Source organism: Poecilia reticulata, chromosome 5 (assembly GCF_904066995.2).
Source record: "Poecilia reticulata chromosome 5, P_reticulata-male-v2, whole genome shotgun sequence".
In the NCBI taxonomy this organism is placed as follows: Eukaryota; Metazoa; Chordata; class Actinopteri; order Cyprinodontiformes; family Poeciliidae; genus Poecilia; species Poecilia reticulata.
In genome coordinates this window covers 10919936-11045196 of record NC_088834.1, presented here as the reverse complement: position 1 = coordinate 11045196, position 125261 = coordinate 10919936, and the positions used below count along the sequence as shown (strand labels likewise).

Here is a 125261-nt window from a genome sequence, read left to right as displayed (position 1 = left end):
CAGGCTTGTTAACAAGGCTGCTGATGGAGTAAAACAGGAAATTGGTGATATAGGAGGAGGAGCAGACAATGGATGGTGGATCAGGACTTTCTTTCCTTCTGTGATCAAATGAAAACAAACATAGACATTGTGATCTTGTCAGGCTATTGCACTAACCTGTTGATCTCACAAATAGTTTATAAATTTGTTAATATTAGTAAAAATCAGACATCATTACAAAGTGTGCACACAAAGAGAAACACCATAATATCAGTGTAAAACAAATTAGATTTGTAATTACAATTACACACGTAAAATTCATGAATTCAGCAATTCAAACGTCTTATTTTTATATTGCTAATCCTCCCTTTTCTTCACGTTAAACTCAAAATAGAATAGTCTGGTGCCATATGTCTAATTTATTTAGAAACTAAGCATCATGATGTGAAAGATTTCAAAATTAAAATCCTGTCACGCGTACATTTGGATTAATAAAGAATCCATGCACTGAAGACATCCCTGCAATCTGTTATGGTAATGACAGAGGAAGTGCAGCCAGCCTCGGCTGCAGCCCATATGTGACTGGAGGAAGAAAGAAGATAAAACACATGGTCTGTCTAATGAACAAAATGTGGGCACAGATAGTATTCAAGTTGCTCTGAGGCTACTGGTTGTGAAATCTGGCTGGGAACATATCTACATTTGTAAGAATTTCACACATGTTTAGGTAATTTAATCCATGCTCTTCAGGTAATTTCATTTGCCTACTTTTAGGCAAAATGTGGGAAGAAGAGGACAACATATTTTTAAAGTGGCATTGCTGTGGTTTGTCTACTTAAGAGTTTAAGTGTCTTAGAGCTTCAGGGTTGAAGCTGTTTTTAAATCTAAACTTGTTGCTCTGCAACATCCTTACTGAGGGCACCAGAGTAAGAACTGTGTGTGCAGATGGCTCTCTGTCTTCTTCTAGGAGTTTATATGTCCATGGTGGTGGATAGATTGACTCCAGCAGCCCTCTGTGCAGCCCTCCACCCTCTGTAGAGCAGAGCAGATCCCGTGCTGCACATTGATGCTGGAGTACAGAACCTTCTCCACTACCCCTCTGCAAAAGAAGGTGACGACTGAGCAGCCAAGTCTAGCTCATTTCAGCCACCTGAGGAAGTAGAGTCAGGGTTCAGGATTGAAGTAGAGCCACTGATGTACCTTCTTAATCAGACAGGAAGTGATATTGCCCCCAGGTGAGGTAGTTGCTCAGGTGCACACCCAAGTACCTGTAACTGAAGACCATTTCCACCGCAGATCCATGGTCCACGGAGGGTGTGTTTGCGCAATTTGCAAGGATTTTAAGCATATGGACAAGACAGTGAGATGATTGTGACTGAGAGTTTAGCTGAGTACAGAAAGATATCTTCTGCATAGTTCTGAGATGACAGATATGTCAAGCCTCTCCACAGTCTCACAACCGCAGCTTTGTGCTCCAAAGATCCACAGAGCCCAATGATTTTAGCAAGTGAACATGAATGATGGGAATGATGAAAGTGGTCTGTAAAAAGAAACTAAAATCTTAAAGGGGCCTATGAATTACTCTGGCATTGTTAACATACAAACACCTCTTTCAGATTATCTGCAACTTTCTCCTTGTCTGACTAAGAGCTGGAATTTCTTTTAATACAACACAGGTACATTTTGTGCCTCTGGCTACAGCACACAATACTGCGTCTAATTACACATCTAAATGTTAAAACCTTTAGAGGAGTTGAAAGAGTCGACATTCTTTCTTGGCACGTTGGGACATGGCACAGAGACAGAAAGTAAAGGGGTGGAAGAAGATAATATATGTAGTACTTCCAGAAAAAACCTTTAAATGCTGACAAGCTGTGACAACATACAGCTGTATCTTTGGTTTGTATTGCTTTTATGAAAATCTTTGATGAATGACTGTACATGTAAAAAAAAAAACATAAGTATTCATTTTATTTTTAGAATAATGGTGCCTTTTGTTGCCAAGTAATAGAAACTGAAACAAGATTTTTAGACACATATTCTTCACTATTTTTTTAGTGTTATGACTCTTTTGTTCAGCAGGTTTTTCAGTCTAGTTTCAGGCAGACATTCGAAAAAGTTATAGAGATAAGGTTTGTTTTTACGTGCCAGATTAAACCTAATATCAGGTGTCGTATAAATGCAGTCAACAAGTACTATGGGTCTTCTGCAGTCAAAAAGTTGTTCAGCTGAGGTAAAAATCGAAAGTTAGAATCCTGATTATTACTTTCTTCCTTATTGCTGTGCAAATTACAAATTGCAGTACACTGAAGTTGGCTTATATGTTTTTAGTTCTTCATTTCTAATGTAATACTAGCATTTAATCATCTTTAGTTCAATTCAGTTTAGTTCAAATGAGTTGAACTGAGTTCAGTTGATTTCAACTCTGTTGCTGGATATTGTTGAAAAGCTGTACGTGTCCTGTTTAAAACTGAGAAAAAGCATTATCAAAAAATGTATTAAAGTTGTAAAGGTGAACATGTGCATATACATGCAACAGTCACTTTATTAGGCACATCTGTTCAATTCCTTTTAAAACACAAACAGCAAAACATAGTTTGAAAGAGAAAAACATCCTATTTCTAGCAGCTGTATGGATGAAAACGTTTTATTTTTTCTTAAGTCAGAGATAAATGAGCAGACTGGTTAAGGATAATAGTAGAGCAACAGAGAAATAATAACGTCTCAACCAGGTGTGAATATCACCTCTAAAAAACAAGACACTCAGACTTGAAGCAGATGGGCTAAAGCAGCAGGAGACAACACTGAAACATGAGTCAGCAGATTACCAAAATTGGAAAAAAGCAGGTTGAAAAACCATAAAAGTTGCATCATCATGACGACCATGTAACTATTCTAGCCAAACAAAATCACAAAAACCAATTCAAATTGGTTACATTCCTGTACTCCCGTGGCCTCCACAGACTTCACATCTTAATCCAAAAGAACCATTTTAGGATTGCATCCCCAATGTGCAGTCAACAAATCTCCTGCAAAAGTGAGATAGTAGCATCTCAAAATTGATAATAATCTTTGAGGAATATTTCTGATTGTTATAACAGTAAATAAGGAAGTTCTGAGGGCAAAAGGGGCCCAACTCAATATTTGTAAAGTATGGGTACAAATCTAAAATCATTTGAAATAATCAAAAGGGAATTAGGCATAAAGCACAGAAAATGTAAAAAAAAAAAGTGTATCAGTTTTTCTGGGTAAGCTATTAACATCTAATTCTACTCACAGGTCTTTTTGTGTTAACTCCTCAGGGCTCATTTAGCCAGGGTGGGACCTCTAACCCATTGTAAAACGCACTTTCCAAAAGTCAATTTGGAGCTTTATTTATAGACCAAAGCTACTTGGTAGAACAATCCCCACCTCAGCCTACTTTGTCTCGGTGTGCTGACCAAGATGATGTTTTGCCTGCCAGAACCCAGAAATACAAAATGTAAGATCCACGTCTGGATAACAGTGACAATCCTGTGCTTAAAAAAATTGTTACTGCTATCTGTCTTTGAGGTTGATGTATTTGAAAAATTGTCAAACCCTCAGTAAAAAGAATGCAAATTGCTCCCAGACAGTTTGGCTCCACATCAGAAACAGGTCAGCTGCTTACCCGCCGCTCAGCTGGTAGCTCAGATTTAAAAACGGCTCCTTTCATTTGATTTGGGTTATTTTTCTGTTTATTTTCCTAATTTTACACAAGTAAGGATTTTAAGAAAGAATTAAGTTGTTGTACTTGCAGTGTCTTGAGCAGAAAAATTATTTTATAAATTCTAAAAATATAAAGTCTTTCAGTCAGTACTGTCACAATTAAAGTACTTCCCCATGAAAACCTACTGCTTTTTATTCGTTTTAAAAATATTTAGGAGTGACTTGGTATGAGCACAGCAGAAGCCTAACATGTGGAATGTGAGATGATAATGAAAGAAAAAAAGGCCAAGAAGTGATGAGAAAGGTGGGAAAATCGATGCAGAGTAAGTGAAAGCATAGTGAAATGTACAAAGTGAGGGAGAGTGAAGAGGAATTGAAAACGGAAGACAGGGAAAAGATAAAAATGAGAGAAATTCCTGCATCAATGGTAGGTTTGCTCCCTCACATGAAATGTGGGTGCAACACAGCGAGTGTCTGCAGTGCAATACTACTGTGTGCACGATCTGCGCTTTATGTAACACTTGGCAATTTTTCCATTACAGAAAACTAAATCTTCCCAGCTACCTCCTTCCCTCCTCTCATCTTCCCCCCTGTTAGTCAAAATGTCTCATCAAGAGCAGCAAAGTTTTGCCAAAAGGAAATACCTGCAGCATGGAGCACAACCAGACCTTCTAGGAGTTGCGGCAGAGAAAGCCTATTTCTTCCAAAAAAAACAAAAAGTCTAAAAAAAGGTAGCAGTTTTATACCAGTAGTGCTACGATTGGTTGGATTAATATTGTTCTGCCTATCAGACACACAAGTCAAAACATTTGAGTTGAAGAGAATGAATGCAATTTTGCATTATCAACAGATATGTATTTATGCAAGAGTATCTAAATTGATGCTGGCTAGTTGTACAAATAAATGAAAAAAGTTCAAGTGAGAATTACACCCACATTTACTGAACTATGACAGCTTCAACCACAAGATCTCAATCAGACAGAGGTCTGGACTTTGACTTTTCAGGAAATTTTTCAGTTGATCTCTTGAAGATTTATTGATATAGTTTGTATCATCGTCCCATTGCATGAACCAGTTTTTGAACAAACTTCAGCTCTCACAAATATGGCCACACATTTATCTGCAGAATATGCTGATATACAAAGGAATTCATGGCCCATTATAACTGCAAGGGGTATAGGTCCTGTGGTTGCAGAGTGCCCATGTCATCACTCCTCCTACACCATGTTCAAATCATGCAAAATAAGTTATGCTATGTTACTTTCAGAGAGATGTGTTTTTTTTTCTGTCAAGTTTTTTTTTTAACTGTTCTTCATGTTGTACTATTATGAATTATAATATCTAACCTTGCTAACAAAACTAGCTGGAGAAGTATTATAAAGCAGTCTGTTTCTTCCTATTTTAATTCCTGTTCCTGCCTGTAGGTGGCAGACTTTTCCTGGCAGATAGTCTAGCTGAGCTGTGTGGTTCAGTAGGTAGACATGTGGCTTTAGCCAACTGTCTGTTTTGTATGAGGCCTTTGTACAGACGAGGTAAAGATAGCATCTCTAACTAGACATCACCTTTATAGACACAGAGAACCCAATGTTCCCATCCAGCAGCCCATGAATAAAATCACAGCGAATGGCTGATGATTCTATTCCCTCTCTCCCTCTCTTTCTCTTTTATTACCTTTTTCCCCCCTTCCCTAATTTCTTCCTCCATTGTAGTGTTTCTGATCTTATTGCCCCCAAACCACTGACCTCAACACAATTAGAGCCTCATCAACAAACTCCCATCAGTGATTTATAATCGCATGTGAAGTGTGTTTATAAACTACTGGTACAAAGCAGCAGACTGATGCTATGTGAGGAAGGCAAAATATAACACAATTTGAACTGAATCTAGGTGATTTACCTAGAAAAAAAAATATTTGGGTAACTCACCAATGACATTCTTGGTTAAATCTAATAATTTTGTTGGTGTTTTCAATGTTTACCGTCATTTTCTATAATTTTTTTGTACTGTTTCTTTCAACAGTCTTGGGACATGAATGAGGAACCACTGGCATGCTGAGCTGGGAGAAGTGGGTAGTCTGGAACAGCAGAGTAGCTGTATGGTTGCACATGGCAGTACCAGCCTCAACATCATCATTATTGCAGGAACTAAAAAACACTTATAACAGGAACTGCATCTCAAAGAACCACCTTTAGAGAGATAAGTTTTCAGTCATTACATTTTGTTTAGGTTTGACCTACAACCTAATCAAATAACTCATAATCAAGAAATTAGAATATGCATGTTGTCTGATGTTATATTCTAATCGTTAATACCATGTTTTCACTGGTTGTAAGCAGAAAATCATCATAATTAACAGAAATATAGACTTGGGCTGCACAGTGGTGCAGGTGGTAGCACTGTTGCCTTTCAGCAATAAGATCCTGGGTTTGAATGCTGGCCTGGGGTTTGTCTGAATGGAGTTAACATGTTCTTCCTGTGCATGCGTAGGTTCTCTGTAGGTACTCCAGCTTCCTCCCGTAGTCCAAAAACATGACTATCAGGTTATTTATCTCTCTATATGATCCTTAGATGTGAATCTGTGTGTGCATAGTAGTTTGTCCTGTCTGTCTCTGTGTTGCCCTGCGATGGACAGGAAAACTGTCCAGGGAGGACCCTCCCTCTCTGAACTCATCATAAAACACATACAAAAATAAATAAATAAATAACACAGAAGCCTCATGGAACATGACCATACTTTTCGGAACATGCAATAAATTCAAACTTGAATTCTGGCAAATAACCGGTAGGTGCTGTCCTACTTTCACACAATACAATATGTCATCACAGCAATATGTACTTAAAAACAAATAGAAAATATTAGATGAAACATTTTCCCCTTAAATGAGTGGGAATGTTCACAGACAACTAATTAGCACATTTTTATACTATCAGTGTCAAGGAATAATGCCTAGTAGCACAGACTAAAGGCAGACAGCTACAACTTTTAAACCTTGGATGTAAGACGAGGAACATATCTTCAAGTTTCCCTCTAATTTACTCATTGGTGCTTTGAATGGTGATTTACAAATCCGGTAGTCTATTTGGGAAGTCCTTGTAAGTACCTTGTATATAATGTAATTTTCAAAAGACCGGAAGTGACCCAGCTGCATATCCCTGAACTCAAGAGTTGACATGCAAATAACCTATTAACAAGTAATTCTTAACTGGCATTAGCTTGTGTCTGCTTATCCATATGACGTATGTCGTTGTTCTGGTGACACGAATAAGACGTGTCTTACCTGCTTTCACATGTTGGAAAATGGAAACTAGTTTAATCATGACAATACATTTTTGCCATAAACCCTGCATACACCTTTGACATGGATAGCCATCTGTTTCCATGGTAACCTTAACCCCTCAGCTGAAGGTCAGCTGAGGGGTGTCTATTAAGTTGTCATCACATGTTCATGGCTTCTGATGAGGTTGCTGCAGGTGGAAAGTGATGAATGACAGGTAATTGTCTCTGGCAGACTGAGAGAGACCTAATGATCAGGTGGAGCGTCCACATTTAGTGAAGTGCGCCGCACAGGTATGTACCCAGATAGTCAGTTGCTTTATACAAGGAAACTGCAAAATGAACAAGCACATAAGCAGAGTATGTGCTACTACACAGTACACTTGCTTCCTTAAAATTTGTAGATTTTCCTGGGATGCTGCACTTTTCAAACTCATTGTTTTGAGAGAAAAACGATCATATACTTTCTATAAGAGGAGATATATTCAAGTCATACCTCTAGTAAATCCTAAAACCTAGCCCAGCTACATTTCCTCCATTCATCCTCTTCTTAATGCACTCAAATTACTGCATTCCTTACCCCCTAATCTGCTTCTTAGAGGGAAGGACGCCTGTTTTAGAACACTCTGTGCATGGAAAACACCTAAAGATAAAGATAATTGTTTCAGTTGACACATGAGAATTATGTTCTTATGTATGCTCATGTTTTTAACAGGGAAGCTAAAAGTTCCACTTTTATGGCAGACATTGTATCTTCATATTAAAGAAAATAAAATTTTAATAATACTCTACCTATGTTGCTATACCAGTTGTTGAGGAATGGCTGCTTTTGATGGGTTGCTTTCTGATCAGAGCTTATGGGGGGGTGCAGCTCCGGCTGGCACCCTTGACCTTTACATCCTGAAATTCCTCAAGATTCCTTGAATTGTTTAGGGATATTATGAACTGCAGAGGGAGAAATGTGCTAATTCCTTCCAATCCTATTTTGTGAAACATTGTTTGTAGACCTTATAATACTTTTCTAACACATTTTACTTCATTATTTAAATACTCAGCCTGTGATTAAAACTACTTTTGTAATTTATCATATCTTTAATATACTGTTGACAAGACTTGACTAAGTTAACACTTTCTTTTACCACTTGGCTTTGTTAAAACCATTTTGGACAGTTTTTAAAATTGTTGTAAAATGTGTGTATATCAGAGGTTTAGAAAAGTTCAGGCTAAATATTTAAAAAGAAAACAACAGAAAAGTATTACTTCTTTTATTCTGGCATCTGGGAAAAACAAAAAGTTGCAATGAACGTTTTCTGTATTCAATAGTCTCATTGAAGCTATTTTTTACTCATTTTATTCTACAGGGAAATTTAGTTGATTTAATTTTTAAAAAGCAGGCTTTGTTTAAAAATGGAAAAAGCAGGAGCTATTGTTCAGACGGATAAAGATTGTATTTATATGTTGTTTTTTGCAGAGTATCAAAAGAGGCTCTGCATTGTTCTTACAGAGATGTGAGTGATATTTTGTGTTCTTGGCTTCACAAGTCATTTATTCAAATTGTTCTGGCAATCAACTGTGATGATTTTTTTTTGCTTAAGTCACAAGTTCAAACTTATTGAGATATACATTGGTTGCATGAACTCTGCCTTGGATGTTTAATAGATATTCCAGGGCAGGATAGATTACTTCCAGAGTCATTCATTGTGATGCAAAAGAATGACTTGAAGCGATACTACAGAAAATAAAACTTTCTCAATTTTTATTTCTCCAGGATTTCACATACCAACAGCCACTCTTTGATATCCTCGCCATACTAATGTAGTTATCTTCTGCTGGACACTTTCATCTCACATCCAAACACAACTCAAACACGTTTTTATTTAACGCATCAACAATAATGGCCTTCAACTTTGTCCAGCACCGTAGGGAACTCCCCAGGACAGAAAGGGGGGAGAGACAAACATCTTTCCCTCAGGAAACAGGATGTCCAGGCTCAGGCTGGTGCCCATAGAAAACTTAGACCCCCCTAAACATAATAAAGCTTTTTCCAAAACACAATATGGGGCAATCGGAAGCTCTAAGGCCACCCAAAGCTCTTTCTGCCTTTTGATCATCGTCCCATCTTTGTCTTTCATATTACTGTAAAAGCAGATGTGCTGCCAATGTAAACAGGCTTTCATCAAACTCATTCACAAGAGAGAGATTATGCTTTGATTAGAAAAAAAAAATGTAGATTTTAGATTATCTGTTGATCAAGCATGGCCAGGACGTCTGGCCCTCGGATGGGATGGCATTCTTTACATAATTCAACACCAAGAAGGAAATGTTCCTTTCTGAACCTTGGACAGTGAAGTAACAAATTGTTATCATTTGACATCTATTCAAGTACTTATCAAAGGTCTGCATAAGATACAGTAAATTTAAAGATTGATTAACTATTCAAACACACGGCTGGTAGTATCACAGACTCAAGGTTGAGGACTGGTCCCCCTTCCTCAAATTCTACAAGCTCCTTCATCCTGTGGAGGAAAAATGTCTGGCCTTTTACGGTATCTCCTCCCTGCAGTTCAGTGGGCTGCAGATTCATGACTACTTTTGCCTGTGTGAATATTTGAATGTGATTGACAACAAGCAGATCTTAATCCACAGTGGCAGAGATTTTGCCCTGTGTGGTGTCTTTGCAGATCTGCTCATGGCTCTGCTTTCAGTGTTTAATAAGAAAATTTCCTCTCTAAGAAGGAGAATGAATGGTAGTTTTGTTAGAGGATATCCATTAGGCTAGGGCTTTGAGTTCTCTACATAATCACCATCAATACCTCACAAAAATCAATCTATTATCTTTACTTGCTTATTCTTACAGAGTGGCAGGAGGGCAGGTCTTTATCTTCAGCAGTTATTGGGTGAGAAGCGGGGTTCATCCTGGACTGGTTGCTAGTCCATCACAGAGGAAAACAGAGGACAAAAAACCATGCCTACACACTTTTCTCGCAAAAAATGGTTAGTTATCTGTTCTTGTGTAGCGCTGTATCTAGTCCAGAGGACTCCAAAGCAATTCACACTGACAGAAGTGAGACTGCTATGCTCCAATGCCACTGTCCCTCTGACCACCACCAGCGGGCAAGGCGGGTGAAGGGTCTTTCCTAAAGACACAACGGCTAAGAGAAATAGAGTGAGAGGAAAATAGTTGTAAAAAATATGCTTTTTATCCAACTGTTTGTTTTCCTTGTCACATGAGGAAAAATCTACATGCAGGACAAATGAAGCTTTGATCCAGATGGGACAGTCTAAAAGCATGAGTAAGACCCAAGAGTATGATTCAACAAAAAAGACTCAGTCCTGCAGCCAAACCTACTATTCTATACAATGCATGATTTCATCTCTTTTGAAACAACTTTGATGCATTCTCTATTGAGAAACACCCACCTGATTCCTGACCTCCTTAGTCACAAATTGATGATTGTAGTTTTTCGCTGCTTGTGCTATTGCTATTTTACCACAAACCAGAGGCATCGCCTGGATATTGGAACAATGTGGGCTCATCTTGGCTTCATTCTCCTGCAAAACTTTTCAAGTTATTTGAAAGATTTATATTAAAATAGGATGGTTTGTACCACTTATATCACCATTTACAACATTGAGACATCTGATTTACACAAATTCACACATCTAATTTAAGAACAATTTTGAAAATTGAGGGTTTGAGTTCTTGGGGAAAAAATAGCTAACTCCTAAATGCAATAAATACTTTGCCACCATCATGTTAGCAGAGACAGTTTTGATACTTCCCATGCAGGTTAAGAAGGATTAAACCTCCACTAAGTCTGCAAAATATTCTCTATGAAATGTTCTGCTTATATTTTGGGTAATATTCAGACTTAAGTGTCTACAAATGTTCAAAACTACAACCAAACAAAGGAAACCAACAGTTTTTTTTTTAACACATCATGTGCTTGAGTCACTTTCTGGAACGCCAGTATTGGTCATGGAGGTCCCTGATGTTGACCTCTACTTGTGGGAGGGCCAGGAGTATCCAAGGAAACTGCATGAAAAACCATGATGGGTGGTGAGAGAGGTTAGAGGGAAACAAGCAGAGCTGAGGTTCAGTTTGTTTGAGATTCCTGAGCAGAGATAGCAGTTAACAAAGCCTTTCTAATGGTAACCAACTAAGCCAATAGCCACATTGGGGCAATACAACTGAGACTGGGGCATGGGCTTTGCACTTGTTCTGTACATTTGGAGGGAGTTTTCTGAATTTGCATATGCAGAGGTAATGCAGCGGTGCATTCCAATATTGAACTAACAAACCCTAAAAAACTCCCTAGGTCAATGTTTTTACAGCACATAAATATAGCATGAACTTGACTGAATTCTAAAGCTTTTTTTTTTTACTTGCTAGGTAAAAAAAAAGAATACTTCCCACTGTCAGGTATTTTGTAGCCAACCACTTATAAATATAATTGATTTAACTTCTCTGCAAATTTTAAGAACATTTGCCAAAGGACAGTTTACTCATATTGCTTCAGGGAGGCAACTTACATTTATTAGTTTATGATTTTCTCTCTTAAAATAAGTAAAGATTTGCTTTTCTTTCCATCGGTTTGAATTTTTGCACACAAATCTAAGGAAGGTATGGAGAACTACAAAGTAAGTTTTGAGGTATGTTTTGTGGTTGTTAAATGTATGCTATTAATGCGGCTGAAAACTAACGATGAAGGCTACACATAAACCAATAGTTCTTTCTGCTATGAGCTTTTTGTTGTTTTACAACCATCTACATCTGCAAAATCACAAACACCGCTTCAGAAACACTTGAAAGAGGCTTTTGCAGCCTTTGTTGTTTTGGGACAATTCACTTAACCAAAGTTTCTTTCATTTTAAGTTGAGGTCAAAAGTATTGTGATCCCTGCCCTTGTTTAGATTAATTACAACTTTTTGCTCCAATTTTCTGAGCTATACAGGATTAGTCTGAAATTGTCACTGCTTTTAAAAAATGACATATTTTATCCAGATCAGCACAGCTTCCAGAATCTCAGAAAATCAGTCTCATAAAAGCTGTTTCTTGAAAATGCTAACGGACGTTCTTGTAGATTTGCATTTAGGTTGATCTAAAGAAAAATAAAGCTTAAAAAAGGTGGATTTGACTCTCAGTTTCACAAGCAACCACTTGTTCTTTCCCAGAAGACCTTCTGGGAGATAAAATAATCAAGACTGGCACCCCAACAGGGTTAATCAGCTTCTTCCTTTTTTCCCCGCATTGTTTAGAACAAAAACATGGGGCGGATATTTATCTCATTCCTCCTCAAGTTTTCCTTTTCCTCCTTTTAATGAGATGTGAAAATTACCCAAATAAAAATGATGAGATGGGACCTACTGATGCAGAAGCTGCAAAACATTAAGCCTTTTAGAGCTGAAACAACCATACGCTCAGTGCAGCTGACAAAGATTTTCTTAATATGTGGATGCTTGTAGTGTTCATCAAAATTGTCAGCCCACTTCCAATAGGTTATGTAATATTAGGTCAGGGGGTAGCAGACATATCCTAGTTCTACACATACTTCTCAAGTCATTCTAGGGTACAGCAAGACAGAAGGGACATAAACTCAATGGCCACTTCACAGTATTAGGACACATGGAAGCACTTCAAGGCATTCAAGCATCTAAATGTTGTAACACAACTTGTAAAAGTTTGACCTGAGCATCTGAATGGAGAAGAAAGAGTTTTCAAGTCTCCCATGCTTAATGATGGCAAATGGGCTATGTATTTTTTTTTTAAACTGCTGATCTGCTGGGATGTTTTTATGCACAACCATCTCTCAGGAATGGGCAGTCTGGTTTGAGATGATAGAAAGACATCTGAATAGCCCTCTCTGCAACCCAGGCCTGCCAACTACCTTCATTGTATGCACAACAAATAAAACACTGAAACAGATGGCTAAGAACTGAAGCTATAACTTGCACAAATTCATAAAATTTGGACAGTGACAATTGGTAAATCATTTGCTGGTTCAATAAGTCTAAGTTTCATCTACATTATTCTGATGGTAGAGTTGGGATTTGATATAAATAGGTAGAAGACATGGGGAGATCATTGGTTGCATCAACACGTCAGGCTGGTGATGGTGGTGTAATGGTGTGAAGGATCTTTTATAGCTCACTGTGCTATTTTTTTATATTGAGCTGTCTTTATGGAAGAAAGTCTTCATTTCAAGCCCAACACTCCCATTCTAGATACGTTTTCTTGATAAGAATGTAAATGACTATTTAGTTTTCCTTAATTTACAGTCTGTAATTTGTGCTTCTACTTCCTGCCAACCAGGATAACAAACCTTGGTTCAACAGCAGACCTTTCTGCAGCCTCACACACTTCCATAGAGTGCATTAAATACTGCTGCCATTTATACAAGCATGTTAAACACCCACACACACGCACGCACACACGCACACATATATCTCTCACAAGTACGTTGTTTTGACTTCCATCCATTTTTCAATCATTTCTACCCTAGCCTAACACTAAACCTAACCATTACCAGTACATAGCTGACCCTAAATCTAATCTAAACTTATCGTATACCTTAGTTCTAAACTTAACCTAAAAACAGCACTTCTTCTTATGGGGTCTAGGCTTTGGACCTCATAAGGAGCAGTCAGTTCTCACAATGTCGTAAGTGTTACAATATAGCAAATACAAGGCCACACACACGCAGTTTATTTCCACACATGCAGTTTATTTCTACGCACATTGGGTTTATTCAGATGGATTTGAATTGAACTCTTATACTTGAACACACAACCCGATTATTGTTCATTGTAACAGAATATAACATCAGAGCCCACATTTTTCCACACTTAGCCTTCAAGTTTCTGTAAAAACATTATGTGGTTATCACATAATGTTATTACATAAGTAATGTACTGTACTTATGTACAGTACATTAACTTAAATATGTTCAGAACATGGATCTTTTGTCCACCCATGCAGGTTGTCATATGAGCTGGCCCAGTGACCCACTTCCTGCCTTGATCAGCGTTTACAGTGTTTCTCTGCATTCAGACACAATTATTTAAATCTACAGAGCTCTGAAAGAGCTCTTTAATTCTTCAAGGCAGCACTGCCATTATATAGCAAAAAGAAAAAGGCATACTCAAAAGTTATTTCAGTGAGAAACACGTGTTTGCAGTCTGACTTCAAAAAGTCAGAGTTTAATTATGTGTCCTAATTCTTACCCTTAGCGCTTTTTTTTTGCTTTCTTAATCTTAAAACTATTTTTTTTTACATTTTCAAGTATTACAGCGCCTACACATATTTGAAAACACGACAAAATCTGTGAAATATGCAACAATTAAAAAGAGAAAAAGACATTACACAGATAAAAAAAACACACACAAAAGAGCATTTTAGAAAGTGCTATTTGCTGCAAAATACAAAAGTAAAAGGGGGTTCCAGAATTTCTTTAAGGCTCATTGACTTTCTGTTCCCAAGGCCCATAATAATGTTCTTTGTGAGATTTTCACCGTTAATAATAGCACAACTTGTTTTTTAAAATTTTATTGCATCCAGTGAAAATAAGATTTTGAAAGAGTTATTTTTCTGTACCTGACATGTCTGAAAATAACAGCACTGCTTTGTTGCAGTCTATATCAGATGTTCTTTAGTTTTATTATTGTAGTAATTATTGGACATTTTTTAGTTGTGACATAAAAACATCAGGACTACAGAGCTACATTTCATACTGGCAAGTGCAAAACTGCATAAAGTAACATCATAATACTGCCAGACAGAGAACACAAAGCAAAAAGACAAAACAGAAAACACTATTTATTTACAGTCATTTTACTTGATTTATCAATCCATGAAATATGTAAATGTTGATACTCCTCAATGAAATCAGCATTTTCCAAGGGTGATGTGTTTTATCCCCAATCTGTTCTCCCAGCTGGAGGGCTGGTCTGCTGATGACTTCTGAAACATTAACAAAAACACGGACGTTGTTCTTTTTCTCCTGATTCACATCTTATGAATTATAGAAAATGTTATTTCCTATAACCTTGATAATGTTGATTGAACATTTTTACCCAGTGTTGTTATCCAGACTATTAGGGAAAACCTGAAGATATGCTTGAAAACTCAGTAGTTTAGTGATAGTCTCTATCAATCTTAAGAGTACCTATTCAAAGTTCAATATGCCGTCATGAAGCTAAGTGGACTTTTAATAGTTCACTTATTAACAATGTATTTGGTTTATATTCAAATACATTGAATATAAACCAAATATTCAAATATCCTATATAGTTATCAAGTAGTTAGACTTGATAACTAACTAAAAGAGTTGATAGTCTCAAACTTTAATAAATGATATACATTATAGTAAGATCTCTTAGATACAATAGACATTTTTTTTGTTTGTTGTTTTCACAGAGGCATTTACAATACTTCCTTTTCTTATTGGTTTTTAGCTGAGTTAAAATAAAAATTTATCAGAAACCATAAGCCCTGAATGCAATTAAAAACAAGGAAAAACGCATCACTGCAAAGGTAAACAATATCAAATACAGCTGAGGAACAGGAACAGGTATTTAAAGTTAATAAAAAAGAGAATATAAAAACAAATAATGGCTGCTTTCAGTTTGAACCAGCTGCAGTTTTGTATGGCACAGTGTATTATTACTAAATATTCTTCACCATCCGTATCTATTACCTACACACCCTTCCCTTCATACCTTGCTCTCTCCCCAAAGTCCACCTTTCCCTTCGCTTTTCCACAGCCTGACATCTCCCAGCATTCCTGACGTTCACCACACAGAGCTCCTTTGTGTCAGAGCATCAAGGAGGGAGCACAAGGTCCAGCCTCTTACCATGTCCTGCTGCTGGAGCTCACCTTAGGACACCAGAGAGTACTGTGCAACCTTTCTACAAACACATAGACACACTTTCTGCCACTTTCTGCCTTCATTTCTTCCCTCCCTGGCCGTTCATTCATTCCAATCTCTGTTCACATTTTCTTTGCCCTCACCACCACTGCTTTTGGAAACTGGCCACCATCAACAGTTTTTACCTTCTTCTTTTAAACCTGTGTTTATAACTAAACAAACCCAATAAAAAGGCTATTGATGAGACTCTGAGGTTACCAAGCAGGAGTTCTAGAAAGTTCAGAGGAGGAGGATGGATTAAAGGAAGCAGGAATGAGGAGATGCTGTCCTGCATAAAATACCTGAGCTGCCAGGGTACAGACCTCCACCCTGTTCCTTCACTCTGGTCTTTAGCCAGGAGAAACGAACCCACACTGCTTTCCGAAAGTTTGCATTTCAGACCTGAAAATATGATCATGAAGATGTTAAAGTTTTTTACGTATAACCAGTAAAAAACCACAAAAGGTTAACACGTTTTTCCAAAAAGTTTACTTAATTAAGAAGACATTAAGACCCCTTTCCACTGGTTATTTTTCCAGTGTATTTCCCTCTGATAGGCTGGTGACACGTTGAAAGTGTATCTCGTTTCTACAGACTATTTTACAGATAACATGAACACATTGGTTGTAATTTCAAGTAAACATGCTTTGAAAAAGTCTTTAAGATGATTTCCCAGCTATTTTCACATAATACGCTGAGTGTCTGCGCACATGTTCAGCTGTGAAAGTTAGAAGTGACCTATTTTATTGCCCTCTGGGTTAATGAGTTCAGCTGGACCCATTTGTGACACGTGTGCCTCAGAACCATAATTCTGTAAGAATCTGAAGGTCCAAAAGGGAGAAGAGTTTGAATAGAAATGTTGCCAGTCACAGCAAAACTTATTGGTCAGCTTGCGCTTTTAAAGAGAAACACTGATGTGTATTTCTCTGCGCATTGCGTTGTTAACGTACTTCTGCAGATAATTGCACTGCAGATAATCAGAATAAATGACTCATGACCGTGAAAAAAATAAAATAAAAAACTGGTACGCACATCTTATACTGCACATGCCCACTTTGCACACTCAGTCTGAGACTGAGAGTTCAGCATTCCTCAGAGGCTTAGGTCCCGGCTGAAAAGAATGAGTAGTCACACAGAGGGATCTCCTCACGAGATGGAGAGCCATGTGGCCTGCTTTCAGCCAGATTACAGAGTCAGTCAGAGCACTGATCGTAACCTGCAGACTGGATGGAGCGAGCTGAAAGAGAAATAAACTGGCACCACTTCTCAAAACAAGCAGATTGGGGAGCCGAGTTAGACTATGTTATTGTTAATTTATGCTGTGTAATCCTTGGTGTATTTTTGTACTTCAGCACCAGAAACTAAAAGAAGCCTCTGTTCACTTTGAAAATACATATCTTGGTCAGATTTCCTGTTAAAACATAAAATTATGCATGAAAAACAAGCAACAGAAAACAGGCAGCAGTCTGAAATATGTTTTTTTTATTATTATTCTTTCATTTGAGTTAAGCTCTGTGAGGCAATTTCATGATATTTTGTTGCTAATGAAGTATTATTATCTTCAATATAAGCATATTAAGCGATCCATCAGTTGTTTGTACTCACTAAGTCCTTGTCTGGGCTGCTGAGGTGGGAGCCAGAGGCAGGAGACCCTGGACAAATTAGAGGCAGTTAAAGCTCAGACAAACTGTCAATCTTAAATTAAAAATATTCAGCTCTAAAGACAAAGAAGATCCAAAAATTACAATATTTTATATTATAAATATTTTCATTTGACAAACTGTGATAAGTCAAAAGGTCAGATTTTGTACATGTCCTGTCTAACAAGGCCAGTTTGTGACCCTAAACCCTTTTTGCTGCTTCACAGTGGCTGCTGCAGATGATTGGACTGTAAACCAACCAGGTCTGCCTTGTGCTCACCTGGATGATCATCTGCATATTCTTAAATACTCAGGCTTTGATATGTGGATGGGATTTGTTGTAGTAGCTTGCCTGTGTGTCTCTCATTTAGTGGTGGAATGGATGTTGGTTTGGGAGAATGCACTTGATAGGAGATTAATACTGATCATAAACACTCAGAAGTTTCTTATTGTTAGATGTAGGATCAGACTTTGTATCACCACCAAATATAATATTAAAAGAGGAATGAATCACTGGTGCCATTTAATAAGGTCGTATGCGTAATGGGACTGATGTGTAAGAGGGCACAGGTCGGAGCAAAGAGCTGAGAAATTCATTTGGGTGTGAGGAATGTTTGTGTTTGGGAATGGTCTGGTGTCTTGTATGTGTGAGTGTGTAATTGAGTCTGTGTGTCTTTCCCTGACTCTATGACTAAGCATATATTTGTGTGTGAGTGTGTGTGAGAGGGAGAGTATGTTGTTGAGTGGGCTGGGGTCAGGAGTGCACCATTGTGACAGCGGAGGCTTATATTGATTCAGCTGGAGCAAGATGGCTGCAGCAAGCTTGTGTTCAGAGGACATAACTCACTACGAGTTTCAATGTCGGGCAAACACACTGCAAGCCCCAAAATGGTTATTTGTGTGAAGGTTTCATGAATTTTATTCACCACCAAAATGGGCAGTGAGGAAACCAGGAGGAGCAACCAAAGAAGTTTGGGTCGTTCCTCCTGGTTTCCCATCTGGCAATGACTAGTACAGACCCACTTGATAAATTAGAATATTATCAAAAGGTCCATTTATTTCAGAACCTTTATCACTAAGTGAAACACATTGAATTGATTTATTACGTACAGATGGATGTTTGAAAGCCTTTATTACAGCTCGTTTTAATGATTCTTCTGCCTACTGTTAATGAAAACATATTTAAATTAGAATATTACATCAGAGCAATTAAAAAAGAGAGCCTCATTGGTACACATATTATTTATTGGATATGACTGTAAAATAAAAGAGCTGTAGCTGGTTGTTCTGTTGTTGTCACATGACTGTACATACCTCTGATTTGCACATACAGCTTTACCATTTGAGTAAAAATATAACAAGAAGCTGCAACTTAAGATAGAATAAACTTTTGAACATTTTGGACTGACAAAAATAATTATCAATATGGCAACATATTGATGTCTATTGTTTTTTCTTATCTCTGAAAAAAAGTTATTCAATTACTAGAAAACTCCCAAAATCATCATCATAAAAAAAAAGATTTTGGACTGTCCATCACACCTGTTACAGGTTATGTTTGGGTCATTATCAGAATAGAATAGAATAGAATAGAATAGAATAGAATAGAATAGAATAGAATAGAAAACTTTGTCATTCACCTGGTGGAAATGTGTCTATGTCTACATATAAAATATTCAAATGAGACATATTCATGTTTCACATTTGCGATATTAATTTTAACTTTGCCAATCACTGCTTGTACAGATGCTGCAAAGTAGTCTGTCAGTCTGATGCAGTTTTCCTCAAAATGATTACTCCTACAATTGTTTGCAGCTACTTTAACAACTGTGTGAGCTATTATTTATAAATGGTACAGCGTTGACCTGCAAACATCACATACTTTTTGTCTTTTGAGTTTTTATTCCATGTATTGATTGTTTTTTCTTTTGTTTTTGTTTTTTTTTTCAGACCTGCAGAGCACCTCAGCTGAACTTATTTTAAGAGAATGAGTCCAGATGGATGCCAAGATGAGTTGGGGTGGAGAGAAACTTCAAAGCTTTCCATGATGAATGACAGCACTGAGTGCCCAGTTTTAAGAAGGTGAAAGATCAGATTCAGAAGCATTTCTTGTTGTTTTTACTTATGACTGAGTACAGCAAATCAAGTTCAGCAAAATTTAAGAGATACATAAAAGGGACAAAAATTAATTAGATGTTCTGCTTTAAATTAATGTTTACCTTTTTTTTCTCACACACTAGAGACACAGGAAAACAGTTACCCTCCCCAAAAAAGCTTAAGCACACCACTCACAATGTGTCTTTGTAGACCTGTCCCTCTTTCCCCTTTTTCTGACCTGTTTCTTTGGACATCCTCTGTGTAAAACTCCTTAGAGAATCAAAACTGGCCTGGACAGCTATTATACCAAGAGTTTATCTGTTTTCCGTAACACCTGTCATTTTCCCTCTCTTTCTCTTCTCTCTCTTTCCTCTTGGATGTATGTGACTCTCATGATTCATTGTTTTTGGCCAAGCAATGCTGCTGAGTAGTTTCCATTTTCACAAACGCATTTTTGCCAAAATGATGCAACTCTATCATGGCTCTCCAAACCTTTTACAACAAAAATGTATTAATGACTCTGTAGATCCCCTAAAGATTTATCACATTACACTTTTTGATGCCTGAGTTTGTGAGTTTGCTGCATCAAAACTTTTGTAGCTCTGAGAAAGGTTGTAAAGAGTGATACAATGACATTTTGCTCTCATCAGTGTGGCCTGTTCAGTATTTAAAAATGATTTGGAGATCCACATTTTTACTTGAGGGGAGCAACTTGGCGAGAGTAGTTTTTAATATGTAATCCAACTGGAGGGAAAAAAAGTCTCAGACAAATTATTTAAAACCTCTGCAAATACAGCACATAAGTGAAGATCAGTAATGTTGAAAAGTTAAGGATTTATATTTGAAAGGCAGTTTTCATTGTTTTTATACATTTGAATTCACAGTGGTGTTCAGTGAAAAGTTGTGACTAACAGCCTCTTTAAATGACTTTACTGATCATAACTCAGAAAGTTTCAGTGATCATTAAAACTCAAATATCTCATCTCTCAGTAGGATTATTTTCCTCTGAAGCATTAATCACATTTTCTTAATGTTTGAACAGTTGCAAAATTAAGGAAAGAAGACATTTCTCTTTAATTTTAATGGTATTTCTTTTTTTTAAATAAACAAAAATTCTAATAGTCTGCTAAAAAAATATGCATCTAAAATGAATCAGTCTATGAGTTGCTATACAGGAAAATGAAGTTTACTTAAATACAAATCAAACAAATGGTAAACAAGTTGCTGCTGTTTGTGTGCTATGTTATCTGTTCTTTATGGTGAATAAACATGTCTCATGTTATCTCTGCCTCCCTCCTAATCCAGCTGCTATGAGCCATTGCTCTTAGTACAAGTTGCTTATTTACCTATGAACACATTTTCTGATGTTTTTATCAAGACTCTAAATGACTGCCATTGACTGGACACACACCCTTTTGAAATGCAATTTAAAGAGGAAAAATCAGGCATTTCTGGAGTTAATGGTATGTTTTTGTTTAATGTCTGTCATCTGATTTGCTGGTTCAGCCCCCTCTTACCAAACTGAAGGGACATTTTTTGTGAGTGTTGTTTATGCCAGGACAGTGTACTCTAGACTGAGCTGCCAGAACCTCATGATCTAAATAAGCTATTAGAAACGTTTCATTAAAATGCTGGTAATTGTGTTGCGTCCCTCTAAAAACGGTTTGATTGCTTGGTTTGATGTCACTGACGTTAAATTATCCATATTTATTTTAAAGAAAAGAACAAAACAAAATATATACATTTCTTGTTGAATACGCACATGTAAGGAAAAGGAAAAACATTTTGGCTTTTATTTTTAATTATGTCAGTTTTGGTCCTCTATACAAATAATCTAACTGACTCGACTTTAATTATTTCAAAGTTGTTGAAATTTTTATTTCAATTTGTAAAAAGCATGAAAGAGAATGCAGGTTTGCTCAGGAATGTTTTTGCAGAGAGAAAAAGTGTAGCATCAACAATGTAGCAAAACAAATTCTTTCATCAAGCTATTTTTCTTTTCTGTAGGCGAGTCAGAGGCGTTGGGCAGGATTGATGGCTGATAGTGTAGATGCAGCTGTCAGTATGTGGCAGGCAAATTAGCAGACTCTATTACAACAAAGAGACAGAGAGCCTTATGCACTCATAAGTAATTTAAAACCACTAATTAATCTAACATAAATCACTTTAAACTGTGAGAGGAAACTGTAGCACATTGAAAAGGTGTCTACAGGTAAAAACATTATTTTCCATGAATTCAATAGAGCATAAACTTGTATCCTTCAGCACCAGACTAAATAGAGAATATATTTTATTTAATATGCTACACGAATGATTATGTTCCCTCTCATCTTCCAACTTAGGAACCAAATCTGACTTTAGTCACGGTAATTTATTTTTGTTTCCAACACCTTTAAATTTCCAAAAGCTTCTTTCATCATCAAGGACTTCTGAAACCTTAAACAGGCCTATTCAGGTGCCCATCTTGCTGCAGGAAATTAGCTCCGGTACTAGCCACACCACAGCTGTCAGATATGGCATCCAATGTTTTCACTGTTTCATGGTCATCAATTATAACACACACAATGTTTCTAATATGCTGAGCTTTGTTTATTGCTGCACAGCAATGATGACATGTCATCTGAACAGAATATTGACTGATGAGGTCAAAACTGGGGTGTAAACTCTGTTTACTTTTATGTTGATATACATTGTTCTGCGTTAGATTTTATAGCTAAATACATAGAATTCATTTTCTAGAGTGAGAACTTTGATAGTAACACTTAAAACCACATGCAAGATATTTCACTAAGTCCTTTCTGAACTCTTAAAAGATAAAATAACAGCATTTAATAATAGTGACAAATAGTTTTTAAAAAAAAGCTCCTTAAAAAGAACGTTATATTGATTTCACTATATTTATTTCAATTATAGAAGAAAAAACACATGTGGGCCTACAGATCATGCATGTTCTTAATGATCTGGTTGTTTGTGTTACGGATTAGAAGAGAAACCACCCACGTTTTCTAAGCTTTTACCAACTGGAGCTGAACCCTCCAGTACATGTTCACAGTTTAGACAATGTTAATGCTTGAAGAACTTGATTTAAACCCACCATTTCCTGGAACATGCAACAACTTTGCATTAAGCTATTTTAATCGCTCTTCCTTTGTTTAGCTCAGAACATGTTTGCACCATGTTATAAATAAGTGGAGTTGCTGCTCTATAAACACACGAGGACACATCAAACAGTGCTACTGAACCTTTCTGACATTAACGTGTTTGTTTTTGTCAGCACTCATACCTTAAACCTGACCCATTGCTTCTAGAATTGCCTTAATTCTTCACAGCTTAGATTCAACAAGATGTTGCAAACATTCATTGGGGATTTTGGTTCATCTTGAGATTATAGAATCACTCAGATGCTGCGGATCTATGAGCTGCACATGATCCGAATCTCTTGTTCCACCATCTCCATAAGTCTCTGTATTATATTAATGTAATCAGAATGCAGAGAACTCATTGTCATGTTTAGGAGACCAATTTAAGATGACTTAGGAGACAAAAATCAAAGGGATGAAGATGGTCAGCAACAATATGCATATTGAAATGTCATATTGAAATGGAGCCTGGGGATCCAAGTGAATTAGTAAAATATTTGACATATCTTTATACAGTTGAATCGGGGCAGGATGAATCCATACTTGGAGCTGAAACCAAGAGTCATTGAAATAGGCAACTTTTTCCTATCCTGAAGAAAAGTCTGGTGAGTCTTAATGGATTTTATTCTCTGCTCTTTGTTCTTAACTGACTGGAGTGACAATCAGTGTGGACTTCCCTTGCTGCAGCCATGCTGCTGTTTGTGCCATTCTGATGCTCGGATTGAACTTTAAGCAAGTCTTCTGAACTATGTGTAGATACTAAAAGCATTGAGTTGTTTCTTATCATTGACTGATTTGTTATTTGTCTTTTACAAATAAACCAGTGTACTTAATAAAGTGGCTCGAATGTCCATATGCTTACACACTCCTTAGGTGTAAAGACTCAACATTTCATCAGCTTTACAAGACCAAGAGCATCATTGTGATTGTGTCCCACTAACTGATCAGTTATACTGATGATTCTCAAATCTATTTTTCTCTACAGCAGCAAAGAAATTTGTCCCAAACCACAGTTTCTGCATAAGATGCTTCTCTAACATAAGATGCTTCATTTAAAACACACACCTGAGCTGAAGTGAAAAAATCCCTCTTAAAAGACATTCCTAAGTTGCTTTTCCTCAGAAGATTTATTTCAAAAAGTATTACCTCAAGGATAGATTGTTGACTGAAAGGAAAATGTTGGCTAGTGGGCAGTTTACAGTTCAGCTAAATGCCAACTCTTCAACTGTTGGAAATCTCAAGAGGACATGGGAAACAGATGAAAGCGTTTGGCGTAGCAATTTGACCATGAAACATTTTTTCTTCTTTAGCACACCCAGCCAGTAAATCTGCAATAGAGGCAAAAAATAGTATGCAATATACAATATAGATAATATGTGTATATATGTAATTGATGACTTCCACAAACAAAAAATAACATTTTATTTTAGAAAATGTTATTGCATAAGTCTTCCCACTTATCTTAGAGCTATTATTGTCACTATGGAGACTTCCCATAGTTTATTAAGATCTCATAGAACAGCCCTGCAAGAAGCTGAATCCAACAGGAATGTAGGAACACTGATCACTCTGATGGACAAACCAGACAGATGCAAGAGAAAGGAAGAGAAAAACAGAAACGAGCTCCGTTGACGAAATAGATGCAGAGTTATAGACGGAAATATAACAATGTTATACTTTATACTCTAGTTAAACTTCACTTTTCTCACAAAATTACAGTATTTTCAGTTTCCGTCAGCTGAGTGGCACACATACAAATATATGCAACAAATAAAGTCAGTATGCCATACTTTTTAACTTGTTGGGATTTCCTCTAAAATACTCAGAAAAATGCAAGAGTTTAGAGAAATATGCAAACCAGTTCAGTTATGTCTGTGAATGCAAACTGCTCATGAATTTTCCACTTCTCCTTCCTCCCTCCCCTTATTCCTCATCATCACTGCTCCTCTCTCTCTCTCTCTGACTCTCACTGAGAGCTCTCAAAACACATGCTTTCCACCAGTAAACTCTTCCAGAGATTTGGACTATTCCACTCTCTTCCCACTCTTAACCACTTCAAGAGGTTTCCACTGATTGTGCCACAGCTTTTCCTTATTTTTTCATCAGTTTTGACTCTTCCCAGCTGTTCTGGCTTTTACTATAAAAAAACATTTCTTCACACCTTTATATTTATCATTAAAAAAAAACCCTGACTCTAATTTTTTACTTTTCCTAAAGAATCATTTTTTGAATAAAGTTTGTGCTTATGAGTACTCAGTATCTTACTTGAAGCAGTCAGTTTTAATGAAAAAGTCAAGCTAACTGGTTTTCAGATCATTAAATAACTTGCTCAGAAAGATCCAAAATGAGAAAATATCCAATAAGTGTGGGTTGTAGGGATAAAATTTGAGCTGAAAAAGTTTGAAGTACTAATTGCCTGGTTGAGCAAGGCTTCAATAAGAGGATTATACACCCTCCCCTGCATGAAAAAGCAGGTATAGGCAAAAAATAGAGGGATTAATGGATGCATGGAAAAGATGGATTCTGTTAAACGTTTTTAAGAGATCAGTGACTTACTGTAAAATATCAACTCTTGAACAACCAGTTTGTGCAGCAAAGAAAGATTCTCAACAGTAAGTAAAGTAAATTAAAGTGAGGATAATCATTTCCCGGGTTAAATCGTAAAACACATGTAACCTCAAAAATTGTCACTGCAATTCAAAGAAAGCTTCAATGAGCCTTTAAACCTTTGTTTCTTTTGTATGGAGATTTAAAACCAAAACTTATGATGGCCTACAGGTGCAAATGTGCAGCAAATGGCAAAATGAGCATCAAACAGGAAACGTCAAAACAAGCTGAAAACATATGTGAAAAACAAAGAAAACTAATGAAACACAAAAGTAAATGCTGCAAATAACAGGAAATAGAAGCAAAACTCAAAAGAGAACACACCCAGAATTTATCATAGCATACGATCATACTGAGACCATTTTTCATGACATTGGATCATGGAAATTTACTTCTCAGTTTTCTGATTTTCATCAAAATCAGAAAACTGAGAAAATCAGTTTTCTCATCAAAAAGAAAACTGGTAAGATACCAGTTTTCTAAGATACCAGGTAAGATACCTGCAGTATCTTACCTGGTACTGCAGGTAAGATACAGAGAACTTATAAGCACTCCACTCCAGCCCCATTTCAGAACAGCTGAAATATCTCCTTTAGCTATGTTCACACTTTGATGTCAGCTGCTGCTAATTCAAATAGAGATGGATTTGTGTGAGACAGACAGCGGCCTCTGTAAACATGGATGTTCTGTGTTGTTGACAAATGAGCTCTAAGTCAGACAGAGGACTGTCTCTGAGTCTGAATCATGACCTGAGCGATCCATTAAAACAAACAAACTCAAGCAAACAAACAAGAATGAGAAAATGTGATACAGAGATCCCACGGCTCCCAAGGTGTTGATTTATTATAAAGTGCTGCTTTTACAATAAAAAACCGACATTTGAGCTAAGAGGAGCAGAATATTACTCCAACATTTAAGTGAAAGTGTGCAACTAGGGGCAGCTGTTTATTTCTCAGAGATGTAAAATCTCTAATTTCTAAATATGGAGAAGTAAATCTGCTCTTTAAAATCCAAACAGATTTTAGCATCCTGCATTTTTTTAAACAGGAAAATACCAATTGCACATAAAATAAACAATTAAGCTTAGAACATTTTTAGTTAATTATTTGTACAGTGATGTTGAAAATCAATAGACCACACGGTGTTTAGCTGATTCCGTTTATTTGGTCAGGGTGGAAACACATTTGTCTACAAGTTCCCAGCCTCTTTTCAAGTCCCATTCATAAACACTCAAGTTTATGTGACAAGACTGCAGATTTGATAGGCCTTAATTAAAAACTGGTGGAGAAAAATATACCAGCTTATTTATATCTTCTGATTTTTTTTGCTCTAGTCCTTTAGTCACTATATATCTTTGAAATACAACAACAACAAAAAATCTAATGAGTGTTTTTGTCCCAGGTTACACTGCTGGAGAGCCTTTTAATCCTTTTGATTTATATATTTCTTGTTTTCATTCATTTGTGGCCTAAAATAAAAACCTGATGCTTAACTCTAAATTATTAAAAAACGTTTTATATTTTTTGGACTACAAAATATTATTAAATCCGTATTAACCTTATATTTGAAAGTAATAATGTTAACAAGGCGGTGAGTTAGTTCTGGATGTGCCCTTGTGGAAGGAACCAGGCTATTGGAAGTAATGTTATTGCGCCTAAAGGTCGTCTTTCAGTGCCAACCCAGCTGGTGATGTCATGGCGTTTGTTATTTCTGCAGCAGCCTCACATGGCTTCAGTTAAAGCTTTCTGTGCCTGCGGATCTCATCCTTGGTATCCCACCTTCTCCCCTTCTTCAGTTGTCTTTTCCCTCCCTTCCTTCTGCATTCCAGCTTTCCCACCCACCTTACCTCTTATTCTCTCTCACATTTTTAACAATTCTGCACCTCCCTTCTCTGTCTGGCTCCCTTTCTCTCTGCTTTTCTTTTTCCCAAACGTTTTGATTATCTTACCAGACAGACTTCATTTCTAAACAGCTGCAAAGCTTCAGACCAGTTTAGAATTGTTTTTTAATGTATTATTTTGTTATAGTTTTGTTTTTTTTCCCTTCCAAGCAATGGATCACCGGTCTTTGGCTCTGGTGCTCTCTCACATTATCCCTCATGCCATCTGTTTTCTTTTCTCATCCCCACTGAAAGATCTGTGCCCTTCATGCATCACTTTGAAGCACACACATCTGTTAGCAGACTCTTCAAAATGTCAATATATGGTTTAACTTGCAGAGCTCCCGATTACTCAAATCAATTCCTGTAAAAATGTGTATACTTTTTATACAAATTTTCATTGGAGTACATTTATTATAAATCTCTAGTTATAAAATAGTAGTTTTTAATAAAATCCTCCTGCAGTTTCTGCAAAATAAACTTTTCTAACTAGTTAGTTTGAAAATTGATCAGAGCACCAAGAACTTGTAATTAGTCATTTGTATCTATTTATGTTCCTGCTATATAAATATATTTCCCTTGGCACCCTTGCAATTCAAGCCAAAGCAGAAGTAAACAGTGGTAACAGGGACGTAAAACAACATTTTAAGTATTATGTTGACCAATATTTTGTTTTTATCTGAATGCTGGTGCTGTTTTTTTTATCTCATGTATCATTTATGGCATAAACGTTTCATCATTATCATTATTTGTTATTTTGTTACATATGTAACAACATCTCACCTGTTCAAACCTTAAAAATGTAAAATAACATCTACATTTAAAAATATTGTCAATATTTTGTCAATATTGGATGCAGAGTGCCACAATAGAGAACGACAAATAGCCAGTCAGTCTACGACAATGCTCAACCAAAACACTACTCGTCTATTTCTGCCTCTACCCTATGAATAGATAATTGTCAGTTTAGTGACATTTTGCCTTTGATCCCAGCGCTACAGAGGGTTTGAGATCCAACCACGAGATCCCAAAAGAAAAACAGCTTTATTATTCCTCGCACAAGACTTACAGTCTGAGATGAAACGTTTGTGCTCAACAATCTGCCAAAACATGACTAGAAATACACAAAATTACAAGTTTTGCAAATCCAAGCGAGTTCATAAAAAAGGCAAAATATGATTCATTTTACCAATAAACCAGCCAATAAGCACATTGGATGGTTAATTGTTCAAGACTGAAATAAAATGGCTCAGTTTAACTTTTTATTAATTTGGTACAAATGTAACTTTTTTTTTAGCTTCCAGTGATCCTCTTACTCAACACTCATCTCATGTAAATCAGTTATGAAGCTCACTGACTTACAAAGCTTTTCAGGTGAAAATCTTTTCACCTGAGCATCAGCCCCATTGCATTCTCAGGAGACACCAGCTGCTCCTGGCTCCAGAAAAGTGTGGTGGGTCAAACGTCAAAGCTCAAAGGTCGCAACCTGTAAAAAGCTGAGGACTCTTGAGGATGCAACTAAATTCTCATCTGCTACTCACAAATTTCTTTTGGTGGAATCTCAATGTCTGATGGGACAGGTGAAAGCCTGAACAGGTCAAACTGCAGGGCCCATCCGTGGGTCAGATGGGAAAATCTAGGCTGTTCCGGTCATCTGCCGTTCTCAGAGGAAGGAATCCACAAATTGAGCATATGAAGCAGTCAGATGTTTCTGCTATTATAACTAAATCTGAAAATTAGAAGAAATTCTCTAATGGTCAACCAACTGTATATGCGACGTTTGAAAGTCAGGGTATTTCATCCAAATGCCACATATTTTTTGGTTGTGCAATATTTATTTGTGAAATATCAATTTGAAGTTGTACAGATTGAGATTTGTCACAGAGCATGACTGGGATTGTGTTTGTATGGTGACATTTGTTGTAAATTGGTGCTGTATAAATAAAACTGAACTGAATTGAATTGAATTGAACCTGTCTCATTTGTACCCCATTTCTACTTCTGTACCTTCAGAGTCTCCCACAAACTCTTGATTTCACTTTGCTTCATAACCGTTTCATCACTGCTCTCATCTATTTGCGCACCTTTTTCGGTCATTTTTTTCCTTCCACTTAACTTTCCAATGATTAGCTAGAGTACACCTCCTCTATGATAGGACTCTGCGAGTTAGAAATGAGCCTTTGTGGCTTGATCATATGTGGTATTCAAAATTACTGAATATACTGAAATGTGGGTTTGTGATTTTATTTATTTATTTATTTATTTATTTATTTATTTATTTATTTATTTATTTATTTATCTATTATAATTTATTTTTAGTTTTTAGAGAGAAAAATTGGGGTTTTGAGTTTGAGCGCTACCATTACAACATAATGGTATTTTCATGCGCAAAAGACTGTGATACGTTTACGGTAGACTTAATGTGCAAAACTTTAGTTGCAGGTTAGGCACCTCAGGTGCCGCACCTGTATCACTAAATGTCAAAGAAGTGCCGCAATTTGCAACAACCGAACTACGCTGGCATTCTCCCGATGAGTAAGGTGAAGGTGAGAAGCAAACAGGAAAAGAGTTTAAAAAAAGAAAGTTTGCGTCTTTTTCGGGCTCCTGTCCACACGTGAGGAAAGGAGTGGTCTGTAAGTGGGATAATGGAACCTGGGAGACCGATGGGAGGGAGAAATAAGGGGGAGTCAAATTTCAGCCTGACTGGGGGTTAAAGGGGGCCGGGCTGGTATTTTGGAATATACGAAGATTCATTGAAGACAACGGGGACATAAAACTACAGCGTCTGGCCTGAAGCGGTCGGTGCTGAGTTTGTGCTGCAGGTCCGGGTCCTGCCGCTGGATTCCCCCCTCATCGATTATCATCCGGGAAGGGTAAAAGTCGAATGGTCCGTTTTTTGTAACTGGGACATAAAACACTAAAAATTACTGAGAGAAGCCTTGGCACCCTTCTCTCTCCCCGCTGCATGTCTAATATTTAGACATGTTGAGCTTTATGGATTCCAGGACTGTACTGCTTCTTATAGCATCCCAAGTTTGTCTATTAGCCGTTGTGAGATGTCAACTGGAAGATGACCGTAAGTGACTAAAATGTATAACTTTGTCGTAATGTTCAAGTGAAGTTTTTCTTTGATGCAAGATTATGAAATAATTTGCTTTTGTGGTGACTTGATGTGGTCATTGCACCTTCACGCAAGGGAAATATCACATTTTTATTGCGCAAAATGTTGTAGGGTTCAAAGTGCAAAGATGATACAGAAAATTGTCTGCCTATAAAATCCACAGGTGCTTGCTCAAAAGGCTGATGGAGATCTTTGCAACTGGAGTGTAATCTTGCCTCTTTGGATGCTATTTCTAAGTTCACACCTTTTATTCTATCTGATAAAAGTTGCATTAGTTGCCTTTAGTTTTAAGACAGACTAATAAATATGAGTGACACATTGGACTTCCCTGTAACCCTGCAGCTTTTTCCTATCACCCTGGCAGTTCTTTCTGGAAGTTGAACTGCCTGACACCTGCGGGTGCTTGAGGGGCCTTGACAGACTATCCTTTAAAACTGCAGATTCACTTAATAAAGAGGGGGAGGGAGGCAGAAGAAAAAACTGAAAAGTGGTCAGGCTCAAGGGCCTTTGGTAAAATGTGTTCACATTCCATCGCTGTCAGAGGGCATCCAGGCGAATCCTGGCATGCTGAGGCAAAAAGGTGATACTGTCACTAAAAATACTCTTAAAAAGACTTATAGAATTGTGAACTTGATGTTGTCCTTTCTGAAATTAGAGCAATATAATTTTCCATTATAAAATAATTTCTAATATTTACCAATTTAGGTAAAGGTGAAGTGGAATTTACCTGCATCGTTGTTTAGTTTTAGCACTCACAAGAGATGTTAGAGGCCACAACAGGGCAGGAATACCATTTTATGAGATTTTAGTTCTTCCATTTGAAAGATTAAGCTGTGACAGAGAGAGAGAGAGAGAGAGAGAGAGAGAGAGAGAGAGAGAGACAGAGAGAAAGAGAGAGACAGAGAGAGACAGAGAGATTGAGCCAGAAGGGAATAGCACTGACTGGAAAAAAATATAAGACTGGCACACCAGGCCTGAATTCTGAGAAGTAAATTATTTTTTTCTGCACAAGTAGAAAAAAAGGTCTGAACCTTTAAAGCAAATAAAAGGTGTATTTTCTCAGAGGAAAGGGGAGAAAAGAAGGAAAGTAGCTGTGCCAAAGTCATTTGAAGTGTCAAATTACCCTCTCAGGGAAATAAGAGTCTTGATATAATGCAAGCCTTCTTCTCTAGCTGGAGGAGAAATCTTTCTAGCAGAAATAGTAAAGAGGTCATATTTTGACGTTTCAGTCATGAATGTCAAGATGCACAAAAGTCAAAAAAGTTACATTAAACTTTTTAAAAAGATTAAACTTTTATGACCCTAGGAAACTCCAGGATTTCTTTTTCAAGTGTTCATTTTAGTCCCATGAAAGTTACCCTCAGGAGTCAATTCCTTTCTATTTATATTCCTCAATAAGAAACCTGTTAAATTTCAGCTTTCAAGTGGAGGCCTGGTATTAATGCATCCCATATCAGGATAATCATTCATATGTGAGCCAATGGAAGGGCAGGTGCAGGCTTCGATAGTATCTGGCCCTGTACAGTTAAACATCAAAACCTCAAGGAATGCACATGAAAGCCACCATTTTTCCTCCCTCTAATGTGTTTGAACTGGCATCTGACGCAGCCACGGCCTCCGTATGGGGGTTGAAATGCTCCCCATGTTTATACAAGCCAATAGTTGGTCAATTGTCCACTGGGTCCCCTTTCCAGAAAGACCCCATTCATTGCTGCTGTGGTCTGTTAGGTTAGGCAGACTTAAGCATTGCTAAAAGGTAAATACAGCTACTGTACTTGTCCCTTCACCTCTTATCCTCTCTTACCAGTTCATACCTTTAGGCCTACCTTTTGCTGCATCTGTCGCCTCTAACCCGTCTGCACAGGTTCATTGACTCCAGTCAGTTCATTTCTCTCAGCAGGTGTTCCTGCCAGTCTCTACCAGTTTGGAAAATGTGCCTGTCCTGTCTGTTGTCAGGTTTACTTTACTTGATCAGATTTGTATCATGTGCAGTAACTGCTTGTTAAAACATTCATCATATTCCCCTGTGTTCTCCTTGGCAGGTTGTGGTCTAAAAGCAAACCTTTTCTTTTCCTGTATCAAAGTCGTTCTCTTATGCAGTTAATGTGGGTGTTTCCCACAATGTAGACCAGCTCTATTTTTAGCTTGTTAAGCCTTCAGCTACTGGTGCTACTCACTTTATTTATTGGAGGTTTCCTGCAACTATTGCTCAGGTTAAATTGAAGTCTGTGGTTTTACACCGCCACCCTGTGGCTACTGTAAAGGTTGCACACATCCCCTTAATGACCCAACAAAGAATTGGGAAAAAGGGATTTCTCAGTTATGCAAGATTGGAGATGGAACAGCCATTCGTCAAAGTTATTGATCAAGTTAGAGACTGAGATTAATTAATTTATGTCTTAATACAGGGTAAATGTAAAAAAAAAAGTCCTTACTAAATTTTTCTCCATACTTTCATAGGCTCAACTTCCGGAGTTCTTAGCCCATATTGGCACGTTCTTAAGGTTTAAATATAAGTTAATTATGGATGGATGGAGCTTTTAGACAACAGAAAAGAGAATCTAGAAATATGCCACATTTTGATAATTTGACCATTTAGGCGTGCTGCTAATAATCATTGAATATTTGCTTCTTTTTGTGAAACACCAAGTATGCTGTTCTTCATTAAGCATGTTATAATATGTGATTTATACCTCATGTTGACTTTAAATCTCAAATTGCACTATATAAACTAGAATACAAAACAATCAATTGCAATTTTGGAGATTTGACGACTCATCAGCTGAGAGTTCAAGTCTTTATATTAATGCTGTATTAAAATTTTCTTGATGAAAATGAGTCAATATTAGTAACATGGTTCTCTGATGGCTAACATGCACATATTTCAGGGTATGTTTGCTGATTCAGTGTTAATGAGAGAAATTTAACAAATACCACTTCAGTAAATTACGTGTTTAAATAAATAATACAAGGTATTTTTGCATTGAACTACCTCCTAAAGGTATTTGATTATCACTGTAGAGGAGTGATTGTAGAGAGGAACATTATATTATGTGATTTTTCACTTAATGCCAGCTGTTATTTGGGTTAATCTCCTTCTTCCCTCCTACCTGCACCCTCCTCTTTGTGCCCCTTGTCTGGGATCTCAAACACAGAGGAGGATGCTTCTGCCTGTAGACACGAAGGACAGCTTTATAACGACAAGGACATATGGAAACCAGAGCCTTGTCGCATCTGTGTGTGTGACACGGGAACGGTTCTGTGTGATGACATTGTCTGCGAGGAGCTAAGAGACTGCCCCAAACCTGAAATCCCATTTGGAGAGTGTTGCCCCATCTGCCCTGCTGACCAGCCGCCACCTTTTGGTTGTAATTTATTTATCTTACGTCTCTCATAAATAAATTACTGTGTGGGATCATGCTGTTTGTTTTGGAGGGATGAGAATAAAAGAACACCTGGAATATTTGGTGTTGTAGTAAATTTGAATGCACTTTTCTGTCCCCCAAAGCAAACAGACGATGAGAAAAAGCAGTGACACCTAGTCAGGGTTTCAGTGAAAAGCTTAATCTGGCCGTTGTTTTTCCATAGCTGGTGCACCTTGGCCTCGTCTTGTTTAAATACGCTCCTTCCCTGAGTATCATGAAAACATGTGGTAGTGATTAAGGAAATACCTCAGTGAAGCAGCCACGGCCTCACATTTCTGCTCTATATCCTCTCTGTGGATTTCTGCAGATCTGATGGCAAGAAAATAGCCCGACTCTCCACTGAGAGTACAGAGTATATGAAGGAGGCCATTCAGGCCGCTCGCCTCCAAAGTGCCATGGCTTCCTGATAAACAAAGGCCTCAGTGTCCCAACACCAATGGCCAGCTTTGGAAATGTAAATAAAATCGGCTGAGGAGCATCAGTGAAACCAGAGGTGTCACTGTTTGCAATGCATGCTTGTGGGTTTAAACGCTAGAAAAACATTACACGTTTAAAGGCAAAAATAGTTGCTTTTTAAGAAGTATGTAACAAAAATAATTCATCATCAGCATAAATAGAAATAAGGCTGGTTTCCGAAATTGAATGATTATTTGTAGCCTTCATAATTTCTACTAAAAGGAGTCAAAGGTTGCACAACTGGACTTGATCTTGATCACACCTAAAATTTGGTCAAAAATAATTTTACTGAATATAAAAACATAACCAGTCTTATTTAAAACCAGTTACTTACCATCACTAAGCACAATTAGAGCTGTAACTAACTTGTTGCAAAAGATTAGTAGTAAAGTACTAAAATCCTTACTTAAAATGCTACAAATTTAAGCCCTTCTTGTTGAAACATGTGCTCTGCAGAAGCTTTTTTGGATTCTGCTGCTTCCATTAAATGCACCTGTTTTGCTTTAACTTTAGGCTTTTGTGAGATGGTGAGACAACCAACACTTGTTCTCTCCTAATGGGCTTTTTTGTGTAAACACTATGATTTGGTGGTGGTCTTTGGAATAGTTTCTGTGTTTGATCCATGTACTCCTTTATTCTGCTGTGGAATGCTGTTCTGATCTTATGGGTTGATGTTGCGATCTGTTCACTAACTGTGATCTATTCCATCTCAAACTTGGGTGAACACCTAACAGGAGGACCAGGAGCCAAGGTGAGACACAAAATAACTGTGTTTCTGATCATGACTGTCTGTGTCTGTGAAGTCAAGCCTCTGTTTTTCCCTGATTGATAGGCAGGAAGAACTAGTCGTTTAAGGATTTAGATATGTGTTTGATGTAAATGAGTGTTGCCAGATGAGTAATAGGCATTTCCTGTACACACTGTGCCACACTTATATACTCAACAGCAAACATGGGTCTTATTTAACACTCTTACAGACTTTTCTTCAAAATGTGGTCACACATAGTATTTAAGCCACATTAATCATTGTGTTTCTGCTACACTTTTCTTTCATCAGGGTCAGAAGGGTGAACCCGGAGACATTACAGATGTAAGTTGATATCGCACAGTATTACAATTTTAGCTTTTGATTTGGAAAAGCTGACTTCAGAAGATGCAGTTCTTACATAAAGCACTGGTAGTCTAGCAATAAAGATACATATAGTATATGTGAATATACTGCATTTGTTTAAAGGGGTGGTATCAAGTAAAATCTATGTTTTTGAGCTTTACATCATGCTATAATGTTGTTCCTTAATCCAAAAAAGTACCTGGAGTGTTGCCTTAATTCTTTCATGCATGTTTGAGAAATCCTTTAATCTCCCGTGGCAACCATTGAGCTGTGTAAAACGCCAGGGTGGACTGAGCACCGCATTTGAGACGCAGCTCCTCTTTGGAGCTGCAGTTTCCAAGCTCCCAAACAAGCCTCACAGAGCACCCCTCCCCCACTGCTCCTCCACTCAGCTCCTTCAGACTAGCCAGCAGTAATCAGTAAACTCCTGGGTGGAACTGCACATCAGCTGAAATCATTATACGAGCTACTTCTCAGTGCAACGCTGGTAAAAACCTTGAATGGTTAATAGAGGAGGGATGTTATAATGACATCCTGTAGGCGGAGTTTCAGAAAGAGCAGGAGTTTTTAAAGAGACAGAGGCCCAATTACCAGGTGTTAAATTATAAAGTCACATTTTTTAAAGTCATATTTGATATGTTTTTATAACAACTGAAGATAACACATATATAAACAGTGTGTGCAAAACAACAAAACAACAAAACACATGTCAAACCTCAAAGAACATGAAACCAGTAGTAGTCAGGAAAAGCCTACGCTGGTCCTTTTATTGAGATTAGTATGTTTATCTTCCTCGGGTTTAATCCTAAAGGAAATGGGTGTAAAACCAACCGCTGGAAACGTATTAGAATGAAATGCAAATGCCCAACTACCCTTAAATTAACTTCAAGCTTTAAATTAGCTTTCTGGGTGTGACTTTAAAAACCGTGGTAGTAATTTAACAGTAAGTTGTAAAGCAGGTTGTAAAAAAAGAAAAAAAAAAAGATTAAGAGGATTGCTTGTGTATTCAAGTCCAACACTGCCTCTGTACATTCAAGTTCCTACCAGATGAGAGAGTAAACTCCTCAATGCTGCTGCTGCACCTGGAAGTGTTTTGCGCCTCAGTTCATAGCAGGAAATAAAAGGCCATTGTTTACTGTATGTTTCTCCTTACGCGTTGCCTGAAGAAATAAGCAATTAGTTAGTCTACTTTTGATTGGGGAAAGATAATGTTTTTGCTTTCCTCTTGAAAGAGAATACATCCGGTAAATGCAAAGCTTCTGCAGAACCAGTTTTATATGAAATATATATTTGTTTAATGATTTTTTTTTCCAACATAGGTTGTAGGACCAAGAGGACCATCCGGCCCCATGGTATATATGTTTCCTCCATTTTAAAGTTTTCCTTTTCCTTTTTAATTGCTTAAACTAACAGGCTTTTTGATTCAGTCCTGTAGAGTCTAGAAATAGATAGCATTTGTTTTAGCAATTTATCAAAGTCTAGATCAGCATGGCTGTATTCACTCCTAATTAAATATCTGAAATTCCGGAAATGAGTTGATTTAAATATCTTGCACCCACTTAAAACAGAATGTTCCCAATAAATCTACTTTTTTTGTATGTCCTTTTCTATCTGTAAGTGCATGAACGCACCTGCAGATGTGTCATGGACAGATGTCACTCCAGGTGAACTCTGGGAGTTTCAGAACAAGAAACTCATTGGGAAAAAACAGAAAAGTATTTTTTCCAATCTCATTTACTTTCTTACCTGACGCATTTGGGTTTTAGGTTTAAGCATTTAAAGCTTGACCACTGTAGAAATATTTGGAGTGAATATAAAAAATTTGTTTTTATAATCGTCTGTCAAAATTGGTGGAAAATTGACCAAAATATTGAAAAGTTTTGAATTTCAAAATGAAAAACATCTGGCAACCCTGAGAGTGAAATAACAATTTAATTCAAGTTTCATCTCATCATCAGAGTTTAAATTCAGCAGTTGCTTCTTACACCTGTATGGAAATAAATCCTAACCTCATTTACTTCCATCCTGTTCATCCAGGGCCCACCAGGAGAGCAAGGACCCCGAGGATCAAGAGGAGACAAAGGAGAGAAGGTTGGTTTCATATACATTAAAATAAGAAAATCTCCCAGAAGCTTAACAAAAAAAACTATACTCCTTCCTTGCTCTGTTAATGAGTACAATATGCCTGATTGAATTTGATAGCTGTGGCTCCTGGAGGGTGTGTGTGCGTGTGTGGGTGTGGGTGTGTGCGCGTGCGTGAGTGTGTGTGTGTGTTATAGCTTGCAGATAATAGTAGCCTTTCACTGAGCACCACACTCTAACTAGTCATGTGTCGTTTCCATTAGGCCGTGTGGTCTGGGTTGTTTAACAGATGCAAGACTGTTGGGAGACTCATAATGTAAACGTCGGCTTCTCTCGGAGGCCTCCCAGTCGCTTGGTGTGGGAAATCTGCATCTGCTTTGATCGCCTCGTTAATGTAACAAGGCGGATGTGATAGTAGGCTGCAGGCGAGTAGTTTATGCCATGTAGTTATCTTGTTTATGCAGATTTAAACATGAGCTGGATTTATTTTTGGCGAGCGAGAAGGTCTGCAGCCATTTTAGATATTCAGTACATTTTTTTTGTTTTGGATTAGCTTGCTAGGTGATTTGTCACTACATGCACAGAGGTATGCAGGGCCGGCCTGAGAAATCACAAGCATGCAACACAACCTGTAATGAAAGTGCTTTAAATGGATGTCTAAACCAGAAATGTTTTGTTTTGTTGAGTCTGAATGGCATATTTCACTCGGTATTCCTCTGGCAAGTCAGATTATTTCATGATAAGCTGAGCTGTGGGCTTCTGTCACCAGTAGCTAACTAATACTGTCCCTGGTGTTCGGCCAGTGGCTATGAAAATATGAATTGCTCCTGAGCTCAGAGATTTGCACAGAAACTTAAAAATGAATGACTCTTTGATCATAAGAACTGTTGTTTTAGACCCTTTTCCCCTGCATAAGAAGATAAAGACAATATTATAATGTATATCCATAATACCATAAATATGAGAATATGAGAATATGGATGTTTGCTAACTAACCAAATAAAACTTTCTTTATGCAAACATTTCTTCTTATTCCTATTATTTGCATTTTTAATCATTTAATTTATTCTTAAAGCTTATATTTTTTGACAAACTTCCAGTTAAATTTTTATTAGAAAATGGTTTTATGAACACATTTGACTATATCTTGTTCTTTTCCAAGTATTTTTTAGGTTTATTTTAACTCTTTCTGCCTTCTTCAGGGGAGCCCCGGTCCTCGTGGCAGAGATGGTGAACCTGGCACCCCTGGAAACCCTGGACCCCCTGGGCCTCCAGGACCTAATGGACCCCCTGGACTTGGTGGAGTAAGTATCTCATGTTTTGGCTACAACATAAAGGAGCTCAACGCATATTCAAGCCTGAGAGTAGAGTAGATGCGACTGGCTAGAATTAGGAGGAGAAGGGGGTAAAGAACAGCAGAAAATAGTCCAAAAAGGACAAAAGATGTGTGAAACTGCAGGAGATGGGAGGGGGCAGAGATACAACGGCATGGATGCTGAGAGAGAATGGACAGAATGCCTCTCATTCTTTGCAGGAGAAAGGAGAAAGGACAGAGGGGAGGCTAAAGGGGGTGGGGGTGATGTGCTGAGATAGACCTAAGGAGGGGAATGCAAGGAGCTTTTTCAGTAGAGGGGTGAGAAGAGACTTTGTGAAAAAGGTTCACATGCCCTCTGTCTCTCCTTTGTCTGCATCGTGATTCACATGATACCCAGAAGCTCGCTATCTCTTAGAAGCTGATTCCCACTGTGGCCAAAATGATGCAAAAAGTTTTAGTTCAGTAAAGAAACAGATTGTGCCAACAAAGATAATTAGATTTAGAAAAAGTTAAAGCTTACCTTTAAGTTAGGTGGGTCATTAACCGTTATGAATGTATAATAACAATCCTTTCATCTGCCTTATTGCAACTGCTTAGTTTTTATGTTCACTCCTAAACCCTGGAAACACATTTTAAGCTATTTCCAGACCAACAGACAGATAGATTGAGGTGTCTTTTTTTATAATCTGTGAAGCACTCTGCTTTGCTGTTTTGCATGAAAAGTCCTGGGAAATAATATTTTATTGACAGATTTTTCATTTGTGGTCTGTTTTTTTTTTTTTTTTTTCCCGCTCCAGAACTTTGCTGCTCAGATGACCAGCGGTTTTGATGAGAAGGCCGGAGGCGCACAGATGGGTGTGATGCAAGGACCAATGGTGAGAAAGAGGCCACACCGAGACGGCCATGTGACCTCTGCCATGTGATGCGAAAACAAATCCAGGGAAATATTCTAAGTCTCATTCAAACCTTGGTACAAGAATCTTCTCCATATTAGGGTGCAAAGTTTAGTTCAAACTATTGTAGAAAAACATTATTTATTGTTTTGGTTTGTGTATTGTAAGCTGAAGTTGAATAGCAAACGAGTCATACATGTTAAAGACTTTGTTGAGAAACACATCATGTTTGTGTAATGTGTCAATAGGTTCACCATTGGAGTAAGATTTGGGTACTTTCCTGACTATGATCCCAAAATGTCAATGTTTTGATCAGTGAGTCACTTTTACTTTAGGGGTTACCTGTAACCTAGTCATGTATAGTCCTGTCCAGGGACCTTCTGCAAAATGTCTAGTCAACATAAAAACATCTTCACCTCTCTGTGTGAGCAGACACATCCATATCTGGCTGTTGCCATTTGTGATTTAGCTCAGTATTAGCATCAGTCTGAGTGATTAGTTGAATCCTCCATAAGAAGCCCTTCTGGCTCTTTTTGGACTTTTTTGGCACCCTTTCACCAGCATACCTTTTCCTGAGAAGTCATTTTTATGTAAAAAATAATGACAGACATATTTTATTTTTGGAAACAACCATGGTTGACAAAAGAAGAATAACTTCAAGCAGCTTTTAAAGCAACCATTTCTACCACTTCAGTCAACACATTATGAAAATTATGCTTACAAGTCATTTTGGGGAATGAGCAAATCATGTTGTTGTGATTTAGTTAGTTGTTGTAAGACTTTACTAGCTTTGCAGGTGTCTGAGTATCTTCCTATTACTATGTAAAATACTCTGAATTCAATGCAATATGCAACCATGACAAGTAAAAACAGGGAAACCTAAGCAAATAGTTTTCTATCATTCTTAAAACATTTTCACCTTAGGATTCCTTTGATGAGAAATGACATCTTGGACTCCAATGCATCTCTATCATTATCCATGTCAGACTGAAATTCAGTAAAGAGCAGGAAAACCAATACTGTCATTATGAAATAATTTGGGTATTAGATTAAGAAGTAAAAGTGACACATTTATCTACTGGCGTTGAACAAACAACACAAAATCCCAATTCCTGCTGAAAAATTAGACTTTCAGAAGGAGTAAAGGATGGGTGATTACTGAAGCAGCTATTGATCATCATTATATTTCAAACTCACAAAGAGCGAGGAGGAGCGCTCTGGGAGCTATTTAAGGATCCAGCTCGGCAGAGTTTCAGCCCAGCTGGGGTCTGTGGCAGGAGGGAGAGAAAGAGGGAGGGTGGGAGTGACTGGAGTGGATCATATCCCCACTTTTCACTTTGCTCGTCCTGATGCTCTCACCACATGCCTGTCTGACAGATCTCCACTATGCTCTGTCCTTGTGAAGCCGGCTCACATTTGCGTTGGCAGTTTTTCAGCTCCCTGGAGGGAGGTCAGCTGACCTGGACTGATGCTTTATGGAGCCCTTAATCATTTACTTCAACATCAATCCTGCATATATACATGCCAAACACTCTAGTAGCATTTTTACTGAAATGCAGACACACTTAAACACATATTCAGACATCCTGAGCATAAAAAGCCCCATTGATAAGCTTCTGCTCACTCCGGTTTGGGCTTCCCATTCCCACTGAAAGGTGACTTTCATTCACGTCCAAGGACCACTGTACAGTTCTGTGACATTTACTTTGGCCAGGTTCCAACATTTATGATTGAGGAAGCATAAGTACAGCACTAATGAAGGGGGACATGCTGTCACGAAGGAGAATGACTGTCAGAAGTAGGAGTTGGGGGGGCGAGGTTGTTATTTTTATAATTAACATCATAGTGGGAACTATTTTAGCACAAAGTTGCTGCTGTCTCCCACTTCTTTCATTATGGATTTCTCTTTTGTTTATCAGACAGAAAAGCAATTAGGAACGTCACACATCACCCCCTCGGAGTATAATTGCTGACCAGTGATGCATGAAGTTAACGTAAAAATTATTTTGGCGTGTGAATCCAGGCAGAAATTCTCACTGAGCAGATTAAGCTTCAGTCTGACCAAGCTGAGCTTCCGCTGGATACCTTAACCCTAAGATTTTAACCCAAATTCTCTTTAAATCAGACAAATGTGGTGGGATGGTTTGTTTTTTTCCTCTTTTGGAATAGCAGAAGCACATCTAATGGGCTTTAAACATATAGAAACTCACTTCCAGTAACAACACAGCTAAAAAGGGATCTGGGTATGAGCTTAAAAACTAAAAAAGAAGGATTGGAGCGAAGAGAAGGTCTTAATGCCACTGAGGAATTTCTAATGATTTATGGATTTGACAGGTAGAGCTGTTGAGCATTATGTAGCTTTGGGGCAAAGCAGGTGATGAGCATCTAAAGCTGCGAGTGATTCAAGTGGATATGTTGGTTATATTTTCCTCCAACATATTCAAACAGAGACATGAGAATAAATCTAATTGTTTTCCAGTGAAAATAATGTTTTTATGTCGTACCTGTTTCCTCTCTGTCCCTCAGGGCCCCATGGGACCCAGAGGACCACCTGGGCCCTCAGGATCACCTGTAAGTACCTGCTTTACTCTGAACACACCACCCAAGCTGGGAGGGGCCGTAGATGCTGGTTAACGCAGTGTACTCATGCTTCGGTCTTATATTTGTAAAAGTGCATGCTGCATTGCATGCGCTCTTTATGATCCACCTCAGACAGCTGCACTGACCTTCATAATACCACAGAGTTTTCAGACTCCAGGGAGGACAGCATATCACAAGCTGGCAGACATCTTTTAAATGAGACTGTGGGCTTTTTTTCCCGGCACCTTAGAAGACTTTCGTCTCCCAGCTGCAGCCTGCGGGGCTTTTTCCTGTGCCACATCCCAGACAGATTGCTGAACACCTGACAATTTACCTTTCATACTGCCCAGTGGGCTTACAAGCCCCCACCCTCTAGACACACACATGCACACAAACACGCCCTTCCTCTTTCCACTACAACCACACTTTAGCGCTTTCAGTCCTTCCTGCCAGCCTGCAGACAGTGCCACCTGCCCCACCTCGGTCCTTTGGTTTAATTACAGTGATGGGCTCAGATTCAGAGACGTTTGTCAACTTAACATATGATGCACATGCATGGTAGAGTCTTATGAAAGGAGGCATGACTTCTTTTTTTCACTGACAACAGCTCCTTATTTAAAAACGATTTAGTTATTGTTATTTATATCTGTTTAAAACATTTTATGCTTTTTGTCATAAAAATCTGCGAAAAATGGAAGAAAAAAAAAAGTGATACCTCAATTTTCAGAAGCCCAGCAACCTTTGAATAGTTTTTGAATCATTTTTGTCATATTGTTGCTTTTTAAAGAATCAACAATGAACAGCAGTTGTGTTTGTGAGTGAAACAGATCTTGCTCTCATCCAATCACCTTTCGCCTCCCTCATCTTCTCAGGGCCCACAAGGTTTCCAAGGCAGCCCAGGAGAAGCTGGAGAGCCTGGACAATCTGTAAGTACCCTGCTCTGAAATGTCCCTTCTCTTGGAAAAGCTCTGTAGGATTTGATACTTTAATATTAGCCTCTGTTATAACCTTCTGTCTGATTATTTACCGCTTTTTTAGGCAGATTGTTTTAGTTTTGTTTTTTTTTTTTTCTATTTTTTGTTCATGGCTTTCACATCTCTTAAGAAATTGATCTGAATTAAATAAGTTATTCTGAGGCTCCTTGTTGTTCCAAATGTAAAAAAAAAAAAAAAAATGTAATAAGCCTCTAAAGTCAGCATTTGTGTTTGGGAGGTGCAGTTCATCTGACTGTTGCCCACATAAAACAAAGTCAAGGTCGGAGCAAAAAACCATAGCTTTTTATTAAACTTACAGCACGCTTATGTCACAGTCTCTGTTTGTGAGTGTGAAATACAATGGAGAAAATAATCAGCAACACAACAAACAGGAGATACGACAGTTTGTTTATTTATTTATTTTTTAGTTCAACTGAAACAGATCTGTGTTCAGACTCCCAAAGCTAATGGAAAGCAGTGCAGTTTCCTGTCTGTGCTCCATTTCTTGACAACTCCTATCCAATTTTTTGTGCCCATCTAGTTGCTACATTTTGATGCCTCAGATTATCTTCAGTGATCCGTTAGGTCTCAGATTATGTGACACAAACATGTCATCACACTGGGAAAAGTTTGACAGTCTCTTTTCTTTCTGTCTTGGTTTCTTTTAACAGCGAACAAGTTTGTTTTTTCTCCAGTATATAGTTTTTAGATGTTATTGTTTTCTCTTCTTTTCTTCTGGAGTCAATCACTACCTCAAGACTTCCTAAACTCATGTTATCCATCTTTTCCCATCCTCCCTGTTCCCCTCAGCAGGTCGACAGGATGAAGTCTCCCCACTGCTGTGATAATCTGCTCATGTGGAGATCACACAGCCATGACTTTTTTTTTTTAAATGTGCCAGCACATCATTAAGTGTGATTAGAATCAAAAATCAGCTCCAGAAAATAATTGGAGAAGTCACAGTTTTGACAGTGTGTAGTTCAGCGAATCAGAAATGTTTGTCCTGGTGTTTCCTGTCAGAATATAAAATTCTGAATGCACTGCACTTCATTAGCTTGAAAAGATTACGATCACTTATCTGTAATACTAACATAGGGTGCCCTACGTAGAGATCAAACGTTGACACACGGTTTGATCTCTAGAATGAGGTAAAAATAACAAGTAAAAAATGTCAGCAAGGATGGATGAACATGAGAGCAATACAATTACAGAATGACTGTAATTGTTTCAGTCATCCTATAATTCACTGAAATTACAAGAAAGGTAAACTGAATACAAGGCAAGCTAAAGTTTGTATGTTTATGTTACTTTGTCCACATCTTTACGATTTCTTATTTTTTGCTAATTGTTTAAATTTAACAGTTAATTGAACCATTTCTTATTGTAAAATGCAGAAAAAAAGCTAGAACAATGTCACTGCTAAGGATTTTCTTATGCAATGCAAACTTATCAGTTTAAGCGTTAATTCATTTTTATAAACTAATTGTGATTTAATAAGGTAAATACCCATAAAGGTCAGAACTTAATTAAAGTGAAATTGTTTACTTGTGTCTTAGTTAAATGTTGCTCTTCTGTTTTTATCAGACCTGATCACAGAGAGAAAGGCAGTCTCTATTGTCGTCACTCATCAGTTAAAAATATAAACTGTGTGCTTGTTGCCCCCTGCTGGCTATAAATGGGAACTGTGACTCACCTTTTTTGTGTGTGTGTGTGTGTGTCTCCTACACAAACAGGGCCCCATGGGTCCCCGTGGCCCCTCCGGACCTCCTGGAAAACCCGGAGATGATGTAAGTGAAATTAATTTATTTAAAAATAATAATAATTATTATTATTATTGTAATAATTTGTATTTTAATAAAGTTTTTTTTATATCTTAACTATTTAATTAACTATTTAACATTTATTTTGATGGGTTAATTAAGAACTTGTAAATTACAGTAAAATTGTCATAATAATGAGATCTTAAACAATTAATTTTTCTTGCAAGACAAATTGTGCAATGTGTCAAAATGTGTGAACTACGGGTTTCCCAATTTAATGAGATAGAAATAAGAGTTAAGTTGCATTGTTTAATTGTTATTGCTTTGACACTTTATTTATTTAAACAAACAAAACTGTCACCTTTGTGGCGTTGAGTGATTCAATATTTCTTTCTAATTAGTTGATTTTAATTCTTCTTCCCTGTTTAAGAATATGTTTTTTCAGTGGGTTCACTTGTTCAAATGCCTGCTCTTTGTAATACCCCTCTTTGTCCACATGATGGCAGTAGACATTTCACGTTTCACATTTTGTCCACTAGGAGTACTCATAGCACTGCTGTCAGCACTTGCAAAAACAAAACAAACGCATGCAGAAAGACTAAAAATACATGTTCATGTGATTTACTTAATATGTTTCTATTTTAGGGTGAACCAGGTAAACCAGGGAAATCAGGTGACCGTGGACCCACTGGACCTCAGGTGAGTCCTTCCAGTCAGCTACTTTTTCTAAAAATGTCTATGCAGGAAGCTCATAAAAGACATTTTTATCTTGGGAGATGATACAATGTGCATTGATAATGGTAAACAAAATGAGTTAATGATATATTTCATTTTTTGGCACTTTGTTACTGCTAAATCTCAGTCACAGCAAATGTAACTTGAACTTTAAATAACAACATTCAACTTGCATACATAATTTTACAGAATAAAAAAAGTTTGTTGATTCAGATCTATATCAACACTGAGGAACTTCCTGCAGCCTATCTAGGTGTAAATTGTAAAACACCTGTCTTATTTACTGATTACAAGATTCAGCACTCACATAGGTGAACTAACCGCCTTTAAATAAGATTAATTATGTCAAAAGGTGGGTACATGTTTTTAGTTTGAGAACAATTTAGTATCAAAGCACAAGATGAACCCATTGTAACTTGTTAGCATTCTTTGTCTATTTTCTGCTTTGTTAAAAGCATAATAATAATTTAAAATAAAAAGCATGGACTTTGCCTTCATTTCCTTCACTGCAGTGACCTCCTCCAATGTTCTACTTCCTTTTGTTGCACAGGGAGCTCGTGGTTTCCCAGGAACTCCTGGTCTGCCAGGCATCAAGGGACACAGAGTGAGTTTGTCACCTTAAAGATTTTCTCCCCAAAACATGGAGCTAATAATTCTCAGATTATTGACTGTAGCTTCTCTGCATTATCACCTCCTCAGGGTTATCCAGGTCTTGACGGTACAAAGGGAGAAACTGGTGCTGTTGGTTCGAAGGTGGGAATTTGTTTCCATGTTGGATCTTTGTCAAGCTTGTACTTGTTACACAACATTTGAAAGCTACATTGGCTATTGCATCAGTTGGTCTAACGCTGAGTTTACCAGCTATCACCATACTGTTGGGAAAGAAAGAAAAGAAATTCTTATTCTTTTCCACTGAATATTTCAGATAAAAATGTCAAAATGTATTTCTTAAAGTAAGACTTTCAAGATTCTGATTTTAGAATAACAACAGAAAAAGATATATGTCTCTGACCAACTTCAATTCAAAATCCAATATTGCTGCGAAAGCTTGTATAGATCTAGTTGGTATTAAATCTTTCCCATAAAACCTGTATTTGTGAACATGTGCCTTTATTGGTTTAATGCTTAGAGTGAAAACAGTCATTTAAGCCCAAAACTCCTGTTCTCTGTCAGGTACAAGTCAGAGCCAAAGTGTTGATTTGAATCTGATAGATTTATTTTGATCACTAAATTCTTTTAAATTTATACTCATTTTACTGTGTTTCCTAACCATTTGAAAGATCACTGTCTAATTTCTTATTAGAAAGAAAGTTATTTGTTGAATTAAAATAATCTAGAATCCACATCTACTAAGGCTATTAATATCCTGAGCTAAATGTACATGGCTATTAGGATGTGTTGTTGTTAATCTGGTGATGGAGTAGAAAAAATGAAAAATCCCACTGATTTTCTGACTTTTTAGCCAGAACCTTGTTATGTTGAGCTTAACATTTTTTGTTCCAGACTCACTTTCTTAAAATCCTTGCTAAATGGAGTGCAGCATAAGCAACCACTGGTCCTTCTCGGTTCCCCTGCAGCTTCTGCCAGTTCTCAAAATATTCTCAGCTTCGCTTCCTTTTTGAGTGGTTTATATTTAAATGCAAAGATGAAAGTGTTTTAATGACTCAGCTGTTTGGTTTTATGTTAACATTATAGATAATTCAGATGATATTAACCTTGTAAATAGCTGATGTCCTACACATATGTTGCACTTGAACCACAGTTTGAGAACCATAGTTACTGGGTAAACATACACTAAGGTGTTTTATAAAGTGCTTAGACATTAAACTTCTAATTTTTCCAACTTAAGATGACAGATGACAATTAGAAGAAAAAAAACAACATTTTATTGAGTTTTGTGAAATTGTCTTGCCATATTAAGAACTAAATCTTTCTTTTTTTTAGGGTGAGGCTGGTGCTCCTGGCGAGAGCGGCGCTCCCGGACCCATGGTGTGTGTTCATTGGCCATACAAAAGCAGCACGTAAAAAAAAAGAAACACTTATTCACAGATAATAAGAATAGTGTCTTATTAAATTTTTTTTCTTGCAAAGGGACCTCGTGGTTTGCCTGGGGAGAGAGGACGTCCCGGGTCCACTGGAGCTGCTGTAGGTGCAACTTTCTTCACTAAAAGCCGGCTCTGGATTTGGATTTAACACGTTGTTTTTTGCCTTTGTTTGATCAATGAATTAAGAATGGTGAAGTGAAAATTATACACTGGAGCTTTGCTGTAACTTAGTGTGTTCTGGGCTCAGGGTGCACGTGGAAACGATGGCTTGCCCGGTCCTGCTGGTCCTCCAGTAAGTATCATTTTAAATATATTTTAACCAGCTTAAGATATTTGTATTTAATAAGTAACAAGTTCAGTTTACTGTGTGAAATTTGTGTTTTTACCCTCACTTTGCTAGTTGAGAGCCTGAACTCTAACAGCTGCATGTGTCACCTGTCTTTCCTCTTGTTTTAGGGCCCTGTTGGTCCAGCTGGAGCTCCAGGCTTCCCCGGATCTCCTGGTACAAAGGTAGGCAACAAAATGACCAAATCCAGCACCAACTCAGTTCTTACAGTTATTTTCAATAAAGTGTTGTTTAGTTTAGTTGTTTCTTTTTTTCCTGTATTTTCAAATTATTTACTGCTAATTGTTTTCTGAAAGAAACATATTAACATATTTGTAATAAAAAGAACACGTTTTCTGAAAGATTCATGTATTGACTTTAAGGAAGATTTTCTGAGGGAATATATTGAGATTTTGAAACAGAAGAGCTTTGCTCCATTTGGGCTGTAAAATAAAGAAGATGTTTTCTTTAGTTTCCATCTTTATCTTTTGATCCCAACACTGTATTTTTATGTCTTTTCTCTCTATGATTTATTCTTACATGATGGCAGAGAGACTCAACTCTCTTTTGTTTGGAAAGTCTTCTAGGAATTGTAAATGGAGGATCTCTTTTCAAAATGTAACAGCTTCCCTTGAATTTGCCATAGCAAAGACTGGAGAGAAGTGTTTTTTTTTTTTTTTCTATTGTGTTATGCATTTTGATGACACAAAATACTTAAAAACACATGATGTATTTTGCTTGCAGTGGATTGTGAGAAACTGTATGTGAGTTTTTGTGACTAGTCTAACGTCCCCTGATGGAAAACTGTTAAAAATATCATATTTCGTGCTTCTGTGATTCCTTGAGGAGTGTTTTTTGAGACCTGCTTTTTCTCTCTTTAGCATTTATTTATTACAATCTCATCTTACTGTTTCTTCTTTGCTCCTTTGAACCTTATGAGAAAAGCTTTGAACTGACTCCAGCATAGAAAAAAAGTTGGCTGCAGCACAGCTGAATAAACTGAACTCCTGAAAAGAAAAGAAGTGACAGTTTTATTTAGCTTAATGTACATTTTTATTATTTGTTTAAAGAAAACATGGCATTACAATATTTTGTGTAGTGCTCTCAACCTCATTTTGGTGTCTGTAAAAATGTAGACAATAGAAATAACTTTGTCAAGGTGAAAAGAAACCTGTCTGTTCAATCTAAATATTTTGCACACAAGTGTTTATGTCTCAGCAAAAATTTGTTGCTATTATTTAAATTTTACTACTAAAGGAATTCCATTCACCACCCTGAGGCTGCTTACCAGCAGTAAAATGTTGGCCCTTTCTCCACAGAAAGAGAGTTCCCAGAATAACTCTTTGGAATAGAGGCCCAAGTTTTTTCAGTGCTGAACCAAAACATCTGCTATATATTATTTACTTGGGTTGGTTGAACAAACTACAGAGAGGCCTAGAAAAGTCTAAATATTAGGTGTTTTGTTTAATAATATTTTAAAATATTATTTTAAATAAACTGAACTGACACAGAGATTTTTATATTAATGTTTTGATCCATAGTCATGTGAAAAACTAAGTACACCCCATGATTTAATAGTTGGGATCTTTAGACTTTGTTAGTTTCTTTCATTTCTGTGGAGAAATCTCATCTCATGATACTTCAGCTTTTATAAAGTTACCTGACGTTAGTTTATGCACAGTCATCTAAAAGTTGTATCACTGCATTTCAATCTATTTGAGGTCTGAGCTTTGACTAGGCCATTGCAAATCTTAATATAAATTTTTTTTTCGGCCAGTATGTTAGGAATTGCCTTCTATGTTTTGGATTGCTGTCCGGCTTAGGACTTAGGGTTAAGCTTAAGCTATTAGACACTTTGCTTCACATTTGATTACAGAATAATTTAGTAAACAGCAAAGTTAGTCATCTGACTAAATTACCACTCCTCCTCCTCTCTCTGTGGCTGAAGGATGATCCCAAATCATAAACACTCCACCACCATACCTGACAGTAGTCATTGGGTGATTGTGCAGAATTTCTTCATACACAGCAAGTGCATTTTGGCCAAACATCTATACTTTGGTCTTACAACCTAACATTTCATAGTTCATTCAGATACAAGTTTGCAATAATGGAAAATTCTTTCTCCTGGCAATCACTCCAAACAAACCATACATGTCCTCAGTTTTTGTAATTTTACTGTCATAAACCTTAATATTTGACTTGTTAACTGAGACCTGAAGAGTGTGAGATGTTCTTAGTTTTTTTCTCTTTTTTTTTTGCTAATTCTATGAGCTGTGTTTGGTTTGACATTAGCGTGAATTAGCTCCTTGCAACTGTTCGTTTTGCACATATGAAAAATCTTTCTCTCTGTAGTTTTAAAGACTTCATTTTGTTATGTATTCCCAAAAGATCCCATGTTTTCCACATCAATGGGCAACAATTGTCAACAAAATAAAATGATGAATGGTAAGGCAGTTACAAAAAAAGAAGAGGTGCCAGATGACTGGACAAGTACAGCAGAGGTTGAGGCAAAGTTGTTTGATTTGGATAGATCAGAAATGTATATGGAAGTATTTTTTATTCAGTTTCCTTCCACAATTTCTAAACAAATATTGAAAATCCAATCTTATAGAAACACAGATTCACTTTTGTGTCATTATTTTTAACATAATGTAATCACATCCTGTTGATTTTGTCATGTTTGCTGAAAAATGTTTGTCCAAGGAACTATTGCATTTCATCATTTCACAGGGCTTGTATGGCAAACTGGACACAAAGGAAGGAGAAAGGGAATTATTTTAATTGGATAAATAGTAGCAATAGGTTCAAACTGACATGCTTGTGATTAAGAATGAAAATAGGAACGTGCTAATTAGTGAAAGAAGTGGGTTGAGAATATGAGAGGAGTACACTGAGGAGCTAAATAATAAAAATAAGAGACTAAAGAGGACAGATGGAGGAAAGTTAGATTCAAAAAGTTTAGAGATTTAGTCTGGAGGAAGTGTGGGCAAACATGAAGAGGATGAAGAGATTACGGAGATGTGTTGGAGAGAGGGCTGTGATCTCTTTCAACAGATGGTTTAACACAATCCTTGATGGTGAGAATATGCTAACAGGGAACAGATATTCAATTTTAGAAGAACAATAGAGGACTGAGATTGATGAGTTTTGTCTTTGTGGGTCTAGAGAAAGCACTTGCTGCACCATTAGCAAATATTTTTCTCGTTATAGATAAGATCTGTTTGTGAAACAGCAGTTTCAGATACTCAAATAAGGATTGGACTGAGGGACAAAAGTAATCCAAACCATGCCCTACGTGAAAACATGCTAGTTTTTGTTTGGTTAGCCAAATATTCTGAATAAATCTTAGATGGGTACTAGAGACTGTTCCGATTTTAACATCTGTAGAAGAAATATCTAGATCAGAAATCAGTAACAATGTGCACAATCCATAAAGGCAGATCTATTCAGTCTCATTGTAAGCCTTGTGCTTTGAGCGACGTCATGCTTTATTATTTATTTTACATTTTATTTAGAATTTCTAATTTCACTTCCTAACCATTTAAAAGAAGATTTTTTGCAGTTTGTCAGTTTCAGTTTATTTATTTTATATTGGCTGTTATAGATCTAATTGCAGTGACTGTACAAAGTAAAGTTGTGTTGTTTTTGCATGTTTGACCAAGCTTATGAAGCTATAGTGTATTTAAGTGTGCTCTACTGGGATAGAGTTTTCAAATAAATTTGTAAGTCAGTACATGTATATCTGTGTCTAAAAAAAGAAATGCTTTAAGTCGACTCAGCTGCTTTTCTGTATCGGCTTGTATCGGCCGGTACTAAGCCTCAGATATCAGTATCGGTATCTGAAGTGAAGAAAGTGGATCGGTGCATCCAAAGCGGGCACAAACAGTGGTACTGCATTAGTAATGAGGTGATCCAGTGAAGTGTATGATGAAGATGCAGGACATACACAACGACAGTGAGAAGGGAGTGATGCAAAAGGGATCAGCTGTGTGTAACGTTTTGCTTGCAATGGTGATGGGAAGGTAGACCGACGAGGTTGCACAGCTCTGCCTATTCATTGGCTAGAATGTATGGAGACGACATTATGGTCTATGATGAGGGTTGGGATCAAACTGAAGAGAGCCTGGAGATGTGAAAAGATGTTCTGGAGAGAATAGGAATCATTAGAAGCAGCAGCACTATCCACTGTTCTGTGCTTTGTGCTTCAGCTCTGTTCTCAGACCAGAGGACAGATCAGAGGCTTTAATAACAAATTGGCTTCATCAGATATTATTTGAAACTGCTTGAAGAGGAGGAAGATTAGGATTAGGATGTTTGGTAAGTATGGATTTAATTCAAGCAAGCTGTGAGAGTCTTTCCAATTATATGTACTGATAACTGCTGATGAGATCACCTGATGCATGGACTGAGTTTCAGTTTTTGGTTTGCAAGCACAAGCAGTTTCTGGTAGCCACACATTGCTGTGACGAGGGTCTCTCCAAAATCATTTTGTTCTTTCTGTTGCCATTTGAAAAAAGACGAGACTGAGACCAGATTGCTACTCTCAGTGTCGCCCATATCCTCTTCTGATATGGGCGACATGGGCAACTTCCCAGGGCAGCTTCTTGTGGGGGAGTGGCATGAGCCGCTTTTTTTGTGTGTACCAAAATAGCAGTAATTTTCTATTATTTCTGATGGCCGCAAAGGTGGTTCGCCCAGGGCGCCAAATGGACTGGGACCTGTGGCTACTCTTCTTTGAAAGACAGTCGCACAAGATGAAGTTGTGTGAATGCTGTTGTACTACACCAAGCAAATACAGTCATGCAGATGCAGAACCAGTTTTGTACTACTACCTCTTTAAAAACTTGACAGATCTCTCCTAAGTGGAGAGTGAGCTGTGGGATTTAATCCTGAGCTCACTTCCAAATTGATAAATCCTGAAATGAGCTTAAAAATGATCAGACACTTTTAAACACATGTTATATATATATTAGGGCCAATAACTAATCATGATTGTACCTTTTTTCTTCTCTTTAATTAAACTTATAGAACAGATGATTCAACAGATGTCAGCTTTTTTAAATCAGTTAATAACTAAATGGTTTCCTGAGTGATAATTGTGTAAATTTGGAGCACATGTAATTGGTTTTGAGTTAAATCTGTGTTTTGTCTAAATAGCATCCGCATAGGGCAGTATAATTTGTTAATATACAGCTGGATAAAACTTTTAATAATAAAAGTTTTGCTCCTTCTCTAAATTGTTAATTCATTTTAATTGAATGAACAATGAATGCCTGGTTTTCTGGCACATTTCAGAAATATTTTTTTGTACCTTTGAAAGTTTATCAAAGTTCTGTAAAATTAAGACGATCAATTGCATGTGGTCAACACAAATTAATAAATGATTGCCCTTTTGTCTGTGTTGTACTTAGGGTGAAGCTGGTCCTACTGGCGCTCGTGGTCCCGAAGGAGCCCAGGGGCCCCGTGGAGAGTCAGGCACTCCTGGATCATCTGGACCCTCTGGTGCTTCTGTAAGTGATTCCATAAACAAAAATTTGAAAATAAAGATATGGGATAAACCATATTATTAATTCAATAAACCCTGACTTCAGTCAGTTCAAAACATATTTAATTATGAAGATGATTTATTTTAGCATATTTGCTTGTTTTGTCTCTTTTTCCTGCAGGGTAATCCTGGCACTGATGGTATCCCTGGAGCTAAAGGCTCAGCAGTAAGTTTTTTTTTTGTTTGTTTGTTTCTGTTGTTTTTGATCAGTCAGTCAGTCGACTTCACTTCCTCTTCTCTGTCTTTCTGTAGGGTGCTCCAGGTATCGCAGGTGCTCCTGGCTTCCCTGGACCTCGTGGGCCTCCTGGACCTCAGGGAGCAACTGGACCTCTTGGACCAAAAGGAACATCTGTACATACTTTATGACTCTATATACTTTATTGGAGCTCTGTTGTTTAGAAACTACCTGGCTTCTAATTTGGTTTACAGTACAGAAATTATGTTTGCTGCTAATTTCTCTTTCAGAATGATTAATCTGGAAAATGCCGTCCCTTCTTATTACTTCTCTTTATCTCCTCTTTGGATCTAGGGAGATCCAGGAATCGCCGGATTCAAAGGGGAAGCTGGACCAAAGGGAGAAATTGTGAGTTTTGTTTTCATTTTATTCATTTTGAATGTCAATTTTTTTGTTTTGTTTTGTTTTAAAGTAAATAAGAAATATTATGTTCCTTCAGACAAGGCTTTTAATATTTAATCTTTTTTCTTTCACTCCAATTTGATGGTGGTTTTTCTCTACAAATTGAATTTGTTGACAGGGACCAGTTGGACTTCAGGGAGCCCCTGGCCCTCAAGGAGAAGAAGGCAAGAGAGGACCCAGAGGTGAGCCTGGTTCTGCTGGACCTCTAGGACCTCCAGGAGAAAGAGTAAGTATCAAAAATCTAATTAAACTGGTTACTTTGAAGAAAATACAACAAGTTTAGAGTTAAAATTTCTGTTAAATTAATGCTTAACCTTTTGTTCATAATGAATGCCATGGTTACATCATGATAATGACATAGTTGAGCTTGTTGTTTCTTTTAAATACATATTTTATTCATGATGAAACCATAACTTTGATTTTTTTGTTTTGTTTTGTTTACTTCATAGGGAGCTCCTGGTAACCGTGGTTTCCCTGGTCAGGATGGTCTGGCTGGTCACAAGGTGAGCTATGGTTACAGAATAATATGTAACAAAAATATTTCTCAACCTCAAAACTGACAGTGAGAAGACATAAAGTACACAGTTTGAAAAGAATCATTTCTATTTGACAGATATCATTTCACCTCAAGCAATATTTAATCTTCCATTTGCTGACTTGTCCCAATTGATCTCAATCTGCAAAGTTGACAACTGGGAAATGATTTGTTAATTATTGTCTATCGTACGCCAAAAATCAGCAAAATTTTTGTCATTTTTTTATTGTTCCCTAGAGAGCATCGATTGATGTATAAATGCTTTATAAGCAAATTTATATTTTACTATTATTAATAATACTATTTGTTGTAGTAGTAGAAGTAGTAATGTATCAAGTCCCGGATGAAATTTCTAAAATATCATTTTTCAATTCTTCATAATTCTTAAATCAAGTTAAGTTGAATAAAGCAGCGTATAACTAATTAAATGACAAGGTCGATGACATGTGTAACGAGTCTGTTGACACCTCAGAGTTTGCTGACCTCAAATCAGTTTTTTACTCCTGAGTTAATAAAAATTAAGGAAAATATTCCTCTCCTGTTTCATTTGGATTTCACTCTGATTTTCGCCACCATTTAATGTACTTCTGCTTTGTGGCCACCAGATGGAAGCATAGTTCACAACCCCATCATGCCTATATATGACCTACATATGCCATATCACTTAGGCCAATGTCTCATCTAACATTATCTTCTCATAGACAGTTTCATTTAATATAAAATGAATCCATCACAATTTAAGTTATTGATTCAGCAGATCAATAAAGAACTACTGCTCACTCTTAACAGGGAAGCTTATTTCCTTAGAGGTAGAAAGGAAGTTGTGCCACCCACCAATTTGGGCCTAACTGAATGGTTTTCTTTTTTCCCTTTGCTTTTTTAACAGGGAGCCCCAGGTGAGCGCGGACCCCCTGGGGCCAGTGGTGCCAAGGGAGCCACTGGTGACCCTGGCCGTCCTGGAGAGTCTGGTCTTCCTGGTGCAAGGGTAAATTACGCTCACAGTGTTCTGTCAGTTCGCACTTCACAAATCCCCCTGGTTAAATCCTAATTAAGTCTTATTTATAGTTCATCACCTAAACATCTAGTTTACAACATGACCTACTTTTCATTCATTCATCATTTTAAATGAAATAAAGCCTTTAAAAATATGTAGAGCATGACATCATTCAGTCGTTGGCCAGCCAATTATTTCATGTAATAGTATTTGCAGCCATGCTCCTGCAGCTTATTTACAACAGTTTAATTATTTCTTCTCTTCTCACTGACAAATAAAAATATCAGTAAAGCTGCTCTCATCCACATTCACGCAGCTACAGTGGAAAAAAATTATTTAGCATAATTTAAACGCATCTGTGTTGTTGTTTTGGTTGTGCTTGTTAAAACAGAACATGAAAATCTACTGCTGTTCTCACTCCCTTCCTGCAGCAGGCTCCGCTGTGGAAAGAAGTGAAGCTGGATTAAAGTTTGGCCTAAAAGTCTCTGAAAAAGCCAACATATTCCTAACACTTACAGCTGCAGCAGGAAGTGTGTGCAGCAGAAGAAGCAGCCATGTGTACAAACTTGAGAGTTAGCTTCACTATCTTAGCATTTAAGTTGATGTCATATTAAATAAATAACAGCAAATACTTGGTTACTTTTAGGAGATAAACAAAAGAAGGTAACATGCTATGAAATACAATCCATTAAGCAGGTGCAATTAAAGTCAAAAGCAGACTTAATGCTAAGTTTTGGCAAGGATTTCATGTTTGTCTTGACTCTTCTTAAATTCTTTCTCTCAGCTTTTTTTATTCACTCTGTTGGATTGTAGCTTTCAGATTTAAAACTCAATCACTGTACACAAGGTGCTGCTCTTACAGCAGGTAGACAGGACATATAAATCAAGCTTGTTCCTCAAAGCTTGATCAAAATGAGTAATTTTAATTCTCACTTACGCAGCACTTTTTCTAGCTCCTGCAGTGATTAAATCGCTTCACACTTGCATAAACACACAGTGTTGTAGTTGCCTTCCTTTGCTCTCATTCACGTGTCATTTTCCTTAATTATTGAACTGCTGCTTCCTGCATAAATTACCGGTCTAATGTGTAAATGCTGTTTTCCACAGGGATTTGTTTTTTCCTACCAGCCGTGTTTTGTGTGTGTTTTAATAGAGTCATCTCTTGGTTCATCTGTTTTGTTTTTTGTTCTCGATCTCTGACAGGGTCTGACTGGTCGTCCTGGTGATGCTGGACCTCAGGGCAAAGTTGGGCCTTCTGTAAGTGCAATCATTTGTGTAACAGATGTATGAATGTGTTTCAAGTATTCAATTGTTTTTTATTATTATTGTTAGCTCGTTGGAATTATTAGTTGTAATAATGACTTAAACAAAACCTTGACGTGCTTTAAATCTAAGATTTAACAGAAAAGACAATTATGTTATTAATTGTGGATGAACTCTATGTGCTCCTATTTATGACATTATTGTTCCATTTAATCATTTATTACTTTATTTCTCTTTTAGTTAAGAAATTTTGTAAGGCAAATCACAGAAATATTCAAATCTTGAAATGCAATTTAATTTATCTGTACAAAATTTTCCAAAAACATCCAATGACATTATATTTTCAATTATTTCGATTCTAAACACTGTTTGGACCAACTCAGAACAAATTGTTGGCAGATATTTTTATATTAAGACATAAAAACACATTTGCTTACAAAATGATCCCTTTTATGTGATTCCATTTTGCAACCAAACACAGTAAGGCATGAAACGATGCAAACTGAAATTACAAACGGCTAAAATGACCAGAACAAAGAAGAAATCACAACAAATAACAGTTTTCCACCAATAATAAGCTTCTTTAAAGTTGTAGCAGTCTTCTGTAAACTCATATTGTCTAAATAAAAATGAGAGGTGGTGAACATTTCCACTTACGTGCGTTAATATAATTTAGCCCCGTAGAAGCTGCAAACAACTGCAAGGTTTTGTCTCTAATAGAAGGACTATATCATCCGCTAAACAATAAAAGAAAATTTAATGTGTTTATATTTTTTTTAAGCAAAAAAAAAAAACAATTTGTTAGCCCATGCATGCGTGTGTGTGTTTTTAATATCTCATATAAAACAGCCAGGGAGGGACTTGTAACTCAATAATAACTGTACGAAATGTTCACAGCCATTATTCATCTGCTTCATTGTGATTATTGCCACAACTTTTACATGAAAACTCACTAACAAATCATTCTGACTCCGCTCAGACATTTTCTGTCTTCATTTTGATATTTTCCCTCAACATTGGCTTCATGTCACTGCATCCTTAGCTTTTCTGTCACATCTAAAACATTTCAATCTTCATCCGCTCTTTGTGATTTTGATTTGATTTGAATTTGCCAGGGAGCTCCAGGTGAGGACGGACGTCCAGGACCCCCCGGCCCTCAGGGAGCCAGAGGACAGCCTGGTGTTATGGGGTTCCCTGGACCCAAAGGAGGAACTGTAAGTATTACAAGCATGCGACAAGATGATTTATCTGGTCATTATGTCGATGACTTCCTGAAAATATATGCCTAAAACAAAATCATACAGTAGACTGGATTAGCATCATCTGACTTGCTCTGCTGCACCAACATATGCAGCTTCTCCTCTCTATAAATAGGTGCAGCACCGAGCTCGGCCGCAGTGGCATATTGACTGACAGGTGCTTCTTATTTTTATTGTTAACAGGGTGAATCTGGCAAATCTGGTGAGAAAGGACTGGCCGGAGCTCCTGGTCTGAGAGTAAGTTGATGTTTTCTTTGTTTATTAATATGCAAAAATTATTTTTTGAGGATTTTAAGAAAGAAATGATATTGCTAGTACCACATAGTGTCTGCTTAAAGTATCTTTCACAAAGCTCAGTATGAAGTATTGATTAATTGTGCAAAGCAACTATTTTTAGATTATTTTCAGTTCAAAGCTCAGCATTTTGCACATCTTCTATTGTAGGAGTGAATTGCATTGCAGTTCTATTAAACTCTGACTTTGACTCGGCTGGAGAATTGTGTTAAAAAAGCTCAGTTATACCTCTGAGATGTCTGTCAGCTAATAGCATCACCTTTGGCTTTGGCTAAACTCATGATATCTATCTTTTCACTCTCTTCAGGGTCTGCCCGGAAAAGATGGAGAAACGGGCGCGGCTGGACCCCCTGGCCCTGCTGTATGTATCTTCATCTCCCCACCCGACTCTGTTCACCTTCTACACTGATGCTATCTCTTCTTTTTCTGAGTCTACACTTGGAAACATCATTCAGTATCTCAATTTCCCCAGACTAGGTCTACAATAGCTCTGTCTGGAACAAAAAAAAAAGTCCTTGACGCTTACGTCTGAGCATTATGGGATGGCAAAAGTGACTCACTGACCATCAGCTAACATGGAATGGTTTATTTTCAAGGCATTAATATATATTTCACATAAAAAGAATGAGAATTAGAACATTTATGGCATCATTGAAACATGTTTTGATATTTTTTCATCATCATAAAGTCTACATGAATTGCATTAATTGATTTTGTGTTTAGGGCCCTGCTGGGGAGAGAGGAGAGCAAGGACAGCCTGGTCCCTCTGGTTTCCAGGTACGTCTATACTTAATTTATACTTAAATTCATTTATTCAGCTTTTTGAATTATACAGGTTCCATAGTTAATTTACTGGATTCAGGAGTTCATCTACCAATCGTCTCTTCTTCTTTTCTGTGTGCAGGGTCTTCCAGGGCCTCCTGGTCCTCCTGGTGAGGGAGGCAAACCGGGAGACCAGGTTGGTACAATTTTTTTTGGGTACAGCTGAAAGGTCACAACTTGTCCAGTAGCACAGGAAAACAAGCTTTGTATGGAATTTGCAGAAACGTTCCTACATCTTCCTGCAGGTATATACTGGTCTACAGTATATAGACCAGTATACTGCACTGGTCTGTACTGCACAAGTGACACCACAGAATTTACTCTAAATAATAACATGTGTTATGGTTTACAGAAATAAATGAATCAGTGAACATATTTCTTTTTCTCTAAAGTTATGTTTAAAAAAAAGTTCAAACTGTGTCTTTTTCTAAACTCCTGCTGCAGCTAGCTGTGCTACATTGCAACGCTGGCTTGTGTATAAACAAAAGGTGGAGATTTAGTTTTAGCCATCACTTCATCAAGTGCTTTACAAAATATGTTAGAATTTGCATCTAAGAAAAATTTACTTTTGCTGCAGCTTAGTATTTCAACAGGAGAGTTTTTCTTGCTCTATAAAGTTTCTTTTGCCTCCAACGTAGGTGGCTGCTGCCCCTTACTTTCCATGCTAATTATAGTGCCAGGAGAAAGAGCAGCAGTTTTCAGTCAGAAGCTTAAACTTAAACACAGTTCATCTGTACCAGATACTGCAGCTGCTTTAACTTTAACCAAGTTCTGTCTGAAAAGGTTTGACGCCATAATCAAAAAATAGAAATAGAAATAGCCTATATTTTTTAAAAAGTTATCAAGTACCTCCTGTTAACATGAGTCAGAGAGCATTTATATAACAGCAATATATTTCTAGACTCAATAGTTGCACTGTTGACACTCAAGCATCCTGATCTTCTGCTCTTTACTGTCTGCTTGTCTCTTTAGGGCGTTCCAGGAGAAGCTGGAGCTGCTGGTGCCACCGGACCCAGAGTAAGTCCCTTCGATTTCACTTAAACTGGTCGGTCATGTGGTTATCGCAAAGGATTACAGAGATGTGTCATTAAAAAGTTATGGTCAATTTCAGATATCTGATTTTTGACAACTTTTTACCTGCCGATTCTTAGTTGGGCCAATTTCAACGCAAAAAGACACAAGAACAGCATCGAAAAGCATTTGGTTGTCATTAGTGATATTACAAGCAGAGGCGATGTTATGTCTTTTGTGTGTGCGAGAAAAATCACAGTAAAACAAGGATATTTCAAAGTAAGACTTGCAGGATTTTAAGCTGTCTTTAGATTATTTATATTAGCCTGATTAGAGTGGTTAACATTTCTTGGTGAAATTCATATTTGCTTTAGCTCTCAGATTTCCAAAAGGCTGTAAACATTTTATGATGAGGTGAAAAACTCAATATGTAAAACAGAAGAAACTTACTCAAAGTCCTGTTCTCTCACACTTTCCGACATCCTGAATGAACATGTTTTATTTTCTTTGAAACTACTTCTTACATGTCTGCTCTTGAGTTCATTTGTAAACCTCCGCCACTGAAAATAGCTAACTTTGAGTGTTTTTTTACTCAGTAAGGGCATCCAAACCGTAGATTTGCCAGGGTTACATGTCAGCTCATACATAATGTGACCTCCAATCAATAAAGTATTTTAGCTTTTAGTTTACTTATCCATTTCTGGCCAGCAGTTGATTTTTCTGTGTGTTACTGATGGTTTTTAATTGTTGCTGTGCCCCTTTTCAGGGAGAGCGTGGTTTTCCAGGAGAGAGAGGAGCTGCTGGACCGCAAGGTTTGCAGGGACCCAGAGGTCTGCCTGGGACTCCTGGAACTGATGGACCCAAGGTGAGTTCAGACCAGGACTGTTATCCAGTCAACGGGTTTCGATCAGGTGCGCCTACACAGCTGGCAAACATGTTACTAGGTATCTGTATCGCTGGAACAGCCGACACAGAGCAACCTGAGGAGATGAGTGACTGACTAATTACGTCTTCTGTTTTTGTGTTTTATATCATTTTACTTTTGGTGATTTCCTAAGAAAGTTATTGGGAGAGTTACCTCACCCCAATCGAGTTCTTAATTGTCTGGTGATTTGTCAGAAGATGACAGTCTAATGGAAGTCTAAATTACCTCTGGGTCATGAAACAGCACCCCCGTTCAGTATTCTTGATGACGAACATTTCATTTCATAAAAGGGAATTAACTTTGTGGTGCCTTAGTGACTCTGAGGCAGCTCTTACCAAATTATAGCTCATGGGTTTGACGTTATTAACAGGGGTTCTAAGGGAAAAACTCTGTTGTGTTTCTAATTGTACCCTGAAATTCAGAAAATAATCCAAATTGAGTTTGACAAAACATCCCTGCTGCACAGTTTGTAACACCAGAAAAAGTTGTTTTACTTGTGCAACGGTTAGAGTTCCAGCAAACGTCCAGACTGGGATTGATGTACTTCTGGACCTTATTAATCTCTCCCTTTTGCTCATATTTCTTTTCCTAGTTTATGTAATGTCCAATACCATCAGCTTTCATTCTGTCTCTGCAATAAAAAACAGGAAACCTCAGTTTTTGAATCGAATCATGCGTTTTTGCATCTCTGTCAACTCCTTCTGCAGCAGTAATTTGTCACTAGTGCATCGAGGGTGGAAAGAGCTCACAGCAGTAGCGGCTCTCTATCGTTTGGTTTATTATCAGCTCAGATTTTAATCCCAGTTTATAGATTTTTTTTTCCCTGTGAGGTCAGACAGGAGGGATAGAGAGGATGAGGATTAGAGCCAGCATGAGTGTGATGATGGCGATGGGGGTGGGGTGAACAGACATTCTGTAGGTGGTATTAAAAAAAAAGAAAGCAGCAGATTTATTGCGCAAGCCACACTGCTATGTACGTCACTCGCTTGGCCTTGAGTAAACAGTAGCTTGAAAGTACCCAAAGGAGAAATTGCTGCAGCGTGAGCCCGGCTGTTAGCCGTAATAACACGAGATAGGATCGAGATACGGTGTGCATCTGAAGCCGAGCAGAATAGATTCTGTATAAATCTTACAAGTTCTGACCAGGAGTGGGCCTGATGCAGCCACTTCAAAAAAAAAATCAAAGACTGCCTTTTTCTTAATTTGTTTTTTTGCCTTTGATCTTCACAATAGAGTTTGTCCTGACAAGAGACAGCTTTCTTTTACTGAAAGAGCAATAAGGGGCTACATATAACTTTAACTTTATTTGTTGTGATTTGGATCAAGTTCTTTTATTTTTCCCATCCTTTTATAGCTTTGGAAACAAAGCACCACATCAGAAATGGGTTTGGTCCTTTGTTGAAGCAGACAAATTTTTCTTTTCTTACCCTCAGATGTCATCATTATTTCATTATGTTTTCAACCAAAAGTTTTATCAAAAGCAATTGAAAATGTGTCAGAAAACACAGAAATCTCTTTTTGAATTAGATGTAAGCACCTGGTGCAGAAGCTTTCAGAGAGTTATTCATGAACTGAAAGCTTGAAGTAAGTTTTAGTGACTATCTCAACTTACTGCTGCTCCTAGACTGAACTGTCTGCTTTAATCCATGACCCCTAACAGGGAGCCATTGGACCTGCTGGAGGCCCAGGAGCTCAGGGTCCCCCAGGCCTGCAGGGTATGCCAGGAGAGAGAGGAGCTGCTGGCATTCCTGGACCCAAGGGAGACAGGGTAAGCTCTGATGGGACCATGTCTTTTAAAAATTAAGGATATTTGGACATAACACATGATTGATTGATTATCTATTAACCTCTTCTCCCTGCAGGGTGATGTTGGAGAAAAAGGACCTGAAGGTGCTCCCGGCAAAGATGGCGCCAGAGTATGGCATAGTCACTTATTTCATTTTTTTTTAAATGATAAAACTTTGTAAAAATAATTTAAAAGGACAAAACAGTTTCAATTGCCAATGTTTAAATGGCCTTAAAAGTAAGAATCTTCATTTTTCAGCACTCAGAACAAGCTAAATATTGTCTGGATCAATTGTTTTTCTTTCTGATTTGCAGGGTCTTACTGGTCCAATTGGTCCTCCTGGTCCTGGTGGTCCAAATGGCGAGAAGGTAAGTAATATTTCTTTCTTTCTGAAAGCGCTTTATTGCTGAAATCAACAGTTGAAGCTATGAAGCAGCCACTGACTGCATATTAACAAGTTCTTTAATGTGTTTTGCTGGTGATGTATATGTGATTCTTGTAGGGTGAATCTGGACCTGCTGGACCATCTGGAGCTGCTGGTGTTCGTGGTGCACCTGTGAGTGTTGCAGTTCCAGACAGTTTAAGTTTATTTAAAAAAGAAACAGTTTCAGCTGTACAAAAAGGTGCATTAACTGTACTTGAGTTAATTATTTAGGATCTTTCATTAGTCATAATATCTTCTTTGATGACTGGGAGAACAGAAATGTTCTTTCAATAAACGTTTTTGCTTCATCTTCATCTTTCAGGGAGACAGAGGAGAGACTGGACCTCCTGGGCCTGCTGGGTTTGCTGGACCTCCTGTAAGTTTAATTAAAAACAAGAACACAGTTGTCTTATATTGTCTTCTACTGGGAAATTTGACTTAAGAACAAAAAAAATATAGAAAAAAATTAATTGTTAGAGATTTCAATCCCATTTTAAATTGTAATAATTACATCTAAACTAGCATACAACTTGATTTTATTTATGATAGTAATGTAAACATCTAATGTTTGAAAGTGAGAAAGACTGTGATAGCAGGTCAGTGTAGAGACTCAGATGTTTATACTATTGCTTTGCTATTGTTTGATGTGCAGAATTACCTGACTGAAATAAGCAAGACCTGAAAGGAGCAGGTTCAACATTAGTGGTGCTTTCACAAACATTTGCCACACAATTTGCATTAATTTACCACCTTCTGCACATTGCCAGTTAAAAATGTCCGTGGAAAATGTTCCGCACATTATCCAAGATCCACTAACTGGTTTGGACAGTTAGTGGATTCGGTAAGTCAGAAAATAGAGAAAACCACAAGTGACGTAAATGTCGCTTAATTCTGTAAATGGAGTCCATATTGCCCTATTAGAAAGGATGCTGCTACCTTTGATGTTTTGTTGTTGACTTCAAATAGTCCACACATGGGGTCCATAATTTTCAAAAGCAAAATTATATATTTAATTTTATCAAAGTACCTGATATATTTCAGCTTATTTTACTCTTGAAAGCTGAGCATCTTCGCCTGGGTATCTTCTGTATTTTATGTGCTTTTTTTTTTATGCACCGAGTAACTGTCCTAAGACGGTTGTTTTCAGAAGTGTTCCTGAACTCTGCTCTCCATGGGAAGAAATGTTTTTGTTTGTGCTGCAGTGCAGCCTGAGGCCCTTTAGATAACAGGCACTCCGGATAGATTTTCCATTCGCCACCTTGCCTCTTGTCCCCCTGAGATTTTTGATGTTGTGCGATTCCTTTGATGATGATGATGATGATGATGATGATGATGATGATGATGATGATGATGATGATGATGATGATGATGATGATGATGATGATGATGATGATGATGATGATGGAGCTGGAGATGATGTGACTCCATTATAGATGGACACATCAGACTATTTTGTCATACCTACAGTTAAAATTCATATTTAGATATACTAACTAATTATATTATTTATGTAAACACCCAGATTCTTCTATAGAATCCAACCCTATTTTTCTAAAACAGAATACATCCTTAATACAGAATAGGGGAAGATACACTTCCATCACATTAACAAACTTCTATTTTGTTTGATATCTTTTTTACATTTTGAACCATGATGAAAAATAATGAGTTCTTATACTGATTCAGGATGTGTGTCGGGTTATCATGATCTTCTGCACACCCCTAAGCACAGACTGATCATATTTGTGTGTACACCCTACTACACAGTTGTGGAGAAAGTACTCAAAAAATGTACTTAAGTAAAAGTACAAATACACAGACAAAAATGTACTCAAGTAAAAATAAAACCACCACATTAACATTTGTACTTAAGTAAAATTAAAAAAATACTGGCTTTTAAAAACACTTAAGTATTAAAAGTAAAAGTACTTGCTGAATGCATTACCTAATCCCTAATGCAATATTATTCAGTGAACCGATCGTATTTAATTTGAGTAGATTAGAAATGTGCCATTTTAATGAACAATGCCACAGGTAAAGCATGTTTTTATTATGTTTACTCTCTGTAAAATAGTTTAGACTTAGATATGTGATTCTATGCATCATAATTTCAGGGATGGAAACATCTTGTTTCTTGTCCTAACAACATGAACTTCACTTTTTTTTGCCACTAGTGGCTTTTATTTTTAAACAAATCCAACAGAAAGGGGATGGAAAGAAGGTGGGGGGGAGGACATGCAACCGAGGAGCCACGTAGCAGAGTTGTAGTCAAGATCACCTACCCAAGACCAAGTCAAGACCAGCACCCTGCGCTATGTGACACAAAAAAATTAAGTTTTACCTACCAAAATTGCTTCCCACATTCCCATAAAACACCTACATATTAAATACTTAGAGCTGAAATAAATGTAATCAGTAAAGATCTGTCCAGAAGAATCGGATCATTCCTGAATGTCATATCAATGCAGACTTTGGTCACAGCGTTGTCCCATATTTGCGACACCTCAGTCAACACCTCCACACAATAATTCAGTGCATGAGTGACAACTTTTTTTCATCGCAGATGCAACATGTGTGTCTCAGTCAGTACAACTAGCTTTGCTAGCATCATGTCCACGGAGCTTACCTTTCTTTAAGCTTTCCTTCCAAGTGATGCTAAAAGTTGGACGAAGTCCCACCGTCTGTGAAAGCGAAGCGCTGCTTATTTTACATGTCGCCATATCTTATGATTTATGCAGCGCTATTATATTACTGACGATTAGACAGACGTCTTCTCCTGCTCAGAGGAAACCACTGCTCATTTCTTGGAGGTCCGAGTGCGACTAAAGGGGGAGGCGATGGGTGACAACAGACACTTAAGTCACGTTGTTGCTCAGATTTTACGGCGCGACCTTAAGTCCCTTGAACTTCACATTTTAACGGACAAAAAGCGCAAACCGACTTGGATGTAACGAGTAACGCGACACTTTTGTAGAAATGTAGTGAAGTAGAAAGTACAGATACTTACTGTAAAATGTAGTGGAGTAAAAGTAGAAAGTATCCATTATTAAATCTACTTAAGTAAAGTACAGATACACAAAAATTTTACTTAAGTACAGTAACGAAGTACTTGTACTTTGTTACTTCCCACCACTGCTACTACATTCATTGATACTGCAACCAGATTGCTATACTAAGCCTTAAAACACAATAATACGTTCAGTCTGCTAGGAGTTCCTTTCAATTTTTAGCTCAGATCTTACACAATTTCAGATCATCTCAATTCAGTTTATTTGAATCTCAAGGTAATTTGCAAACATTCATACACAAATATATTTGTATGTATACAGTAGACACAAATATATGTCTACTGTCTACATACATTTTAGACCTAAATTTAGTTCAAACCCATCTAAGTTACTCCAGTACAGTCCAGTACCATATTCAGATCCAATTTCATAGTATAATTAAATATCATCAGTGTCACTTCATTATTTACTATCAAGTGGTAGAAGTTATCTGTCTAAGGAGGCCTAGTCAATTAACAATCAGCCTTAGCAAGCATGCAGCGACAGTGGAGCGAAATCACTATGTTACTATCTTATCTGAATAAAGACCAACTGTCCACAAGATGTCACTTTTTTAGCTTTAAATGATAACGTCATTTTTTTAAAATATTTTTTAAATATTTTTTTCAACTATAATTACTAAAATTAAATGTCTAACAAATATATTAGCCTCCAAATTCTTAAAGTAAATTTCTTCAACGCAATTTAAACTTGAAACTGCACACCTCCTTATCATCTTTATGATGATACTGCATCTTTACTGCACTGAAATTAGTTTGGCATCATTTGTCATTCTATGTGTTAATGAGAGAAGACAAAAAGAAGTTGCCATTTTGATCACGTAGAAGTGAAAATCCAGGTTTCATTAACTTTCCTTTCTCTATCAAATAGAGACGTACGCCACATTATAACATGACATCTACCTGACACGTCATTTCCTTTTTATTGACACTATCTTAAAACCCTCAGATGTGACGCTGCCTTTGCCAGTCTTTTCCTCCAATTTAATTACGCTGTCTTGTTTCTTTAGTGTATAATTATTTGGAAAGATATGAGTTTACAGACTGTCAGAAGCCATAGCTTCTATCATTTCATTTATTCTTACACTCCAGACAGAAATCCCTTGAATGGTTTTCATAAGTCACATCCTTTCAAATGGATTTCATCAATACATTTGTTAGAACAACATTTATCTCAAGGCATTTTCCCCTACAGAATACAACTATGATCAATTATAGATTTTATGTCAGCCTGAATACTCCTGCAGCTCTGTAAATATTCTCCATTCACAGCTTACATACTGTAACATCACGGCTTATCACCCAAAACACTGAAAACAAACAACCAAAATTTTGTGCAGTTTTTTTTTTAAAGCTTGTGTCAGTTTTTCTCTGGAGCCTGTCACATTTTTAATCAAGTTTTTTTTCATCAAAGAAGTACATATGCCACTGTCGTTACTGGGCTGTGCAAAAAGATTGATGCTGTTTGAAGCATTTCACATTTTGTAAAGTTGCAGCCACAAACTTCAGTGCACTTCATTGAGATTTTATGTGATAGACCAGTGCAAGCTGGTGGTTAATTGTGAAGTGAAGTGGAAAGAAAAGGATTTATGGAGAGTTTTCACGCTGAGCTCTGTGTAGTCTGTCATCCAAAAACGTAAAGACTGTGGCATAACTGCAAACCATCCAAGACGTAGCTGACAACCTAAGCTGACAGTCCAGGCAAGGAGAGCATTAATCAAAGCGCCGTCAAGATGCTTATGTTAACGGTGGAGGACCTGCAGAGATCCACTGCTGGGAGAATCAGTCCAGAGGACAACCATTAGTCATTCACTCCACAAATCAGGCTTTTATGGAAAAGTGGAGAGCAGAAAGCTATTGTTCAAAGTAGATTACAAGGGTTGCCATTTAAAATGCACCACAAGCCACATAGATGATGAAATAAATATTTGTAAAGAAGTGGTCTGGTGAAGGGATAACAAAGATTAAAAACCTTCACAACATCTTGGATACACTTTCTCCGCTGTGAAGCACGGGGATGGCACAATCATGCAGTGTGGAAACTATTCCTAACAGAGACAGCAGGACATTAAATAACTTAAAATTTAGGCAGAGGTTCACCTCCCAGCAGAACAATGACCCTAAAAATCCAGACTGGACTAAAACAGCATATGTGAATAGAGTTTATACCAAAGCTAGAATAGAGTTTATGCATATGCTAGAGTGGCCCTGTCAAAGTCAAGAACAATTGGGACTTTGAAAATTGGTCACAGACCCTCCTCATCCAATCTGGCTGAGCAGGAGCTTTTTGCAAGGAAGAATAGCCAATAAAATCTAGTCTTTATGTTTTGTAGAACTGATAGAGACACATGTCAGTATTGAGTTTTGAGTCAGAAGAGCAGAAACCAACATGCAGAATCAACTGATCACTAGTTTACATCATGCTTATCAAATGCTGAATGTGAGAAAAAGTTTCAGGTATGCACATCCTGTTTTATTCCCAGGGAGCTGATGGCCAGCCTGGAACCAAAGGAGAGCAGGGAGAAGCTGGACAGAAGGGAGATGCTGGAGCCCCTGGACCCCAAGGACCATCCGGTGCCCCTGGCCCTTCAGTAAGTTTCATTATCAACCCAGCTGCTAATCTGCAACATTTAGCTTTGTTCAGATCTAAATGAATGGGGATGTAACCCTAAAGGCTGCCTGACTGCTGCTATAGAGAAAGCAGAGGCACTTCCTGGCATTTATTTTATAAGTGACAATGTGTGCAACCAATCAAGCAGAAATATATTTTTTATCTCTTTGTTGAACATTCATATACAGCAAACACTAATGAACTGTTCCACACCTGCCATGAAACATAAAAATGTTCATGAAACAAAAAAAATAAGGCCATATTCTGATTTACAGTTCTGCTTTGATCCTAGGGTCCTACAGGTGTTTCTGGACCTAAAGGTGCACGTGGTGCCCAGGGTCCTCCTGTAAGTGTCTTTTTGAAAATATATTATTTTGTTGGCTGCTTCGTGTTAGCCTGTTGCTCTCACTTTAGTGATGATACTGTTGTCTACTCTGTTAGGGTGCCACTGGTTTCCCTGGAGCTGCTGGGCGAGTTGGACCTCCTGGCCCCAACGTAAGTTCACCGCTTTGTTCACTCTGCCTCTGCTCATCCACTTTACTCTGTAATGAAAACAGTAGTAATATTAATTACACATAATACAGCGTAAATCCAATCAAACAAACAAGAAAAAAGTATTTAGAAAAAATTTATTTCATAAATAGAAACGGCTAATTTTACAGAAAATATTAAGTTTTCTAACAAGAAAAACATATTCAACTTACATAAAACTCAATTTTGGGGCTGAAAAAAAAATGTTTATAACAAATATGCACAAAAAAAGAAATGGAAACCTTTATTGGTATTAAATCAGTCTACCCCTTCTTTTATGTGTTAATCAGCTTTTTCATAACTCTTCTTATCTTTGATTTGACTTCCAGTCAGAAACAGATGCTGGTCACAATAAACTGCTAATATAAACCTGACTCTGTTGGCGGTATGAATAATTTTGGGTTGAAGTATAGCTTCAACAGGAGTATAGCAGGACGTTCTGTGCCATCTTTGATATCTTGGAGACATTCGTTTCCTGCCTCTTAGGGTAAAAGAGATGTAAACTGTATGCTATCAACATGGAAATAAAAAAATCATGCTATGCCTGCAGATAACATGTCACAGACGGGGCAAGTACAAAGTAAAGATGGGCGGTCTAAAAATAAACCTCTGAAGTACTCCAAAGGTTATCTTCATTAGGGATAACTGACATTTAATAACAACCACACTAAGGTATCTCTCCTAAAAATAAATAACCTTCACTATTATTTGAAATGATTTAATAAAATCTAGTGATCCAGTGATTAGATTAAATGTACTCTCTTTGTTAACGATGCAGTTGTAGATAGTGTGTGTGGTAAGATAGTTTTTGACATGGGCAATTTGAGATAAGCATCAAATGCTGATCTTTACAATATTAGATTAATTTTCCCAGCCTGGTTTGCTATTCTGTAAGTAGCTGTAAAGCATTTACCCTTCCTGACCCGACACCCACACACCACACGCACACGCACACACACACACACACTCACATTGCCAGAACACTTTGTCTAAAGCAGCAGGACTTTCTTTAGATAACTCCTAACAATAAAGTGTGTCTTTGAGCTATTTAGCCTTGTCAAAATGTTGAAGACAACACTTTTTATAGTCGCTGTAAATGGACTCTGTAAACAGAAATATTTATCTGTCAATTTACGCTCAAAATGAGACCTACTTTATATGTTTTATTCAAATGCTTGGTAGGGTAATCCTGGACCTGCAGGTCCTGCTGGCCCTCCTGGTAAAGACGGACCAAAAGGAGTGAGAGGAGACGGTGGACCTCCAGGCAGACAGGGCGACGCTGGACTACGCGGTCCTGCAGGAGCTCCAGGAGAGAAGGGCGACCCTGGAGAGGATGGTCCTCCTGTGAGTGTGCTGCACCTCCTCCTATAAGCACCCAGGAGACAGGCTTTTACATAATGTGGAAATCTGTGACCTTGTTATGCTGAAAATAACACTATGGTTCCTGTTGCACCCACCTACTGTTTTATGTAGGTGCAAGTCTAAAGAGAAACAAATATTTAAATGTATTTCTTTTCTGCATTTTGAGCCACTTTTATGTTGTTCTTTCAAGCCGGACAGCCAATTTTAGCAGTAATGGACACGCTCACCACTAATACACACAGCTGTCAGTGTCCATCACTGACTCTAATAGCAGACTAAGATGTGACGGCACAAGGCAGCACAATCCGGTGACAGTGTAAGAATTGAACCCCAGCCTTTTTACTTCAGAGCTGCACACAAACACACACAAACACACACATACACACCAGTTACAAATAGATGACAAGTTCTGTCAAGATAATGACAGGTTGTGTCCCGAGGGCGGAGTGAGGGTGGGGGCATCCTGCTCCAACTCTGAGACAGTGCTGCATTGAGTCCATCTCTTCCAATAGATTTCATCCTGTGTATGAAATCCTGAGCCCAGCATCAGCACATCAAAGTTTTGTCTGCCTCATGGTGCGTCTCAGCTGTCACTTACAGTCAGGTGTTCAGTGTGAACATGATTTCAGGAGCTGCAAGACATTTTGACAGAGCAGCCTCTGGAGCTGAGGATGACGTAGACCAGAGAGGTGATGGAGAGATTCATTTGCAACTCCGACTGGGAATAAAATATTGCGTCGAGAGTGATGGAAGATATATACCTGTCATGCCTTGGAAGTGACTTATAAGAAAAAATAATGACCAAGTGGCTCAAGATGTGTTATGTGAGAGACGTCTACCACAGTAGTGATGAGTTTTCTGCTGTTTTTATTTTCCACTCAGGGTCCGCTAGGTCCCTCGGGTCCTCAGGGATTGGCTGGTCAGCGCGGTATTGTTGGTCTACCCGGGCAGAGAGGTGAAAGAGGTTTCCCTGGTTTGCCTGGACCTTCTGTGAGTAACATGAAATCACATGACCAAGCACATAGATTCAAACTTAAATTCTACAAGTCAAATACAGATGGAGATGAATAAAGCAAAAAAAACAAACAAACAAAAAAAACACAGACACATATATTAGCTCTTTGGATGCTAAATTTAGAATGTTTACTACCCTTGTATGGATGAAACCACAACTCAGCCCGCATTGCGATTTTAGACATGCACCAATAAAATTTTATGCCAGTTCCTTTTGCTGTGTTTCAACAGACACATAAACACCTTCAAAAGATCTCAAAACTGCTTTTGCAGCAGCTCCTGCAAGGGTGTGCATGTCTCCACAAACACATTGTCTCTCGAGGCCACAGACACACACACAGGCAGACAGTCAGAAGGTGAAAGCATCATCAACCCTGCTGTCACGGCTGTTAATAAATATTAATGAATCTGCCATATGAGCACAATACTGACTGTTGTGGCACTCTGTAAAGTAAATGTGAGGAATCAGCAGATGTGCTCTGGACTGACAATCTGCTGTGTCCTAATTTGATCAGTCAGAATGCATCTCACGTCAACCAGGGCTTTTCCCCTCATGTTTCTGTCCGATGGAGATTACACCACGACATGTGACTGAAGAGCTTTCACTGCTTACATCCAACAATTTTTTGATATATGACATGAACCATGTCCCCTACTTACAACATCTCAGCGGGCATGTCCCCGCCATCAATTATTCACCGGCGTGCATGAAGGGGATTCCAGTAAATCAAAATAAACCCACCAAGAAATGACAGATGGGACTGCAGATTAGGCTTTATGTTTTCCGAAAACATAGCTTTTTTGATCAAATACAATGCAAAGTGTGATTTTTTTTTTTTTTTTTTTTTTTTTGTGGTCAAAGACTAGATGTTACTGTTATAAACTGTTTAAACCCAACAGCTGAGTCCATTTGTATAAATTATCTGGTCTAAATGTGATTGGATTTTGTTTCTATTTTTCTGAATAGACAAAAAATAGAAAAAAGCACAATGCTAAGAATTTTTTTTTTCAAACAATAAAAGATAATGACATGACAAGTAGCAACAGACAAAAATGCTGGAGTTGGTAAATAAATTTTGAATATGTATATAGTTCAATCTTGCACCAAAAGCAGTGAAATTCAGATCCATGGTGAATGTGCAATCACAAGAAAGTGTTGAAGAAAAAAATTATCTTGAGTTTGGGAATCACTCTTCTTTTTTGTGTCTTAGCTATGTACTTCAAATTGAAGATTTATTTTTCCTTCTTTGTTAAAAATACTATAACAGTAAATAATCCGCAGAACTTGAACTAGTGGAAATTTAAAGAGTTGTATTTCTTTTTTCATTTTTCAACATGTAACAATGAGTCTTTATTCCTGTCAGGGTGAGCCTGGAAAGCAGGGAGCTGCTGGTGGTCCTGGAGACCGTGGACCACCTGGACCAGTCGGACCTCCTGGGCTCACTGGTCCTGCTGGAGAACCTGGAAGAGAGGTAAAGGAAAATCACTGACACAAAGCATGTGCTTGATCGAATCAGAAATGAAAATTCAAATTTCAGACACATAATTGAGTCAAAGACTTCTGATTTGACTCAGACTCAGAAGTAAAGGCAGGTTGGTAAGCAGGCTCCATATGCATATATAATCTTGCAAAAGGGATGAAGTTGAATAGTTGAATGTTCATCTTAACTGTGGCTTTACAATAACATCCAGACAATAGAGGTGTGTGGATTGATCCAAAACATCGATAATATCTACACCAAATCGATACCAGTAACAGATCAATACTTGTGTGGTAAGATCAATACTTTAGTTTCAGATTCTGTCTTGAAATTTTATTTTGATTTAATGTAATAGTTTCTCAGCACTACCTCAAAACAGGTTTTGTTTTGATTTGCTCACAAATGATATATATGTTTTGCACTTTATTCATTTAGGAAAAATGCGCATAAATTAGTTTTTTTTTTTTAATCTTTGTTGCTAATCATGTTAATATGTTCTTAAAATAAAATAATTCAAAGAAAATACTACAAAACACCTGAAGGTCAGAAGTTTGATGATATATCAAACCTAAAAATTAAAAGTATCGTTATTAGTATCGATATCGATACCAATATAGATGATACTGGCCACGTATTTACTTTGTATCGGATCAATACCAAAATGTGCAAGCCTCTTTAGACATTACTACATATTTACATTTCTAATGGATTGATGTCTCGTTGTTTTTCAGAGTAATTTAAATCAGCTCATAAGTTTTGAATATTAAATGTTCAAAGATTGCTAAATGTTTGTGCTAAAATAAGAGAAAGAAAATACAAGATTTGAATTTCCAACCTACAACAATGCATTCTTAAAGACAGACTAGATGGCATGCATTTGCAAATGCTCATCAAAGACTTTAGAGTTGACCCTCAAACACTTCAGACTTGACTTTGACTTTGGAAAATATTCTTATAAACATCTCTGGACTGGATACGCAGCTGTCAATCCACTTCCTGTTTCATGTGAGCCATTGAAATTCTCCACACTTTGCATCACTCATCCATTTGCATTTTGTCCTATTACTGTGTTTGGCTGCAGTGGGGCTCATTATGCGGCCAATATTCATTCAGTAGGACACCTGGTTAGAATTAATTACCACTTCATTTTGTCTGACAGGGCAACCCTGGATCTGATGGACCTCCTGGTAGAGATGGTTCTCCTGGAATTAAGGTACAATTATAAGAGGTCAAACCACCTGTGTTGTATGATTTTGTTGTATATTTTGATTTTGATGACAATGTTACACGCCTGTCATTGCCATCAATTCAAAACAAGTCAGAATTGTCAGGGAAATGCTGACAATTCTGCTGGATGAAATCACTTCATCTCTGTCATGTTCTGTGGGTCCTTCCTTGGCAAATTTGAGCAGGATCTACTCATTATCCTGCCAATAATAGTGTTCATACCATACGGAAGAGTTGTTACCATGTAGGGACATTGATTGTATTAAAATAAACTGTAATTGAGACGGAAGTGTCCAAACAATGTTCAATGAAAGTCAAGATGCAAGTTTTGTTTTGAGAGTTTGTTGTTACAAGTAATATTTTTGCAACTTTTTACACCATTTTTTATTTAAGACATTTAAAAATCATATATTTTAGCAAATGAATTCACGCTTGGTGTCTTCGCAGTCTTTATGACACTTTTGTGTAACAAAATTTCCTCAAAGTGGTGGCTGTAATAAGTCAGAGACATTGACCTGGCTGTTGTGATTTCCAACTTGTACTCCTTTCGTTGCAGGGTGACCGTGGCAACACCGGTCCTGCTGGTGCTCCCGGTGCTCCAGGTGCTCTTGGGGCTCCCGGCCCAGTCGGTCCCACCGGAAAACAGGGAGACAGAGGGGAGTCTGTGAGTAATGACTCATGCACAAGCAAAGTCACATGTTTTCCAAAAGCTAGTTTAAAAAATCTACCAAAGCATAAAAGTTTTTTTTATGTTATAATATTTCTGTGAAGCTCATTTCTGCCAGCTGAACATTAACATATTGTGTTACAAGTACAAAGAAGGTTTTCTCAGGTGTTTCATCCCTGATAGACCTTATATCTGTGACATAAATTAACTTTTATTGCTTTTCTAATTTGCATAATATTAATTTAATGCATTTCATGAAGCGTTTGCTTTTTTTAACTGAATTGTATTAGTAATATGTGGTAAAATACTCTACAAAAACTTTGTTACTGGTAAACTTCTTGGCAAGTCAGGTGTGTTAATATGTTTATCGTTTCACTTTATTAGGGTGCCCAAGGACCAGCTGGACCTCCAGGACCTGCCGGTGCCAGAGGAATGCCTGTAGGTATCCTGCACTGATAACTTGGAACAACTTCCAGTCAAACAGAAATGAATATTTATTGTTTATCTTTCTGTTCACAACCGTCATCAACAAATAAGAGTTCATTAGCATGCTTTAAACTTGTTCTTAGGGACCCCAAGGCCCCCGTGGTGATAAGGGTGAAGCTGGAGAGTCTGGTGAGAGAGGTCAGAAGGGGCACAGAGGTTTCACCGGTCTGCAGGGTCTCCCTGGACCACCAGTAAGACGCCATATCTAATCTAAAACATTGCTACACTAGTCCATTGTTTGTTTCATACTTAAGGTCATATTTCCTGTGCTGTCTCTGCATTAGGGTCAACCTGGAGACCAGGGTGCCACTGGACCTGCTGGGCCTTCTGGACAAAGAGTGAGTACAAACCCAACCAAACATGTTGCAACTAAAGCAGTAAAATGGTTTTAAATTGAAAGGAGACTTGTATTTCTGTTTATCCAGCTGAGTGATTAGTCTAGTTATGTTCATGCTTCAGAATAAATAATGTTATCAACCCGTCCTTCTATAGGGACCACCTGGACCTGTTGGTCCTGCTGGAAAGGACGGGTCAAATGGCTTACCAGGGCCCATCGGACCCCCTGGACCTCGTGGTCGTACTGGAGACTCTGGTCCCTCTGTGAGTACTTATAGGAACATCACCCCCTTTTTTGTTTGTTTTTAGCATGTTTTACTTTCCTAACTAACTTCTACAAAATAAAATATATGGCTTCACATGCTTAATTATCTTGGTAAATAGATGTGTATATATATATTTATATATATATATTGACCTCACATTCAAGACAGCGATAAGGGCGATAAATAAATAAATAACCTAAAGAGTGAAGCTTTCTCCATGCAGCCTCATGAGCCCTAATGATGCTGTAAACGCTGCTAGATGCATCAGATCTGTAATTCAGTTCAGTTGAAATTATTTCATACAGCTCCTTTCAAAGGTATCACCACCTCTTGAACTTTCGTGCTGCAGCCACAAACTTCTAAGTATTTTATTGGGATTTTATGTGATAGTTAAACACAAAGTAGAACATGCTGGTGCTACTGTATGGAAATAGGAAAAGAATCCTTACTTTTCATTTTTCTGCAAATAAATGTGTAGTGTGTCATATGAAAAGCTTTACATAAAGACTGTTGAAATTGCATAGAAGGAGAAGAGAGAACGATTTACCCAGCTTCACCTCCGTTCTGCAGCAGGGTCCAGTATGTGCAATTGAACCTTCTTTACACACACACACACGCAGAAATACCATCACTTCCTTTTGCTTGCCTCATGTGCTGACTTAGGTTTTCTAGAATGATTTCTTCTACCAAACACAGGTCACCAAAGAAACACACATTCAAGATCTGTTTCTTCACTACACCATTTTTTACACACATTCTTTACTTCACCATTTTGTTTTTTTTCCATTCTGTAGCATCTGTTTTTTCTGTTATGCTTGTAAGCAATTTCTGTTCAACCCCCTTTCACTCTGGAACTACAAAATAAAATCCAGCACTGTGCAGAATTTAAACCTAACAAGAAAGTAGAGTTAATCTGGGTTTAAGATGAGTAAAAATCCTGCTGTCCTCTGAAGGCCTCAGAGGTTTGATGGAGAACATTTAGTGAACAAACAACCAAAAAACACAGCAGACAAGTCAGGAACATTGAGGAAAAGTTACAGATTGGAATTTCACAAGATTCAAAACATCTCACAGATTGAGCTCTGTTCAATATGACCTTGGGAAAATATATGGCACTACTGAAAACCTTTTCCATCCAGTGTATGTAAAAGTATTTTTGGTGTGTTTTGCTTTTTCACCAATTCTTAAAAATATGATGATATATTCAGAAATATTTCACTGGTACTGGTAACCATATGCATCATCAATCTGAATATATCATGACATGTTGTTTTAAATAACCACTGGCATAAAGTAACTTCGGAAAACTTATCCTTCAGTTGAATTATTTGACTGTAAAAATTCAGAAAAAAAGATGCAACTTAAAAATGATTATGATTAATAATGATTAATAATTATTACAAACTATTTTAAAGTAACTTTTTATGTGCTTTCCCAATTTCTTGTCTTCTCTCCATTTTCTTTCTATATGAAGCTAATTATTAAAGTGTTATTAAAAGACCAATTAGAAGAATATTGGAGATTGAAGCAACTAAATATGTTGCTTGCATTGCTCATTCCTAGAGGGACATCCTAGACAGATAATTGCTCAACTCACAGCGAGAAATGAGAAAAGCCTTTTTGATGTGCTTGTTTTTTTATGTACTGTTTGTTTACCCTGGCAATCAGCAGAAGTTGTTATTCAGAATTGTAGCCTTGCAAAAACCCTCTTCAGAAAATTGTGTAAAATTACATGTACATGTCTTGTTCAAGAGAAGGAAGAAGAATAATCTAGCAGTGAATGAAAAACACAAGGACACGGGAAATCTACAATTACTGAAGTAAAAATAAAATGTGTTCTTACTATCTGAATTGTCTTTCAGGGTCCTCCTGGAAACCCTGGACCCCCTGGTCCTCCTGGACCTCCCGGTCCTGGTATTGACATGTCTGCATTCGCTGGTCTGGGTCAAACAGAAAAGTCTCCCGATCCCCTGAGGTACATGAGGGCAGACCAGGCCGCTGGGAATCTCCGTCAACATGACGCAGAGGTCGATGCCACCCTCAAGTCCCTCAACAACCAGATTGAGAACATCCGCAGCCCAGAGGGATCCAAGAAGAACCCTGCCCGCACCTGCAGAGACCTGAAGCTCTGCCATCCCGACTGGAAGAGCGGTGAGTGACAACACATGAAATTGGCTGAATTGGGGTGAGACAATGAAGCAGACTGGGTCTAGTCTGGGGAAGTAATTTTTTTTTGAAAAATAGGGATTTGACAGAGATCTTGTTTGCTCTAGAAAATATTTGTCTTGTGCTGATTTAGAGTCAGTTTTTACAAGACTATGCAAAAACATGCAAGGCATTCCAGCTGTGCAGAAAGAATGATGTCACCCTGAAGGCTATTGCTCTGTTTTTGTTTAGGTGAGTACTGGATTGATCCAAATCAGGGCTGCACTGTAGATGCAATCAAGGTTTTCTGCAACATGGAGACTGGGGAGTCCTGTGTGAACCCCAAACCCGCCAAGATCCCACGCAAGAACTGGTGGTCCAGCAAGAGCAAAGAACGCAAACATGTCTGGTTCGGAGAGGCAATGAACGGAGGATTCCATGTAAGATCTGCAGCCTGTTTTAGTTTTCTTATAATACGTTAAGTCAAACTTAAAGTGAAAATATCTTTCAAACAGAAAGATATGCTGCTTTAAGCTAAAAAAAAAAGCAACAAGTAAAAATATTTTATTGCTTTACATATATAGATGCTCCACTGCTACAAAACATACATAAGTGTGACTCAGATGTGGTGGCAATGTCCTGACAAGATCCAAATCCAACTCTATTTCATTTATAAAGCACAATAAATAAAACTATTTGTTGAACCACAATATGGTATTGCACTGAAACAGATAAAAATAAGACATAGACAATATTAATGGAATGGCATTGACTATTGCTATTAACGATGAGCTATCCTGAACATTCATTCACACACATTTTCTCAATATAAAAATGAAATGAAAAAGAAAATAGTTCTCAAACATTGGAAACATTGAAAAGCACTTCCTAAGTAATCTTTACTTACTTACTCAAAGAGCTAACTTGGAAACTTTGTTGCTTTATTTAGTGACTCGTTTGACCCCCTCTTGAAAAAGTGTCAACCAGCAAATGTGGCAAATCTTTCTGGTGTTAGTCGCAACTTTTAGAGAGGCTGGTGTAAAAGCATGTATCATTCTTACTCAAGGAGCAGTGGGTGATCTAGAGGGCCCCAAAGCACTTACAGACATCAAAGTCTTCATACATGAATGCCTCCCAGCTGCAATCAGAGCAGATGTTCAGCCACCTGTGTCCAGACTGTGAAAGAGTTATGTATTTGTGTTGTTTACTTTTTACCAGATACAAATCCGAAAGTGCTTTACAATGAAACATATACCACACAATAAGACAAACATTTCACAAAAAATACATAGGTTTCAACATGACTTTACTCTTTTCTCCTACAAAATCGATTACATTATTTAGCTATTTCTAGTTTGTGTAAGGCTTAAAGATCAAAGGTAACTTTTTTTAAGCGTGTTCATAGTGAATTTTTAAAAAGGTAATGTCCCAACAAAAATTTATAACCTCATCCTGACAAAGGTTCTTCATCCTTCCTCCCAGGACACTCGCATCATGCAAAACAGCTGCAAACCAAACATCACACACAATTTAGAGTCACTACAGGACGTTGATAGCTAAATAGCATGGGGTTTTCAATACCTAACACAGACGCCAAGACATGAAACAGCAGCTTTTGTTCAGTTACAAGAAATATGTTGTAAAATTTAGAAAGTGAATATGGGAATCTTGCTGTTAAATATAAAAAAATATGACGAATACGATACATTTTTAGATTTATAATACATGGAATCAAACATTCAAAGCATTAGCTCATTTAAAAACACTAGATGAAGCACCAGGAACATAACCTGATGTGTTATTGTCTGTCCAATGCAGTTCAGTTACGGTGACGACAGCCTGGCACCCAACACCGCCTCCATTCAGATGACTTTCCTGAGGTTGCTGTCAACAGAGACCTCCCAAAATCTCACTTACCACTGTAAGAACAGCGTGGCGTACCTGGATGATTCAACAGGCAACCTGAAGAAGGCCGTCCTGCTGCAAGGCTCCAACGATGTGGAGATCAGAGCCGAGGGCAACAGCCGCTTCACCTACAGTGTCATGGAAGACGGCTGCGCGGTATGCAGTCTTGCTAGTACAGTATTTGTGCTCTCTAGGGGGCAAACCAAATGCTAACAGTTTTCTGTATGGCTTTTTTTCCCCTCCTGCAGAGACACACAGGGCAGTGGGGTAAGACAGTGTTCGAATACAGGTCGCAGAAGACCTCCCGTCTGCCCATTGTGGACATTGCCCCCATGGATATCGGTGGAGCAGATCAGGAGTTTGGAGTTGATATTGGGCCAGTTTGCTTCTTGTAAAGAATGAGCAGCTGCGAAGAGGAGGAAGAAAGAGCGGCTGCTTGAAAAAAATTAAATAAAATGGGAAACGAAAGAGGAGCACGCGTTGGTGAAAAGGCGAGGAAGAGAGAAAAAGAAAATCAAGACACTTTTTTAAAACGTGGGACTTCTTTTCTAAATAAAAAAGTGCTTTCCAAGTTGAACTCGGTAGGATATCTGCACTGAATGGCACCAACAAACTGTCATTTGTGATCCATCCGCAGCATTGCCTTCAGTCATCTCTGCTCCCCCCCCCATGGACCCCCTCCACTCCCTAAACCCTCCCTTTTTCACTCTTTGTGAACGGCAACTCCCCCCCCACGTACCCAATATCTATGAACAAAAAGGAGGAAGTATGAGGAGAGAATAGGAGCTTACCAGGGAACAAGAGAGAACAATGTGTTGGTGTTATTTATTTATTGTTTAGGTTAGACTCCCAGGTGTGGTAGGACTGAGTTTGTTGCAAAGTGATAAAAATATATATATATTTTAAAGAAAAAGAAGCCTCATCCACCAACTTCCTCCTGTTTTATGATCATCCCATTATTCGTGTCACAAACAAATAAAGAATTTATTGTTCTTTGAAACCAAAAATATTTCAGCATACCATAGAATGTGCAGTTGTTCCTGTTTCTCCAACCATAGTGTGTATCAAAATTACTGTGTACTATAATAAAATCAATGGTGCTATTGTTGTAAAACAGTTTTGTATTTTTAAGCAACCTGAGACTTTGATATAGTGACTTTTTTATATATATATATATATATATATATATATATATATATATATATATATATATATATATATATATATATATATATATATATATATATATACTGCTCCAAAAAATAAAGGGAACACTTAAACAACACAATATAACTCCAAGTAAATCAAACTTTTGTGAAATCAAACTGTCCACTTAGGAAGCAACACTGATTGACAACGGGGACCCTCGTCGGGTCAATCAGTGGACAGTTTGATTTCACAGAAGTTTGATTTACTTGGAGTTATATTGTGTTGTTTAAGTGTTCCCTTTATTTTTTTGAGCAGTGTATATATGCATTGAGAGAGAGCGTTCCTTAGAGACCCTTTTGTTCTGGGATTTTGGATTTCACTGTGATTTATAACCGTTCTTACATGAACAAACATGACTGATAGAGTTTTGTAATCAATTTAGTTAGGAATAAATTGATTTTTATTTTTCAAACATTTGATTTGGCTTCTTAAAACTACCTCACAGTAAAAAAAAAAATCTAAACTTTCACAGTTTACAAATATCTTTTCAAATTGAGATAGGTATATTTGGTTATATAATCTGTCTGCTGCCCTTCATCCAGTGTGACCCGCGTCCCCTCCTGCCCCTCACACACCACACACCCTCTGCTTCCATGTACAAACACACACACACGCACACACACACACACACACACTGAGTGTACTTCACTAATGTTCCAGTTTCAACTCCAGCACAGAGGGTTCAAATGTGTGAGGTTGTGTATATTTTTTATTATTAATAATAGAACTATTAATAATAGCATTATTATTATTTTATTACTATGACCATGACTTGTTTTTGTTAAGTTTTAATTAATGTAAATTGGAAATAAATGACAAAAACCAACAGACTGAAGTTGAGTTTTATTGAATTTCCTGTTAACGTACAGTCAAAAATATTCACACCCCAGGAGTACTTAGTTAAATGGTAATCATTTAAATCAATCAACATGTTCTTCTAACTGGAAGTAATAATGTTTTAAATCTGATAGAAAATTTGTACCTAAAGTTAAACATTAGGGTGATGGCACTGAGATCTTCCAACCTCAATCATCTGGAATGTATCGCAAAAAAAAATTGTAGGAAAAAATACCAAAGGAAACATGAAAAGAGCTGTCAGTAGTTACAAGAACTGTTTTATTGCTTAAACTCAGGAAAGGTTTTTCTTTTCAGCTATAAGAGTTGTAAAACTAATTTTTACTTTTTTTTTCTTCATTTACAAAAATCTCTAGTTTTTTGCAGCTTTTAAAACGTTTCCTTCTATCACTTTTATGTATTCTTTATATCCTTTTATGTATCCCAATTTTTTATTATTTGTTTTTATCCTTTTAACACATCCATCCATCTTAAATCAGGCATCTAGAAATCCAACTTATGCTTCCCAGAATCTCTCTCTACGTGTGTTAGAGGGAGATACATTTGATAACATTAGACGTTTAATTATGGGGGAATTCCTCCATCGTCAATCAGCTGATAGTACTCTCTTACTTTAGTAATTCAAATCAATTTAGTTTATTTATATGGCATCAATTCACAACAAATGTCTTAAGGCACTTCACCAAAACAAAAATCATTTCAGTTCAATCACACAGTTGGTCCTAGTTATCAAACAGGCTCAGTTAATTATTCAAAGTAGTTTAAAATGTTTCTAATTTAGGTGGGTTTTTTTTTTGTTTGTTTTATGTTTAGTTTCTTTAATTTGTTCCATAATAATTTTATAATCATGTGATTATGATTAGGGTTATCCTAGATTATATGTAACTAGTATATTTATCTCCATACGTCCAGCCATCTTTTGTCTATACTCATTTATCTCATTCACAGCATCACAGCATGATGCTGCATCGACCGTGTTTCACTGCAGGATGGTTATATACAGACTTTTTTTGGCACATTTATCTGATAAACTTAAATAAAATACACTAACATCAAAGGCCTTCAGATGTCACTGACCAATAGCATCAAGACAGCCAAAAACACACTAAGTTAAATAGCCAAGAGTCTGAAGGTAACTCTAGAGAAACAGCAAATAGCTACCAGTCAGGTGGGTTATGTCACATCTACCCTTCATGAAAGAGTAGTCAAAGAAGACTCATTTCAATTTGCCTCAAGCTGTGTACACAATAAACATGTTTAAGAAGTTGGTCCAGTTGAGAGCAAAATTGAACGCTACGTGTGTAAAATTGAACATCACCCCACCTCCCCCACAGCAACACATGGTGATGGAACCATCATTCTATGTGGATGTTTTTTTTTGAACAGGGGAAAAATACAAGGCTACCCTGAAAGAAGGTTTGTTAGAGGCTGCGAAAAATTGGAGACACATTACGTGTCCTTTATTAGCAGGATAACCACCAGACCAGGGCCAAATTGAGGTGGGTTAGATTTAAGCATATTAATGTAATAGTTAAAACTTGAACATACATCTAATACATCTCAATAGCCTTTTAAATTTTTTGCCAAAAATGCATCATTTTCTTCCGTTTCCCAATTAAGCACACCTTTGTATTTGTCTATCACAAAAAGCTCTACAAAATAAAAGTGTGTGACTTCTTTTGCAAGGCACCGCAAAAGTTTATTTAGATTTGAATCATTTGTTGTCAGGAAACAATAAAGTAAAGCAATGATTCAAACAAAACATCAACATCAATAAATGAAATCCCACAGCTAAAGACTATAACAGGTAGACATATTTAGATTTTGAGATTTGGCTTGTCCAAATCATCAGCAAGCAAAAATTGGTCCAAGGTTTACTCAATACAAAATGTCCATTGAAGGATACAGAAATATGTTGCATGAAATTTAGATGAATGATTTGTGACAAACAGTAAACACCCACATTGCTACACACCCTTGTTTTTTAAAGGTCAGAGTTGTCCAATCTCATCTCCCTTTTAGCCTTTGGTTTACCAACGTGATAACGACTGACTCTAATTTAAAGAGTAGACACAATGCAGCCAGCCTTTTTCTGTGGGCTACAACACATGCACACCACATTTAGCACATCACAGTTCACAGATAGGTGACCTATTCTAAGTTCTGCTTCTGCACCTAAAACTGTCTGATAAAATCCAGGTACAGTTATAACAGTCTGATCATGAATTTGTACACAATTGTTTACATATTAAGCATAAATCAGTCCATTCAATTCCCTATTAATTCTTTATTTTCACAAAGTAAGAAAGAATTTAACAAATTTATGGAAACATTGACTGAAGTAAAGCAGATATGATTTTCAAGATGAACAACTGATTTATTTTAAATAAAACAGATGTATGGCTTCAGTTGCATCCTATTATGTCTGCAACACAAATAATTTGTATTATTATGTAAGCTACATCTAGTTATAACATTATACACAAGACATGAGTTAGAATGAGATTCTCAGGTGTCAAATTCAGAGGGCTGGTTTCCTGCAACTGTTTGATGTGTCTCTTGTCGACACACCTGAGTGCTTGAGGACACAACTGGACCATTATATATATATATTTTTTTTGTTTAGATTTTTTTATGCAAGTAGCATACAGGATGGTACAGGATAACATGAAACCATGTTATCCTGTACCATGGTTTCACAGTATGCTATTACAGGCTGCAGCCAGCTGTTTGACTGACATATTGTTACCAAAAGTTATGGATAAGGTTCCTTCTGTTTGTTCATCATTCCAATTTTTGTCCAACTTTGGGGACAAGAAAAAAATTTGCTGGGTTTCTTTCAACCAGCTTTGTGGCATTTGGTAGCAACAGGTGGGGTTGGGGGGAGAACTGTGTTTCTTCATGCTGGAGAAAACTCTGGCGGGTCAAGCACAATTTCTGGCATCTCATTCAAAATGTTTTGCTATTTTTCAAACCACCCAAAACCTACAATACATTGATACTAATAAATGCAATGCTCTGAAAACAAACAAACAAAAACGTACATAACGCTACACTTACATGAACTCTATTTTCATTCATCTCCCAACACGTTTACTTGGGTGTAATTTGAATGTCAAGACACTTATTTGGGTCATTCTTTTCTTAAATTTATTCATTTTTGGTCAAAATAAATGTGCAAAGAGCATCTGATGTTGTGACATTAATGCAGACGCATAAATTAAGGGAACATAATTTTTATTATGTCAAACCATATTTTGAACCGTTTCTCTACATTTATAATTGCCAATAGGGATTTTGTTTTAGATCTCCTATTGTAGTACATTAGAATTGCATTAATATTTTAAGACAACACTAACATATCCCATTGAGGACGCTGGAGTTATTTGTACAATAAGTATGGTTGCAATACCCTCATGAAAATCAATCAAATGTGGCTGTTAATCCAGTGGGGTTTTAGCTCAATATGTGGAAAAAAATTAGAGAAGAAATTTATTAATTTAGACAGATTTCCTAACATGTTACAACAAAACGTTTGGCTCTTTAATAATAAATGATGTGATTATTTTCTCAGCGTCTTTAAAAATGGAGGCAGTTCTGATAGAGTCCATGTGGTAAACTATGGAGAACAAAAAGCTCCAAATTGAATAAAGCAAATAAAGCATGAAATTATATTTATACATACCGTATTTTCCGCACTAAAAGGCGCACCTAAAAACCTTCAATTTCCTCAAAAGCCGGCAGTGCGCCTTATGATCCGGTGCGCCTTATGTATAGACCAATATTGAGCCACAACAGGTCTAGCAACTACGGTAAGCAGCCGCCAACTTATTTCCCCCAATGTCACTGTGGCTTCTTATGTAGCACGTAAACTCTGGGACCTCTGGCTTTGACTGGTAGAGCTGATGTTCTACAGCCCACAGCCATAAGATAATTAAAAAAACTCTGAAACTTCCATGCCATACCTAAAATCCATGTAGTCACGTTTATCAAGACAATTGTACTTACTTAAATAATCTATGCATTGGTTTTGTTCATTTCATGTTTGAGATCTTTGTTGAATTGTGGCACAATTAGACTCCAGTAGCCCAAACACAAATAGGAACTAAAGCAAAACCTCTAGATAGCAACCTATTTCACTAACTCAGCTCAAAATTTCTTTGTACCAATTATTACGTCTGTTGATATTTTTCAAAAACTGTTTGCTGCAGCGAAAGGACAAAGCACATCCTCTGCAGCTTGTCCAGAGTACGTTTAGATGAGTAGTGTGGTGTTTGTCTAAAACTGAAGGCCTGGTAAGGATCTGTGCAAAATCAGGGCTTTCAAAGAAGGAATGGCCGTGACAGTGCCTAAAAACACCACATACACACACACGTGTATGCGTGCACACACACATACAGATGACTAAAACAGCAGGACACACATCTGAATTTGTACACCTGACAAACACACTCCAACTGATTAGTGCCTTTCAAGTGTTCATTAGGGGTCAGCTGGTCAGCATCTCCTAATTAGAACCTAATGAAAGATAAAGAGCAGAGTACGAGGCATGGAGGGAGAAGAAAAGAGGGGCTACAAAGGGAGACAGAATGTTATTAAGTTCAAAAAGTCTTTCTCCATACGTAGTTTTGTCTCATCTTTACCTGCTGCGCTTTCATAACTTCTCCTCTCTCAGTGCAGAAAGTACAAGTTGAAAAATATGTCAAATTTTGTACTAAAACTGAAAAACAAAAATGTCATAAGAAAATAAATGTTTAGAATAAGAATTTAAAGGAATAATCTGTAAAAGGTTAATTCCCTCCATAGTTGGTAACTTCAGTAACTTCTGTCAGCGTTTCAGAGTCACGTTCCATAAATATGGCATCTGAATGTTAAGTTTCAACAGCATTCAGCTCAGAAGCCCGTGCTCAGAGTGTCTGTCTCTGTAGGGGTCTTACGTGGGCTGGGTAGACTCTTCAGGTACTCCAAATGCCTCCGGGCCTCAGCCTGGTTCTGCCGGACATAGTACACAACGTACACAATGACCATGAAGAACCACACAAACATGGTCACTAGCATGGCTACATCCGTGGTCTTCCTCTGCAGGCTGCAGAAGTTCACCCCGGAGTCCAGCAGCTTGACCAGCGGCTGACCTGAGTGCTCGCCTGGTGATCCCGGGTCCTCCCACCGGCTCCCCTCCCCCACACCCCGCACGGAGCTCTCGCAGATGATCCCGTTCACGGTCTCGGGCTCCAGGTTCAGAGTCTCCATTAGCTCCTGCAGAGTGCAGTCACAGTGCCAGGGATTGTGATAGAGCCGCGTCTTGGCGCGAGTAGACCCAAACTCCTCCCTGCTGGCCTGCCTCAGCTGGTTGTGTGAGAGGTCCAGCAGGCGCAGGTCGGGTCCCAGGTGCCGCAGGGCCCCAGAGGAGAGAGAGTCGATGCGATTGTGGGACAGGTAGAGGTCCCGCAGGTGGACCAGGTGGCTGAAGGCACTCTCTGGGATGTTCCGGATGTAGTTGCGCTCCAGGTGTAAGGAAACCGTCTCTGGTGGGATCCCCTCTGGGATTTCTCGCAGCCCTGCGTCCGAGCACAACACAGTGGCTGTCTCCCAGGCACAGTGGCAGCTGTCCGGGCACTGCGGGGTTGCTTGACCCCACAGGGTCGAGAACAAGAGTGACATGCACAGCCATGAGTAAAGATCCAGCTTTTCACCTGTCCCCCTTCCTCTTCCTCCACTGACGGTGCCACATCTCTTCTCACACAAGCTTGTGCACATCGCCTCACCATATCCCCATGACACACATCAGTTCCCAATCAGACTCAGGCTGTTGCTACAAGAGAACCTGACAGGTTTGGAAAAAAGGGAACAGAGTAAAGAAGAAAATCTGGAAACACATTCAATCAAAATGAGCATGCATGCAGAGGATTATATAGAGGAGAAAAACTTGCATTACAGAAATGAAATGAGCTTAAGATCCATCCAACACAAAAGGGCCTTTATAGAGCAACACTGTCGTGAATCATGCATAAAGCTAATTCTTTGCATGACAAACATCTTGCATGGTGGCTAATCCAGTAATAGCACCAGATTTCTGGAAAATGCACCAATACATTTAACTACAGTGGCTTCCTCTCTTAATCACAGTCTGAGCAGCTGTAATGATAGCCTAAGTGGCCCAATAAGGTTGCAAACCCCTTTTGCATTTCTGCATTAGAAGGACACAAATCATATAATGCAATTATCTCTACTCTACCCTACCTCCTTTCTGTTCTGTCCTTCAAGACCAGAATAAAAGGTATTATATTATCCTGATCGATACATTTTCATCTCATTTACCCTTCTATTCATGCCTCTATGATACCAGGGCTGCTTAATCACGCTGCAAGGGTTAAGCATGCTACGCGCTGTAGAGATGGAGGCTAGAGAGAGAACAATCAATAGCCCAAGCATTGCCTGTTAAGACTATTAAGGACAAGAACATCAATCCTGGATGAATCTCCCAGTGTCAATAAGTGACAATAGTGGGGAAAAAAATCCTCTTGCTGTAGTCTTGGTGTTACCATCTGCTCACCACTCATGAAACTGGAAGGCAAAATTTAAAAAAACAGAAACAATGTGCAAAACACTGCAGATTATGGTAAATATTTAATGTGAGTTAAACTATTTCCAATTGAACAAGCCTCATATTTGCATGTTGTTTCGTTTCATTTGTCTTTTTTTAGTCTGTCTATCTCTGTAGACATTTTTCACTGCAATTTTCTCTGATGATTCAACCTGATGTTTCCAGAGCCGCTTTGTTTTTCTGAGGCAAGTGCATCCTTCCTGAAAATTATGTTTCTATAGGACAGGAATCACAAGAGACTGCTTGAATTTGATTACAAGAATACCCTCTTAAATGTCAAGCACCCTGTGTTTTCATAATAAAATCAAAACTGTCATGCGTCTCTAGTCTCCACTGGAAATAGAAAGAATATGCTTAAAGGCTGGAACCTCAGACTTTTTAGATTGCCCTAGATCTGTCTGATATGCTCAAATTAAACTGGTAAAAAGCCCAGTAAGTCCAGTAATATTAGGTGGAAATTTCAGGCACTCTTCATGATTTTCATTGATATACTGAATTAATGTATGCAAATTTCCAATTAGCAAAAAAAAAAAAAAAATCACATGATGCATGAAAAATAATGGGAATGAGGACAGTAGGAAAAAGAAACGAGCAAAAGAAAATACATTTCAATTATGATTTAAGTGTTCTGAATGTTATGTGTAAATTTTTTAGTACTAATAGGAAGTTAGATGAGTTACAGGCAGTTTTTCTTTTTGTTATATTTCCAATTAAAGTTTATTTAGTTTTAAACCCCGTTAATGAAACTGCCATAAATGGTTCTGATCAAAATATTCCAGTGTTTTCTTTTTGTTGGGTGCTTTGTAACTTTTTCATGCATAAATTATACATAAAATACGCCATTTATAATATAACTAATGTTTCCAGAAAGCGTTTCTCTACACTATAGACTTTTTGTTAAATGAAAGCCCAACACAGCGGCCACTGTACATGTGGAACACATTTTACGCACACAACACACAATGTTCGGCAAAACTATCTTACCTTTAAAATAGTTTAATATGAAGTTTGATTCCATATGGTGGATGAAAGCGGGGTTGATTTCGGACTCCGTTTGTTGTTTATATTCGCTTTTCACCAAAATCCTCCTTTTCTGTGTGGATCCATGAGTGGAAACGCTGCGCTCCGTTGCCCACAGACGGCTCCATCTCGGACTGTCTCAGCGACGGAGACAGTTTTAGCTGTGAAGATGTGGGGCAAACTCTCCCTCCTCCTCCTCCTCTTCTTCCTCTCTCTCTCTCTCTCTCTCTCTCTCTTTCTCTCCCCGAGAATAGGTGTTTGTAAAAGGTAAATCCAAACACGGAGGGTGTGCCCTCATCACCTCTCCTTTCCCGCGGCATCCATCTCGCTTTTCTGAGAACACGCTACCTCCATGAGCTATTAACTTAATTACCTTTCGCTATAATTAGATTCTTAGAATAAGTCTTCCAGAAAAGCTGAGTGAATGGGGACAGGTACACACAGAGATAGGTTAGAAAAAGACTCCAAATAAATAACAGGATCGCATTTAATCTAAGCTGCACACCGCGAAGTGGCGGCCACCTCATAAAAGCCTTAGAATAAATTACTTTTTATTGCAGGAACACATACTTACACTGAAAAGTTAAACCGAACCTCATTGGAGAACAATTAATCTGTGGAATGTAATGTAATAATTATTTTTAATAAAAGCACTAGCAGTGATTGCTACCCCTGCAGTTACGCTTTGTGCAGCCTCTCCTCCCCCCTTTGTCATTAGAACATAACTCACTCTTCTTTTTCAACATTTCACAAGGTGGAAGCAATGCACAGAGAGGGAGAGATCTACTCCTCTTTGTGCAATCTCTATAGATCATTCAGAGTCCTGGGTCTTCTCCTTTGCTCTGCTCTCTTCAGCTCAGCAAATAGGTTTTCCTCAGGATTTATGCCTGTGGACTGTGATGGGGAAAAAAAGGTTGATTTTATACTAAGTCAACAGGGAACCATTTCTGTGCTCTAATGGTCATTTTAGATCACAGAAGTCCTTGTGGTGACCTATTTTCACTTTCCTGAAATATGTTTTGTTTAAAATGTCCTTGGATTGAAGAGTTGCATTCATGCTATGGACTTTAACAAGAACCTTTGGCAGAAAGACATCCTTACATCCTCACACAGCCCCCATCATAGTTAACATGTGGCTTTTCCACACTTCTCCTACATAACAGATCCACCTGGAGTTTAGTCTCATCTGACCAAAGAACAGTTTTAGTTGAAATCCCAGTTGAGTTTAGCAAAAAAACGTATTTTCCTTTTTTTGTTTAATTCCTTAACAACCAATTAGCATGTAGACGGTGCCAAATAGTTGTGGTGGACATTTGATGACCCCAGGATGCCGGTCTCTAACTGGTTAACTCTTAACTTAACATCCTTCCCACTGTGTAGCTTAAAAAGTAGGGCATATTTTTAAAAATGCCCTATTTGAAGGGATCACTGGGGTGACACCAATGGTATCATTGGTGATTTTGCTTAAGTCAATTATTTCTTAACTGTTTTTTCCAGACTCAGTACATGTGCTCGAATTAAAACCTTGATCTTTAGAGTTTCCTCTTTTTTCCCCCAATCTTTGCTAATCTTTACTATTTGCTCCGGTGATACTTTTAAGACATCTTCACCAGCGTGCCAGTAAATTAATCCAGAAATATGCTGTATTAATTTCTTCAGTTTCTTCCTATTTGACTTGAGCTGTCTGAAACTTTCTAACTTAAAGCAGAACTGAAATATGTCACTCAAGGTGGATGCCAAGTTGAAAGGAAAACTTTTATGACCTGTAAGTGATGGACTGCCTCCAAAAGGATGAGTAACAAATCAATATAAGACTGTCTTGAGTGATTACTTTCATTCCATGATGACAAATATTGGTCCTAGTGGGATAAGCCTCTTCCAGGTAACTGAGCCAGTTAATTTAAAAGAGGGAGTTTTGTTAATCCTATGTACTGACATACAATCTTATCTGGAGAGTTTTTGACCCAAGCTCTATCTAAAGCTATCATCAAACACTAACGGACGAAATAAACATTTTCAGCAATTAAACAAATGCTACCAATGTTTGTAACTTTCAAGGCAAAGAAAAACTCAGGTCAATAAGATTGGATGTTGGCACGTGAAGAATTAGGGTTTTATTCTAATGTTGAATAGACTTTACGCAAATCTCAAATTATTACAGTCAGCAGAAAATGTTCATCCACTGCTTTTTCTTGTTGCACATAATTGTTAAAAGTGAGTACTATTTCAATTCTCTAATGAAATATAGTAATCAGTGATTAATTCCAGAGACTCACTGCTTGACCTTTCCCATCATGATGCAGCCACCACCATGCATCATTATGACTCATACTGCAAAATAGTATAAATCAACTCCAGAAAGATAAATCTGAATAAACTAAAACCTATGGGTTTTTTTTTGCCTCTTAATAAATAAAACAAGTTCTTTCACAGCACACGTCACACTGTTAAGGAAAATATTGAAGGCAATCACAGCACAGCTGTGCAGCCTGATAGAGTCAAAAGAAAATAAGGAAGATGTGGCTCTTGTAATCATTTCTTGTTTTGTCCTTGTTTACTACTGGAGGTCAAACAGAGAGGGGCCTAATTCGTGGCAGTGTACTGAGAGCCACTGTATATCAAGTTGAAAATGAAGATCGACATGGACAGGCAGGGAGGCAAGTGCACTAATTTACAAACACAAGGGACACCTGGCAACCTTGAGTTTCACAGACATCGTCATGAAATAACCACCTGAATAGCGAAAGCTTGAAACACGTGCAGGTGTACCAAACAGAACAATATACGTACTGCAGAGAAATATTATTTAGGGGGGTGTACTTTAGTCCAAGAGGTCTGGGGTTTCTTATCTTTTACAGCAGTAAGTGTATTGGCCCTTCAACAGGAGAGCCCTCAGGGGGAAGAAGGACTGATCTGACAGTCGGGATGGCTCCTCAGACCCCTCATCCTCTCCCCAGCATGTCCCACTTCCATCAGCCTCCTAAAATCTATAGCAATTCCACCCCTGACTAGAATAGTACAGAGTGCTGTGACACCAGTTCCTCCTTCCTTCTGCTTTACATATTAATACTGGAGAAAACTGTGCCCTTGATAGGATATTGCCTCTGTTTCCCAGAGTGAAGGCTGTGGACAAGCTGAGTTTGTATGTTTTCAGTCAGAAAACAAAAGGGTACATAATGAGGAAGGAAATAATGGCAGAGAGAGAAAAAAAAGTCTATTTTTCTGGGTTCCTGACTGAGAATGAAATCCATGATGACGGGTGAGAAGTTTAATTTTGCAGGAGGAAAAACAGAAATGAAAAAAAAAGAAAAACCTAGGGGGAAAAAAACGGCTGAAGCGGGAACACGAAGTGTCTATCTAGGATGATCTGTCAAGGAGAGCCTCTAAAAGATGTACATGCCTATGAGCAGTCTGCTGCTGACATTGTTGACAGTGTGAAGTCTTCTGGAAAACCCGGCTGCAGTGAAGTGAAGCCGTTCAGCATCATCTGTTTGGGTTGGCCGCTGTCCTCAGAGAAGAAAACACTGAATGAACCTTAAAACAAATGTGTAAAAAGGCATCAGAGACGTAAAAAACCCTGATAGAAACCTGACAGCCAGAGGGAGAAATGCATGTCTTCGTTAAATTGTATAAAAATAAAATCCTTGTTCAAGTGAGAAGGTCTCTTGAAATAACAAATAGCAAAGTTTACAAAGCCTTATCATCATTTTGATTGTCATTAATGTGGGACTTTGATTGATGCAATGATGTTGTATTTGACCATTCTTTTTTCACAAAAGATACACAAATAAATGTAAAGACCAGAACCGGCTGCACAAGTTTGAAGTGGACTTTCTCAACTCTGAAAAGACTCAAATTCATATATTCTCAGTAATATTTGAGTAAAACTCTCTTAAAGAAGCACACTATAGTTAGCAAACTGGGTACAAGTACATCTTGTGACAGGAGCTTTTGGCTTTAGTCAGATGAGCGTTTGGTATTTATGAGGTAAAATTGAGCAAGATTTTAAAAAGATGACAGTAAACCAGAAAGAGCTACTAGTTCGTTATGCTCCATTCATAGAGTCTGGCACTAACATTAAATCCAACATAGCCATATCTAGCTGCAAGCCAGAAAACTAATTGAATTGTCTAATTTTGTACTCAACGGCCAAGTCAGTCACTATCAGTAATGCCATCTAAATGTATGTTTCTGCATTTTATGTATTTAAGCGATAAGAAATTTGTTCACAAATAGATGTGCATGCATTTACTACTGGGAAGATTTCAGTGAACTTAAGTCAATTAATTCTGACTTAAGGAGGTGTTACTGATTAATTGTGCAACTTTGAAATCTCCTTAAGCATATTTTATTCCTTTTTTTGTGACAAGATAATTGCATAGATTACTCGCGACTTTGTTTCAGTCTCAACTCGACTCACTTTTGCGCAATGCACCCGCATCAAGACAGGCCATCAGCATGATACTACCATCACCATGCTTTACAGCTGATGTAGTGTTCTCAGGTCTGAAAACCTCACCTCTGAAATATAATTCATGAAACGCTTCTTTTTTGGTCACCTGAGTTTGGTATGAACAATGAAACTGGGGTGTCTTGAGTTTAGGGGGGTTGCTTCTTTTTCCTTGAACATCCAAACCAATTTAATTTCAATTGAGGGGAGCAGTCTGGGTCAAATGGTTGAAATCTGAAAACGGTTGGGTGCTCCCGGAGAGCAATGATCCCAAAAACACATCAAAACTACTGCAAAGACGAATGGAGAAAAATTGCAGCGTTCAGATGTTCAAGCCTGACTGAGAGCGATCCACACAGACTCTGAGATGTGACTTCAGTCAAAGGTTTATCTACTAAATCCTGAGTGATCATTTATTTACTTATTTTATGTTAAATATTTTCATTTAATTGTCATAATTTTGTAGAAATCAGTTTTTGCTTTGGCAAAAAAAAACGTTTATTTTCTGTCATTTTCTTTTGTTAAATGTTTTTGATTATGACTGATTTGTAAAAACAATAAAAAGGGTAAAACATCAAATGCGGTGAAAAACATTTATTGGGACCGTTTTCTTTTAGTTTTTATTCTTTGACCCTTTAACGTTAGAAAAAAAGTTAAAATTCGTAATAAAAAGTCAGAAATTAACGTAACACTCTTCTCAATGATGTGTGTGATGTGTGTAAACTCCTTATTATCAGTGCATTTATGCTATATATTGTGTGTAATTTCATTCAAGGTGTGAGTCCAAGAAGAGTACGTCAGGCTTATAAGTCCAGATATTCTGCTGAGGTTCTTTGTTCTTTTTTTCCACTGTTTGGCCAACGGATATTTTCTTGTGCAGGAGTCGCCTAAAAAAAATGCTTACGACTAAGGAGTAGCGCAGGTTCACTTGCTGTGTCATTAGAAACTGTAGATGGAAAACTCTTCCCTGCTGACAAAACAAAGTATTAGCAATTTTTGCTTTGTAGGTAATGCGGGTAGCAGGCCAAGGATGTAGTGCTGACTGGTTCTGTAGGCAAAAATAATCTGAAAAAATAAATAAACATAAATGCAAAAAGCGGAAAGAGAGCACATCAAGCCATTTAGTTTGCCGTGCACATCAATAAGGCAAGAGCTCTTGAACATGAATAAGCTGAAGGGCCGTGTGTGTAAGAGCAGAGTGGCAAACAGAAGCTAAAATCAATACACTGTTGGCTGCAACTCAGTTTTTTCCCCTTCTTGTCAGATTGATGTTTGTTTCACTGTATCCCCAATTACACTGTTCTGATGAATACACCTCCACTGTGTCCCGTTCTGGTCAGACAGGGAAGCTATTGAGGGAAAAAAGTTTCCTTCTGCATCCTCTCAGAGAGAACAGCGATACTTGGCACAAAGTGAAACATTTACCATGTGACTTTAAAAGGCTGTTACACAGGAGGCTAGATTAGATGGATACTTTGGATTCGGTCCAGCGCAGAGTGATGGCCCCAAAACTCGCGTGCATGTGTGTAAGTATGTGCTTCTGCAAGAGAGGAAAATTAAAAAGATGAAATGTAACAGTGGTCTTCCTATCAGAAATGGCAGACCTTAATTAATTGGTTTTTGTTGGGTTTTCACCAAAGTCCACGTTTTCTCTAAAGAGTTTAAATTAGGAATTTGGGAAAACTAATCCAGAAGTCTAATTGTTAGCCTGCTTTATCCATTTTTTAGCCAGTTCTGATGAATTTGGGATCTTCATTCTGTTGGAACTACCATGTGTCTTAAATTCAACCATGTATTTCAAATTATCAAACGGCAAGCATTAAGGTGGCGGCATTACACTGGGGGAGTATTTTGTTGCAATATTTCCAGGTTCATATTCCTAAGTGCATGGTTTAATGAAGGATTATGCTCAGAATTCTCACATTTTAACCTCAAATCAGCAGCTTTCTCAGTAAAACTCAAACGCAGACCGTGTGTTGGCCTGTGCATCACTGATAGACCAGCGACCTGACCTGGATGTACTTCGCCTCTCGCTCAATGACTGCTGGAGAAAGGATCATTCTGATCCTACCAGAACTGGAAGAAAACAGAAATGAACTCAAAAACTTCTGTGCCCAAGTCTTTAAAATGTACAGATGTTGATGTTATTAAAATCTGACTACTCAACAAATGCTTGAGCCCCTACTCATACACACTCATACCAGAGGTGAGTGCATGTCAACTTCTCATTCATTATCGCAAGCTTATTAGTTTAAAACTGTTTATTCTCCAAGTCATTTTGTTCTTTTGTCTTCGTATCTAAGAAGACAAAAGAACAACTTCTTAGATACGAAGAAGTATCTAAGATACTTCTTTTGAGCAGTATATATATACTGCTCAAAAAAATAAAGGGAATACTTAAACAACACAATATAACTCCAAGTAAATCAAACTTCTGTGAAATCAAACTGTCCACTTAGGAAGCAACACTGATTGACCCGACGAGGGTCCCCGTTGTCAATCAGTGTTGCTTCCTAAGTGGACAGTTTGATTTCACAGAAGTTTGATTTACTTGGAGTTATATTGTGTTGTTTAAGTGTTCCCTTTATTTTTTTGAGCAGTGTATATTTTTTTTACTTGAAAACTTAAAACTATTCTGAACCACTAAACACCAGAGCGACACAAAGCGGCTGCAAGCAACACGTCACTTATATTTTTTCCCCTTGCTGTGGCATTTACACATCAACACTTGCAATGATAGTAAAATAAAATGTCAGAGGCATAAGGTCAGTTTCATGAAAGCGCGCAATAAGAAGGGAGTTATAAAAAAAAAAGCTTTGGAGTGGAGAGAAAAAAAAAGAGTATTAATGAGAAAATTTAAGGCACATCCTCTGAGTTTATTAGTGGGAAATTGACTGTGCCAATAACCTTGTCGAGGCACTGGGTGAATCAGGGAACACCTCCTCCATGGCGTTTGGAAATTTAATTTCTCTGAATTAATCAGGCGTCATTATTGACGCTTTGATCTTGGAGCTGGACGAAGTGACGTCTGAATCTCTTTGTTGTGCTTTGGTTAATGTCAGCAATACTGGAAATGAAAGGAAGAACCACCGTCCAGGTGTGTATATAAATCAACCCTTGAAGGTAAGGCCGTGGTATTCACAGGCTTTGAAGATGCAGGAGCTGATCTATCAGATGGCAACATATATTTATTCGACTGAGGTGAAACCAAAGGATTAGAGCAAAGTGAGAAACACTGTTTATTGATGTTTTTAATCCATTAGGAAATACGAATACCAAGAAGCCACAGTGGCCTTTATTACATAGAAAAACTACAAGACAGCTAGTGACTCATGATGTAACAAAACCATTATAATCTACACCAACACATTATTCTTCGTTTCTTTATAAAGCATTGGCTGCTCGTTCTGGACGTTTAGCTGCTTCCGTTCGCAGGAGACTGGGCGGCAGCCTGCAGGGTCCTCCTGGCCATCTCCAGGGCTCCTTCCTGGGTTTTGTTGCCGCCAATAAATCCTCCAGCATGGACAAAGATGCATCCCTTAATGCCACTGAGCTCCGACAGCGCTTCATCTCGCACACCGCGCCACTCTTCTGGAAGGGGCAGCCTGGGAACAGAAGGGGGAGTCGGTCAGACAGATGGACGCCACATGGTTCACATCCTGTTTATCATTCATTTCTATTAAACAAGACATCGAAATAGATGAACAAATATATAATCTGGAATAAAATGAGAAAAATAATTAAAACCAAACCAGTGAAAAGATATCAGCCTTGCCGACAATTGACTTTTCAGCTAATTTTTTAAGTAACATCATACTTGAGCTGAATGCAGGCGTCTAAATAAGAAGAGCTGCGGCTCTTGCTGTCCATCAACCTGTGAAGTAATAAAAGGCCATTTCTAACAATTTACAGACCATCAGCTACAGTGAGAAAGATTCTTTATATCTTTGTGTGAAAAACACACAAGATGAGAGCCAATCTTCCCAGAAGTGGACGTTCAAGTAAAGTTCAGTCCAGAGTTGCTGTCCAACACCAAGATATAATACAGAATCATCTCAGCCTCTATGGGTCTCAGTTAACACTTTAAAGGTTAAAGTTTATGGAGAGAATGAACAAAAATGGCTTGTCTGCAGAAGTTACCAGAACGATTTCTCTTTTAAAACAATAATAATAAAAACTTTGCTCACAGATTAGATTCTCTAAATTATAGTGAAATAATGTTATTTAAAGAAATAAAACCTGATTACATGGGTTCAGTTTTAATGCTTAGTGAATTTTATCTCTCATTAAAAGCACTTTATATCACAAGGAGGGTGTCATTTTTGAAACTTCATATTTTCCTCTCATATCGTAGGAATTTTTCAGCATAGATATTATACATGTATCTACAGCTCTAGAGGAAATTAAGAAACCACTGAACTGAACCCCACCGAAAACCTCATGGTTATTCCACCAAATATTGATTCCTGAACTCTTACTGAGTTAAAACATTAGTTTTGTCCTTATAACTCTTAAATGAAGTGAAAATCCTAATATAACTTTAATCTGTTATATGTTTGCATTTATTCTTTGAAACAATTATCTGATTTAGCCGCAATAAATCAGAGATTCAGGGTTTGACTTGATCAAACCCAGAACTTTAATTCAAAGAAGGAAACATTTTTTTAACTTTTCTGCATCATTTTTGAATTACCCGAAATTTTCTTAAAGTTCTTTCTTCTACTGAAAGTATAGAAAAAAAGGCCTTAAAAAACATTTGTATTTCAAAACCCTGTTTTTTTGTCCCATTATCAATATGTGCAAATACAATATACAGAGACCACTGTATATTGTGGTCTCTGTATATATCAGTTTACTTTAAATATGTATATGTTTGGTTAAAATGAACATTGTTCTTTTATTCTGTGAACTGCTGACAACATGTCTCTGAAATTCCAAGAAAAAATTTAGTATTTATTTGCAGAAAATGAGAAACAGTTAAAATAATGAAAAAGATGCAGTGCTTTCAGACCTCAAATAAAGCAAAGAAAACAAGTTCATATTCATTTAGAAACAACAAAACAGGGGGGGTGTTGTGGTGACGCAGGGGTTAAAGCAACTTGAAGACTGAACCTTTATTTAATAGGACCGAATTAAATATAAACCTAATGGACATTTTAGCACAAATCTAACTATCAACTGAAGAGCAGAAAAAGGTACATTTTCCTGGATATATAAAAGAAACAAAAATCATTAAAAAAAAAAAAACATACATGATTCGATGCAAAATTTCCGCATCGCTTTCCACAACAACTCGCATTGTCCTCCTCTTTTCAAATTCAATGACCAGAAAATCAAGAGACGAGCAGCTGTCATAATGTGAAAGGAACCTTTGCACACAGCAAATCTAGCATCAGCGCCTGCAAATACAGCAATAATAAAAGTCGCCTTTATTCTTCTCCAGCAATGTGGAAAATCACGAGTCGACAAAGTGGCGGGCGAGCCATACTGTGTCGGAGTCAACAAGCAATCTTACAAAGTGCGGGAAAAGATTGACTCCGCGGGGTTTTATGAGCTGACCTCCACGAAGCGTCTCTGGATGAGGCGTATAGAAGCTGACAATTCATAAAATGTGGAGCAGCTCATTTACCACCTACTGCATGTAACACACACGTCTGTCAACAACAGCATGGCCAATCGTTTAAAACGCATTACTAGTTATCTCGAGTGTGCGCCATCTGCATGTCATTTCTACTTTGATGGGGTTATAATCTCCATTATGTTAGTTTCCAGCCCTCCTTAAAGGACGGCTATATTTAGCATATTTTCACTCTGATTTAATTCCGACTCTGCACTTCATTGCTCACCTCTTGCATTCTAACGGTCTCTGAAATAGGCTTTAAATTACTTCAAATGCTTCAAAACCCGGAGAGAAAATGGCCCCAGATCCTAAAAATATTCTCCTTCTTCTTGCTTGAATATGGGATGAATTATGGATGTATGCATTTAAACTTGTCAAAAATAAGCTGACACACCTGTCAAACAGTTTAAAGTTGTTGTGAGGAGCTTTTTAAAATGCCTATCTGAAATATTCTGCCATTTTCTAAATATAAGTAACATCTCATAAAATCTGTATACCCAGAGGGATAAGCAACCAAGAAAATAATAAATAAGCACCACATAAAAACTGGGATTACTCTCAAGAGAACCCAGTTTCACACCTATTAGGATTGTCACCTGACCACCTAAGGTGTAGAGCGTGGCAAAGCTGCTGAATAATCTCTGTTAAGGGATCAACAAATCGATTGCTCCACAGTATGGCTGGAAAACAAGCTCAGAGGAAAGGTCAACGGGGATGGTAATGAGCGAAGGAGTGGAGGTGGAGGGGGGATGATGACTGCTGTAGCTGCTGCTGCTATGGCAGAGCAGGAAGCTGCTTTTCCCAAGATGACCAGACTAAAACTATGACCTCAATTAGCAAATTACAATCTCACAGGAGAAGACCCCCACAGGTGAATCTCAGCTGATACGAAGTGATTCTATAAAAAAAAAAGTGTCATTTTAATTTAGATAACACTGGAAAAAGCAGAACATTATTAGTTTAAACCTGCAATTACTGACATTTTGCAGCACTTGACCTACTAGTTGCCCTTCATCTATATAGGAATATAAGCTGTTAGTATTAAAATATATACCCTACAATACAAATAGATTATTGTTTAGTAATTTTGATGTACATCTAGGTTATTGCACTACTGACTCAAATGCTGTTTTATGCACATATATGAGCTTGTTATTTGCCTATAATGTATTAATTAAAAAGGCAAATGGTTAATACTGCAAACATTTGGTTCATGGATGGAGTTTAGCATTACATAAGTAATAGTTTCACTCTTCTGGAACTTAATGTTGTGTATTTTTTTATGAATATTCAAAACTTTACCATGAATAAAAAGCACCAACTTATGGCATAACAACTTCACTTTTGCCCAAAAGAATACTACCTTAACTTTCTTCGTTTTTTTAGTCTGGAAAGTAATAAATTCAAAAACTTGCTGCTTCTGCCATTTCAATGATTTTGGGATTGAGACAATTTTGAGTCAGAGGAGGTGGATTCATTTATGGTTATCGGAAAAAAAATTCTCTTAAAAAGTTTGATTTATTGTGACAATATTAATTATCTTTGAAAACCATAAAACTTGCATGGTTACCACAATAAATACGCAAAATATGACAAAATGTAAACCTAATTGTGACATCTTGGAAAAAGACAAATTAGTTTCACATACTAGTCAGCGTTTTTTATTTGCTTGTTTTTTTTTAAACTTATGGCTAAAAATGATTTAAAATATGGTAGGAACAGACAATAAAAGTACTAAAACTGCAGTAACATAAGGTTACAGATGACAGCAGCTATTTTTCTTGCACAAATAATGGTGTTTATTTGCTTTCCCCCATGATGCTTTCAGGCTATAGTATCATTCAGCACATACAGTAACATACAGCACATTTCTAGAAAGAATACTTTCACTTCCATCTCCCTTCTGCTGGCTCACATTTCCTTAGCAATGTGATGCAGATAAAAATAGACCTCTTTCGCCCCAGGTGCAGTAGCAGGGACACAGGCGATAACAACACCCCTTTTGCAGAGTCGGCACAAGCTTACTGGGAGGAAACAGGCCACCCAGAGAAGAGCCATCTGGAGCCATGTTTTTTTATTTTAATCCATCGTATAAGCCATTGTTCCCATGTTGCTCCCCACCAACCAGCATGTTTTCATTAAATTAAATCTTTGAGGCGCTCCGAGACCACAAACAGGTGCCTGTCTTTTAAGTTCAAACACACTGCTGCCGGATAGGATTCTGCAGAGGTGTGGAAAAATGTCTAGCAGGAGGATGAAGAGGGGAACGGCAGAAAGTGTGAAAGCTGAGAAAGTGAGATAGTAGATGAAGACGACGAATTGGAGAAGGAGAGAAAATAGGATTAATAGGAAGGAGCAAGACAGATGGAAAAAAAAGTGACGAAATGTAAGAGGATAATTATGGGACAGACAGAAAACTCCCAAGAGAAAGGAGGAGCAGAGAAGCTGAAGAAGAAAAAAAAACCCTAATTGGAAAGCTGGAGAAACGGGAGCTTATGGGGAGAGGTGAAAAATAAAAGTGTCCAACATGACACCAACTGGTCAGACCAGGAGAACAAAATAAAATATCTTTTTAACTTCCTGTGTGTGTGAGCACAATTTGCTCAGATGGTCCCCTGCTGCTTTCAAGAAACTCACAAACAGTAATGAGCCCTTTGAATCTGAGGCCGGGTCTGACTCCATCACAGGTGGAGGAGAAATATATTTAAAGAACAGAGCAGTGAGGAGGTTAGAGATGCTATTGAGAGTGACAACATGGACTCAGTTCCAGCAAGAGGTCACTGCAACGACGACGAGAAGAAAAAAAAGAAGCTTCGCTGAATAATAGTGCAACAGATGTCACATCAACTGCATTCACAATGAAATCTTACTCTGTAATCCATATAATTTAACCTACCAGCTTAATATTAGTGCTATTTGTGGCTTTTATTTTACAGTGCAAAATCTTCTTAACTGTTCTTTAAAATGTAACTTTCTGCTTAGACTCAACTGTGATATTCTTATGATAAAGTTGAATAAAAATCCAGTACATTCAAAACATTATTAAAACAAGTTTAAACGAAAACGTGAAAAATGTATAACGGTCTGATCACTGATATTTCAAGCAACAGCAGCAATAGTTGATGCGACAACTGCTGCTACTGCTGGAGAAATAACACATTTGTTGAAGGCTGTGCAAACACCTTCACGGTTTCCAGACTGGTTAGATTTCCAGTTGAACTTTAGAGACTTTTTGTCTCGTTAAAAGGTGAAAGTTTTATTTTTAATAATTTATCATGAGTTCTGTTTTATCACAAAGAAGATCAATTTGAACAGGCCAGTGTACGCTTCAGAGATTCACAGAATTTCATAGAAAATAGTGTATTAGATTCCTTCAGAGTTATTTTAACGAGTAAAGTCAGAAATAAAATAAAAAAACTTTTAGTATTTTATTGCCTACAAGTCATTATCGATATTTGGACATGTATTGCTAAAAAAGAGAGCACAGAGTCTCATCAGCTGCATTAATTGGCACTTTTTCTTCCTCATTTTTCACAATATTATCTGCTGTCATTTTTACTCATTAACTTAATGAATTTGGACCAATCTTATCAACTTTTATTACATTTACCTTTAAACATTTCCAAGCAATAAAACAAAACAAAAAAAAGAAAAACTTGACAAAGTCTCACAGGCATCATAGGATTTTTAGCTGAACCAATTAATCTTCGCCAACACAAGCCTCCAAACTAAATGTATAATAAGCAGGATTATGCATAAAATCTTAATTAAATGTCCCCAATCAGCTTCTGAACACACACTCAGATGTATGGCAGTGCTTGAAATTGTTTTGAGTTTTCACTTACAAATAATCTTGGTGTGAAACCAGAAATCAGCTGCAGGGAGGAGATAGATAAACATTTTATAGAATTAGCTTTAATTAAAGCTACATACATAAACTTTTGATGGAAGTTTCTTAATTAAAGCTTTTGCAACCAGGTACAAATGAGTGGCTAGTTACTTACACTGAATCTCAGTCTTCATTTTTCATTTGGATATAATTTACATTAATAACCGATGAGTTTTTAAAATGACATTTGAGAAAAAAAATACTTCCTTAATATAAACTTCTGCCTTGTATGACACAAAAAATAAGGTAAGATTTTGCCCAGCATACTGACAGGGGATATTAAATCATATGGCCCGCTGTTGTTCTCCTTTGCCCAATAAAATTTTGTTGATTTGTTATCTGACAGATGAGATGATTCAGACATTCATGAAATGACATTTCCCAATTTCTAACATGAATAAATTGTGCAACCAGCATTTTAAGCTGTTTTGACACCAGCTTTGACTGTGCAATAAAGGTTTGGAAACAGGACTGGCTGTAAATATTACCTCAACCTGCAACAGCAGGCTGACAGCTCCTCTAAGCAACTGCTTTAAATCATTAGAATCTCTTAAAGTATCTGTAACAAACTCCATACAGTCCATGCCAAAAAAGTCTATTACACATGGTAACTAGTATCCACCATCCTCCAACCTGGTGGTTTTCCAGGTGGAGAGAAGACACACACCTCCAAATTGCACCCAAACTTGGTTGTGCTGGTTGTTAGGAGACTGAATGTTGTTGTACCTTCTTTTGGCCAATTTGAGTGCAATATGTACCTGGTGGACATATATAGAAAAACATAAGCTCCATCCTTTAAGGTTATTTTAGAAATGTAATACAAACTCCGAGCACAACTTATAAAAATAAACACAAGCCTAACAAAATTTGGTTAGGTCACAAAAAATATCACAAAGACATTTTGGTTTCTGGTGCATGACTATTTCTGACTGCCTCTGCATAAGATACCTGTTGAGAGAGCTTTTTTAAGTATGTTTAGGTTATATATAAGAACTCTGTATGTAGATACTACGCATAAACCTCTGTAGGCCGTATCCTCTTATTCTGCTGTTAAACAGCTGAAACTGAGGCCAAGCAATTCTCCATAGAACATATGCAAATGGTGACGCAGTGCTAAAAACATCCTGGCAAAGAAGTGGTACATCTGGACGTTAGTGTAAATGTACTTTAAGAAAAGTGAAACATGCATTTCATGTGCCGTGAGCATGGTTTGCATACTTAAACATTTCCAGAGATAGCAGCATCAGGAATAATATAATATTTTATCAGTGAAAACTTAGCTGGAAGTGACAGTAATATATCAATGAACTAACTAAATCATACTAATGCTTAAATATGAATGTTTACTATACCTGAATATTTAAATGCTTTGTTAATTTATTTTAAAAGAAAGTAATTACAATTAGTTTTGCTGATTTGATATCTCACCAGATAATAAAATGTGTTGTGTTGTTTTTCTGTTCTCAAATACAGAGATGACAGCCAAACAGCTAACAAAGTCACACTGGTTAGTTTTGTTGCTTCACTAATAACCGGCTGAGCCATCAGCTGACTGATTTTTTTTTTATTTTTATTGGTACCGCAGCAGAAAACAGGTTTGCGTCATTCTTCATTTCAAACCTGGGAAGCGCATCTTGACGGGGAGCTCAGCCGTCATTGGGCTGCTCATGAAGCTAATATTTAAACAGATATAGTGAGGGAGATTTACTACTTCAGTGCTGCAGATACAGAAGCTTTACTTTTCTTCAAAGTACTGTCGAACATCTGTACTGTCGCTGTAGCACAGCTAACATTTGGCATTTTTCTGCATTTCTTTTATTCTGTCTTATTGAGCTTGCTTATCAACTAAAGAAGGACACAAATGTAATTTTCTGGATATACTCACCGTTTTTGCTACTGGAGCACTGCTGCTGGTAAAATGCGACCGTTTGGGCTAATCGATTTTAATGCAAATGAGTATGCTTGAATAATTCATTTTTCTACTGTCGATTACATCGAGATATAGATTATTTTTGACAACCCTACGGCATATTTTGTAATGACCATTGCAACTGAACATATTGTGCAGCTCTACATAGTTGCACACAACATTCTGTTAAACTAAGAGAGACTTTTTGACGACTGAATGGCGTTCACATTCTGAACAGGATGATGAGATAATAACACAATATGCTAATTTCTATTGCTCAACAGAGCATGAATCCCACACTCATTAATATTAATGAAAACTCTAAAGCGCATAGGTAGTAGCTCTAAGTAAATGCAGCTGTCAAACAGGAAATATGTCGCCTAACTTCATTCAAAGCACTGGGTCTAATTAACAGCAGGGAGTCAAAAAAATAGATATATCTGAGTGAGAGGTGTGTGCATGGAAAAAAAAAAGACTCTGGTGGCTTCATCAAAGTGTTGATTGTGTTTACGTCTTCCTGCTCCTCAGAGAGCTGTGAGAACAAACCTGCTGTCCTGACTAAGATATTACCTCCTTGCAAACGAGTAAAAACAAGTGTTTCAGGCTTTGTAGGAGGAATGCTCTCCCTAGATAACATGCTCACGCTTCGTGAGCTGTTGTCAAATGGTCCACTAAACATTATATGTAAATCGTATCCCATCGTTCGTCTCTGTCACCAGACCTAAGCTCACTTCCACACATGGAGGAAACGAAGGTTTGCCTGTATGAAACTGTTCTGTAGGAAGCTTTGTGGGAGCCAGAGTCACAAAGATAACTTCTCTGAGATGTCCCCTACATTTACACAGTCCAAAGCTGTGCAGTATGCAGCAGATTTGGCCTTTAAATGACATTTAACAACAAAAAGAACAACAGAACTTGGTTCAAGTCTGTGTCATGGCTACCTGTTCTGGAAGGTGCTTAGCCCTGCAGGGACACACTGGACACGCCACTGGCCGTTCAGGTCTGGGTAAAGGACAAACTTGATGGGAGTTTCTACGTCTAGTTCTTTCTCGAGCGCAAACAAATGCTCCTTCCAGGGACAGCCACCCTGAGAGAAAAGCAGCACCTCCCCACTGGGATCAACCTGGAAACAACAAAGAGGGGAAACTTCAATCAGTGAATTTTCTTTTCTTCCCAAGCCACCGTGTCAGACGGTTTGCTGCTGAGAGACGTTTAAGAAGTTGATGCGTAAAAATGTTTGTGGAAAAAAGGAAAACTCTTGGCAGATGACTAAAATTAACCATCTGTTTTTACAGTCTGTCTTTGGCGAGCTTCAGCCAGTCAGATCAACAGAGTGGAACCAATTAAAAAAAATCTAACTCTTAGCTTAATCAGACAGGGGGGGGAGTAAAAACATCTTCTCCATCAGCATTAAAAATTATAGTTACATATTTGCTCTTCTCTTATTAAAAGTTGCTTCCCAGTCAGGTATAATTGGAGCTCTGCCATCTGGCTTCATGTCACAGATTATTGGTACTCCACTCAAAGAGGCATCTTCAAATTCTGACCAGTGGTTGATCTGGTCATAATTTGTTTAGTTGTCCTGATCAAAACATCAGCATTTTATTTGATGAAATGTTTTTCAAGACTTTCAAAAGCCCAAATGGTCTAGATTATAGTAGTGCTTCATGCAAGTAATTGTAAAAAGAAAGTTTTGATGATCTGCAAAGTTTTATTATGAAACACAGGAACACATGAATGAAAAGCAGCTGAAGAGATGCCATCCAGTACCTACGGATAAGCTGACAGTAAAATCAAAGTCTGCGCTAGCTTTTTAAGTTGCCAAGTGCAACTTAAAAACAAAGTTAGATAAGTTGTTTGCTACATTTAATCACCTAATAAATAAATGTCTTTAAAAACCTTTAGATCCACATGGGTGATTATTGCTGTGCCTGCACGTCAATGTGCAGACTGTGCATCCAACTGAACAAATTTATATTGATTACTGAATTAATTACTTTTAATTATTCAGATAATATTAAAATTAAATGCATTTAAACAAGTCAGGCTAAAAAATATAAAGATTTAAGGGGGTTTTTTTCCACTGCGGGAGAATAAAAGCATATTTCTGTTCAATTTAATGACTAAAAGTAGTTTGTAGGTTTCCTGGAAATGCTTCAGCTTTTATCATAACAGTTCAAGTAAAAGGTGCAACAGAAGCAGATTATTTTCCTGTTTGAGTTACACTCAAAACTGTGCTGTTTGTGTTCATTTTCTGTCTAGTCTCAACATAACAGACATTGTCAAAACTCAAGCTATTCATCAGTGAATGTGTACATTTGACTTAGTTTTGTTACAGATGGCAATCTATGCATTTATTCATACTTTAAAGAGAAAAAATTTAACAGTTTGAATAAATCTTGAAGGATGTAGACACCTCTTAAAAGGCACAGGAAATGTATAACAAAATGAAAGCATAAACAAAAGCGAATCGTTTATACTTTGAAACATTTACTGATCACTGTTCACAACAAATGTGTTTTATGAATTACCCTCACCTTTCAGACATGCTTTGTTCACAACTTTTCTGTTTCGTCAGTGCATTAATAGACATTTTATTCTTTTTGCCAAAAAGGAGAAAAATAAATGAGTGTTCACAGTACTGTTACCTGATGTCTCTCTTTGAATGCTTGTTCGACCACTGCTCGGGCTGGCAGCCAGGAAGATTTGTAGAAATCCAGACGGTCCAGAAACTCTTCCCCAACCATCTTCAGGGCCTTCTTGAAACCATCCTAGTGAAAAATTGAAGAGGTTAGCTTGTGATTAATTTCAAAGTTTCTTGGAGGGCCGCATTAAGAGCACTAAGGAAATGCATTCAAACAAATTACATCTTCGCGCATCACCACAACTGTTTCTCCAGTTTGTTTTAGAAATTGCTTAATGTGAAACTCAAAGGAAAGAGAATAATAACTGCAATATAATTGTTAAATATGACGATATCAGTTGTGCGTAATCCTTCTTTTTCAAATTAATCTTTATTTTCCTTCATCACAATGTCTTTACCACGCTTCACAAGCTTTAGCATCTTGGTCACTGAAACCCACATCAAATTATAGCCTCGAGCAGAGCTACATCAACCCAACAGGTCACAAATAGTGTTAATGTGAAACCCCTGGAATAAAGCAGTCCTTTTGTTTTGCACATGGATATTTCAATAAGTATTGCAGTTTGCTATACAGGCAGCTTCAGAAAGAACTAAAGGGTTCTGGCAGTCTGATACCGATAATAATTTGCTTTAATAAGATAAAATCCACAGTGGTAAATTTTTTTAAGAGGTCAAAGAAAAGAGCTGCGCAGTGTTTGTCATCTAGAGACCTCTATAAAATCTTTATTTCAAGGGTACTGTGGTTGTGTCCTCAGCTGAAGATAGAAGGCATGACATGATTACTAAAAAGTGAATTCCTCTTCTCTAAAATGTTCACGGATTTTAACAAGAATGGGCAATTTTTACATAGGTTTGCAGCTGTTAAGTGTGCAGAAGCACCTGCTTTGAATAATGAGAGCCTAACGGAAAATTTCCAGGTGAAGACAATCTAACTTGTCTCCAAAGAAAGGTTGGAAATGAAACTCATGCTTTTGGTCATGTATGTATTATTTTTTCAACATAATATGTACAAATCAACTCAGTTGATAAGGTACGATCTCAAAAACACAGCTTCACACTGTATGCCATAGAGAGGTCTAATCTGTATGCATCTGAATGAGAAGCCTGCAGCAGAAGAGGGTTTTCGCGGTCATGGATCGAGGAGATGAAAATCCAATACGCTTTTTTTCAATTATAACACACAGCCACTGCTCACAGGTTAGTCTACCATAAATCTGTCTCAGTTTTCCAGTGATGCCCCGAGACGGCTTGCCAGAAGGATCAGTTAGTGTGGAAATTGGAGGAACGTACCCAGACAAAAAAATAATAATTGTGTGAGCTGAATTGTGAAAAAACAAATAGGCCAACTGGTCCCCTAAGAGCCCTTACAATGGAAAAAGCCATTGGCATAGTCAACATATTTGCAAGGCTGGGCAGCATATATCTCGTGAGGGCTTTCTGAAAACAGGTGCTGATTCCCTGAAGACATTCCCATCCTGCACTAATGAGACAGAAAAGTGACACTGGGTCGTCGCCGAGTCTGTTTCTGTTCGGCTTTAAATTGAACCTCTGGACACTAATTGCTTTGCACCCATTTTGTTAGTCACAACACTTTTAACCCATTTAGGGTTTTTTGTGTCAAGACAGCTTGTTCATTATGCATGTCATTATAATTAAGAGGGATTTTTTTTTATATATAGGAACCGCCTGAGTGCAAAAGCTTTATGTCTAATATCAAAGCCAAACAAAAGGTGGCTGTAGGCAATTTAAAATTGATGAAGGTAAGAGGTTATTCATCATTCATAATATATCACTTAATATCAATTATTATTCCTCTAAAATATCTAAAAACAAATCAAACCTCATCAATATTGCATGTTGCATTGGAAAAACCCTTCATGCTTTAAATGTCTTGCATGTAAAACATATAATTTTCATTTACCATGCATGGATCTATAAATATGTAAATTGCTCACATCCTCTATTTCCATCTTCTGCTGGTAACTGCAGCAAATCTGCAAACCTTCACCTTCACTTAGAACATGTACAACTACTCAGCGATGCACAATGGCAGACTGAGATAAGTGTGCAGTTCAAACTGTGTGTTTAAAACAGAAACAAAGGAACTCGGCTCAACACAACAGAACAGATGAAGAATGTTAAAACATAAAACACTTTAAGAGCAAATATTTAAGAACTGAAAGGTAAAAGGTATAGAGAAAATGTTTTTTACTTCACTTTGTATGTGGTAACTTTCTCCACATGTAGACATAAACATAATAATTCTTTGGAGAAGGTGTGGAATCAAAATAATTTGCACTTCTTTCCATCTCATTTAAGTGTATAAACTGAAAGACATATTTATTGATTGGATTTAGATGTATTATACTGCATTAATGTTGAAGCAATTGAATTGTTTAATTAAATGTGATTTACATGTTCAAAATATGTATTACCAATATAATAACATATTAAATCTGATTGCAATGATCACATCAGATCCAATTAATCCAATTTTTACTTTATCTCATCTCCAATCCTCCAGCCAGAGGACTGGAGGATCTCTCAATGCTCTGACTGGAGAGATCTGACTGGGTATCTCCTCCAGTCAGATCTCATAACAAGCTGAATAATTACTGGTATGGAAAGCATGAATTTAGGAAGCCAATGCATTCCAAACAGCTTTTTACTCCAAAACGTTTTTTACATAGTTCATTGAAATAGTAAAATGTCACTCAGCGATACAGTGGCTGATACATTGATGATAATGTCATTATATTTCTTTTTTTCAGATATGCTGGCTACTGGTTTTCAGGTTTGCAGTTCACTACTGTGCAGAGATTGTAATAATTAGGGTTTCAAAGTGGTTGATTTTTTTTCCCCCATGGGTAACACTCAAGATTTAAAGTGCTTTTTAAACTCTATAATAAAATAATAAGCATAGCATAGATGACATTTATACTTGTAAGAATATGTATTGTTTATTGAACAATTGTTTTCCTGTACCACTTTCTATTTTTAATCCAAGAAAGACATCAAGAAAAACAGAACTTAAAAAGATATCGATTTACATTTAAACCAGCCTAAAACCTAAAGGGGGCTGTTGTTTGTTTTTAGTGTCCATCTATACTAGACTTATTTTTTCCTGCACAAAAACTTTTTATCTGCTGGAAAATATGTTCATCCTTCCAGTTTCATCTTCTCCCACATCAGGCTTTGCTGCTCTTTTCTGCCTTACGATGACAAAGCACTATTGCTGTACATTCGTTCATCGGCACACAATAATTGAAACTTGAAGAAAGCAACTTTGGCTTGAGAAAACTGGCATGATCTATGAAAGGACTGACCACAGGGTGCCTAGACATTGTTCCAGGCCAAAATTCAATACTTTTTCAAAACTCTTCGTTCTTTCTTAGGCAGTTCTAACAAATGTTAAAATACAGTCATAGTTTACAGATAACTGTACGGAATAAAGCTGTTGTGGACATCCCTTATTTAATTATTGACGAAATTAAAACCTTGACGAAAACCATCAACAATTCTAAATAAATGATCGCAGATCCCTAAACGGTAGAGTAACCCTGTGATGTTTTCCATGCCTCTCCACGTGTGAGTAAATCGCACATGCACGGTCACATGCGCTCACCTCAGTGTCCTGACTCTTGCTGTTCCAGCGAGGATTCAGATGTGCGACACGTGCACTCAGCGTGGAGGAGACGGCATAACGAGCTTCCCCATCGAACTGTGAGATACCGTTGTCTATAGCATCCACCTCCTCCACAAAGTTCTCGTACAGCTGTGAGCGAAGAGACACGTGACGCATTGAGAATCAGTAAGGAGAATCCACCGTTTCTTTTTTTAACAAAGTCTGTTTAGTCTTATGAAATCTGAAAAAAACAAAAGGACTTGCATGGGAAAATAACTTACTGAGATGTCCCCATAGTACATAAGAGATTAAAAATAAGAAAGTAAAATGCATGCAAGGATAAGAAGAGACAAACAGAAGCTGATTTGGGGCAGAAAACCCTTAGTGCATCGGAAGGTCAATCACCAAAGAGCTGACATTTTGCAAGAGGCTTGAAAGGAAAACAAAGCACTTGTTTGTCTAAAACAGCTGAGAACAAGACATAAAACACCAAAATAAATAAAGCCTGAGCTGTGCCTAAAAGGATTATCTATGGCTTTAAACACAGCAATACATCAAACAAAGCCAAGACGAAATGACGTAATAGCACTAATATTAAAGTTGACCTATGTTTGACATCCTGAGGCTCTAAACTCTGACAGCTGAGTGTTTCTGTCGGCCAAGAGTTCAAAAACAATAAATCATTTGAATTATTACACCTTACTGACAATAATCAAGAGCAAACAATGGCTGCAAATTAAACAGTAACAAAAAAGGAACAATTTGCAATTGTTACAGTGGCATAGATTTTTTTTTTGTTTTGTAGTTTGCAGTTAAGATTGAATGCTTTTTACTGTAATATGAGCAAAAGTCTCTCCCATTTAAAAAGGTCGTCAAAGCTTTCAATTTCATGATAAAAACACTGTTCAGTGAAAACAGATCTGGTTCCAACAGCTGGCTGTTAGTATAGTAAATAAAGCACAATCAGTGGCAATCCATGGGCGACCATAAATCTGTTATCTTTCTTTTCTCACCTTGTCAAAAAGCACGTCCAGCTGCCTGTCATCCTCCTTCATCTGCGTCAGCTGGGCCAGCAGTCGGCGGCCAAAGTGCAGATAGACCAGACCGGCAGAGCTGAGCTTGGTCACCCACGGCTTCTCAGGACACAGACTGTGGAAGTTCTCTGTGAAAGTCCTAAGGAGAGAACAAGATAACCTCTCAGATCACCGCAGCAGAAACAAAGGTTTCCATTTATGACATAGTTTAACAAAGTTGAACTATTTCTCTTTTTTAATCATTAATAGTAGAGATGAGGTGGGACAAGTGTCAAGCTGGTTGGAAACGAGTAAACACAGCAAACCGAGTCCTACCGGGTCACGCTCACAACACTCTTTGGTGTGGATGTTGCTACTGACGGAAGAAGACTGAAAGCTAACTGTTCTCAGTATGAGCAGGCTGGAGGCACAGAAATGTGAGCAGCTATTTAAAAGGAACATTTTTCTTTTCTGACATGTCAAGAATTGTAAGAAAAAGACTTTCAGCAGAGAACAGTGTGGTTGTACAGAGTGGGATGGAAAAGATGCTGTTTTTTTTTCCTTTACAGATGTCAATCTTTGGATTTGAAAATACTGCAATCTTTAGGAGTTAATATTAGGATTTACACAATATTCACACAGAGACTGTTTTTTTGTAATGCTAACCATGCTAACTGTTAAATAATATGTTATTTAAGTTTTTGTTTTAGGTTATTATTAAAGCACTGCTTCATGGCTAAAATCCTCGCACACAGTTAAATCTGCTGCTAATAAGAGAGTAATGTCTGATCAGTGATATAAGAAGTTATAAGTAAACTTCTTATATCAGCAAGAGGCTGATATAAGAGGCTGATTTTTGTGGCTTTCACTGCCTGAAAGCCACAAAAATATTTCTGTGCTTTACTTATAGCTTCTTAAATCACAGATTTCAAAAATAAATCATAATTACAAGTTTTTTTTCTTCCTTTCAAACAAAAGCTGGAAATCAGCCAAAAAAAAATTACTGACATTTGAATTTCTAACTTTTAAGAAATAAATTATAATAGCAGGTACACAGTTAGGTCTGAAATTATTCATACGCTAAAACAAGGAAATGTAAATGCTCTTCCAAGAGTAGTGGACTAAAAATTAAGCTAAATGTAATATGTTTTAAATTTAATATGTGTTAAAGAAATTATTTGGTGTTTAATATGTTACCTGAATACAAATGGAGACAACAAACAACAACATGTGGAAAATAATGAAGAAGATATGTTCACAAAACTTAAGTACACTCACACTTTTACAGTAATGAAGCAATTAGCACCCTTGTGCTGTTATAGAACTACATTTCATTAATTGATCAATACATAGAGTGAAAGCCTCCAAAACATATACAGTATATGCTCAATAAGATATTAGATCTGAAGTGTATACACAAAGCAGAGAATGAAGAGGAAACTGTTGACAACCGTCATCCTGTAAGGGTTATAAGGCCATTTCCAAACAGTTTTGAGTCCATCATTTCACAGACAAAGAGATTCCCAAGCGGAAAAGATTCAAGAGTTGCCAATCTTCCTAGCAGAGGTTGAACTATCACATTTGCCACAATGTCAGAGCATGTAATTCTCACGGGAGCTGCAAGAAGCTCAAAAATGCCAAAAGAGTTCAGGACAGTGAAACTGGGAAAAGATTTAACACGTATGGCTGAAAGGAGAAAAACACTGTTCATAGGAGAAGCATGACAGCAATACGTATGTTTCTAAAGTACGTCCAGAGAAACTTGAGATTTCTCTAGCAATGTCCTTTGGGCCGACAAAATAAATTAAGGGCCGTTTGGCCACAATTCTCAGAGCAATGTTTGGAGAAAACCAAACACTCCATATCAACACAAACACATCATACCAGCTATGAAGCACAGCAGGGGAGGGGCGACGCTTTGAGCTTCATTGGAAGCTGCTGATCAAAATATTGTAGGTAAAATCCTTAAACATCTGTCCTGTCAGCATCAAATTCAAAACAGAAAGACCGATTTGAACTCCTAAGAAAGCTGTGCAAGCATAACTGAATGGTGAGTAGATTGATGGAACAATGAACAAAGGATGGGAGCAAATTTAATCAACATTGATTAAGTTGTACAAAAGATGAGTAGGGCTGCAACTCACATCTTAGTAATCAAGTATTCTATTGATTATTCTGATGATTAGTTGATTAATTGGCACCTTCTACAGATTTTTCATTTAACCACTTAAGCTTATTTTATACAATATTAAAAATGTAAAACAATGCACCATTCCTTTAGTGAACTCGTGATCATTTGTAGCAAAGCATGCATCTGCAGCTTACAAACTCAGCTTCTGCAAGACTTAAAAACTATACAGTGCAGGGTTGACTTTTTTTTATTAACTCATTACTAACTGGATAACAAAAGGTATTTAATAGGAGATGTTTTTTTCCAACAAAATTTGAACCAGGTGAAGTTAAAACTATACCACTTATTTGCAGACAAGGTGTTTTTTTTTTAACCTTAAATATAAAATGTTTTTTTTTTTTTTTTTTACAGATTTGGCTTAGTTACTACTTGAGTATGTTGTTGACTCAAAAAAAAACTTTTTTGAGTCTGCATACTCCAGTTAATGATTATTTGATTACTAGATGACAATTATTTCAATAATCGATTGATCAGGATTAATCAGGTTAATCATTTCAGCCCTAAAGCCCTTCAAGTTGTTGCTGTTTGTACTTGATATTGTATTGAGAAGATTTATTTACAGTAACAATAACTTACATCTTAGCTAATGTTAGCTAACTAAAGAACAGAGTACTACACAGCTGCCTGTCACAAAATGTTGACATGCAGATGTGCTAAGCTAATGCACTTTACCCTAATGCTAATGTTTTACCCTATATTGATCATCTGAGATGTATATGCAATACTTGTAAGCTTAAGAATAATTCTCCATGCCGATATGCTCTTCAGTGTTCTTTTCCAGCACGTCTCTTAGGTTGAGCACACGCAGCCACTGCTGGTCTCCCCTCTGACATGTGCTGAGTTAGGTGGGCTCCAGCAATAAGCTACTGCTGGTCATTTAATTCAAGTTTAATTAGGATGCTTTGGCTACAGCACAGCAGAAAGCAGGATGTCAAACGAATGAGTGACATGCTAGTAGACTAGGGGGTAATCAGAGCTATTAAAGCCCTAATTGGCCAAGCTAAGGCATTTCTATGGCAATATGGAGGATATCACACTGATAGGACGAGAGTAAAAAAAACATCACTGGCAAAAATGTAGAAGCATATTCACGCTGAACGTGCCAAAAAAATTAAAGTCATCTGATCTGCTTGTGTGAAATCAACATTACAGCATGAGCCACACTGACTCATAAGGGGGACAGATAAAAGGAAAAAGTTGCAAATGTTTTTGCAGAAAAAGTTTTGAATAAACTTTAGACACATGTGTTTACAAGCTAAACTACTTAATGTTTCTGATCCCTCTAATCATTAGAAGGATTGCTTTAAGCTGTGTCTCTAGCCTGTCTGCGTGCGTGTGTGTGTGTGTGTGGGGGGGGGGTGTGCGTGTGTGTGTGGGTGTGCATATGTGTGTGTTTCATAGACTTATCAAAGCATTACAAGAAACATCCTGCTTCTTGAAACTTGCAACGATGGGAAATTAAGCTTGAGCAAGGAGGCTGCAAATCAGGCTGCATTTTCCCTCCTTCTAAAAAGTAACATTTTAAATGTGACAAAAATCCAAACATCGTTATTCCCAATTTGTATTTTATATTTTCAGGAAGAGCATCAACCACAACATTTAAACTGTCAGATAATATTGTGCAGCTCCCCTGCCTGCACCCCGGTTCGTGGATCAGGGTTGTTCCATCAGATTGTGCAGATTTCACGGAGATTCTAATTCAAACCCCAGTCTAAGGATGTCAGAAGCTGGGTCAGTGCATTGTTATTATATGAAAGGCATGTCAGAGCAGATTTTGCGGAGCTGCAGGGTGCGCTGTCAGAGTTGAATGCTTTTATTGAAGTAACACCCATATAAATGTCAGGACCTCTTCTACTTCAGTGCAATATTGTGTTGGAACACAATTATGGCGAATTTCACTTGACATTAATGTTGTCACTTTTAAGTGTATAATAACAAGGATGTAAAATGTCCAATAAATTAAATTCTGGTGAGGTTAGATTAAATATTCTTAGTGACTATAAGTAGTTGAGGCAGCCTGCTGTGTCAAGATCCATTTTTTCATGCAGATCTGCAACCTGGAACTTATATTTCAATACTAAATTCAGAAAAGTATTTCAGTTCTTCAGTACAGTGATGAGTCACATTTAATCCCAGATATTTTCCAACCTTCAGATAGAGTTTGGAGAACTGCCTCCACTTCTTCCAGTCACCACATGTTTTGATTTAGTGAAACAAACTTTGTAAGAACTTAAGCTAAACTTAAACATGCTATTATGAAACGTATATTTAGTAGAAATTTAGCTAAGATTTGTAGCACTACAATAGACCACTTAACTTTACATTGCATACAATAACCAATTGATGGGTAATATCCTATTTTTGTCATGTTATCTAATAAAAACCTTTTTTTAATTATTGCCTTCAATTGCTATTAAATAATATGCAAGTATAATATTAAGTAATGCAAACACTAATGGCAAATATAATTTAAACATCCCATTAGTTAACATAAATTCAGTCGCATATTAGCTTAGCATAGCATTTTCGCTAGTGCTGGAACACAACCTAACTTACATGATGATAGCTACTAGTAGCCAATAAAGAAATACTAACATTTCTATAAGCTAACATGTCATGAGTAGTATTAGACAATGCTAGCTAGCTATTTAACTTTATATAGGATATAATAGACATGTTAGCTTATAGAAATGTTAGCATCTTAACTAAATTTACCCATGTAAATATTTTGAAGAGCTTCCTTAAGCAAATTGTACAACGTAAAAAGAACAGACGGCTACACAGGTCTTTCAGAAATGTTTTCAATGCACAACTTCTGTAAAGATTATGTACCTGACCTAAAAACAGTTATATATTGCTATATCTATGGGTTTTCTTTTTTTTTTTTTTCTGTTTCATAATGCTCATCTAGCCATCCGTTATCTTCTACTTAATCTGGTGTGAGATTGTTGGGGCAGCTGCCAAAGCAGAGAGGTCCAGAGTTTCCTCTCCCAAGCTACTTGGGGCATTTTCTCTAATGGTTTCTCACGGTTACAAATGGTTTTAAAATGCTGTCTTCTTTTAGTGCAAGTTATTTATTATACAAAAACAAACAAATAGATTTGATTATGAAGTTCAAACAATTTAACATCTTTGGGGGGGAAGTATTGGTTCACACCTTCAAAGTAAAAAACCTGCTGCTACCATTTTAACAAACTGATTTGTTGTCAGAAGCCCAACAAATCAGTTTATCTTGACTGCATAACATAACGAGTCGAAACTGGGAAGCAACAATTAACTGGGTCTCAATTGACTAAGAGTGATTACAGTCCAGTCATCAAACTGTCTTCTTCTTTCAATTGCCCCTTTTAAGGGACTCCAGAGTGAATTATTACCTCCATCTCATCCTATCATTTGCATCCTCTTCTGTTATCCCACCTCTCTTAATATCCTCCTTTACTTCATCCATAAACCTTATCTTTTCCTTACTCACTGTTAGCTCCATGTCAAACATTCTTTTTCCAATCTATTCACTATGCCTCCTTTCTTCCTGGTTTGAGTAGCAACCACTAAACAGAAGTTGTACCTCTCTCAAAATATAATGTATAATTAACGTGTGGCAAACAGCTTATAGAAGACTCAAATTCATCTCTTCATTGTATCAATGCACCTGTCAAGTTCACGTGTCTAGCCATCATTTTCCAGATCTTTCTCCAGTATCCGGCCCGCGTACATGCTTTCTTTCCAATACAATCATCATCAGCATATGTGAGTGACAGACACATTCTCCCGTGGCCTCCTGCTGAGCTGTGGCAGCCTCTGAACCTCGTGAGCCAACAGCAGGAGGGGGTTCGATTGAAGGAGCACTAATTACCACTAACCGGAGAGATCTCCGACATACGTTCATCACTATAGCCATAAAAGTCATTTACTTTCATAATCAGGACAGTAAGTTAGCAAAACACCTGGAATGTGATATTGGACAACGTGACCAGACTTTCAGTGAATCCAGTCATTAGAAAGTTTGCTAGAAAAACAGAGCCTGTCCTTTCATTGTTCATTCAGAGAAAGATTGTTTCAATATGTTAGAACAGCAACCAAGGGGAGACTTACTCTGACGGTCTAGATAATGAAAACATTCCTAATCTTATTATCTAAACATTATAATAATAAAAAGACACAGAGAAACAGTGGCACAATAAATTATGTTAGAGACAGAAAACTCTAGGTGTAATAAGCGAGATTAATTACAGTGTCTGGCTCAAAGATAGGCCAAACTGGCACATCAAAATGTAATGCATTCTGTTAGTAATATAAAGTTACACTGTCCAGTAGATATATAGCTAAAGACCAGACCTGAAGTAGGCACCTTTTCATTTCACAATATTTCAAGCATTCGCCAGAAAAAAGGCCTGGTGGAATATCTTGTTGATTAATTACTATCAGCTACCAGTAACATTTTCACAAAGTTATTAGCATTAAGATAAAATCCAGTGGAAATTTTCTCAAGAATAGTTATATGTTTAAATCTTCAATCAAGCAACCTGTAGGCTAAAGATGACAGAGCTCATCACTTCTACCATCAGTACACAATTCAAAACCAAGCGTACATTGCAATGTGGGGAAAAAAATCAGTGTGAACAACCTGGACCACAGACAGTATAGCTGCCGGTAATGACAAATTTATTCAGAGCCTGACATACAGATTTCAGAGTAACACATGGTCCCATTCAATTGTGTGTCTGACAGAGAATGTTTTGTTTGTCGTAATGCAATAAACATTTACACAATAAAAAGTGTGAAATGCTCACCAACTCAAATGTTAGAAAATGTAGGACAAAATAATAAAACTACTGAACTTAATCAACCCAGTTTCTTCCAACTTCAAGTATTTAGTTTAAAACACTATGCTGTCACAAATTTATTTTGAACTGAACATAAATAAATAAATAACCGGCAGATCCTAGACTCACTTTTACTTGGCGTTTAAAAGTTTACCAAGCTCTTTGACAGAACTGCTCGTGATATTGCAAATACTTCATTACTGCAATTATTAGTTTGTATGATGCTAACATGACAAATGAAATTTGAGTCAGGAATTCACACTTTGCAAGACAATATATACAAGTTGTTGCACTGAATCTCACCAGAGTTTAAGTCCTCATCTGATAATAACAAAAATATTTAAAGTCAAAACGTGTGTTGCAATGTTTGACAGATGAGAAAGAGAGAGACTATAGAGTACTTTGAAGTTATTAAAGGGGTGGTATTATGTATTTTCCAGGTAGGGCTGTAGTGATACAATGATCTCACGATACAATACACGATATTCTGCTCACAATATGATATATACTACGATATTCAGCAAACGATACAATTCGATACACTTGCAATTTTCTGAAAGACTTTAGAGGGACAGAGTGATTTTGGTGACATTTTGTGACTGTTATAGAGTTGGACTGAATTAATTTAACTAAAAACTGATTAAAAGCACCAACTACACAATACCTGGCTCTGGTTGGGCATGGACACAGACTTAAAGTCGACAGCTGGACAAAATGAATCAAAGAAGTGGTGAGAAAACATGTTTCTTTTAATTGAAACTGTACAAACTGTAGCTTACATGCATTTGTAAAGTAAATAAAGTGCACCAAGTACCCTGCTCTGAATAGTTTGATACCTTTTTAACCTTGACACTTAACATCTGAAGGAATCACTCTCAGCCTGATAACCTAATCACTCTCCCGGCGAAGCAAGCAGTGAGTGAGCAAGGTGACAGTTGGATGTTACGATACTTGCAGATGAATATCGATTTTTTTCTAGGAAAGAAAATATTGATATATATCGCAAAATCGATATCGTTACACAGCCCTATTTCCAGGCACATAGAGCAATTTTAAAAGCACAATCAAGTAACTATGTTACCTACAGTTGTTATAAAAATGTTGCATATATCAAACATAACCGAAAACAAATAGGCTTCCGTCTCTTTAAGAAACTTTTTGTTTGTCCATTTGCAACCGCTCTAAGGAGTGTTGAACTGAAAAGTAGTTTCTATGATGAGCTCCACAGATGTCCATTTCCACCAGGCATTTGCTAATTGCTGCTGTTGCTACAACACCTTTTCCCACCACACTTTTTCTATCCTCTCAGCTTTCAGTGACTATGGCTGGAAACAAAACTCTGAACAAGCAGCTTCTTTTGAAATGACCTTTTGCGATTCATGTTCCTTGTGGAATTGTTAATGACCGTCTTCTGGACATCTGTCCAGTCAGCAGTCTTCCCCATGGTTGTGTAGCCTACTGACCCAGACTAAGAGACCATTTAAAGACTCAGTAAATCTTTGCAGGTGTGTTGAGTTAATTAGCTGATTAGGGAGTGACACCATCATTTTACAGCGCTTAACATTTTCACACTATTCCATATTTCTAAGACAATGAATTTTGAGTTTTTTTTGTAAGCCATACTCATCTTGAAAGACTTGAAATATTTCACTTTGAGTAATGAATCTATATAATATACAGGTTTCACAGTTTAAAAACAGTTGCAAACAATGTAGAACGTTTTTATAATATCCTAATTTTTTTTAGATGCTTATATTGGGTAAGTATCCATAGAAACGGATTTGTTTCGAGTTTCCAAATGAAAGTTGGCCCGGATATAACGGTACCTCTGATGATGGTCATAGCGATGTCTCTTGGGGTCAAATTCTCCTCCCACGTCGACAACAATATCACATTCTGCCAGTACAGCTGCGTCTCTTGTTCGAACAATTTCAGCCTCCTGAGGAAAGAGGACAGTCACTCATAAATACATCACAGGGGAGAAAAAGAACACCTAAATATCATGTAAATAGCATAAATACATTACATATACATAATATAAATCATAACTAGAAATTCACAGTTTATCAAATTGCATGAATCTTAAAACAATTCTTGGATGCCATATTTATTTTTATTTAATAAGTTTGATGCATTAAAATTTTGCTGGCTCATTATAGATGTAATTAGTTGGAATGATTTGCAAAGTCTTATATTCTCACACCTTATATAGAAGGGAAACGGTGAGGACACTGCAATGATCAGGAAGAGAAAAAGTCCTTTTGGGAAATGTTGTATAGTAGTGCAACCTACTGGGAAATAAACAAATATTCAAAACACTTTATTCAAGATCTTATAATTTGGTTAACTCTGTTGTCACAAATCCCTTAGAATGTGTATTATTTTTCTGGCTTCTTCTACTAGATTTATGTTTTGCGTTATAGCTGAAATTTCACTGAACTATTTTATCTAAATATAAATGGATAAAAATGTATTTCTTTAATGCTGGTTTCTCTAATGCAAAGTGGCTTCATGACACTAATTTAGATTAAAATAACAGGCCACTTTATATTTATAAAATGGCACATGAAAGTGTCGAGAATACAACGTTTCAACCCTTTTTCTAAGGCTAAAAATCACGATTTGGACAAATTTTGTTACGGCTTTAAAACTACAAGGAACTGCCCCAAGTCTTCCTTTTTTCCAAGTAGTTAAACTTGACTTTTCAACATTTGGTTAATGGCTGTTGAACATTATAAGAAATTTTCAGCAGTTTAAAGAATAAAAACACACAAACATTTATGCTTTATGAGAAAAAATATTCTGATTGAACAAATGTTATGCACTTCTAAGAACACCTTTTTTTCGTTACCACAGCGCCTCCTGGTGGCATATCGATGCATACACAGAAAACAATGGATAGAGACTTTAAAAAGTAGTTTCTTTTCTGTTGTTTGCTGTACCTACCGCGTACTCCGGTAACTGGCGGAGGAAGAAGCAGGCCAGGACCTCGTCGCAGTGGAAGCTTCCGTTGTGAGTTCCGATCTTTTTAATAGTCATTTCGTCAATGCGGATTTTCTTCGGTTCACTTGACATAAATCGTTGTTCTGCGCCCCAATTGTTCGCAGAGCTATAACGAAGCCGCCCACACAGCAAATGTAACTCCTTTAAATGACACAAAGGGATTTTATGTCCTACTGAATGGGAGATTTTTGTCAGTTTAAGTGCAATAACTCGTGGACTCCACATTCATGTAAATCCACACGACAAGCGCTCTTGGCGGGCACATTTAGCTGCCGGACCGGATGTAGTGCACTTGGTGTGTCACGAGTAGAAATTTAATTTTTTCTTACTTGCACATAATAATAATAATAATAATAATAATAATAATAATAATAATAATAATAATAATAATAATAATAATAATAATCTGAATTAAACTACATTAAAATATTTTTCCTCTTTTGAAAACGGTAAAAGAATGTGTACGGCAATTTACTGACAGGAGATGGCGCTGCAGACCCTAAAATAATCAAGTCTATTTGAAAGACAATCGAATTAATAATAATAATAATAATAATAATACATTTTATTTCAAAGGCGCCTTTCTGGCACTCAAGGACACCGTACAATAGTAAAAACTGTGACAGAAACAAATAAAATGTAACAAGTAAAAGTAGATAAAAATAAATAAAACAAAACAATGTATCTATATAAAAACTATGTAAAATCAGGCAAACCAATTGTGTCATGTGGAAAAGGCAGATCTAAAAAGGTGTGTTTTGAGTTCGGTTTTAAAATTTGATAATGACTTTATGTTTCTAAGGTATGGTGGTAATGAGTTCCATAGTTGGGGAGCAGAGCGACTGAAAGCTCTGCTCCCCATGGTGGTGAGACGGGCAGAGGGGACAGTGAAATGGATTGAGGAGGATGATCTGAGGGAGCGAGAGGGAATGGCAATATGAATAAGATTTGAAAGATATGGTGGGGAGAGATTGTAAAGGGCCTTGAAAGTGTACAGAAGAATTTTGTAATCTATGCGGAACTTGGTGGGCAGCCAATGGAGTCTTTGCAGGACAGGAGTGATGTGGTGCATGGATGGGGTTTTGGTAATGATACGGGCAGCTGAATTCTGGACCAGTTGGAGCTTATGAAGAGATTTCTGGGTGAGACCAAACAGAAGGGAGTTGCAGTAGTCCAGGCGTGATGTCACAAGACAGTGAACAAGGATGGCAGTGGAATGGGGAGTAAGGGAGGGGCGGAGGCGGTTGATGTTGCGTAGGTGAAAATAAGCCGAGCGGGTTATGTTATTAATATGAGACTGGAAAGACAGGGTGCTGTCAAGGATGACACCCAGACTCTTTACCTGAGGGGAGGGAGAAACGGGACAGTTATCAATTACAAGACTGAAGCTTTTGATTTTGGCCAGAGTAGATTTGGTACCAATGAGAAGAACCTCTGTTTTATCACTGTTAAGCTGAAGCAGATTTGAGGAGAACCAGGATTTTATTTCAGTCAAGCAGTCAGTAAGCGAAGATGGTGGGAGGTTGGAGGCGGGCTTACTGGAAACATAGAGCTGGGTGTCATCCGCATAACAGTGGAAATCAATGCCATACTTGCGGAAAATATTGCCAAGGGAAGGAGATAAATAATGAAGAGAAGGGGCCCTAAGACAGATCCCTGTGGAACTCCTGATGTGACAGAGGAAGGCTGGGAAGAGAAGGTTTTGATCCGAATGAACTGAGTGCGGCCAGAGAGATATGATTTAAACCAGTTTAGAGGAGTCTGAGTGATGCCAATAG

At 37.4% G+C, this 125261-nt stretch overlaps 3 protein-coding genes across 4 annotated transcripts; 1 reads left to right on the top strand and 2 right to left on the bottom strand.

The window, feature by feature from the left end:
* The first annotated feature begins 29971 nt into the window (after positions 1-29971).
* col2a1b (collagen, type II, alpha 1b) lies at positions 29972-81742 on the top strand. 2 transcript variants are annotated; one of them, XM_008408500.2, is made up of 54 exons: positions 29972-30286; positions 33487-33696; positions 34947-34963; positions 35270-35302; positions 36643-36675; positions 37361-37414; positions 38608-38709; positions 39518-39595; positions 42140-42184; positions 43066-43119; positions 44901-44954; positions 45573-45626; positions 46213-46266; positions 46362-46415; positions 47607-47651; positions 47754-47807; positions 47955-47999; positions 48164-48217; positions 53447-53545; positions 53702-53746; positions 53833-53931; positions 54110-54163; positions 54336-54443; positions 54667-54720; positions 55639-55737; positions 56950-57003; positions 58125-58223; positions 58452-58505; positions 58870-58923; positions 59286-59339; positions 59467-59520; positions 60357-60401; positions 61162-61260; positions 62981-63088; positions 63183-63236; positions 63421-63474; positions 63609-63662; positions 63853-63906; positions 69081-69188; positions 69501-69554; positions 69650-69703; positions 70922-71083; positions 71984-72091; positions 73480-73587; positions 74756-74809; positions 75380-75487; positions 75875-75928; positions 76060-76167; positions 76261-76314; positions 76469-76576; positions 78441-78729; positions 78976-79163; positions 80542-80784; positions 80877-81742. In XM_008408500.2, the coding sequence occupies exons 1-54, from the start codon at positions 30193-30195 to the stop codon at positions 81021-81023; spliced, it is 4476 nt and encodes a 1491-aa protein (XP_008406722.2). In that variant the 5' UTR covers positions 29972-30192; the 3' UTR covers positions 81024-81742. The 2 variants fall into 2 exon arrangements, with proteins under 2 accessions (XP_008406722.2, XP_008406723.2); XM_008408501.2 differs by lacking the exon at positions 33487-33696.
* Positions 81743-82668: 926 nt separating this feature from the next.
* Positions 82669-91105, bottom strand: LOC103464418 (leucine-rich repeat-containing protein 3-like). The gene is made up of 2 exons (XM_008408499.3): positions 90281-91105; positions 82669-88516 (listed from the first exon to the last, which is right to left on the bottom strand). Exon 2 carries the CDS (start codon positions 88447-88449, stop codon positions 87586-87588), a length of 864 nt encoding a protein of 287 aa, XP_008406721.2. The 5' UTR covers positions 88450-88516; positions 90281-91105; the 3' UTR covers positions 82669-87585.
* A 6887-nt stretch (positions 91106-97992) lies between these two features.
* myg1 (myg1 exonuclease) lies at positions 97993-123764 on the bottom strand. The gene is made up of 7 exons (XM_081607009.1): positions 123427-123764; positions 122307-122419; positions 113467-113626; positions 112454-112603; positions 108833-108955; positions 107126-107307; positions 97993-98371 (listed from the first exon to the last, which is right to left on the bottom strand). Exons 1-7 carry the CDS (start codon positions 123706-123708, stop codon positions 98182-98184), a joined length of 1200 nt encoding a protein of 399 aa, XP_081463135.1. The 5' UTR covers positions 123709-123764; the 3' UTR covers positions 97993-98181.
* Positions 123765-125261: the final 1497 nt, after the last annotated feature.

What these genes read in the sequence shown, in the direction of transcription:
- col2a1b (XM_008408500.2), top strand. Translation starts at nt 30,193, where the DNA reads ATGTTGAGCTTTATGGATTCCAGGACTGTACTGCTTCTTATAGCATCC. An exon ending in CTGGAAAACCCGGAGATGAT is followed by an intron (nt 44,955 to 45,572) that starts GTAAGTGAAATT and finishes TTTCTATTTTAG; the next exon opens with GGTGAACCAGGTAAACCAGG. An exon ending in CTGGTGCTGTTGGTTCGAAG is followed by an intron (nt 46,416 to 47,606) that starts GTGGGAATTTGT and finishes TCTTTTTTTTAG; the next exon opens with GGTGAGGCTGGTGCTCCTGG.
- LOC103464418 (XM_008408499.3), bottom strand. Translation starts at nt 88,449, where the DNA reads ATGTGCACAAGCTTGTGTGAGAAGAGATGTGGCACCGTCAGTGGAGGA.
- myg1 (XM_081607009.1), bottom strand. Translation starts at nt 123,708, where the DNA reads ATGTGGAGTCCACGAGTTATTGCACTTAAACTGACAAAAATCTCCCAT. An exon ending in TGGACGTGCTTTTTGACAAG is followed by an intron (nt 112,604 to 113,466) that starts GTGAGAAAAGAA and finishes CTTCGCTCACAG; the next exon opens with CTGTACGAGAACTTTGTGGA. An exon ending in CTAAGCACCTTCCAGAACAG is followed by an intron (nt 98,372 to 107,125) that starts GTAGCCATGACA and finishes TTCTGTTCCCAG; the next exon opens with GCTGCCCCTTCCAGAAGAGT.